General features: G+C 39.6%; 1 protein-coding gene across 2 annotated transcripts; it reads right to left on the reverse strand.

The window, feature by feature from the left end:
• Nucleotides 1-4,134: 4,134 nt before the first annotated feature.
• On the reverse strand, nucleotides 4,135-91,357 carry GALNT2 (polypeptide N-acetylgalactosaminyltransferase 2). 2 transcript variants are annotated; one of them, XM_014874413.2, is made up of 16 exons: nucleotides 91,164-91,357; nucleotides 44,359-44,449; nucleotides 42,376-42,529; nucleotides 37,394-37,492; nucleotides 36,743-36,810; nucleotides 35,801-35,866; nucleotides 32,658-32,779; nucleotides 25,985-26,072; nucleotides 22,170-22,257; nucleotides 21,569-21,672; nucleotides 17,612-17,738; nucleotides 14,077-14,169; nucleotides 13,775-13,858; nucleotides 11,876-12,002; nucleotides 8,224-8,343; nucleotides 4,135-7,011 (listed from the first exon to the last, which is right to left on the reverse strand). In XM_014874413.2, exons 1-16 carry the CDS (start codon nucleotides 91,287-91,289, stop codon nucleotides 6,856-6,858), a joined length of 1,713 nt encoding a protein of 570 aa, XP_014729899.2. In that variant the 5' UTR covers nucleotides 91,290-91,357; the 3' UTR covers nucleotides 4,135-6,855. The 2 variants fall into 2 exon arrangements, with proteins under 2 accessions (XP_014729899.2, XP_088017621.1); XM_088161495.1 differs by lacking the exon at nucleotides 91,164-91,357 and adding an exon at nucleotides 45,408-45,464.
• Between the last annotated feature and the right edge of the window lie 52,822 nt (nucleotides 91,358-144,179).

Raw genomic sequence — 144,179 nt, forward strand, 5'->3', positions numbered from 1 at the left:
AGCCAAGGAAGATGTAGCACCCCTCAGGATCATTCAGAGCACTGCCTGGCTGTCTTTCTTAGAAAGCCCCAAGAACAAAGTGAGTGAGAAGCATCAGTGGGAATCTTACACAAGTAACAACCATAGGGGTCCCATCCTATTTTTCAGGAGTTGAGTGGACTTTCATCCCTCATTATCCCTCTGTCTGCCATGACGACAGCTCAGGGAAGAGCTGTAGCAATGTGTGACCTGAAAAACCTGCTTTTCACCTAGTTTAAGGGCTCAGTCTGTAAAGGCAAAAGTAAAGAAATGACAGAATCATATTCCAGAAGCTCTGATTCTATGAAAAAGTATTTTAAGGAGTTAAACATAATCAGCAGAGAAATGGCTGGCAGTTGCAGCTAGACGTTAAGCCTGGAAGCAATTATTCATTAAAACAAACTTTTATTGGAAGAGCTGACAAAAGGAGAATTAGAATTTGAGAATTAGGAAATCTTCAGCTGATCATCTGTTTCTCAAGATGTTTAAACTTCCTGAATTTTATTTTTCAAAACTAATCATCCTAAAAACTTCTGAAAATGTAGGCAGTCTTTTATGTCTGAGCTCTTGTCAGAGGTCGCACCCAAATAGAAGCTGAGCACTTGGCACAGATATCACTGCTGAAGATGCTACAGCTGATGCTGTAGAGCACAGGATAGCCTGGTCTCATTTTTCCTTGAACTATGAATTTCTGACTTTGAAATACATTCTAAGCTGCAGCTCTGCATCTCCTCCACACCCTCTCACTTTGCATCTCTTTTTGCTTCACTTTTTTAGTATTTTCTACTGAGACACCAAGAAGAGAGTGTGTGTGTCATTTTCTTTTAAAGCTCCTCCCATGAGTGAAGCCCTGATCCTCACCAATAATCCAAAGATGCCCCCCCTCTCTCAAATACCTTGTTCACCAGGAAAAGTAAGAGCAACGTCTTCATACAATTCCAAAACCAGCCGGCAGAAGGCTTAACACCAGTGTGGTGTGCTCCATGCCACACAAAACACAAACTGCATGCAGGGTGGGGCATTTTCTTTCTCCAGACTGCCTAGGCCAAAGTGCTATATCCCCTTCTAGTACAAGACTCCCTGTCAAACATTGGCTTGATGCTGAAACCAAGACCTTGATGCAAAACTTAAAATCTTTTTGTCTCTCTCACCCCTGTTTGTCCTCTATTGATACTAAAGGTGCTTCTGGCTTTAGATACAGCAATAAGGCTGTTTTGGCATAAGTAGTTATTATTATTATAATAAGCATCTCAACTGGAAGGCAAACCACAGCATCCCTCACCTCAGTCTCTCTTATAAAAACGTAAGACTTGATTTTATGGTCTAGTTAAGCCAAGCTCAAAGGGCTTTCGGCTATCAAAAGTGACAACACTTTCTATGTTTGAGTTGTTGGTTCTTTTCTTTGTTTGTTTTTGCCAGCCTTCCCTATGCTGTCTTATATAATGGGCAGAAACACTATCCCAAGGGAGGAGAGGCAGGATTAGCATTCCTTTCCCTGTCAGCAGCAACAAATAGGCTGGCTCAGCTGAGCAAGTGGAGATACCACCAGGAATCCACTCCTGTTCACTTCAAAACCAACCTGCTGGAGAGGGAGAGACGTGGCACAGAAGTTGATAAAACTATTCTACAGAAGTGGTGCTGATCACACTACCAGAGCACAACAGACCCTCGGTAGTAATTTTCAAACCTTGTTTTTACCAGACTACCAAAGGTGACCTTTAATTAATACAGGTTTGATAGAAAGCTATTTGCTACTTCCAGATCCTTTTTAATTAAAAAACACCTCGAAAAATCCTTGGATTAAAAACATCTGCTGGGTAGAAATAGAAACTTGAAATCAAACAGATCCCTATTTCTGCATACAGAGCAGCAACTGGCTGCTGTGCTGCAAGAAATCAAGTCAAATCAAAAGGGTATTTTGCACCCATTCAGACCTCTTGAAGGGCTGTAGAGAGAACATCTGTGGACTGACTTTATTCCCCCTTTTTAAGTTTGATTACTAGCAGATCTTAAAATAGCTACTGGATGCTAAGCTGTAAATAAAATGTGCAGACTAACAAAAGCTACAACCCTGACATTTGTGCTCATTCTGTAATCATGGCTTATTATCCCAGAGTTTTTTCAGTGGCTTCATTCACTTGAAATGATTCTGTAGAGGAACAAGCCTCACACTAGAGCATTCTGTAAGAAGCTATTGATATGAAATTATTCACTGTGTTTCAGGCTTGAAGGAGGACACAGGTGATGAGTGTGTGCCACTCGTGGCCATGTAAATTCATACATCATCTACATTTAAAACAAACCTAAGGCAAAATAAATGTTGGCATTTGTGTACAAAAATTAAACATTTTAAAACAACTAAGGCTGTGGCAGCAACACCCCAGAGTGGAACTGGGCAATGCTCTATAGGATCCACTTCAAACAAGACAGCAGTTCTTACCTCAAGCAGGCTGCAACCTTTTTATCTCTCCCAAAGTTCAGCTTTCTTTCCAAATACAGACAGGCATCTTTTTGAAAATTTAGGATTTTAAATGCTTTTGTTAATTCACAAATAATTCCCTTATAAAAGCAGTATAAAGACATCTGCTTTTATGCACAGCGACAAGCCAGCAGAGTAAAACCCATGCATAAAAAGCTGCATGACTTGAATTGCCAGAAAATGAATGGGAAACTTTTTTTCAGATCGATGTACTCAGGTAACATGGCAACAAGGGAGTTCTGGTCAGTTGCAATTCAAAATTTGCTGGACGGTTCATTCAGTCCTGCTTCTTACACTAAGAAGTGAACTGAGAACAGTACACACAGGAACCATGGAAGACTCTAGGCAGAGACAACAGACTCCTACATTTAACACTGGATTAGATTAAAAGCTTCTATTGCCAGAAGCCTGTTGTAATTACCTTTAGGTATCACCTGCCAGCTCCCACGTGTTAAAGGGCATTTAAGATGGAGAATCCACATTTGAATTCTCAAATATAACCCACAGCTGGAAAACTGTACCTTTTGTTTACTGCACCTTAACAAGGCCTTTTCATTTTTGCCAGCCATTAATATTAAAGACCTATTTCCTTGATTTAATTTAGATTTTGAAAGTCACTACTGAGAAAGTTTGTACCCATGACTCCTCCTTTCCCACAGGCTGCTAGGCAAAACCCTTCCTGTCAGTACAATTAAGAGTGGGAATGGTTTCATTCTTTCCTATAGATGTTTCTGCAGGTTCTGCTGGCTGGTCCTGCCCTTGGGGCTGACTGCAAAGCTGAGCTTCTTAGAGCAGGAGCAAAGAACCTAGCCCTGTATGCCATGGAGTAGAAAAGAATGATGTGCCCCAAAAGCTGCCCTGAGGCGACACAGAAGGTGGCAGATGAGATCTTTGGAGCTCTGTCCCATCTCCAGCCCCATTAGCTTGCAGCACAGCTCTGCCAAGGGAATGCCAGGCCCTGTTGGCATCCCCAGTTCCTCTTATGGCAGCAGGAGAATTCTCCTTTGACACCTCCTGAGTGGAATTTGCTCCCTCCCCAAGCTGTCCTGGTGCAGGTTCATTTGCAAACTCCCTAAAGTAGAACTCCTAAAGTAGACTAGTGCAGTGTTTGCCCCCTAAAAAACCTTTATTAAAAAAATTTAAAAGTATTTTTTGGTTTAAATATTTGCAATGGATCATCTTGTGCAGCACAGGCACCTGAATGCCCACCCTGCAAAAGAGAGCAGGGAGACCATAGGAATCCCTAAGCACAATGAGCACAGGCATCCCAAAGGGCTGAGAGCTGCAGCTGCACCAGTCCCTGGCAGGAGGATTGCTGGAGCAAAAAGAGGCACAGCATGAATCTCCAGCAGCTCAGGCCTGGAGGGGGAGTGCCTTGACAATAAATTATACAGTCAGCATTAGCCCTCTCCTCAGTGTAACACAGCTTCTAAAATAAGACAATTTCCTCAAAATTATAGTATTGAACAGAAACAATCTCTTTTCATAAATACAAATATACGCCCATATACACATGCTTATAGAACAGGAACTTTATGAAGCAACCAAGTGAAATGAAGTGTTTGAAAATGACTTCAATCTACAACCTCCAGGCAGACTTTTACTGGCTTCACTCAGTTCTATTAACCAGCACACACTTATCTATAAAGCATTCTTCTTTATTTAAGTTAAACAAATTTTCAAGGATGGTTTCCATCTATAAAATGAACAAGTACAAGCTCTGTACAGCAGACTTTTCAAACCAACTGAAAAAAACAGTTTCCAAACTATGTTTTGAAAATCTGCAAAATAAACAGTATTACCATTCTTGTTCTGAAGACGGTAAGAAAAGTTCTCAGGAGACTCCATCACAATTTGCTTCAAGGGCTCTTAATTTAGCTTTCAAATGGGTGAATTTCTTCAGCATTAAAAACCCCTAAAATCACAGTAAGTAACTTTGGCACACTGTCATGTAAACATAACAAAAGGATACCACTTCTTGTCTGTTCTCCCTAAGCATACGGCTCCTCTACTGAAACCCCTACATACAACATCCATGGGCAATTACTGAAAAAAATATTCCTACTTTATGAATGTTGTAGTCGTTAAAGACTTAAGCAATGGAATATGGATTTTTAAAAATTTCTTTTTACTAGCAATTCTGATTCAGAGTTAAGAGGCAAGTCAATATTCAGAGTCACAGCTGCTAATTTCAGTTAGTACCACCCTCAATCAGATCAAAGCTGTGAATGGAAATACCACCATGGTTGAAGCTGAGTGGTTGCGTTTTTTTAACTTCCTTTTAAATTCTGTTTTTCAAAGCCCCAAACAACTGGTTTGCTGCTGAGCTCGTATTTCAGCATTTGTTTTCCAAAACACAAAGGCATCTATTGCTATGTTTATGAAACACGTTCTTCAAGTTCTCATCTAGGTTAAGAGGCTACAGGGAGAGACTAAAAGCTGAAAATAGTTTATCCACTGTCTGGCCTTTAAAACAGGCAAGTTTTGGAGAAAGTGGATTGTGGATAAGCAGAGAAAAAGTATTAATTATTCATTAAAAAGTCAGATGATGATGGATGGGTAAACTGGATTTAAGGGCCCCATCCAAAAGGTAAGCAGGTACCTGCAGGTCATAACTTCAGACAACAAGGTATCTATGGGCACACTAACAGTGAAGCCACCTTGCCCATGAGTACCATCTCTATACCTGGTGCATAGGTACAGCCAAGGGAAAACGAAAAATCAGGAACTACTCTACTTCCAGGACAACGAAAGAGGGGGACTGTACCAGCACACTACAGTACAGCAGACGTTTTTCCTCTCCTTATGATCAACCATTATATTCTTCCGAGATCCATCTTTCCAAAACCGTTTCCTGGCACTCCATGTCTGCACTAATTTTTGTCCATGCTGTCTCACTAATACTTATTTGCTTTCCTTCTCATTTTAAAAGCTCATTGAAGCATTTGCTTTTAATAAAAAAGTATATAGTCTATGCAAACATTAGACAGGACAGGTCAAAGTTGGAGTTACCTTTGACAGTATTGTTTTATAAAAATGACATCAGCTGGACTGAAGCTGTAGAATGCAGAAGTTCTATGGTTAAAAACACATAGGCTATGCAGGTATCCAGGCTGATTCCCAGAGTCAAGCCTGAATGCATTCAAAAGCTACATTTAAAGAAACAAAATGGAAGAAATTTCCCCAGTAGTAGGTCTATAAATTAAGCAAGTGCAATTCAGAGATATTACATAGCTGCTCATCCTTGCAAATTAAAATTCAGATCTTGTGCTGTTGTCAGTGGTGTTACAATTCTAACTTATTTCTCCAACTCAAAAGGGGAGTTTGAGACAATTTTTTCCTCATTAGGGCCCAGAATAAAACTCTGCTGAACCAACATGGCTGCACGAAAGCTTCGTGCAGTTTATATAATTTTGTAACAAAGGAAGAAATATTTTAAAGACAGAATACTACAGAAATGATCAACACAAATATCAAGTACAGCTTTAACGTTATCCAGAGCACAGGTGATGAATTCCCAAGCTGGAATAAACAATCCAAGCAATCATCTGGGCAGATGCATTGACTTCCTCTGCTCTTTTCTTTCTCCTCCTGAGTTTCATGATCTCCAGAGAGGATGAAGTGTTAAGAAGTAGATCCAGTTTGCAAAGCAAAAGCATCCAGTGTTAGCACGGACATCATACCCAGCAGCACAAAATCCGCACCCTCAGAGTTTCTCTCTCCCAGCACTCCAATCCAATTTCTGATTATACATGTGTCAATCACTTTGTAGATAATTATAGGATGATGAAAATTGATACAAATCATTGGGAGCTGACAATATATATACTTTCATATATTTATATTTAGAGTCCATCATAGAAAAGTTCATATTCAAATTACCAAGTACACACAGGAGAGGAAAAAAAACAACTTCAAAATGACACTTCTGGTTCTGGAAATGACAAACCATGACTTCTATTTCAATGGAGTTTTCAAATTACCTTCTCCTAGTAATTTTTCCCACCCTCCCTCCCACACTGTTCCCCACAGATGTTTCTTCAGATCCTTTTGTTTACAATATGTCAGTTGTTCCTAGAGTTAGTTATCTGCTGTGCAAGTAGTAGCTGAAGACAGAAAGGAACAGTTGAAGTCTGCAGCACAATTCCTTCTTCCTGTGAAGTAATGCTCAGTGACATCTTTGCAGTGCTCTGAGTCCCCTGGATCCCTGGTGTCTGCTTCAGCACTCTACTTTCAGATAAAGGTGGAATACTGAGGTATATAAGTTCCATGGAAAGTTTTAAGAAATACATCAGTAATTCAATCAAAACTTTGCCCAATGTTTTTCAGTTGAAACAGCATTTTGCTTCTAAGTCCTTCTACTGCTGCAGATTAAGTGTGAATTTCCACTGCTGTGACAAAGAAGGATTGCAGATCTCAACGGTGAGACCACCATTTTTGGCATTTCGGCTGTCTAGACAGAGGTTGCTGCCAACGTGCCTCAGTTTAGAATTGCTTTCAATTTGTTCCCATTTCTGGAAGAGAAAATACAGTTATTGACCCGGAAAAGCAGGAAAAGGAAGAGTTCTATATCCTGTCCTTCAAGGTCTTCATAAGTTTCCCTGGCTTGCACCTGGAAAGCTGTACAAACTGCAATAATAGGAACAGTTTAGATGATTCTTGAGTACAAGAAGGTAAGTTCTGGCAAGCTTTGTCAAAACAGCTATTCTTTCTGTTAACACTCTGCAAGACACAGAACCCACCAACACATTTCCCTCTGGTTCAGGACTTCTCACATACACTGTCCAACTCTATTACCTGTGTGATACCTTTGGTCTGAAGAAAAAAAAATCAGAATCAAAATCCATCCACATACCACTACAATACTGAGTGTAGAGAAGCACGAAGCACATTCACCATAGACAACAGAAATCCAGAAATTTGTCAGACACCTTTCAATTCTACAGAAGACAAGCAACCTGTGCTATCAAAAGTTCTTTGTCCAAGATGATGCCAAGGACAGATTAAATCCCAAACACAGGATTAAAGAAAAGGGGGGGGGGGGGGGGAAGTTTCTCTTGTATGTCTACCATCTGGTGCCTGTAAACCTTATCAAGAAAATCTTGCTTCCTTAGTTTCCTTCTCTGAAGAGTAGCAAGAATATTCCTTCCTTCATCAATAAACAGTTTTTCAGTTACCTGCCTGCAAAAACAGAGATATAGAAGCAAGGAAGCTGGCAGATGATCAGAATTGATGACTGAGCAGAAAGAGATGAGTTGTGTTATGACTAGATCAAAAAGATGGTGTGACTCTGCAAATGTGATTTTCCTCAGGCATGGGAAATAGATGAAGTTGCAGCACTGCATTGATAAAAATGAATTTAAGGAGATTAGTGCTGCTATAAACAGGCCACAGCTGAAAAGAAGGAAAGCCAAACCACATTCTTCTGAGACCAGAATACATAATAGTCAAACTTCACTGAGTGAGACCTTTGAAAAAAGACATTGTGGAATATATAAACTCTTTCAGAAGACACACATGGCATTAAAACACAGTGGGTGAAACCTTTACATAAGGCCCCTGTTGGGATAAAGCTTATTATGCCTTTAAGACCTCATGAATCCTAGCTTCACATACACAAACAACAGTAGAAGTAGAGCCTATAGAAGATGTGATCACCAGTGCATTGTTTATTCACCACCCTTGTTTTCCCCACTGTTTGCAGAGTGCAATCACGACATACTAACCTGTCTGCTGTCATTTTCCCTACAGCCCTGAAGTTTTATTAGTGAACCAGGAGCTCTGTCCACAACAGTAAGGCACAAATCCATGTGTTTCACTGACTTGTCCTTTGTTAAGGCCCATTCCTACAAAAAGGAAGAAACACAAAATGTACAAAATTGTTTATGTTAGCACATGCTACCTCTGCATATACAGCACAGTTTAAAATCCTGCAAATAGCTATGAACGAGCATTAGGACAGCTCATTGCTTCCCACAGGGCAAGACATGAGAAAAAGTCCTTTTCAAGCACAGTAATTCCAACTGCTTCAGTGTCCCCACATCAGCTCAGGGCTGAGCTTGCTGTTTGCTCCCTCTGCTGGCTTTACACAGCTGCTGCGGGCAGCCAACAGGGCCTCGTGGAAATGCTTATTTAGTTAGAAATTTATTTTTATGTGTGTGTATTACACCTTTCCCCTGTTTTCTATGTGGAAGGGTTTCTACATTTGTAAATATACATATTCAAAATTATATACATAAAAACCCTAAAAGCTTGGTCTGCAGCACCAGCGGCCACCCTGCCCACACACTGAACAAAGCACATGGACACAGTGAGGAAACAGCAAGTCTTAATACAGTAAAGACCACCAGATAGCAATACACAAAAGGGGTAGAGAGAATGTTCCCTCCCATCTCAAGGCGTGATGTACAACAGAATCTTTATTACATGTATTCAAATATATGCAACTCTTAAATAGAAAGCAAAGAAAAGCTGTTCTGTGTGTATGCTGCCCAGCTTGTTAGACCTCAGCATCTTTTCATACAGAGCCTGATATTGCACTGATGTTCAGACTCTCTCCATATGCCTCTCTCCTTTCAAGTTTGGTCCCCGGGGTCCACACTGGTCTCCATTTGTCTAACTATCCTTTGAGGAAAGACGCCACTTGACTAAAGCCAGGCTAATGTTCCAAATCATGCTTATAAACTACTTAAATGGTATGATTAGCTTCTCTCGAGCAACTAAATAGGATTTAGAGTTGTATAATACAAAACCTTAGACATACAGAGCCAAGCCTGTATGTTAAATAACATTTAAATGTTATTTTGCACATTATCAATGTTTCAGAAATAAAACAAATGTGTAATTACTTTAAAACTCAGCAGATTTAACAATTATTAAATCTCTTTGGGAAGAGATGCTCATAACACTGTCAGAACTTGCAATTCAAGAGATTACAAGTAATCACAATCATACAGGTCCCAAGCCACTGGATTGATACTGTATTCTGCAAGTACCAGAATGATGACAACTATGGAAAACAAAGCAAACACAGATTTGTCCTGGCTATCTCTTTATTTGTTTTCCAAACTCTTAAGCTGATAATTTCTCTTTTTACTCTCAGTATGTTAAACTCAGATGACAGTGAAATTACTTGTCTTCTCAGTTCTGTCCAGTCTATAAGATGTCAACAAGAACCATTAATATATAATAAAATATTAATAGCCACGTTTTTAGCCACAACTAAAGGAATTTAACAAGTTATTTTTAGAGCTTACCAGGAATTACAAATGGCCCTGAACTCTTCCCTGGTAAGATCTACAGTGAAAAATGACAGTTGAAAATACTACCCAGGATGTAGTAAAACTTGTGTCTGAGAACCCTGCAGTCAGAGTTAGAGCCTTGAAATGATTGCCTTTATACATCTTCAGCCTTCCATAAAAAGGCTGTACAAGCCCCAACCACAACAGAAATTATGCAAGAACACATTTAAAAGTCAAAGTACAGCTGCTTCATAAAAGCTCCAAGCTTTGTTGCTGGAAAAGTCTACATGATGGCCCTTCATGTTATGAGACACAGTGTATAGATACTTTCCTCCACCAATCAGTGACTACGACTGTAATGGAGATAAGATGGAACAAGTTCCACTACAGAAGAAAAATTGCAAGCAGTCTATATGCTCAGGGCACAGGCTGGAAATTGGATAGCTTTATGCAAAAGTTGGAATATCTGAGAAAATCTGTGTCAAATCAGAAAGTTAGTAGATACAACTAACCTGAAACCTTCCCCTTGAACCTAAGTGCATTTGGTTTTACCTTTAGCTCCTTATCACAATCCTGCATATTTGCACATTGTCAGGCACACCTCAAGCTATTTAGCTGCTGGAGGTACACAATTATCACTGAGTTTTACCAACCTGGGGGAGGGGAGAGCAGGCGAAAAGGGGGGGCAGAAATCCCATTTTTACTTAGGTTTTGCATATAAGTTGTGTTGAACACAAGACAGAGAACACTGCAGGATTGTAGTTTGTTCCCTATCCCTCTCCTCCCATGCTGTTATTTCTTTTCAACCCAATACGAGTTCTGCTTGGACATAAAACCTGGTTTTGACCCATTCTGCCTCTTAACCTGTCTGAATGTTCTCACAAAGGTATTTGTTCAGAGCAAGTGCATAGCGGTTTGTCAAGGTTAGTGCCACAGGAAAAAAGCAACATAGAAAGAAGAGAGTCAGATTCAGGGGAGGGGGAGTTTAGAAGAGGAAGATAAGTTTGCATATGTACAAAGAATACACAACATCAGGAGAAAACTAAGATTTCTGCTCCAAGGCATTTGTGACACATCTACCCTTTCTCCCAAAAAACCCACTGTGGTTTCTGAAAAGATGAGGGTACTTTCAAAAGGTAATTGAAAAAGCCCCCACAGATAAATTCTCCTTAATGACAGGGAAAGGAGGCATTTCCCACATCTTGATTTGAATTAATTGTCATCATACATCTTCCAGGAAATTACCTCATTTTAGGCTTCATCTTATTTTAGGTTTTTCCCCTTCTAATTTAAATTAGAACAAACTTCTAACACTCGTTCAAGAGTAGTCTTTAATTGGCCAGCCTTCTATTTTAACAGCTGTACTTGACACATTAATATTACATTTGATTTAAAGTCAGGTTTAATCTGACAAGGATTTAGTGACAAAGAAGCACACAAAGCAGTGAGAACCTCTGTGTGGATTTCATGAATGATAACTAAGTCACAACTGCATAAATAGATTCTTTGAAATAATTAACACTCTCATTTACAGATGTGACACATTTGCAGTTAGTTTAGGAGTAGGATTAGAAAGGATTTGTTAAAACACTCTCCTTACTGTGAGTGAACATTCAGGCACCTCTGTTTTCTACAAGAGCCAAATAGGGATTTATGACAGATTTTTTTTTTATACTCCACTATTGCAAACTGTAAATGTAAGTAGTGTGGCACAGCAAAACACTCTTTTCTTTTACTGACCTTGGGCCATGTGCTTAATGCAAGCCAAATATTTTCTTAAGTAAAAATTGCCCCCAAAAAAATCAAACATACCATTCAATTGAAAAAAAGCTTTCTATGCAAGTGCAAAACCACTGAGAAGGAAGCTATGGCCTCTAGTGCAAAAGCAAATATTAATAGTGACAAAAGAAGAGGATAATGTGATGCTCATCGAATCTCTGGGCTCAAATTCTAATCCTAAATACTAATCTAAAATTGTATTTGAAGGAGAAGCGTTTTAGCCAATCTGTTACAACAATTGATATGCTGGTTTGGATTCATCTTTCTCACCAGTACACAAAAACTGCTTGAGTTAAAAAGTTTAGCTTCACTTTCTTTTAAGACTTACTGTAGTAAACAAAATTAATGGCATACAGACCTGGTTTCCCCCGGCATTATGACATTCATAAACTCCAACAACACCATCTGCAAAATGGCCCAAAGTGTCAAGGCAATTGGTACCCTGCTGCAAAGCCCCAAAGGCTATATCTTGATGATCAGGTACCCTAAAACAAAACCAGAAATATCTGCTTGATTCAGTTCGGGGTTGTTTGGGAGGTTTTTCTTAGTTTCTTTTTAAACTCCTTGTTTGTAAAAGTACTCTGAGTAATTTTAAGATGAGGGGTTAAGGATGAATGATGACTATCATGTGGAAATCTCAATCATCTCTTGAAGAGAGGCAATTATCTAATCACTAACTGATCGAACACAAGTAAGCTTGCAAGCCTACCACACCCACAGTACTGGAAGAATTAGACCAGAGGAGGAGGATGAACATATTAACATGGCACAAAAATTAAATTAAAGATGACTTATCATTTAAAGTGACTCAAAGCTTAATGTTTTCAGTTAGCTCAGCAAGTCCTTTTGTCTTTTCAGGCAACATAGCTTGCGGCAGAAATAGGACACTACATGTTTCTCAGACTGTTTTTACTGAAATGTTAAAAGGGGTTAGGAATTTGAAAAAATAAAATAAAAAAAAAAAAAAAATCAAAGTTTCCTGATATCTATTTTCTAATGGTTGCACAAAAAGTACACTCCTAGCATGGAAACATCTAGGCAATCCCTTTCAGCAAAGTACAGTTGTGGGTAGAGCCCATGAGTTCATGTTCAACAAGTAAAACTAGGGCATATCAGAGCCTTTAAAAGCTTCGGACTATAATATGTGTATAATAATTCAACCCAGCAGAAGGAGCACATGAGGGATGACAGAACAAGAGAACATTACATGTAAGCAATGCTTATGGTAGCACGTTTTCCAGGAGAGACATTTTTTTCCTCACAGATTAAACAAAAACCAAGTATCCTCTGGCATTTTTAAGAGAAAAATAAAGGAAAACTTACTTCTTCAGTATCAGCCTGGTTTATGAGACTCATTAGTATGTATGGCTCTGCACATGTTGCACTGGGGCTGCAATAGCTGGTCCTGCTTTTGCATCTCAAGCCTGTATGTCACTAGCAGTTACCTGGCACCACTGACATGAAGTGGCCCCAGGGAAAAAAAACCTCAAGTATTCTTACAAGAATATCTTACAACACTACACTACTAATATTAGGTTGACAGACCAGTCAAACTAATTAGTGGGCTCAGATATGACCAACACCGTTCTTACTCTGTTATTAAACCGAAATTTTTCTCTCCCTTCAAAAAGTATTCCTCTTTGATGACTTCTCATTAGTTAAGATGAATTCATGTTACAAAAAACTGTTAACAGTGTCATCCCTCACTTCCCCCTTGTTATCCCTTCCCAAAAGTCAGTGATTATTCTTTGATAAGAGGAGACAAGAAAGAACAGGAGACTCAGCTTCTCAGAATCTTAAGCACCTACCCTTGCTTGCCAAACACACCAGGCCCTCCTGTCTGCTGACTGTCATCATTTGTACTGCCATGAGATTCAGTCTCCTCACTTAACTAGGCATGTGCTTAGGCATGGCAAAAGTTTTAAAGGGATGACAAGAGGATACAGAATATGTGCTTTTGAGCAAGTGGCTTGTGTAGGAGACTAACTTCAGGCTCAGGTAAGTTCAGTCTATTAGACACTGTTCCCTAAAATACTGCAGCAGTAGCTGCTGTAAGTAGAAAAAGCAGCTAACCAGGGAAAAATTATTTTTTAGGAACAGAACTAATAAAAAAAGCAAATAAACCCGCATGAGGCATTGCATTCACAGATAAAGTAAAAGACATCCTTTACATCCAAGGATGGAGAAAGAAACCAATGATTTCTGGTGAGGGTGAAAAAGTAAACTCCATATGAACTCTGTTTCACCCAAAACTCACCGTAACTCAGGATAAACATTTTCAAGATACCACTTAAAGGGTTTGCAGCTAAGTCTCTTTCTGAGCTCCATTCGGCTTTGAATACTAGAGGAGGAAAAAAAAAAAAAAAAAAAAAAAGGAGTTTTTGAAGTCAGGCTGCTGTTGTCTTCATATATTTTATAGAATACACAGAAAACTCAAGAACAGTAGAACTACAGAAATAAATCTTAAAGAGACAACATCAGATTTAGCACTGCTTTCACCTCAGAAGGTGCTATGTCATGAAGAATAGACAAATAGGCAAAGAAGCACTTGTGACTTACTTGCCATAAGGTACATTCCTGGCTGAAGGCACTGCTGCGTAATAGAAATTTTTATACTCATCCATCCAGACTTCTGCTGCCCTGCGTGTATTTCTAGGGACAAGCATATGAAACACATGGGTTATATTTTCTCTAGGTGCAATTAAACCGTGCAATTTTTCCTCAGGTTGATTTTAACCCTTCCCAGTACTACACAGTCAGTTGCCTTAAGTCAGGCAGAAGACACACAAAAAAGACCCAAGTAAGAGAAAACCATTAGAGTAACATAACTGAAATCAATGCATTTATAATGAAATTTATGTCTTTTCCACACTCATCACTGCTTCAGGTTTTCATCCAGAATTTAACAAACATCTTTCAGTTCTTTCTGCAAACTTAATGGAATTTATTAGGTTGATGTTTGGTTGATCGTTTTTAGAAGAGTAACTTGACAGAAGACAAGTTCAGTGAGTGCTCACCTGGATAAAGCAAGCTAATTGGGAACACAAAAATCTCAACAACTGGCGATATTTAAAAATGTCTTTCACATTTTTGAAAACAAATATGCTAACACATGCAAGATATTTTCACTCTTCAGCCTATTCCTACCAGTAGAGTATTTAAAGAGCATTCCAAAAAGACACAAGCTGTTACAATACTTAAGGCTATGAAACAAAGAAAGTCTTCTGTAGCTGAGGTGAGAGGAAGTGTTTTAAAATTTGAAAGAGATTGATTATTGTAATAAATGTAAAAAAACCCTAATCCAAATGTTTTACTTCTAATCAAACACATCTCTAACTAAAACTCCTGTATTTATGTAACTGGCATCTTTAAATTTCCTTTTGGATTGCAACAGGGTCCAATGGCTTTTTCCCTCCCCTGGCTTCCATGTAAAACTCATTTACTTCTATTGTTCATAATTTTATGCTTTGAAAAGTAAGTCTTACTTCACTTGCAACTGCTATGCTCTGAAGCTTATTTTACATTTGGCAGAAAGTTCATCTAAAGCAACTGGAGTGAACTCAGCCAGTAACTTATTTAATATAAAATTCTCCAATTCAAAAGACAAAACATAGGATTAAGTGAGGAGGCTTGCAGGTTGCTGAGCAAAAAGGATGTAGGGAATAAAAATTTCATAAAACAGACCTGAATTAATTTTTTTGTTTAAGGACTGATTTTTTTCTTGTAAAGTTCTCCTTAATTTTTTTGTAAGCAAAATCCTACTAGATTCAGATAAAAACCTGTGTGAGTCTATCTTCACCTGCAGTCTCCCAGGCCTGTGTGTGTCACCCATTCAGCCCCTCCTGTCCACTTAGCAACACAGCTTGGCTGCCCACAGGCCAAACTGATTTTGGTGGAGAGAGAGGAACTACCTGGTTTGCCAGGGTTTAGTGATTCCAAAGGCACTTTCAAGGCCAGAATGCCTGTATCCCACTGCCTCATATGCAGGGATGAAGAACAGCTCAAGCTTCACGTGACAAATATGGACACTGTGTCGATGCTGAGAACTGCCTGAACTAGCAAGGTCCCAAATAACTCAGGGTGCTGAGGAACACAGCATGGGGTGCACTTAATGTTGAGCCAGTTAATGAAAGAGCACTGAGATCAGAGGCAGCTTTGCTTGGAGCAGACTGGAGCCAGCAAGGCTCACTGGCTCATCTGTGGTGTTAAGGCAGTCACACAAATCCTGCTGGACACAAACTATCCCTGCCCACATCACACAGTCAGGACATGGTGATGTGGTCTCCCTTCTCACAAAAAAGGACTCCCAGCCTCATCCAAAATTACCAACCTGTTTGGGCTGCCAAAAGGCAGTGCATACTGACTAGCCAGCTAAAAGTAGAGGAGTCCAGAACAAGCTGCCTACAGCCAAGAGATAGATGATGGCACAAGCCAACATGCCCCAGCTGCACCACCAGCACAGATTCCATGCACCAAGTTTCTTGGAACCATGGTCCCACACACATCTATATTATAACACCTGTATTACAAGGACATCTTACTACCTAAGGCTTCTCATTCTCCCATTAGTAAAATTGATTTGAAGGCATCCCATTATATTGGTTTGACATCCAAGAAAGCACAAGAAAAGCAGTATCTTGGCAACACCCCAAAGATGGAAAAGCTGCTGGAGTGGGAAGATTGCACAGTATATTCATACATTTATTCACTTTTACTAACTATGTTCCTTGTTATGACACTGTCATTTCAAAACCTCATTAAACTAAACCAGTTGCATCCTAAGCTTACATAATGCAGTTTAAAAGGCAAAGCTTTCTACCCTCCTGATGCACACTATAAATGTTGGAAGAGAGATGTGATGTACTGAGGACATTTCATTGCTAGCTTTTGTTTTCACATAAGTACTATTATTCATTTTTCACTGCAGCATAAAATATACATCTCAAAGAATGGGGGGAAAAAAGAAAAATACTACAGTGCCTACTATAATTACTGAAAGAAACAGGACAGTGACTTTATTTTAGTAGATATTAAATTCATTAAAGTCACCTTGGTGGCATAACCAGCATGGAAGGGAAAAACTACACCCTAAGGAGATTCCTCAGTCTAAAGTGAATCATGAGTCCAAGAATATCAGCAGCTTAGAACATTCTTATGAATTAAGTACATCTGAGCTGTGTTGCTTCATGTTAAACAGAGTTTGGGTTCCACATCCCTTCAAGGGTAAATAAAAAATTTTATTTGCAGCTCTTAGCCCAGTGAACTTTTAGCTGAGACTTGCACTACTTCAGCCCCCTGAGCATCAAGTTTTAGTCTCTAAATCAAAATCTACAGTGATTCTTCAGCTACAACTGATACAGCCTTGATGAAAATGCCCTCAGTACATTCATGCAATATTTTCATCCATATAAAGTCAAAACCACTATGAACATGAATCAGCACTGCTGTTCTCACTTTATAGAAGAGAAACTGACAAGACAGCTCAGTATTTCAGCTACTGCTATGCATGGGTGTCAACAGCAAAATTAATAGGCATATTAATCTAAGCCTTTAAAATTGCAATTTCTTAGGTCTATAAGAAAATGCAATTTTAAACACAGCACAGGAAAGGCAAATATAGAGAACCATATTGCCAGTGGACTGGCACAAATACCGAAATCCATCTCTGAAAATTTGCATCTCACACGCTGATCATGTATTAATGAAAAGCAAGCAAAGCATATTTACAACTTAGTGTATTCTGGCTCTTAGTTAACAATGAAACTGTTTCTACAAAACGAAGTTTTATGAGGGTTTTGAAAATAAAGCCTTCTTTAAAGTCAAATAAACACAATATTGATGAAATGCCAAGCTGAGCATTTCCTTATTTTCCAGATTCTCAGTCTGTGTCCAACCAGAAGTTTCCCTCTTTCAGTTCTCAGGTTCTTCCCTCAACCTACATAGATGACTCAAAAGTCATTAATTTCTTTTAAATTAATATTTTACCACGATAGATAATATTGCAAATATTTCTAGAGACAAGATCCCTGAAATGAAATTACTGCCACCTGCTGATCATCTGAGGAAATCCAAACCATTGCTGTTTAGCATTTACCTTGCAAACACAGTACCACTACCACCGGGAAATGTGTAAGGATGCTGTTTGCGGAATACATGACCCACTCTGCTGCAAGGGATGATCTCTAGGCTCCCACCACATTGCCAAACTCTGAATGAGATCTCTGAAATAAAAACAGAAATGAAAGATCAACATCATAAAATACTGGGTTTTTGTACTATATTTACAGAGAAGGCTTTTAGTGATTGTTTCTAAGAAGATCAAGCAAGACAGTTTTTCTAATTCAAGGATAAACAAAGGCACGCATCTAAGCATTTATGATTCTGCAAGCTCAGCAGAAATAAATATACTATCTTGCAAGCAAAATGTGAATCTTCTCTTATCTGAAGTCACCAGCATTGCCCAAATCCATAAACCCTGCTGCAATTTGCCACTGAGTTATGCTTTATCTGAAGGGTAAACAATAGTAGGTACGTTTAACAAATAAATTAATTATCTAGTTTATAACAAAAATTTTCAGCTGAAAATGGAATAACTGAAGATAAGTGAAATCAAGGCAAACTAAAATAACCAATAGATTTGAGCTGGTAACTTATTACAGCAGATAAATAAACACTCCCAAACAGTGGAAGGAGTTATATCAAGCTACTGTTGACTTGAGGATAGACCAAATAAAAGCATAACTTTTGCAAATTGAAGGTTATGGACAGTACACTTCTAGCCAAACTAATAATCTGAGCCAACTGGTGATGACAAGAAGGTCTAGAAATATTTAGACCCCTTTCTCAACCTTGATCTCTGATAGCAGAAGTCACCTAATGCTGAGAGAGAACTTTTCCACATTAATTCCAAGTCAGTGCAGTAAGAAGGGTGCTTCCAGCAGCACTGTTTCAGTTTTGATGATTCCCCCTTTAGTCCAACAGCTGCCACCAGACAGCCTTAGTTTCAAGCCTCTTCATAACCACTGAGTGTCCTTCCATAGGTTAAAAAAAAATGCAACTCTAAAAGTCAGTCTCTCTTTTATGACAAACTAAGTGACATGCCTTCTTTTTCAGAATCCCTCCTCCACATACACAGCAGTAATAATAGCAGAATTACTTCAGAATCAAAATTTGAAAAAAACAGAACAAACATAAACCCTCCCACAACCAAAAATTAGAGACCATGTCGTGTTGACTGAATGTTCAGGGAAAATTTTAAAAACTTTAAAAGTAAATAAAAAGACATATTTGTTAACTGTTGGCAGTGCAAATTAAGTTACTTTCTTCTTGATGGCCATATTCATGAATCCTAGAGAGTCAACATAGTTCAAGCTATAGATAGACCATACTCCTAAAACATGAATGACAACATTGTCTTTGACAGTAACTTATCCAGTTGAATTCACATGGGACAACAGGAAAAACTATTTTTTAAATTTTTATACACCTTCCAGCGCTTTAGATTGTGAAGAATATCGAAAAAGTGAACATTACATAAAATAGCTCAGAGGGAAAGAGCAAAGGACTAGAATATAGGGAGAAGTAAACTAACTCTTATTTGCACCAACATGGCTTCTAAAGCCTGCAATGGAAAAGAAAAAAGAACATACAGCAACTAAAACTCAAAACAACCCCACAAACTTAAGACTCTGTTTTGTCATATTCAAACAGTAGGAAATATTACTACCAGAGCAAGTTCAATGGACATAGTTTTTAAATGAAAAGGTATGAGCAGCATGTCAAAAATTCTTTATGAGATCAAGTTACATCTCTGTAACAGATTTGTTCTTTTTATTAGAGTGTGTCACCAATATAGAAGACAAGGAATGGCTTACTCATTCCTTGATTTTTAGGAAAACTAGTAAGAAAAGCCTAGGTTCTCAAATTAGACCCAAACCTTCTCATGGTCCACCCAGTTCTCTGGTGTACTGCAATTCTCCTAAGCTTATCAGAAAGCATTATAAACATACTGAGAATGGGAGTTTCTGAGTTGGAAAAGAGATGGAACTAACCTTGATGGACTTTTTGTGCAGCATGCATGCATTACCAGTTACATTTAGCAACAGTCTGAGAATGTACCTATCTTCATGATAATTTGGGCAATTTAGAGAAAATATTGTAGGCTCATCTTAGGATTTATCAAATTGATACTGACATGCGAACAAAACCTCACGTAACAGCTGTTCTGCACATGCTTGAAGGAAAAATGCTAGCTTTTATAAATGAATATGATATGCAGAATTATTTTGCTAGTCCATTTAGCAGGTTATTTGCATGTAACACCAAGCCCCTGAGTAGAGTCATGCTTGAGAGTAAAGAGGCCTGACAAGTGTGCACACTGAATTTTAAATTGCACATCACAGATTTCCAGTTATCTGGTGCACGTGTCATTTATTGCCAATTAAATCATATGCCATGTGATTTTTACTCATTTTCAATTAGTCTGACAGTTAGGAAGAAACCATTAGCTGCCTTCTGCTTGCTTTTCAGGCACCCCTAAATCTTCATCATCATCTTTCCAGAGGGAGGAACTGAATGCAGCAGGAGCAACATAAACATCTCTTGGCATCCATGAAAGAGGAGCTGTTGCTTGTGCTCTTTCCTGCTATCAAGGCCTCAATTATCAAAGCATAAAAGTAGTTGCTAAGTGTTCAGAAAAAGCTCAGTTGCTTAAGAACGTGCTTGTAACTAATCAAATATTTAAGTGCTCGAGTGGCAAAAGTGGTTTTCAGAGTGAATAAAAATATTGCTGCATTAAATTGATCCAATGATTTTCCAGGACATTTAAAAATGAAAATTATTATGTTTACATTAATACAGTTTAGCAATATACAGCCAAAATAGCGAAACAACAGAAACATGGAATGTAATTGCTCAAAATACCCATAGGGTTTCTTTGAATACTGCATATGATGGTCAGAGACAGGACTGTAGGGACACCACTTCCAACTTTTCAGCGTGTTACAGCAGCACCAAACATTTGGTTACCATGTCTCCATACAGCAGACATTTCCTTGTAGGCCAAGCATGCACTTAATGCATATGCAGATTTTGGTAACTCAAAATACTCGTGGGTTTTTACAAGTTCAAGGTATTTCAGGATTTTGCAGCTAGCATGCACAGTAGAAAAGCTTCTATCCTTAGAAGCATTCCTAAAACACACTACTTGCAATGTCTGAGATGCATCTCTACCCCCAAAAACTAAACTAATGACAAACTGGAATTCTTGAGGAGCTGTAGAATTCTGCTCCTTTCAAATCATTGCTGGTTTAAACACAAGTATACTTGTCTTAACTGGAGAAAACCTTTGTACAACACTGTAACACAAACAGCCAAAAAAACCTACTAATGTCAGATTTAACCAGCAGGTCAAAGGAGAATGGCTAAAGCAAAAGTCCTATCAGCCTCTCCTCCCTCTTGCCTAAATCTCACTCACTTCAACGTCTGAAAATAAGTACTTAGAGAAAAAATACCTTCTCAACCATCACTCTCATAGGGCTAAGGAAGGGGTATAAAACTACAAAATTCACTAAGTTTAGATGCCAGGCAGCATACTACTGGCAAAGTTCAGAAACAAATAATTCTTCAGTCAGTTAAGTTAATTGATTTATTAAGGTATATGTATTAACATTAAATTAATTCTCCTGTATTCTACTTTTCATGATTAAATTAAGCAACATCTTTAGAAGTATGCCTTCAACTGTCAGCATTTAAACATTATTATATTTAATTGCTTCCCTACAGCCTGAAATTTTCTTACCAGCCAACTTCCATTACAAAAAATGTCACTGCTCAGTGAGCTAATACTTTTATTCCCTTATATTTAACATATAATTTTTTCTTTGTTATAATTTTTTCATTGAAATAAATGTTTTGGATTTCGCCAATAATGTGCATGAAATTTAAATGCTGGTTTTAACTCTTTGAACAAAATCAGGAAAATCATGACTCCTTGACAGTAAAGGAAATTATGAAACCCGCTTTCTGATCAGAGGGTAAATAATACACATACCTAGGTTTTCTCCACCCCAAACATCCATCATCATGTCATACTTCCCTAGTTCTTCAAAATAGGATTTGTCCATCACAAATAATCCACCAGCTATCATGGGTGTCCTAAACAAACAAGAAAAATTAAATCAATTACTTACAGAACCATGAACATGGAGGTAACTATTACTTGCACATCAAGATTAATACCTCCATGAAAAAATGTGGCAATGTTTTTGAATGCAAATTATTTTGCATCTATCACTTCAAATGTTGTTTCCACACATTTCTATGTCACATTTCTATGGCCATGACCACCTTCTGAGGCAGCTTCTAAATCTCCATTTGGCTCACAAGTTGCTCATTTAAAGGGTGGCAATTTTTGCCAGCAATAAAACGTTAAAACTGATGCTGCATTTTTAGTCCTCAAAACACACCAACTTTAAACAGAGTGACATCTACTCTTATTTCTGAGAGTCTCATCATGCTCCATATACAGGAAGGAAATTTCAATATTGGTGTAAGATATAGTAAAGATATTCTTTCAGACTCAGAGAAGATGATTTCTAACTTTGCTTAGTTGCAAATTAGAATCCGTTTGAGAAGTGGTGGTACAGACATACTTTATGGGAGCAACTGGATTTCCTTGTCGTGCTCTTCTTTGCTCTGGTGTCATGTAATCCCACTTGAATACAAGGTTCCAGTCGAAGCCTTAAAAAAGAAAAGTAAGATATTAAAATAACTGTGGTCATCATTCAGCTTGTAGTAATATAATGTTCATTAAAAACATCAGGAACTGTAACTAAAATGAAAAATTTAAACTTGTGCAAAATTCCAGGTAGAAAACAAATAAGGAGTCCAGATCAAAGAAAAAAAGAGTAAAACTCAACCATGGAATAAGTTCCCATCTTTTGTCTTCATCTATTTCACAAAGTAGGAAACCCAAGTGGTGTCCTTACATCAAATAGAAAACATCATATGATGATCTTCCAGCCATTACAAATGCTCTCAACAATCTTTATTGAATAACTGCATTTCCATGCTTTAGCAGTGATCTCACATTTACACAGGCTTAATGCAGTACTCTTCGAGGTACTCTAACAGCAAGAGCCCTCAATCATGAAGGTGACAACATGTAAGTTCCACTTATCTTCTCAACATTCATTTAACTTCGTACTTCCCCATTGTATTTTTAAGTGCATCATTGTTTAAACTTGAGGCAAGTGCTAGAGTACCAAAATCTTACTTTCCTTATGCATATACATGCAAGCGTGAACACACAGTAACAACTGGTCTGGGCCTGTTGTGAGTTAAGCACAGAAGCACAAAGATCACTAGAACAGACTAGATCAATAGGTCATCTATAGCAGCTTTCTACATTAGAAACATTAAATTTATCTCTTTTAGGCAATGCTACAGAGCTGGTATAGGACAAACTTCCTATAGGAAACACTTTCATAACAGTTTTTATGCTGGGTTATGCTCATAATCATGAGCATCTATTAAAAAACTGCACAAGACTCATAGCCCTCTCCTAGTACACCTAGCAAAACAGCCTTGTACACTCTGCCTGCTGCCAAACACATTTAGATCCTATGAAGTCATGTAATGAATGATTTCCAGATTTCTGGTGCACAGATGTCAATAGTTTTCATTCTCCAGTATAAAGATAAAGCAATTATTTTGTGGGGAAGTGGGGGGGAAAAAAGCTAGTGTAAACAGAAAACAATTACAGCCCTATAAACTGCCTGTCTGCATCCGTAAAGGTGCATAGCAATGACTGATGTAGGAAGTTAAAACCTCCACAGTTTTCATTTTAACTCACGAGATACTTATCACACACAATACAGAAATTACCCTGAACAGTCTTTGCAGCATGCATGGCAGCTCTTTCTCTCCATGTTTGAGTATTTCATGAGGCATTGCACTGTAAAAATGAAAGACACTCACACTACTCCGAAACTCCAAGTAGCAAAACTGAAAAATGGCTACAACCCACAGCACTGCAAAGCCTCCAGCCTGAAGAGTAAAATGAGTTCCAATATTTCCACGCAGTTAAAAAGCCGCATTTCATCCCACATAGCCAGCAAAATGACTTGCATCTGGGAGAAGCTGAAAAACCCACTGTTCCCCAGCAGCAGTGAGACAGTTACTGTGTACTCCAGTGAACACAAGGGGTCTCTTTTGGAACACAACACTCCCACAAACTGAACAAGTGTAAAAGTCTCTACCCATTCAAAACTGGTTCTCCGTCTCCATTTTCACAGACTCTGGGAAAAATCTGCACTCAATGAGATAGTATCAGTAACTCTGTAAAAGGAGTATATTTTAAACACAGTGCATATCCAGTATAAAACTCTATCCAGTGTAAACTGTATCACAGGCATACTCTAAATTATTAGATCTCAGTTAACTACAGTTTGTTCCAGTAATTATAGTGTTTCTCAGGGTGGCATAAACACTTTTGGAAACCACCCTCAAAAAAACCCAAACAAAAACCAAAAGCAAACCCAAACAAAAAAACTCACAAAAAGCCTGTAACATGAAGTGCATGGATTTCGTTTTGACCATGACTTGGGAATTACTTCAGACATGTCCACTTAGGGAAAAAGCGTGTACCATTTGCTAGGTTGCCTGTCTTGGGTGATTAAATCCTTTCAAGAGAGACCAGGCACAAATGCTGTCCCATCTGTTTCAACTCTCCATGCTTCAGCCACACAGGCACTGTATCTAAGGTTGAAAGCATAGTTCCATTTCCCAGTGAAAGTGTCCTGTGGTGCCAGATGCTGTAGTGCCTCTAACATGGCAATCCATCTTTTGGGAACTGACAAGAAAGATATTATTCATATTTCAACTGACCCTCAAATAACTTGGCACACTACTATGTGCAAAATTTCTATTAACCTTAAAAAAATAATTTCTCACTCCTCAATCAGAAGCACGTAGGCTTTGTGCACCTTAAAAAATGAAAAACCTAATCTCTGATTGTGTACAAAGGGAAAACGTGAACACTAAAAAGTAATAGATAAATGAATGAATTGGGAAATGTAGATTCAAAGATAAAGCATGAAGGGCAGTAGCAAGTGAAACAATTTCTCAATCCTCTCCCACTTAACTAAGAAAAATTTCGCATGAACCCAGCAGCAACCAATCTAAGGTTTCAAAGAAAGAATTCCTCCTCCTCCTGCAGACAACAATAAAAGCCACATAATGGTATAGGGATTTATGTAGTTAATATTTAATGAATAGATTGGGTAAAAGCCTTAAGGTTTAATAATGCTGGCATACACAATAGCACAGAACTACACATTAGCACACTGTGAATATATGCACCATAGGTGTCATTTCAAAACATTAATTAAAAGGATATAGAAACTCTCACCTCCAGATCACTGGTGAACTTGTGACATTCTATTTGCATAATATGCAACATTATGGGAATACTGCTTTTATTTTAGTTCACTGCAACAACCTAGGTGACCACTTAGAGACTAGAACCTAAAATAATAGATTGGAAACTGTTCTTTCCTTCCTAACTCAAAGTCCACTCATAAAAGATGGGACATCATGAGAACAGCACTTCAATTTTTATATCGTGGCTCACCTTACACTTTTTATGCAGACAGTTGAGTTTCCAGGGTTGTAGGAAAATAATTGTTTAAAAAAGGGGGGTAAGTGGGTAGAGAACCACTATTTTAAATATTAGATTCTTGTTAGCACTGGAAGAAGTTTTAAAAGTATGTAATAAGTAAGGAGTTTAGTTGCCCTCTCCTTCTTTGAGAAAGAAGCTGAGAAGAATTTTTTAAATTTATGCTTATTTAGGGCTTCAAAAGTATTTTTGCTCTTTACTGTCAATACGTTACATTACCTACACATATTGAAATTGTAGTACTTCTCAATTTAACAGAGGATTTTCTCAATGGCAAAGATAGAAACACTACAAATTTTCATGGTGGTATATGAGCGTTTTCACAATTACAGATCATGGCTAATAAACATTTTCTTTATTCAGAAGAGTTTAATTTTTTTAAGCAAACCAGCATCTTGAAAAAAACCTCATAGACACTGCATTGTTGATGGGCTTCTAAACTAGTGAGCAATTAAAGCCTGCATTATCTAAAAAGAGAACCATAAGCTCTGGCTATTAGCTTTTTCTGACACATTTACACAACCCTACAAACCTTGGAGCAAGTGTTGCATATTGGTAAAAGGCAGCATAAACTTAAAAGAATTAGTATAATAAAGATGAACTTTTAAAGCAGAGAATAACAAGGCCAATTAAAATCCAAGCCAAGAAGCAAGTAACCTACAGAACTTGAAACTAGATCTATGAAAGGGAAGAACAGTATGTTAATTGCCCATTCCACAACTGCAGTGATTATGAGCTTTAATTCTTGATGGGTTTTTCTAAAGTCTGTATTCCAGTACAGGTACATACCGCCTTTTAAATCAGCTGACGCCCCCACGTACTGGAAGTTGTCCATATTAATTACATCAATAATAGGAGACACAACTCTGGTCTTGTCCTAAAATAAATGTTAGAAAGTAATATTGAAATAATGAAATCAATATATAAAGATTCAGGCAGGATGTGATGTTGAACAGTTCAGCAGGATTTCATTAGCATGTCTCCCCAGCTCTCCCCCTACTTCCACTTACAGCGCTGAAGAGCCCATGCTGTGAATAGCACTGCTCAGCACTGCTTCAGAGAGCAGAAACCATAGGATATGACTGGAAATCCTCTTTCTATTCTAGGCTACTTTTATTCGGTAATCCCCCTCTTCTGACTTGCTCTTGAAGAGGGCAACAAACTTATGGTTCTAAAGGCAGTCAAGCAAACAGCCCTTCCATTCTTACTTTTAAACGCAAAGCAAAGAAAAGCATCCAGGCAATTCATATTTTCCACAGCAAGTCTCCAGTCATGCAGTGAACTACAGTCTCATTATTTCCACCTTTAAGGGACACTTAGGCCTCTCTGCAATCAGAAAAGTCTTAGGTTACTGCCAACCCATTCTACACTAGAAGAATCACACTTCAATAACAGATAATCAGATAGGAAAGTGAACCTAAAAAGCACCTCAAATTCATGAATGCCATTAATCTCCAGCAGCCAAGATTCCAGTGGTACAGATAACTACAGTCTTCTGTCCATCCATGGCCTCGTATTCTATTCTGAGCAATGTTAATTATTTTAGCTGATGTTTTTGCCAAAATAGTTTAAGAACAAAAATCCACATGCATCATCCAGTAGTATCACAAGACCTCAGTGTTCTAAAATAAGACTAATCTAATGTTAGAAATGCAGCATCATGGTTAAACCAGTTTGTCTCCATTCTTTGCTTGAATTCAGAACAAAAGTTTTGAGCTGCACAATTTAACATCATTCTGAGAACAGAACTTCAGAACAGCGTATCATCAAATCTGTGAAAATAAATGTTTCAAACAAACAGGAGATACTTTGGTTAACTCCTGTTATAGAGAAACTGTTCTCATGGTTAAAAAAAAATGCAACCTAAACACCTCCATTTTAGGAATTTACTTTATGTCTTGAAACAACAACACATATTCTAAACAGTGGTTCAAGCAATGTATCTGCCTTGCTAATCAGTATTATACAGAATAGACTGGAACCAAATTAGTATGAGAATAGCTTGAGCTCATAAGAAGAGACTTAAAAGCAGCTTAGACAAATGCTTTGTTTGGTCCAATAAGAACTTTTAACACCCATTTTCTTTTCTTGTACCTCAACTATTCATTCTCTGCTGATTTTTAATAAGCCCTAATTACTTAAATGGCATTTACTAGGTCATGTGCCTGGGTGAGCAAAAGGTCATTAAATTCTGTATCATCCAAAAGAAGAATTCAAGCAAACCCAAGAGAATTCAAGCTGAAGACTAAGCAAAAAGCTGAAGACACATTGCTTTTTACATTCCCTTTACTATCACTGCAACTATGCCACCCATCTCAAAACCTGCTTTTATGACAAATGTAATAGAACATCTAATCTGGTCTGCTACTAAGAATTAAGTCTTTTGGTCTAAAGCAAACTAGAAATTCAAACAAAAAGTCCAACCTGCCATATTCCCCCATCCATCACATCTTTAGCTCCTTTTTCTGCTAGTGGTAGCCTCAAGCCCATGTTTGCAATGGCAAGCAAGGCACAGTTTTGCTAGCTGTGTTGTAATTGCCTCCCAAGTACAATTTACTGCACCTTCACTGCAAAGTCCTCTATGTGTGTGCGTACACCTTCCTACACCACTGAAGTGCTTTACATGTACCCATGCCCTTATTTTAGGCATTCTATATATAGTGATAGAATTAGGAAACTCCCTTAAGTAAAGGCTGATGAGACGGAAGATATTGAGCCTGTCCAGTTATTCACAGTATATCTATGAGCATAAAATACAAAAATTAAAACATCCTTTTTTTCTCATTTATTCCTTAGCTAAAATGGAGACCTCTTATACATCTATGCCCCTCTCTAAAAGCATTTTTGAAGAAGATTTGGTTTTTTTCACATGGTTCTACTTGGCCAGGTTGAACCCAGTCATAAAAGCTGCCCAAGTTATCAGGTGTCACATTAGGCAGAGTTTCATTTAGGCTTCAGCTTATCTCCACTGAGCTGCATAAGCAGGTAGTATATTGTCTCTATACATCTGGAATTTCCTCAGGCTTTTACTGCTGATCTGATTATTTCTATCAATATCAGTGCAACACCACACTAATGCCACTTGCTACACCTAACATTTAAACAGCTCCCAGTTGTTCCTCTGACAGCCAAATACCCAGGCCATGTGCATTCAGTCTGATGTATAACCCCCACACTGCTGACTTGAAATTACAGGATTTGCTCAGTAGCAAAGCAGAAAAAAAGCTTTTTACATTCTTAAGGTGATGCTTTTCAGAACATTAGAAAGTTGTTAATGCAGAGACTGCTAAAAAAGAGCTTCTGGGTCTCCAAATTACAGAGTTCACTCATTTAAAAGATTAAAAAGCAGCTCTCTCTTTAATCACACCATGGATAAATAAGTACCTTGCTTTAAGACAATTTAACATAGAAAAGCTTTTGCCTTCTAATGGAAGGCACAACCGGAAAGCCATGTACTTCTTAGTGAAGATAATGAAAAGAAATAGCCTACGAACACTGCAAGTCTCTAGCATCTGAAAATTTGTAGCAAACTATTTCATCTTGACAATTTATAAGGAAGATATGAATACTCTAGAAAGTCAGACCTTATATATTGTTCTCATAAACCATGAGAAATTATCCTCGAGCTTCTGCATGCATTGCTTTCTCCTTCTAAAAGTCTCAAGTCACTTCAAAGATTAAACACCTTTTTTTCACAACACTTTTAAGAGAGGATATAAATATTTTCCTTTTAGCATTGTGTCAGTTAAAAGTTGACTCACTCAAAGTCAAAAAATCTGAGACAGACATGAAAAAGCAAACCACACCTCACTTCTTAATCTTAGTTATTTCTTCCTGTTAAGATCTTATTTGTTTAAAAATATCTTCCTAAATGTGATAGAGGATTTACTGCTATGCTATGAAAACAGATTAGTTCAGTCCTGCATCAGAATATTTCAATTTTTTTTTCATACAACTGCTGAATTCTAAGAACAGAATGTCAAAATGTTTATAAATTTGAAATGGAAAAAGCTAAGTAGATGAGTGCCCATGAAATCACTAGTAGATGTTTTCAGGACCATGTATACTTACTACTAGGCTGACATTTTCAGGGAATCAAAGGGTTAGCCTCCACTGTGTCCTCATTTAATCATATACACACCAAAAAAAAAAAAAAACTAGAGGGCATAAAAGGTAGCCTTAAGAATCAAGCAGAAAGCCACTCTCTAGGAAACAGAAAAGATATACCTGCTCCAGGTTACACCAGTGTCTGTACACATTTTGAACTCTTAAGTGGTCACCTTGTGTGTATGTTGCTTCTGCATTAAGCTTTTGCTCAAATTGCTTGATAGAAAAGTCCCTAGCAGAGTCAGACCCCCTCCAGAATGCTAAGCAAACATGAGTCCTGAAAAAAGGAAGATATTCTTACTAGGAGACCATCTTAAAGAAGAAAACTGTGGGATGGATCATGCTTCAATTCAGGAGGAAAGCCTGATAGCTCAAGTGTCAGAGGCAGAGCTTTCTAAAGTGGTTATAGCACATTAGATAGAGTACTGCAGAACTGACTTGATTCAGACTGTTTCTTGGAAGTAAATTCTTATACTGTAACATACACAAATGATCTCCCAAAATTCCAACAGGAATAAATGCCAAGTGAGCAATTCTGAAACAGAAAGGAAAAAAAGGAAGAACAAAACACACTTTCCACTAGATACATAATAGATGCAGCCGCATATCAGAAACACAGTATTAATGAACAGGAGCCCTGACCTGAAAAAAGTTACCAGTGAGGCCAGAACAGAAAGGAGTTCACGTCTATTCAGCTTCTTGTCACTGCAACTATCAAAAATGCTGCCAATTAATATCAACTAACATATGCTGTCTGCCCTGTGAGCAGAATTAATCCATTTAAAATAACAAAGAGCTGTCATACACAATATATAAACACTAACCCGGCCTTAATTATTTGAACAACCAGAAAGCTTAAAAGCTGCTTTTTTAAACTCCATACCTGTTGGCTGGGAATCTTTGTAGATGACAGTTAAATGGAATTCTATATTCATTATTTATTTAACAGTACATCAATCTTTTAAGAATAGAGAAATATATTCATACAGCTGAAAACTATTCAGTGGCACACAATTAGTGTGTACTATGGTGACAATTGGAAGGAGCAAGTTTTGAAGGATCTATAACTATGTATAAAGTAGCTGCTGCAAAAAGCAAAATATGCACCAGCTTCTCCAGCCTGATACACTCCATGCAATGCTGGATCTTCACAAAATTGCCAGCAATTTAATAAGAGGTTTTACGTTCTGTTACAAATGAAAAGGTAACACTTTTTCAAATTCCGTATCAGTTTCAGAAAAATAAATGAGTATGCCCTGCAAAAAGTCATACAGAAGAGAAACAGGAAAATGACTAAGTAACTGTCTTACCAAATGCAGGGTTTTGCTGACCAAAACTACCACTTTTCTTCTTATTTCTTGAATGAATAGATGCTTCAGTTTACACAAAAGGCCTGAAAATGTTCCCATGTCCTGGATTCTTTAGTTCTGTAGCTGCAAGCATTCTCCACTTTTAGAGATATATTTAATGCCTTCAGGTTTATTTTCCTAGTTAATAATTACAGAGAAATTCTCCCAACCCTTCTGAGGCTGCAACACTTTAGGTGGCTACAAAAATAAAAGGAAGTGCTATGGTACTCATGCTCAAGGGCTTTGTAGGCTCTAGGTACTTTAACAGTGTTCAGGTTTGAGCTGATTAGTTATTTCTACTCCAAAACAGGATTTCAACTGCTGATGTGTCTTGGGCAACTTGCAGTAATTCTCGAACACCCAGTAAATATAACAGGCTATGGCCAAATGTATGAGGTTCAATAAGACAAAGGTTCTGCACTCAGGTCACAATTTCATGTGACGGTTTGGGGATGCTGATTGACAGCAGCTGAACATGACCCAGCGTGCACCCAGGTGGCCAAGAATGTCAATGGCATCCTGGCCTGGATGGGCAACAGTGTGGCAAGCAGGACCAAGGCAGTGACCTTCCCTTTGTATTCAGCACCACTGGGGCCACACCCCAAATCCTGTGTCCTGTTCTGGGCTCCTCACTCCAAGAAAGACATGGAGGTACTGGAGTGTGTCCAGAGAAGAGTAACTAGGAGCTATGAAGGGTCTGGAACACAAGCCTTTTGAGGACGAGCTGAGGCTGTTCAGCCTGGAGAAAGTAGGCTCAGGGCAGAGCTTATGACTCTGTACAACTACCTCACAGAAGGTTGTAGGAAGGTGGGGATCAATCTCTTCTTACAAGTAACAAGCATAGGAAAGAGGAAATAGCCTCAAGCTACATCACAGAGGTTTGGATTGGGTATTAGGTAAAATTTCTTCACTGAAAGAACGGTCAAGCATTGGAACAGACTGCCCAGGGAAGTGGAAGGGTCACCATCCCTGGAGGTATTTAAGAGATGTGTGGATGTGGCACTTCAGGAACATGGTTCAATATTGGGCTTGGCAGGTGTTTGGGTAACAGTTGGACTCTGATCTTAAATGTAATTTCCAACCTATATGATTTTATGATTCTAAAAGCATCATGGAACCAAACAGAATAAAGAAAAATCAGTCATCAGTTGATAGCTTTGTCATTGACATACTGAGAATATGGGGTTTACTTCCTTTTTTCTCCCCCTTTCTGTTTTTTGGAGTATGCAAAGGAAAGCATAATGTGGATAAGTGAAGAACTGGGCATTAACCAAGCAGAGTAGCTTAGCAAAACTATTATGATCAGAAGCATTTTGGAACCAAACCTTTCCTGGAAGACTGGCTTTCCAGAAAGGGAATGCAATTAAGAAAGAATAAAAACTCTGTTGTCTTGAGTGTTTCTCAATGCTTTTATAGAATCACACTTCATTCAATTTCCACTTCAACTGAGTTCTTCCAGAGCAAGTTAACAAGTACAACCAATCCCTGGAGAAAACAGTACAGTTTCACTCTCAATCCTCTCAATTGCTTTTCCAGGACACAGACTAAGCATCATTCTCATAGATGCTGAGAGCCTCTAGTTCCTGCTAGTTTCCATGCGAATTTTGTTTCACAAGTCATCCTCTCTCCTATTATCACACTGAATCTTAATGAGGCATAAAGATTCAGGTAGACTGAATCACACCAAGATGATACTGGTACAGGAGAATCACACTTTGCTCTAAGATTTTCAGCTTACTGAGGCAGTCGCCAAAAAACCAAGGAAGCATATATTTAAATTACTTGCAAAGATAATAAAAAATATTCAGATTTTATGTTCCTGTGTTCACAGATTAAATGAACAAAAATATGTTTTAATCACAGAACACTCTAATCATCTCCATCACCTTAAATCAGCAAAAGAGCTTCCTTAGGAAAATGAATAAAAATTAATCTAGTATAAACCAGATGGCTTTAAAATTTAAAAGCTGCTTCTTCAGGAAATTACTTTATAACTCATTACTAACCTCAGCTACTCTTTCCAAAAGTGGTTCCAGCCAGTGTTCATTGCACTCACAGTGACTATCCAGGAAGGTCAACACTTTGGCTTGTGCTGCATCTGCCCCTCTGACACGGGAGCGCATCAGGCCTGAGAAGTAAAGATACAAAGTTTTAATTACATCCTGGGGAAAACAATCAACAGTAGTGAGAAACTATTGCATTCCAAGTTAGTAATTAGTTAGATTACTCAGACAGGGCAAATACACAAGCTCCATTATCAAAAGCAGATTCTAGTTAAGAATTCAGTGAAATTACTTCACACCAAACAGCCTGCAAGTACTCAACCTACTGTACTCTACAGGTTTCCTTCTGATTTAGCAGAAGCAGCAAAGTACCTTTTCAAAACAAGTGATACATGAGTACAGATGGGTCTGCATTACTGTAACTGGTATTTACACCGATAAATCTTACTTAAGATTGGCCCTGAAAACAAGATTGTCTCCTAGAGTTCTGCTATGCAACTGAGGAAAGCACCATCATTAACTTATCCTCTCCACCCCTTTTTGCCACTCCCCATCTTAGTCCTTACCAGAGTCTGTATATTCTTCTATGAACTTCAAGAAATAACCCTACTTCATTAATTCCCATCTGAGAGCCATACATCAACCCATTTGTCTTTCCTCTGTGATTACAGCAATTCTCTTGTTTTGCAGTTTGTTTGGGCTTCATCTGTTTTGAATAGGTATCTTTAGGCAGAAGCTTCTGTCAAAACCAAAGGTTCTTCTCTTCTGTGTCTCAATTACACAGATATCCTCACTGATTTACCCTGCTCCTTTCCTTCCTTCCCTTCTACTATTTGTTCACTGGATGACCTCACCATTCCTTAAAGTCCCTTGCTATATATATACACATAGCAAACTTCCTCCCATTCCTTTGCATATTTCCTACCTACTTTTAGCTAATACTATTCAAAAGTTTATGGATTTCTGTCACATGAGGCTAAAGCCAAGTCTAATTTTGTTTTTTTTCTTTTTCTTTCTTCATTGTTTCCCACTAAATCTGTCCTGGTTTGTTAGGGCATTTTCTCCCCCCAACTGAAATACTGCAAAAGAGTCGAGCCTGTTACTTACTGCACCCTTTACAAAATAAATATACAAAATATGACTATGCCAACAGAATACAAGATGCTAAAGAGGAAAAGCTTGTTTGTTCTGACCAAAATTCAATAACAGCCCCATCAAGATCCTTTTCTTATCTCTTATTTCAAGTGTGATCACAGTTCCAGATACTCACTGTGCTATAGCTCTCCAACATTTTGCATTTTATCTGTGGCACACTGACATCTAACTGTACCTCACTGACTTAGTGCTGTTGCCTTAATTTCAGCCTTTAAATGTAATCTGTTCAGTTTTTCCACATCAAACCATTCCTCAAACACTATGGCTACACCTTTTTTTTTTAACTTCTCAATTCCTTCCCTCAGAGCTTATTATGTCTAAATAACATTGTTATAGAACCTACTGTCTTACTCTAATTCTATAGAAAACTCACAATAGTGTTTCTAATTTCAGAGTTAGTGGCAAAAATGGAGGTGATGGAGGTGAGCACTTTGGTCATTGAGTCCTCCATAATCACATTCAGGTTTACTACTAATAGAGCTGAAAATGTTCCACTGAACATTTATTCTGTAGACTACCACACCCTCAAACACACTGAGCTCCCATAACAAATTCTGGTACTACAGATGAGACTAAAAGCTACTAATATTTATTTCTGAAAGAAAGGCAATTAATGTCATTCCCTCCACTGACACCATCTCTTTACTTCAACTTTTGTTTTAAAATACACTGCTGTCCCTCTATTGTTCATACTACTGAGCTATTCTTAGCATCCTAAACATAGGTTAATTTCACCAATTCCCTAAAATTTTAATTTCTATCTCACAAAGATACAAAGTAAACTAATACTCTATCTGCAAACAGTTGTTCTTTTCTGACGTAATAGATTTGTCAAATTATATTTAATTTTCAGATATACTGATGAACATTCATAATCATGTATTTGTATATGCATTGAAAATTAATATTTAAAATTACTAAAATAAACAAACATCAAAAATTTATTACTTCATTCTGTTTTTTCCCTTACTGCTATCTACATCTTCAAGTGATACACTGAAAAATAAAATTAACTTGCTCAGAACTTGGAAACCATGGCAAGTCATAAAAGACCTGCTTTCCTAATAAGCCTTTGTTCACAAGTATATTCCAAACAGAATATTTAAACACTAAGAACCCATCAGTTATTGCAATAACTTTAATTATGGGACAACACAGGTTTTGTGCATGTCATTTGCAGCTCCTGATAATCTAATGATTCCCGCTCTTCCCCAGACCAGGCCGGCAGTCTAGAAAATACAGCTTATAAAAATTAGCAAGCCCATATCTGCTAATTCAGTCAGCTATTTGAACTGTCAAATCTCAGCTATTATTTCAAACAGCTGCAGAATAACAGTTGCCTGTATCTAATACCTTAAACTCCATTGTCAGTGATCTGCTAACTGAAGGGCTCAGTGATGCAAGACCACAATTTACAAAGCAACATAGAAGAAAACACAAATATAAGACAAATTTGTTACACTGGCTTCTGCAAAATCAGCATACTTGGTCCCAGCCTTCCTGGCTGCTCAAACCCTCTTAAGTCAAAGCAAATTGTTTGTCTGACTGTCCATCAACTAAATCCATAAAATGATATCTAATAAGAGAATCAGCAAAAAAAAAAAAAAAAAGGCTATTTTTAAGTAGCACCACTTCAAACACAATACATTTTACAGTGAGACCTTGTGTACAATGGAAGCAGCTTAACTAAGGATTTGGTGTGATAAGAGAAAGGAAAGATTGAAGATTAAATGCAATTCCTGAGGGAAGCTCTCACTATAAAAGCCAACAATAGGGAATTGTGCACAGAACAATATGGAAACAACCACAATTACTGTTTTTACCTGCACAAATACTTTTTAAAATTCTTTCTACTAGAAGATTTATAAATTGAAGATCTCTCTTCCAAAAAGGAACGTAAAGCAGAATGTTCCTTTAAAAGACTCGATGAAAACTGACAGATAAGGCAGCATAGTGGACTTTGCATCTTACTTCCTTAAAATTCAGCCTACCTTCTCGGCGATCATTTCGAAGAACCCGTACTTTTTCAATTTTTCCTAAGAGAGCCCCATCATCAGCTTTAAAAAAATCAAAAAGATAAGTTTTAAAATAAAAAAAAAATAGAAAAAAAAATCAAGTTATAAGAACCAGTTTGTCATCCAACACGGTATACCAGAAGAGAGGCCATCTTCAAAGAAAAACAAAAACTTCTAGGTGAAAATGTTTGTGGTCATAATTAGTTACTCTTCTCACAAGAAATAAAGAAAAATTACCAGGGTAAGAAATTACTACTGTCATCACGTCACTTAAAGCTAGCTTAGTTTTACAGTCTTGAAATAGTTTTATTTAACTATTTTCTCTATGTTTACTTTAATGAGTTTCTACATTTCATAGAGAGAAAAAACTTTAAATAAACTGTTTTCTTTGTCTATAAGAAAGCTCACTTTGTAGCCAACATTAAGACAAACCTCAGCTAAGCTAGAATTAGTAAAAGTATTAATGCAAATATAAACATTAGCTTCTTCTAAGAAATATTACTCTGAGGTCTAGTTCAATTGTTTAAACTTCTATCATGATACCCTAGTACTTACAAGACACTGACATTTAAGATTCAGTAAGATTTTTTCTGAGAGACTGATGGAGACAGGCATTCATTTAAAACAGCACTACAAAAATATTTGTTGCAAGCACCATGGGTTTTATCTGTACTTAAAATAACATACTATGAAAAGGCTCTTTTTAAAGATACACTCTTATTATTTCCTGTTAGTTGAAGGACAAGAATATTTATAGAGACTTCACATTTCCACAATGACAGATATGGAAGAGTTAAGACCTGGTTTTGGCCGAGTGTCTGCTAATGTGTCCTATTCTCAACTGAATCACCTATCAGCATCTAGAGGAAATCCTACCAGAATAAGTATAGTAAGGTGGGACCCCATAAAAGTACTTACGATCATTACTGTAGTCATCCACCAGTATGATTTCCTTAATAAGATGTGATGGACTTTTTTTAAGGACACTGAAACAGACCAAAACAAGAAAAAAAAAAAAACATTCCAGCAGTGTTAATTTTCCATAACAATGTCATAAAAGCAGTTACTTGGTTAAGCTGCAGTAGAACCTAGCCCAGGGTGTTACTTGCAACAACAGCTGTTGGCCTGTTCTTACAGAAAGCAGGGAAAGAGGCACATGTGTAATTTTGTGTTTTCCTTCCTCCCCGACTCCCTACCTCCCCTACCCCCACTATTCCAGCCTCCAGAAATGAGTGCATCAGACAACAGCCAACATGGAACTTTTCCAGATATCTTTGAGTAAAAGATCACCTGGGAATGCATCTAGCCTTGAAACAGCCAGGCTCCAAACATCATTTGGTAATTGGTCCCATGCTTTCATGCATTTTAGTTAAGGTGAGCATCACTATTTTGTGGATTTTTAACATCACTATTTCAGGCTGTAAGAACTGAAGACCTCAATGAAATCAAGACTTATGTTTTCCTCTGCAAATAGCTCAGAAGAACATAGTGGGTTATTACTTCCCTTTCATGTCATAAGCTGACAGAAATGAATGGCCTTAAAGAAGACTTAGGCTGTCTTATGCATACCTGACAACAGTTCGAAGCAAAGCAGATCTTGCCTCGTTATGAAAGGTGATCACCACACTGGTGGCTGGCAAGTCTATCCGCCATTGTTTCCGTTGACACCTGAAAGAAATACCTTGTCATCTCAACGTCATTTTTACATCCCAGGCTTGGCAGACAGCCTTCATTGCAAAGTATTTATCTAATGAACTCATAGACATGCTGCCTAAAAAGAATTAAATAGCTTGTTTTCAAGTGAGATCATAACCAATCACTCTTGACACTTTTGGTAGCTGTTTTAGTACACAAAAGGCTAAAAAGTCATTGGTAGATATGGGCAGGTTCGGAAAAGTCAACAGACCATCATCATTGCACTATGACAAAAGTCTTTTGTGCAGCTGAGTATGAAATCTGGGCCCTTCTTTTACATTAAAAGCATTCTTTACATCTAAGAAAATAAGCATATTTTCAATGAAAATGCACAGGTTCACAGGCTACCACATGTTTCTTTTTTAGAATGGCATGTGTCCACTTCTCCCTTTATTTTTAAAGCCCCTGTAATATCCTGGCCTTGCTCATAGCTAAAAGTAGTTTTCTATTCTAATGAGAACTTGTAAGGACCATAACATTCAGAATTTGAAAAACAGAGCTGGCTCTGACAATGCTGAGCCAACTGAACACAGAACCATATCATTCCAAACCATAAAGATAATGAAATATTCCATCTATGTCAACTCATTTTCATCACCTCTAGAAACTTGAAGTTAGTATAATAAGCAAAAAGAAGCAAATCCCAAAATGCTTCCTTCAAGACAACATACAATTATGCTATTTAATCCAATAAAATAAACCTTTAAAAGAAACTATGCTCAATGTATTAGAAACTAACAGTATTGAGTTAATGCCAAAAATCATTACAATGTGATAAGTCATGATACCAATTTCCATTTGTGCAGTGACACACAGTGATGTATTTCTTCCATATCCTTTAATTAAGGGTAGAGTTTTAACAAGCCTAGTTGTCTTCAGAAGGAATAAACCCAACTAGCATACACCTGTAGTTAATTCAGCAATTGATTTCAGCACTTATTTCAGCAATTCAAATTCTGTACTCGGTGTACTATTAATCAGACCAGTTTTTAAGAGAAGTTTGCCACCCACATTTCTAAAACTAGGTCTCTGCCTGCATAAATGTCCACTCCACACCTGATTAAACATCTACAACATGCACCATAAACAATGCAACCTCCAAATTCTTGGAATCACAGAGCAAGCAGCAATGCGCTTCTTGCCCTGGCCCATCCTACAAAAACCCAAAAACCTGTGGCATTTTTGATACCACGCAACCACAGTGTCACACCCATTAGTGCCTGCATGAAACAAAACATTATTATGCTGCAGTGACCTCACTTGGCTCTGAACAAAAACAGAGTCTATGCCAAGTCTACAACTGCTGTGTCAGATTAGCAGGGCCATCTCTGGCTTTATGGTGGGAGTACAAGATGGCTTTGTCGCTAGTGCCCAGCGTGGAATGAGTAAATCTCAAATGCCTATGTGTTCCTGAAAAATAAAGAGCAGCTCCTTTAGTGTGAGCTTCTGGCAATTCATCAAGACAGCTAAAAGACATGCAATTATTATACTCCAAAGTCTGCAGTGCCAAAGAAGATATTCTTTATCCTGCTAGCTTTCAAATTACCCACAGAGGACAAAGCTACTGTGCACACAGTTATCACATGAAGCATTTGCATTAGAATAATTAAAAAGTCACATTAAACTTATATTGATCTCTTTGCAGAAGACAGCACTTGAGCCAGATCACATGTTAGGGGGAATTACTCGAGGCAATGAAGCCTCTCAATTTTAAGAAAACTCAAGAGAAGAGCACTACTGTGCATTTCTGAGGGAGAAATAAGGCTTCTAGACTTCAAAAAAACTGGAGGAATGTTTCACCAAGTATTACTGTTTTCAGCTCTTCAAAAATCCCTGCTTTAACTGACTCAGTATCAGTCTTCCACCTATTCCACTGTGTCAACAGGGCCACAGTTAAAATTCAAACCAAAGAAACAATGTCATTATTTTTGTCATGAAGATTAAACTTTGTCCCCTCAAGCTGCAGCACTTCAACTGCACATGCAGAATACGAAAATATATTTAGTTAAGATAGAACTTGAACTGAAAACTTAAATCAAGATCTTCAATGTTTAGCATAGGTCAGTAAAATCAGTTAAAACATGAAAATTACATTCTTTCCCCTAGAGATTTGGACTGGTTCATTTAATTAACAATTTTTCCCAAGACCTCTGTGATTTGTTTGAAAGCACTTTTTGACAGAAATATACATTTTAACTAGTGCAAGGATAACATTGACTTCAACTGGTATTAAAGACACAGGAAAGTTTGTTTCTTCTCTACTTAAGAATAAAATTTGAGTGTGAGGTCAGAAGCTTCTAATAGGTGCCAAATGACAAAGAAAACACAGCTTAGTGCAGCTATTGTACTGGACACTAATTCCTAAATATCATGACTTGAATTAGAAGATGTGATCAGAAATCACTAGTCCAAAGCATACATGGGGAACATTGGTCCACAACTATCCTATCAGAACTGTGACACCAACTTGTTACTTTGTGCATCTCCAAAATCTACCATGAAACGAAAGGAAACCCAGAGGCTTCTTAGAGTTGTTGAAAGTGGTAGTTGTGAGCATCAGCTACAGTGAGAATCCATGTTCCTGCTCAGAGTTCTCTCCACTTCCCTCCTTATATCTTTATATCTGCCTGTTTCTCCCTTCTTCCTTTTGCTTAAAACAAAGGCAAGCAACTAAAACGAGTGAACCAAAAGTGTCTTCTTTGAAAGAAGAAGCTTGCAAGCTTTCACAAAAGCCACGAGGAAATCTTTTGTCTTCCTGCCAGTAAAAGTTTGCATGATGTAAAAAAAGATTTAGTATAGTAATAAGAGATACAGTTACACTCGCATCTACATATCTAATGCAGAATCCTGATAAACTGCTTCTAAACAGTCTAGAGAATTTCAGCAATTAAAAAAAATTGCTATATAATTTTTTTAAGTCAAAAGCCTCTTAGACACATCAGTAAAATTAATGACAAGTTACTTAAGAAGAAACAAAGTATTTCCTCAACCAGGCTTCCTTCCTTAAAGAGGATTGCAACAGCTCTACATGAGATGTTAATCTCAACACAGTTGCCTTCAATTTTATTAGAAACTAACGTGCTTCAGGTATTCTTCTTCCTATGGCTATTGCTCTTGTTATTTCCATTGCAGTTCCCAAACAACTATTTCACACAGCTTTTTCAGCTTTTGCAGTCAAAGTTCTTCCCAAAATAGAAGGAAAATTAAATGCAACATGGCAGGGAACTCATTAGGGACAGCTTGTAAGAATGATTGCTTCAGTTTGTTTTTCTGTTTGGTCGGTTGTTTTTCTTTAAAGATGACTATTCACAGATCGATGGGCACTTAAATCTGCTCCATGGCAAAGCCTAAGTAATAATCCCAGCTCAGACATAGCTTTTCCCCAGCAACATCTCTCTCTGGGTTCTCTTCCAGTTCTGTTTAGTGGAAACACTTAAGAAAGTCACCATATAATCACAAGACTAACAGTTAAGAGAAACATGGCCATTGTAATATAATTAATCTCTGGACGTCTCTCTTATTTAAGTTATTCTCAAGGGACAGCCTTTGTCTATTAGACACATGCCTTCCCTCCTTCCCCAAGGTTATTAGGTATCTAAAATATTCTAAGTTCAGCATATCGGAATCACAGAAACATCTAAAAGTTGGTAGTTGAGTTTGATATCATGGAAAAGAATACCTGATCTAAAAAGTTAGAATACATTCCTTGTGAGGAAAAAAGTATATGCTATGAAGAGAACTCAAAAGTAATTTTCAACTCCTCAGTACAACATCACGGGCATCATGCTTTTCTTGGCAACAAGTGAAACACCAGATTCTTCCTACTTTGACATTCAATTAACAACAAATTACTTGCTTTACTCCATCCACAAATACTTTGGGTAAAGAAACCTAAACCCACGCTATTATAGAAGGGATTTCAAAGATGACTGAGCTTCTATACAAGTTTTCTTCACTAGGCCATTTCTGATTAAAGAGCTTTATGGGAGAAAAACAGGAACTTGTCTCTCTCGTCTACTGGTGGTTTTTTTTAGCTTCTTCTACTTATGAATCTGTGAATGTACATTCATACATACAGGTAACTACAGAATCAGTTAGGCAAATTAGCTACATATGGTTAGCTAACTTTATATTTCAAGAGCAGCTTGCCTAGTCGTTTAAACCAAACCTGGTTTTATGGTCCTAACAAGCAACTTTTTTTTAAGCAAGACTCATGCAAGTTATTAATTTTTTTTTTAAATGATGGTCTTGTCTAACCAGCAGTAAATAATATCTAGCCTTACTGTGAAGGGTACTGTTTCCTGAAACTGTACCTAAAGCAGCCTGAAGTATAATTCCATCCTATGTTTACCAGGGTGTGAATAAATTGATTGCTTTAGGTTTAGAGTTGACAATCACATGTAAACAGAATCACAGAGTGACTGAAATCCAAAATGGCCCTGGAGATCTCTGAGCCCAAATTCCCTCAAACCAGTGCCTGCTACAGCAGGCTCTGCATTGAGCTTTGAACATCCCTAAGCCTGGAGACTTCACACCCTCTCTGGGCAACCTGCTCCACTATTACATCATCCTCACTATGAAAGAGACTTACAAATGTAGAAACCAAGAAATAAACACCAGATAAACAGGACCAAAGAGAGACTGAAATGCAGCACCAGTTTGGATATATAATACACACTGACAGAAGTCATGGGAACAGAAAAACTTGAATAAGATTTATTGTTCTTTAATCCACTGTTGAAGGCTGGGGAGTTGACTGTTACTGTCCTTTCTAAAGCTGGAGAAGTCCTACGTCAGAAAAGCAGCTCAAAAACAATAAATATAGAAAGGCCAATATAGCTCAGTTTGGCACTTACTGATCATGCCTAGTGTCAGGAATGCTTCTGTCCATGCGCAGTTTGTCACTTTCCACCTGATTGAACTTGTTCCGTGCGTACGGATCCTGACCGGATCGCACCACGGTAGCACCAACATAGGCGTCCTGATCAAAGTCTTGCCACCGAACTTTTCCTACAATAGAGAAACAGGAAATTATCCAGTTATTACTCGTGATTTAAGGCACAAATTCAGTAATCCAAACAACTGATGAAATATTTAATTAAGTAATTAAACTTCAACAGTACTGTTAACAGTGTAACATCAAAATTCACTTTTGCATATTAAATTTGTCTAGACTATCCTGCAAATTAGTATCAAATTTTTAAAACAATGCAAAGAATCTGCAGAAATATGAATACCAAGCTTCACTGCCATAAGGATTCAGGAGTCTGCCTACATTAACTGAAAATAAAGAAAATAGTGATTTAAGGGTGTATAGCTCTGTCTGTGACATGTTTGATTCCAGACTCTGATACTACTTTGCTGTAACAATTCTCCTGTCTGTTACATCAGGCCATAAAAGACCACTAACCAACATATGAAATGAAAAAAGCCATGACCTGCTCTACTTTACACTTAATCTTACTTCTAGTTTCAACCCTTCCAGCTCCTGATATCTCTCCCTTTCAACCTGTGACACTTCCCACTCCCTTTAATACTCAAACAGGCTACTTAATGTCACTGGGAAAGTATAACGTTTGGTCCAGAATACATAAACATTCGAAAAAGGGGAAATAAGAACAGCTGGAAGGTGCAAAATCAGCTAATCAAACACCAGAAAAAATTTGTAGACAGGTCTGTTAAGCAGAACAAATACTTGAAAAGCTCTGCCAGAAACTAAGTAAAATAAGCCTGGCTCTTAAACTTTTGGGGATTTATTTCTCAATATATACACAAAGTAAAGGCTTTGCCAAACAGGTATACATAGATAACCAGTCTTATTTCCCTTCTCCAAACAGTAGCTAAGATAAGGTAGGCCAAAGGATACAGAAAAAAGGCATCAATAGCAAAGAGCTTATACTGTACCTGGAGAGCCTATGACTGGAAAAGAAAAATCATACCTCACACATTCCTGGGGATGGAAGCTCCCAGCTGCCTAAAAGAAAGCTTGCCTTGGTTAGTTCTTTCTGCAAGAACTCATAGTATTTCAAATGTTTGGCCAAGACATATTTTTAAGCAAAAAATGAGGATTAATAGGAGAAGCAAAACCTGTGATGCTATCTGATTAGTAGTTGTCCTTGTCACAGGATAAACTTTTTCAATTGTGTAAAATATTCAAATTCAATTTTCCTTTTTCTGTATGCTTTAGTATGTCAATTGCAGCAATATATGAAATCTCATTGATGTGAAACAGTTAAGCAGCAAAAGAAGTTTATGGAAGCATTCACATGAAATGAAGACTCCTTAACACTTAATTTTCCTAACTCATCCTCAAGACATGAGGATTTCACTCAAACAAAATAATCATGTTGCTCTGTTATTTTCCAGCATGTGACAAATACTGAGCAAGCATGAGAAAAAAAATCAAGTACACCCGCAGCACATTTAGGAAAATCTGCCAAATCAAAAGCTAGGAAAAAAGTATGAACCTTGGCTGAATCTTCAGTCAAAATAACAGTACCAAGGTGACTTGTCTGTTGCCTGCCAGCATCATCCACCAAGAGAAATGGACTACTTTTGTACCAGAGGCTTTTACAGCATCTCAAACCTACTGAAGGACAATACAAACATATGAGCAAAGAACCACACTCCCTATTGTTTTAAACTCAAAGGAGCAGTGAAGATTTAAGCAGGTAAGATTTAAGGATGCTGAAGCTATAAGAACAGAAAAGTACATGTTGCTAAAATAATCCTAGCACTTTCAAACTACAAAGAATTATTAGAATCAGAACAACTGCAGTGCTTTCAGTGATAAATGTTTTATGGCTATGGATCTTGCATAACAAATCTTACTGCAATACCTGGAGGTAATGTCTCCACACTTTGTGCCTTGTCCTCCCCATCACTGCCACGCACTTCTTTCCTTTTGGGGTCAATATCATTTGGGTCCTCCTGAAAAAAAGTATATAATCTTTAAAATACTCTTAATTTAGTTTTGTGTCTTCAAAGCCAACTAGGTTTTTCAAGTTTGAAACTTAAGAGTGGTCAAGAAAAACAAGGATTTTAAGAGACACAATGATTATTTTCTCCACTACTTGAAAAACAGAACAAAAATTGAGTCAGACTTTTGCAGTTAATTTATGCAAAAATTCTTCTTTGGAAAAAAAAAAAGACAATTTCTTAGGAAAGACGGAATTCTTTTTTTAATCAGTAATGTTCCAAGGCGCTACAAGGGCAAAAAGGTTAAGCAGGACCTGAAGAAAGCACTGCTCTAACAAGGAACAGCCTAAATAGAAAGTTACTTGAAAAGAGAAATCATGTTATCTAGCAACTATATCCAGAATGGCAGCCTTATTATTAGGAAAAATAGTTCCAAAATATTTTCATGTGTTAATTTCATTGGAGTTTATTCTGAGCTTCACAGTCAACTCTGCTGGATTTGTGATTGCAGAAATACTGATGATTTAGATGGGTGGAGGGGCAAATAGTTTCACCAACGCCCTCCTCCAATTTCCAGCATTTATTCTGAACCTGTAAATCTCATTTTCATTTCAACAGGGAAAGAAAAAACCCCAACCACCACTTTTGCATTCTTATTACCACAAAAATACAAAATATGAAGCTGGAATTACCCAATTATGCATTTGAAGTGGAGAAGAGGCTAACTTTAAAACAAAAAAACCTACCAACTGCATGGACTGTATGCCAATTTGCATACTACACTCAGCCAACTGATTTAAGTGCCATCAGCTTCTGTTCTTCTTGCACACTTGCTGAATGAAATTCCATTTACTTTTCTAAATCTGTGCCAGAGCCCCATCTATGAAACCATTTATACTGGCACTATCCTGCTAAAGACAAGACCTTTACTACAACATGCAAGAATATACAACATTAGGCCTATACTAACCCCTGAGTGCACTGAAGCCAAGCAGTGCAGAACAATTCTCATCTCTTAGACGAATCTGCCAGAGTCTCCAGAGCAGGCTGATAGTGAATGAAGCGCATACTGGAAAATGTCTCTGCTGTCCCAGCTCCTAAGCCACATCTGGGAATTCTTTGATGGAATAGTAAGTAGTTGGAACAGGCCAAAATTATGCTGGGGAACATTTCAACCGCAAATGATACCATTTCAGCTTGTCCCCAGGCATCTCAGAACTTTCCAATGTAAATTCAGCTTAAGTGTCTAAGTACTAAGTTGGCACTAATATTTAGAAATATGTTGAAAAAAGGCAACAGATTTCTAAAATACTGAAATTAAAAACTAAATACAGATTTTTTTTTTTCCCCCTGAGAAATACAGCTAAATCAGTTAAACATTGAGTACTACTAATGCATGCTTTTCATAGCATCACGCATCAAGGATCCCAGAAATAAGGGATTTTAACAGGTTCCTGTACTACATATCACCATGTTGGTATATGCTTTGGGCTAATGGGCCTTGTGAAGGTCAATTGATACCTCTGCTTAAAGAAAGATTTAGGACAACAACAATAAATAACAAAGAAAACCCACACCAACACAAAAACACACTCCCAAAACGACACAACACATTTCAAGAAAATGTTTATGACTCACACTGATTAGGGAAATTATATGTCACTGTGCACTGAGTCCCACCAGCACAGTGAAACAGATGCTTTCTGTATTTTGAGAAAGTTGTATTTCACTCATCATTTGGCTTTGTGCACCATTTTAAAGACACTACAGAAACACTGAAGTCCAAGTATCAGCAAAGCTGTATCAATTAGCTGCAAAATTCAACTAAGCACTTTACCATTCCAGATGATATAATGAGTCTAAAAAACCTGTAAGCTGAAAAATAAATGCAAAACATCTGCTAAACAATCAAAATAATAATGCAATGATTTCTCATATAATTAAACAAAAACTATTGAGTGCTTCCTCATTGTCGCCCTCCCTTTAAGTCTTTGGGGTAAAACTGACTTCCCATTAATCCTTCTAGCTGAGGTGCATGTGCCTTTGAGAATAATCATTTATCAAGTTTTTCCACTTTGGATTTTGTTGCTGTTGTGTTTTGTTTTTTATAAAACAAACAAACTACCAGAGGCAAAGTTAGATTCAGAAATCTTATAGTTAAATGCTATTTTAAATTCTTATAAATTTGACTCTTTCAGGAAACTACTTGGTAGAGCCTTCAGATATTTTGAGGTGAGCCAAGCTGCCAGGATGGAAGTTGCCACTGCATATTGCTTGATGTTCAGCTTGCTTCCTAGGACTCCTTATAAAATAGTATTGTGATGGGAGAATGTGGGGCATTAAGGGATATTAACCTTGAACTTTGTGCCCTAAATTAGGACTTTGCCGCTCTAAAATCAGCAACTTAGTTAAAACTGATACTCTGTTGTAAGCACTAACTTTCACCCAATCAAGGATTTGGAAGGTACCTGTGAGAAACTCCTACTTTTTAGGTGCAAACAATGTTATATCCTTTAGCAAAAACTTGAGAGCACAAAAAGAGATAAAAGCAGTTATCGAAACGATAGGCATAAACACAATCAGGTTCTTTATATCTTTGATTGCAAATTGCTTCAGCATGGTAATCTGGTGCTATATAGGAATCAGTCATATGGCTGAATGGCATTACCATATTGGCATCACCACAGACAGTTGCTTTTTCAGCTTGCCTCGAGTGAAACAAAATCCCAACTTGCAATGTGATCTTAAAAAGCCACTTGCTTTTGAGGAGTAATCTTCTTGGTAGAAGACAATAATGCTGGCACTGACAAAACTCATTCATATAGAAAGCTAAGCTTAAGGGAAGACTGAAAGCAACTTAAACTGCTTAAGAGGAGGCACAGCTCTTTAATCATGAGAACACAAGAGGGAGATTTAACGAATAGAAATTAAAAAGAAAAGGCTACTGTATTTTTCTATATTCGAATACTATCAATACTTTAAAATAATATTTTCCTGACTTTTTAAAAAAAAACCTAGCAATTTCAGGCTAAAACTTAGCATGTAAATGCACATGGACAACCATTTTGAAGTTATTGAAAAATAAAAAGGTAGTTGTCAACTAGCAGAGACATTAACCACATATTAGATGTGCACAGAACACCAGTAGACTAAAACCTTGGTAGTCATTATTCATGCAGTTATTTTCTTCGGCCCGGACACGTATCAACAAGAAAATAAGTGGACACCAGCTAAAATGCAAATGTTGCATGTCACTGCCTCCCACTAATTTCTAATTCAATACTAGAAGAAATGCAAAGAAACAAAACTACAGCCTTTCAAGTCCATTCAGTGGGAAATCTTACAGTGATATCACAGTAATATTTTAACATAACAAATAAATGTACATTAAACGTAATTTTTAAATTAATTCAATTCTCTAAATACCTTTGCTATTCCCAAAGCTCTGAAACTAAGGGAAGTACTTTTACTTAGTATTTCATTAAAACATTCCTTGTAGCAATAACCTTGCACAATTCGTTATGGTAAATTGGCTGAACTGAAGGTGGGGTGGATGTTTTTTTAGGCTGATTAATCACTGAGTAGCAGTAACTTTTTCTTTCAGGATACTCTAAGCTCTCCATGCCTCAGAAAGCCCACATATACTGACAAACATTGCTATTACAGCTCATTTTTCATGCTCAACTCACTCACTCCATTAAGACTAGCTGGAAGACTGAATTTTAGATATGTTGAAGATGCAATATCAAGCTCCACGTTTGAGAACTAGACTCAAAAAATTGTTTCAGGAAATGATAAGTTACACATTTGCAGCTGCTCTGCCACAGGGAAAGGAAATTCAAAGGTAGTTCAAATTCAAAGCAGGATTCAAACTTCTTTTGATAGTATTTCTACCCATATACAACAAGACATGATCGTATTCCATGAGAAATTTAAGAGCACTCCATTTGAGTTTAGAAAGCTGTAATTATACACAGATGTACATGAGTGGATAATTTCATTACCATTATTTAAATCTTTCAGGCCATTTCCCTTTAGTTTTGGTATATTTGTATGCATTGAATATTATATTCCTTATAAGCATTGCAAAGAATTTTTCATCAATTATGATTTCATTTGGCATCAAAACCATTTTTAAACGTTCTAAGTCCCTAGGTATTGTTTCCATATTAAAAAAAACACACTTAAAACTACTACTACTGTTTTTCTTATTTTTGTCTCATAATACTTTCTTTTTCCCTTTTAATTATAATTTCAAGTATCACGGATTTGACATTTAACTGCTATGAACTAGATCTCATTATAGCAGAGATTTCAACCCCACAGTGGCTTCCTATCAAGAGAACAACAACATGAAACATCCGTAGATACATTAAGACATCACACAGACCTTACAAGCAGCAACTCAACACAGATCTCTGAAAAGCTCTTGAGGTTGGAAATATCTCAAGTGGGAGCTGACTGTTCTCCCAATACCAGTCATTCCTCTCACAGGCAACATGATGCTGAACAGCATGCAACATTTGGGTACAAGAGATGGCTGGGAATTATGTGCTACCTGGAAAGGGAGACACTCAGAAAATAATTGAGAAATGTATCTTTGTTGGACAAAATACATATTAAGCCTTAATATCTGTTTCAGAACTTGGTTTTATGTGAGAGCTACTGCAGACAGGTTTTCTTCTACTGGTGATTTTCTAAGAGGAAGGTGAATGCTGGCAGCACCTTCAAAGAGCATCATTTGATCCAGCTGGCCTAATACAAGGCTGTGCTGCATCCAGCAGTACAAATCAGTCAGACCAACTAATGGTTTTGGAAGGGGCACTCTCACTGCAAAACGACTCCTCTCAGGATTTTATACAGCTCTGTTCTGACCATATACTTGGGACCAGACACACAAAATCACTTCCATGTTGTGTGGAGCAGCACTTGGCATTACAACAGTGTAATGCCTGCTGAAGTTTACATCCCTAAACTAAGCATAAAAGCTCCTCCTAAGAAAAGAACTCAAAGCCAAGGAGAATCAGACTGCTAAGACACTGACAAAGCCAAAGCTCGAGCTTCTTTGCTACTGCTTGGTATCTCCCTCTGTGTTCAATACGTGCCCCTTCCCCCCAGCCAAATTCAGTTGACAATCTTTTAATTACCCATCACATTAGCTAAGCAAGCTCTGAAGCACCAGTTGCTTCCAACATCAGGACCTTGAGCAGAGTTCAGTGTCCAGCTCAGCTTGCTTTCTGACCCTGCACTCACTCATTGCCTCTCAAGGAGTCTCCAGAAACACAACTCCAGTCTCTGTTGCTGCAGTAAGTAAATGAATCCAGATTTCCTGCGTGCCAGGCAAGCACTCTAGCAATTTAATGTAATTACATTGTGGGGCACCCACTTCTTCCCTTCTTAGCAAAAGGGTTTTACATAAAACAGAGATAAAGTATCCTCTGAAAATGCCTGGAATGCTGCTTCTTACGGAAAAGACAAGCATAAAATATCCCATAAACAAATGCTAACTTCCTCTGACTGCTAACTTGCTTGGCATACAAAAGCAGACATTTCCAAGCACACCAAGAAGTGAAGCATAAATGAATAGAAAAAATACTGAAACTATGTATTGGCAATATTTGATTATCACTGTTAGTGTCCAAAATTATTACAGCAAAGATGATTTAATTTTCATTCTTACTGCTTTACTCAGTGTAAATAAATTGCTGTCAAAAGCACATTCCTTTCATATATTTGAGTACTCAGAACAAAAATAGAAGCTTCCAGCAGGAGAAACACACAGCCCTCACAAGAGGACAACTTTATGTTCTCAAAAAAAAAAAAAAAAAAAAAAACAGACCAGGGAAAAGCTTCAAGATTATACCTTGATGGCTCCTTATATAGGAAATGCGTTTAGATGTACTCTCAGTGCATACAGTCAAAGCATTTTGAAAATGGCAATTGCTATATGCTGTACTCTCTAGACAAAATTAAATGCCTTAGTGTCCTACCATCTCTGCAAATGTTACCCTTACTTAGTGCACGTATTTTGTAGCTTACAGGCACTGCCTAAAGTACTAAAACAACTATAAAACATGACATTTTCTAAACCTAGAATGGATTAAACAAAAATAATGCTTTACCTGAAGTTTCTGGAAAACAAGTACACATATTCTCTGAGGAAGGTCTGATCCAACTTTGTAGTTAAAGACTTATTTGTACAGCAATTGGGAGCAACTGGAAGTTCTGGTTCAACTTAAGTTCTGGGCACAACAGACCTACTCAACTGACAAAAGGCAAGGAGCAACAGAAAACCCCAGGTAGGGCAGGTCAGGCTATTCAAGAAATACGTATAGATAAGCTATTAAATACGAAGATTTGCACACAAGTATATTTCAGATTATCTTCAAATTTTCATTAGTTCCCTAAAAATAATAGCATGACTTTTCTCCCAGATACCCACATTGGTATAACATACACTGGATCAACTGATTAACCCATAGATGCTATACACTTTCACTGTATTTCAGCATTTTACAAAAAAAATAATTTTTTCTTTAGGTACCTGTCAATAAATTTAAATAAAAAACCAAACTTATCTGCACTACCTGTCGCAAATTATGAAAATAAAACATCACAAAACATTTGCAGTGATTATTTAAATTAAGGATAACATCAAAGGGTATTATCACCCAATTTTAATTTCCAAAAGGAAAGATTGGTGACGAAAGACATTTCTTTGAAAAGTTAATTCATGGGCTTTTTTAAAATCATGTTGAAAACAGCCTTCTATTCCAAAAGTATTTGTCAGTGTAGATACAGTTACATGATTTACACACCAAGTGCACTCTCAGCAACAATAGCATTTAAGTTGCTCTTTTAGTTGTGCTAGATTGGGGAAAAAAATCCAAGAATATATTAATCATAAATCATCATCAATTAAAAGGAGTTAATTGATCTGATCTCTTAGGGATATGCAAGCAAAAAAAAAAAAAAGCCCCAAAACTTCAACAGAAAAAAATAAGGGTTTAGAACCAAAATTTTACTATTGGCAACTTGTTAAAAATATCTTACTGGTATATTCACCTCCAAGGAATATTTTGTCATCATGTCTGATGTGAGTTCAAAAGTGTTTTGAAGTACCTACTTAAGGCAGCAGCAATAATTTTAGCATTCCTATCCCCTATAAATTCTAATTTGTGCAAGTAATATTTCTCTTTTTTGTTTGGTTTTGTTGTTGCTGTTTTTGGGGGGTTTGGGGGTTTTTGTTTTAATTGATCAGTTTCTGGAATGGGAAAAGGAAGAAAGTGGCAACAGCTTCCAAACAGGACATGCTTGATACACAAACAGTATCTGCCCACTGTGTTTCTTTCAAAGTCCATAGCTCTTGTTTGAGAATTACTGGGCACATTCATTTTCTCACTCGAGAACTTTCCAAGATATGAAACCTGAACATTCAAGTAGCTTAATACAAGTACACAGGCCCCAATTCAGATCCAAGGGATACAGAAGCCATGTCATTCAAAATATTAATGAGATTAGAGTAAACTCCTATTTAACAATCCCAGCTGAATCTACTTAGTGCAGAGGAGAGATCCCATGGAACAATTAGTCCAGCAAGGGGAAGAAAGCAGAAGGACATCATCCAAAACTGCTGCAGTGCTGTGCAAAGGGAATGTGGAGCTGGTGCTGCTTACACTGACAAGGCAGCTGCTGCTGACAGGGGCTGTTCACACCTCACCACATCTCCATCCCAAACTGCTGGACTGTCCCCACTGCTCCCCTACAGACACCGGTGTGGCACATCAGGTGATCCAACTCATTTGGCTGACTTGACAGTGATCTGGGAAGCGGTATGGATGTATCATTTCACTGGGGGGGATTTTTTAAACCACAAGACCAACTCCTAAATTATCCGAGGTACTGGATGCAAGGGAAGCATTGCCAGCTAGGGTAGCAGGGAAAAAAGTGCTGAAAGGGGTGTTCCCATTATAAGTAAAGGATTACAAGTTTAGTTACAACATTAAATAACCCATCACTCAAAACCACTAAAAATTTTCCTTCTTGAAAGAAGGCAATTACTCAGCAAATGCTCAGGCATGATTTAATGCCACCTCTTGTTAATTCTACAATATCAGAAGTGTCTGATGAATTAGTCTGTATTTCAAAGTCCTACCCCTAATCCTCTTAGAATTCAAACTCATCACTACTTGCTCTTAGCTCTCTAAAGAATGACTCTCTAAAGAAAAAAGGAAAAGAAAAGGAAAAAAAGCTTTTGCCCAAGAACAAAGGAAAAAGCACAGAATGCAAAATTTTGTTTAAATATTTACTTATATGAGAAAGTGTCATATTTTCTGGAAGTCCAGGGAACTGAAGTTAACTAATTGAAGTAAAAGTGAAGTACTGAATAAATAAGCAGAACTCAACATCAATACATCCAAAAACTTAAGTATACTAAAGTATTCCAATAACACAGGCATTTGCAAGTCTCCACCTACATATATCTGAATGAAACTATAAGAAAATCACTCACTAGCAATACAAGAACCAGATGCAGCAGAAATGAAGAATGGAAGAAAAAAAATCCCCATAAATTTTACATGCATCTTGAAGCACAGAGAGAAGAAACAGAAAGCAGTTGGAACTAAACCCTTTTTGCTTAATTTAATTTTACAAATATTTAAACCTGCAAAAGTAAATGAGAGCAAAAGGATATCAGAAATGCAACTATATCTAAAACCAAAACTGCTGTGGCAGTCATATCTGCAGTTTGTTAGCAAAGGGGAAAGGTGACTATTATACCAAAACAACATAGAAATTGTTAAACCAAGAAAACTATATCACATTAAGGAAAAGAAAAAAACCAAGATGCAGATAACAAGTTGAATGTTTTGCTGGATGAGATCTGTAGGGCTACAATGCAATAAAGCAACACAACATCACACCACATTTTCTCAGCTGTAATGGAAGGTTACCACAGACATAAGGAAAGTAAACTGAGACAAAAGAATTTAAGTCACTGTGTATTGGAACTTTTCTGTAGAATGCAAGAGCATTGTGTTGGTCTCTAAGAAAACAATAGGGGAAAAAGCAAGAATGATTTAAAAATCTTGACTTTTTTTAATGGAAAAAGGTTAATTTTCAGATTCAGAAATCAAGGCAGTGAAAAACAAGGAAACCATTTCCTTATGCCTCTTTCAAGGAGGTCATCTTTGAACACAAAGAGATGGAATAAATCCCAGGAGTCTGAAAAATTACTTTGTAACTCCTCTAATTAAATAACCTTCAGAGAAAGCTTGTGCTTGACAGATGACTTCTGCCTTCAATAACTCTCTGCATATTTTCCCTCTATCCCAACACTAGGATTTATGATCAGATCTCTGCAGCTCTGGGCACATGACACAGTATACATAGTATCGCTTTTCAGAATCTGTGTTTAACCAGCAGACTTTTACTGAAAAAAAAAATATTGTCCACAGCGAGTGTAAAGTTGTAATCCAGTTTAAAAATTCTAACCGAAAATTATATCTATTAATGCATTAAACATTAAAGTCTCCATACTACAAAACTCACACAGATGATTGCCAATAACATCTTTGATTTTTGCCAGACCCAAAGAGCATCATTCATCTGCAATAGTCTGGACTACTAAATCAAAACTCTATCCCGTAATGAAACAAACATCTATCACAAACAAGACGTGTGAAAGGCAGACCCCTACATTAGAAGGAAGAAATACTAATCACTACTGAGATAACAGACATCTATACTTCAATTTTTTTCTGCCAGATTTTAGTACTAAGATTTCTACCTGAAGCATGCAATGCAGATCTTCGTATCTTTGCTCAACACAGAACCAAACTGTATAATAATATTCCTTTGAAAGACACCATTCTGCAATAAGGCACCAACTGGAAAAGAAAAAGATTGGAGGGTTTTTTGTCTACTGATGTTAACACTCAAACTGATGCTATTACAGGAAGTTAATGTTAGAGCACTCTATTAGCAAAATTTTGACCACACACAGACCCAGAGCTTTAAGATAGGAAATCAGGCATTTTGCCTTGCTGCTCCTCAAACACAGCACTGCCTTTCCTCCAATCTGGGCTGCGTTAATTTGTCTGTACTCAGAAAAAGTAGTCCTTCAAGCTGGGATATTGTTAGTTCAGCCCTGAGCAAAGGCAGATTGTAAGGCACAGAGGGAAAGAGCAAATTTAGGTAAATTTTATACCAAGAGTATAAATTGAGCCCTTTAGATACAATTTAGGTCTTGTGTGCAAAACATTCAATATTCCTACTGTGTGTCAGATAGATATATCAGACCTGGGAGCACATAAAGTTAACAATACACAAACTTATTCATGGAAAAAACTGAGGGAAAAAAGATTTAGAAAAGATTGGGCAATTACTGAGCCACTCATGGAATTCTGCACACTTACAAGCAGCAAGGCGATTTCACACTACAAAGACACACTGGAGTTAATCTCGTTCTAAAGAGAGATGGAAAACCTCCTCCTAGATGCTGAGGCCTAACAAGAAAAGGTTGGGGGCTCAAGTCTGCTGAAGTTATGGCCTATTCATCTGCAGTTTCTCAGAGGAGAGGTCACCAACTGTGCACCCTTAGTGATGGTCTCACACAGCCTCCACAAAGAGCCCTTATCATAGAAACTGACGTAAGAGGGGGTGAGCCAGAATTAAAGCCTGATCCAAGCATGACGGCTAAGCCAAGGGCAGTGCAGAAAGCTTTTCTTCTGCTCTAAAACCTACCAAAATAAGGAAAAAACTTGACATTTAACAACTCAAAAGACTCCTAAAGGAAAAAATACTCCAACCCAGACCCTACTTTCAGGCTGCCTAACTCAAACAATTAGACACTTCTCAGTCCAAATTTAAACCATTCTGCAGAATTTTATGAGCAACCATTCTCTAGAATACCTTTGAATACATGGAATATCAACCTTAAGGTTAAAAAACGAGGTGAAAGCCATCACCTAGTTTGGAAGTCATTAATGGTATATAACAGACAAGAGCAAATGTCACTCCTATCATCTAGTGTTTTCACAATACACACTACCCTACTATTTTTAACACTGAGCTCTCACTATATATGACCATATACTGACATTTAAGTCATCCCAAAGTAGGCGAGAAAATAAAAGGATTTGAGGAAAGAGACTTTGTTCTCATGTGTATGTGTGCATATAGACATATATATGTACACACAAAAACAGACACACATGCACACAGAGAGCTAATCACAGACTTGCTTACTACTAGAAAAGTGGTGGGAGGCACAGGGTAAGAGACCAAGCACACTTTTGAAAGTACAACAAAATCCTAACAAGTAATTTAAACTTCCACTAGATTATAGAACAAAAAGAAAAATAGAATTAATTGGTCTCTGGCAAGAGTTGAAATCACAATCACAGCACAAGAGCAAATAACGAAATGAAGAGATACATTACCACAAAGAAGAAAAGACAAAAACCAAACCAAAACCTAAGGGGCAACAAGAATTCAGAAAACTTAGGAAAAACAATAGTAATAGCCATCTTGAACCCAAGCCATAGCAGAGTCTTGATTTTAGCTGATAGAATAGTCATAGGGATAGAAAAGTCCTTAAAGATAAGGGAGATCCTAAAATATTTAGAGAATAAGAAAAAAGTTGCTCATCAAACTTGGAGGAATTCAAACTACAGGAGTCAAAATGTCCTATCTTTTCAATGACTTGCTTTGAATAGTGTAAATAAACACAGTGGATAAATAAAGTGGGTACAGTCAACTGGCTTGACTTTTTAAACCAGTCACACTGTCAAAAAAAATTAGAGCCACCAGGTTTTAGAACTCCACACATTGCTCAAATGCGCCTTATACATTAAACAAAATGCCTTGTCCCTTTTTGCTTCTATTTTGGGAAAAAAGCACCAAAATATTGAGCCATCACACACAAGTTGAGCTTCACAAACTGAGCTGCAGAGAAGTAGTGTGTAGCACATTTCTCATACAAACTAATAATTCAAAAGCTATTTCTAGACTAATGAATAAATATGATCTGTCAAAATTCCTTATATTTTGACTCACATACCCAGCTTAATAGTTGAATTGCAGCCTAGATACACCTCTAACATAAATTAATATTTCAGTTAAGACTACAACAGGTAACAGAACTACACAAGCAGGAGGATTTATAAACTAAGGCCGTGAGAAATTAGGCTTTCTAATCTTAACCCACAAGGAGCTACAAATATTTAAATTCATGATACAGCCTTTCCTTCAGGGAAGTCATAATCTGATCTACCCTTATCTGCTACATTGTCTAGTTTCTTTCAAACAGCTTGTCAAAGATGACACATTGAAGTCTATTTTGAATTGAGCAACAGATTCAAAAGCAGAACGAGAAGCAGAAATAATAAGAAAGAAAAGAACAGCATAGTCCATCAAAAGAGTTGACTTGGTCAGGAAGAAGGCCTAAAAAAAAGCCTGACACACACATGTGAAACCAGAAAAAAAAACCCAAACTTCCTAGAGAAAATGAAGAAAAACTTCAGAACCCCAAGTAACAATTCCAAGTAAATCTTTTACACTTAATTCTCACTACTAGATACATATGTTTCAGATAACAGCAGCTTTAAAAGGTTTATTATAAAATATATAGATCCCTTGAAAACTCATTTATTTTTCACTTACAGGAAAGCACAGATAAAGACAGAGACATAGATTAGATCACCTTCTCTCAGTGTGTGTTATTCTGTTGATGGATATTATCCACACGTTTGAGATTAAAGCTGAAAAAAAGAAGTGCTAAAGAAAATCCTGAATGAGAAAATCCCCTAAATTTACACAAACGCATAAAGGAACATTTACAAACAATTTAAGAAGCGGGAGATACACCTTAACGTCCCCAGTCACTGAATGCTGCTTTCCAAAAAGCCAAGTGTCTGATACCTTTTTGCTAGCCCCAAGCAATATTGCTTGATGTCTCCAGCCTTCTTCCTTTCTTTCCTTTCCACTCATGCACTCACACTCCTTCCCTCTAAAAGGATTAATCAGTCCTTAAAACCAGAGTAGAATTCCTTGATACTCAAACTGATCAGGTGTCACCAAATCAAGCTGTAACACAAACAGGAGTAGGTTATAGCAATTGTTTCTGATATTGTTTTTGAAAGTGACTATTTCCTCAACTTAGCATCACAACCTGTTCCAATCCTGTTCCTTGCCCTTTCGCAAAACATTTTGAACTGCTGGCATTATAAAAGGAGTTGCTTACCTTGAGCATTAGCTGAAAAATCTATATATTATAATTCAAGGTGGTTGTATTTGGTTCTAAAACACTATTAAACACTGTTTGCCTATTTTCTGCTATTGCTTCAGAGCCACACACAGAAATTACCAATTTTACAACCTCTCATACTTGTGACCCCTTTACCATTAGCACTGAGGGCAAAACACTCAAAACCCCATTATCAGCTATATAACCAGTGCTAATTTGTTGCAATGGGACATATTCATAAATAATGCTGAGATTATATAGAGGCAGCATCTAAGCTTTCTTACACATAGGAAAATGCTCCTGATTAAAGTCAATGGCCAAGAGCTTCCCCTCACAGGCAAACAAATATAATAAATTGGTTTGGAAGACTTGTAGTACAAAATTATTGTGTTTATTTTTGTATCACCTGCTCTCTTCTGGTTGAGTTAGTAAAAACAACTGGCCCATTGCTAAAGATGAAAGAGGTGAATTGTCAGTCATAAGCAGGAACTTATCATTTTAGAATCATATTTAAGTGAGTGAAAAACAATAATAAACAGAATATTTGTTAAAATACACAACCTAAAATGAGAGCCATAGGTTTTCTTTTAAGGAAAACCATTTTAATTAAATTGTTTGTTAATCAGGCTATTGGTTTAAATTCTCTTCAGATACAGTAATATGAACATCTCATTAAATGCAGAGCTACAAACAACAACTAGGAGAATAATCTTGGTTCAATCCTTGGTTAAAGTAAGCCTGAAGCAGTGCACACAGACAGGTTTATTGATTATTTCTTGACACAGGAAGATCTTGCATTTATGAAATCAACCTGCTTGAGGCAAAGAAACTTATAGAGAAACTCATACACTGAAGTTTACACTACACTTGAATGGAAGATATTGACTCTGTCTTAGCCATCAGTTCATTCCACTGACTACAAACCACTGCTGTAGAGAAATAACACAATTCAAGTTTTAGATTTTCAAATATTATTCCACATTGCTTTGCAGAAGTATTTTAACTAATAAGAAAAGTGGATTTATGGAATAATGAGATACCCTTGATACCACTGTAGGTAAGAAGCAGAGTAGACTCTTTTTAAGTCTAGGATACAAAGTTTTATCAACTATTATTCAAGATTTATCTATTGAATATACTATTTGGAAACAGTACATTGGTAACCACACTTTCAGCTTTGTAAATTGCAAGCAGCATCTTTTATTTCTTAGTGTCCCTTTATACAGGGATGAACCTATGCCTGCATCTTCTCACTTTCAACTTGAAAATGTTTAAGTAGTACATTTTTCCTATCCTGTTTAATTTATATTTCTTTGCCCAGTTTTCCTACACATTAATAGATTTTTTTGCTATCATGTTGCATTCCACGGAGTGTCTGGATTGAAATGGTTTATTGATTTTTTTTTTTAAATCCACTTCTCTATACAGAATGATTTAAGGTAAAAGAGAAAGACTGTCCCCACAGTAGTTCTTATTTCACTAGATATGCTGCTTCTTCCTTGTCCACCTTCCCAACAAAAAAAATACACATTATTTCTCAAGCAGTTTACATATTTGATTGCAATTCTTAGGAATAATTTTGTGGAGCACCTACCTTCACACCAATAGGATCTCAACCATATCAAGAAGGGGGGATTTATGGAGCAAAGGGATCAATACAAAAGGTCATCTGGAAACCATAAGTTATCAGTCCTCAGGTGTCATACTAAAAGGACTCTTTTCTGAACAAAATATAATGCTTCTCCTTTTTAATCAATAAATTACAGGAAACTTTGTAGTGAGGACAAAGATAAAGGATTTGAGAAAAAATATGCAGGACATGGACAGCTAACAAAAGCATAGTAAAGAGACTTTTCAGAAGAAAGGGGCTCATCTGGAACTCTCAAGGGATGGGGAGAGGAGAATATAATATACTGTTTACTCACAACACCCAACACATATGATCTAAGGAGAAAAAAAAACAAAAAAAAGGCTGTGTACCCAGGTTTAAGAATGGAAAAGAAAAGTATCTTGGGATTACTTCTACCATAACTTCCTGGAAGGCAGCAGAGATCATAAAGAATGGTTGTCCAAATGAAAAGAAACAGAGCTTTGCACCAGCAGGATCAAGAAAAAATAAATCTGCCCTGAAGTCCAAAATGAATATGAATCCTGAGTATCTACAAGCTATATAACAGTATGAATAATACATAGTCCAGATGAGAGAAAGTAAATATTAGTTCTCTTAAAATCATTCCTTTGGAGATGAAATAAAAGATTGGTTATTTTTACTTGGCTTAGTTCTCACATTTTTGTCCCCTTAAAAGTGGAACTGCATCCCTGATGACAAGGCATTTTCTTAGAGAAGTTCAGCATGACCTTAAGACCTCCCAGCTTTTTAAAAACTGTACTGTACTTGTACCCTTTTGACAAGAAGGTGGCTTTATTGCCAGTTAAACACTAACATTAATTTCTGTAGCTAGGGTAAAAAAGTACAGCGTATGAAGCAGGAAATGAAATACAGTGTACATAGCATGGTTCAGGGAACACAAATGAGAGATCTGGAAGAAAAATACCATCTTGCTTCTCCATGCTGTTGATAAACTAGACATGTCTGCTCTTCAATAAAGGACTAGATTAAAATTAGTTTTCTGTGCTCTCATACCAGACTTTCTGCAGTTTGCATTCTTAATCCGCTTTCTACACCGGTTGAGCACACAGAAGGATATTCTTACACATGCACATTGACAATATGTTTAGTTACAGCTGAAGAACTGTTCCAAAAATCCTAAAGCTTATTTCTAATGAGTTCTGTATATCTAATTCTGAATGCACAGAAAAATAAACCCAGTTTTGTCACATGGACGATGCCACCAAAGGGGGAAGAAAAAAAAAAAAAAAAAAAAATCAGCCTTTTCCAATAGTAATGAACTCAGCCAGCAAGAACTACAGAGACACAGGAAAAAGGCTAAGGAGCAGAGCTGGTGGACACAGATCATGTCTGTCCAGATGCTTTTCATCAAGAATCTACAGAACAGAGAATAAAGGAGAGCTCTGCTTTGACAGAGCTCATCTCTTCTAGTAGTGACTCAAAACAATTAGAGAATACTTTGAATATAAGCTTCTCATCCTTCCATCAAGATATTTATTAATCTCTGAGTGCCAACAGAGCACCACTTTTCAGCTCTTTGTTTCAGTTTCCACTGAAGACACTTTTAAGGATTTCCAAGCAACCACTACATTACAGTTTGGAATCCAAGGCATGCAGCTATGCAAGCTATGACCCAGGCAAAAATTGTGAAGCTCAAGAGCAGGCAAGCACTGACATGTGAACCCAGATGTTCAACAAAAGGTTTTCTGCTAGACCAATTACACTAATCCTCTTCATGTGGCAGAGCTAGCAAAGCTGAGGACACACCACTGCAAAAATAACTGGATAACGTACTGGGAGGGCATAGTCCAGCCAAGGCAGCAAGCAGGATTGAGCCACCAAAAGGAGAATCTGGTCATGAGAGCAGCCACCTTGACTGCTCAGACCTTAGAACTAAAGGATTTTGTGCCCTGAAAGCTTTTGCTCTTTTTCTTTACAGATGGTGGAAGATCTACTAAATCTGATCTACCAGGCTGACCTGAAAACAATGTGCAAGACATTTTTAAAAGTATATAAGTAAACTCAATTTTCTAGTAGTAAATTCACTTGCAATTTTGTGATCTCTTCTGACCCCTAAGAAAGGATGTATTTTCTCGACAATGTAAACTTCTACAACAAAATTGCTCTGAATAGAATTGATATAATTTAACAAAATAAAAAAAACTTCAAAACAAAAAGGAAAAAAACCCACACCTTCCTTGAAACTTTTCACACGCACAAGAAAAAGGGAAACTGAAGGGATGAGCAAACACAAACCACAATATGTATTTAATACTTACAAAAGGTACAAAACTTTGAAACATGCCATTTTTTCTATTCATTTTCCAGGTGCCTAATGCTCAAGGGCGTGTAGCGATATGGAAGGGGAACGGTTTTAAACTGGAAAGCGTAGGTTTAGATGCAATACTAAGAAGACATTTTTTCCTGAGGGAGAAGAGGCACTGGCTCAGCTTGCTCAGAAAAGACAAGAATCTGTTAGCAACAAACTAGATTTCCATCATATGATCTCTGTGTAAAAGTAAAAACAGATTTCACCTCAGAAGCCTACCTTTCCAGAAGCTAACACAGACTATAAGAAATCATTCTTAATTGTTGTACAGCACCTTACAGAGCAACATGGACCAATATGACGAAAAAGGTATTTCTTCTTGTCCACTGGTCTCTCATGGTACTTTGATACAACCAAATACCATAGGAGAAGCATAAAAATGTCCCCAGTCAACAAAAAATGTTTGGATTAATACATTTTTTATTGCACAACCAGCAAACTATACAGAAACATATTCCTTTCATAGGGAGGAGAGCTACAAGGAAGACTACAGAAAAAAATAGCTGTTCTGGCGTCAAATCCCTTATCCTAGAAAAACATACTGCATATCATCCATCTTGGAAAAGGTATTAATAAAGAAATTAAATTCTTGAATCCTCAGGCTGCCAAATTTCATTGCAGTGCAAGAAAACTAAGTCTAGCTTTCTCTTCCTCCTACTCATGATCCTATCAAGTTCTTGGATTAGTCTTGCAATGACTCACATACAAGCAAACAAATTTTCATCTTTTAAATAGTTTTTAATGAAATTACCAGTGATAAGATTTATATAGAAGTAAACAAGAAGAAAAAGGGCTTTATCAAAAGACCATGCTAACCTGAAAGTTTCTGTGTGAATGCTTATCTGTGGGTTGATAGCAGCCTGTTCTGTGTAATACTTAAGTATTAAGAATAATATTAAAGATTTATTAAGAGTACACTAGGTAAGTGTCTTGGTCTACCAATTAAGGTATTGTTTGCTAAGAACTCTATTCTTCAGTCATTTGAAAGCAATCTGGCAAATCTGTCAGAATTCTACAATTTAATACATTAAAATATTACCTAGTAACATTCCTTTCCTATCTTGAGAATGTGACTTTCAACTTCTGTTTTTAAACCCTTGGGGGAAACATATACTGTAGACATTACTCCAACTATCTAAAAGATAAATTAATAGAACATTACAGAACAGTCAAATATTCAACAGCAGCTACAGCTAGCTTTTCCATGCAGTTATATTCTGGCCCATTCACTTTCTCACTTAAATCAAGAATTTAAGCTTTTCTTTATGAAATGTTTCCAACATTGAAGTCTACACACACACACACTTCAGTATTATATTCAGAGTTTTCCTTGATTATTTTTTAAATGAAGAACAGCTATACCTAACGTAATTTGTTTGTAAGGGAATTTTAAGCCTTCAGAATGAAGGCACAAAGCCATGTGCTGCAACATGATTCATACCTTTCTTAAGCATTAACTGAAGAAAGAGAGCTGAATTAAATTGTTCGGCCAATCTGCCAGCACAAATTATAGAGCTTGAGTAAATGGAAGCGTTCCTCTTAATTCAAAAGGCTGTGTTAAGGGCAGAATTCACTTCAGTGCCTCGACAGTGACCTGTAAAAGAACTATACCCAGAGTTCATGGCTCACTGCTTGGCCCTGGGCCATTCCCTGCACCATGCAGAAGTTGGCACCACTTGCCTGCTCAGTGCTGCCAGCTGAGCCGTGCACTCTGCCAGAAAGCCATTATTCCACAGATTCAGAAAAGTCTGGGGGAAAGAGCAACTGATAATCAATTATTCCTTAAAAACAGCTTTAAAAGCAGCAAGCACACTAGACTTCATCACTCTTCTCCAGACATATCTTCCACCATTAATTTACTGCGGTCACAAAGAGCATTGGGTTTTGCTTCACTGCTACACTTAGCAGGCTCAAATCAATTATGTGCACTTTTGATGACATTTAACTGTTAAAAAACCTAAGTGCCTGGACATGCTTGCCCCACTGGTGCTTGCTGTGCATCGAGTCCCCTTGTTATGAGGCCATTCATGGCAAATACAGCTTGAGCCTCATTTCTGATCAGCCCATCAGCCACATCAGTAATAGATGATTTGTTATAAAATACACTTCCTTACTCCAATAAATACAACTGACAAATATTCCTGGAAACCAGGCAACCCTTCACTTCCCTGATGATGGCTTACACTGCATCACATGGCCTGTGGAATGCCCCACTTTCTGGCACACAAGTGAGGATCTAACTAAATGGCATAAAAAGCAGAAGAGACTAACAGTCAGTTTTGCCATCTATCTCACACTGTACAGCATGGGTTCTTAATTCAAAGAAAACATGTCACAGCAAAAGAAGAAATATTCAATATCTCTTAATTTGTATGACTTGAGTCTAAGACACCTAAGGACATAATTAGGCCCTATCTCCTTCAAATACTTAAATACAAAGCTACCTCGTTAATCTTCTGGTTAGATTCAGACAGCCTTATTTTCATTTTAAATGGAGAAACTATCCCAAAATGAGTGTGTGATAACAAAGGCAAGCCCATTTGTCAAACATCCAAAATTATTATTTTGGAAACAAATAGACATGTGTGATTTAATTTGATTTCACTTAGCAAGTGCTAAAAGCCAAGCAATGTGATATAATTAGTGCATGCTGACAACAAAAGAATTTCCCAGTTACACTAAGGACAGCTTTTTGGAAGCCAACCCTTATTAGACCACAAGTTCACTGAATTAAGATTCTGAAAATGTAGAGAAAGGTACTGGAAAGGTAAAATTTGCATTACAATAATTCATTTACTACTTTAATAGCTGTACAGTACTTTTAGAAAACAAAAGTCACTGTTTCACATGATTATTAGTTCTCAGCAATAACTAATGATTTAAGGACAGATGGAAAGGGTTAGCCTCATTTTTAGTTAACTTGATTCAAAGCCATAGCATTTCTTGTAAAGGCAGTGATTTCAAGAACAGAGAGAACTCAGATACAGTCATGATAGTAGGCAGGTCCCCAGATAAGAGAAAGAAAAAATATTCAAGTCAGTTAAGAATCTCTTCAATATTACACAAGGGAAGACAAAAAAGTTAACCAGAAGTCAACTGAGACATTTCCATCTTATCTTACAAAATCAATCCTCCCCAAACCTCTACCTTCCTTCCACCCCCACCAACAGTTTATCTGTACAAAACTGAGCCTTAAACTTTTTTCACTGAGATTCAGTGAAGAAGTTTCACTGAAGCCTGAAACAGTTAACTATCTGGCTTACTTCACCATAGAAAAAGAACATATTAAGGTAGAGGAATTTTATAAAAATAAGAAATAAAGCTTAAGAAATGTCCTAGTCAGGCTCTTGGGGAAGAGAAGTCATTCAGAAAGGAAGCATCCATAGAGGTAGAGCTATAACAATTCTTCCATTTTAAAACAATAAGATGATACTGATAATAATCGGAAGGGGGGGAGAATCAAACCAACTTTGGTTTATCATTTCACAAACACACATTAAAAAAAAATTTAAAAATCAGTGCATTTTCTTCATCAATATCAAAAAAGATACCTTGACAGTTAGAAGGAAGAAAAAAAAAGAAAAAGCACTCAAGTACACCATATATTAGGCCTATTTGGTATAAGTTTTGTCTTAAAACTTTCACATAAAGGCATTTCAAATCCTACTCTGCAAGCAGATTGGATTTACATTTATCATGTAAAAGCAGATCTCTCACATAAAACTCGTTTCAGAGATGCATGTAGTTAAAAGTCTGTCATCATTAATTGGTAAAGGGATTTTGAGCACTTAAGAACCACCTAATTGCTAAAGCAATACAGGAGATTAACACTATTTCTAATAACTTTCACTTCTGCAGAGATGCTTTGGGGAAAATTTCTCTGTGGTGCCTTCAGGGTAATTCAAAATCCTCATGACTACGAGGAACAGAAGAAAAAAAAATTCAGGCAATACCATAGATTCTTGGAAGGCTCAGTCTCAGTAAAAATACTGTGCAAATGAACCATGAATACTTATAAGCATGCATATTGAATTGACACAGATCTCCAGCCCAGAAATGCTGAGCAGTTTCATACACTGTCTTAACTCCAGGAAGACATTTAAAGCATCCAGCATCTAAAAAGGTACAAAATACCTTAAATGTATCATTACCATACTTCTACAAAGAAACTCTCAAGAACCACTGGAGTATTACAATCCCTGCCATAAGTTTCAGTTCAGATCAAAAATAAGCTCATGAAATACAACTTTTTTTCTCTTGCAGGCACAAGTGAAGAAAGTTGCAAGTGAAAGGCAATTTCCTCTCTACCTGCATTTCAGGAAGCATCTTTGCAAGAAGCTAACTAGAATTCCCAGAGAAACATTCTATACTCATCCCCCTGAGTCTTCAAAAGCAACCGTGTTCCTTTCCTGTTTCAACTCAGGAAGGAAGCCTTGTCTTAATTGATCAGTCATACTCTGAACAAATGTTTTCATAAACACAAATCCAAACCACTACAGACTTCACAGCTTCGGAAGATACAAACTCCAAAAGAGCCGTAAAAGAGACCCTTATAATGTCATCCTAATAACTTGCAACAACTCGAAGAACACAAGAAATGAGATACAACGCTTTTTCCAAGTGAAATTTTGCTTGACTGAAAGTCTTAAAAAGTCAAACCCCTCCCCAAAAAAGGGCTAGTTAAGAGATTGCTCTGCACCCTCAAAGCTTTTCCTAAATTTTGTTTTTAAATAAGAGAACAAAAAGGTACAACACCAAATTCTTATAGTCTCAGATTTATCAAAGGACATCAACTATTAATTGCCACACTTTAGTAGAAGGCATAGGTGAAGTAAAGAAAAAAAACTATTAAAAAAGAGCACCTTCACATTAAGGAACAGGAAACATTTTTCTTCACTCAACTGTAAAGGAAGACATAATTTCTCTCCTCACTGAACTGATAGCCTGTGTGCACCTTTTTCTCTGATAACCTGAACTGTCAAGCTCTGTGTTAAATATCCAGGCTCTGCTTAGCCTGGAACACTACTTACACAGTAGGAATACACTCAAGTTTCTCACATATTCAATTTCCAAAAGGCTTTTTTCCATCCAGATAATTTGATGTTCAGTAGAAGTCACATCTTCAATTATTCAGCCTGTCCAAATCCACTTTCAAAACCATAATTTTGCAGCTAGCAACCTTAAAAAGGCCCCTAACTTCTTCAGAGCATCATCTAACTAGCATCCATGCTGGTTCAAAAAAAGTATGTTTACACCAAGCTGTGATCACAAAGTCCTTCATATAATTTGTAGGAAATGAAGTATGAAGGGGTAACAACACAGGGAACTAACATGAGGAAGACTAAGTACTACGCAAATTCACATTTTGATATTTAATCTTCTTTGACATATGATTTGAGTCAATTTTCAAGTACTCAGACAAACTAAGAACACACAAAAGAGGACACAAAAACTTGAATTTTAGCCAAAGCAATGATTACACAAAGAAAAAAACCTCAATTTCTGCTGATTTTTCGTATTAATTTGCACTGTTGACCATTTTTCTCCCCTATTATTGTTATCAAATAAATTCAAATGACTCTAGAAATTTATTTCCTACAGACCTTATTCTTCAAAGAAATTTAGAAGGTACAGAACAAGCCTTTAGCAATATGCATTTAAACAGGTAAGTAGATCTCTATTTTAGAGCAATTTTCAGTTAGGGATATTGTCCAGATCAGATGGCATCTCCTCTCAACTTCTTTCTAAAATAGCAGCAAACCACTAGTAACAGGAATATCACATCAAATGACAGCAGAGTTAAGATGTCTTTCAACTTCCTTCGTGACTGGCCTACATTACATTAATTCTCCCTTAAAGACAGTTTTTCAGGAGTTAATTGAAAGCAAATTTATAGTTAAATATTCCTGTTGCAGTTCCAATATTCTTGGTCAAAACTTTCCCAAACAGTACAGAAATAGGAACTTAATTATTTGAAGGATGTCATTATTACTGATCTGAAATTAAAATCTGGCCATAAAAACAAGTGACAGTTTCAGATTAGTGACCTTTTTGCAGCACCCCTGAAGAAAACATGTACTTCCCCTGTTCAGATGGAGCTGAACTGCCTGGGAATCCTTTTGTAGCCCCAAAAGGTAACAATAAAACCCATTTCTTCTGACCACAGTCCAGGATCAGAACCACTAAACCTTTGTTTAGTACTGTGATTACTAAGAGATTTTTCAAAAACATTAAGAACTGTGAAAGACTCACTGGAGTTGGGAAGGGAGCGATCAGGAAACTGACTGAACACACATGCCTGTACAATTAGTGTGCTATGCAACACAACCTACGAATCTAGGGAAGAGTGCTCTACATCTATTTACCAGACTTTTTGCCTGCAGTAAAAGAACAGAGGTGAATGGATAAAGTGGCTAAGGGACATAAATTATAGAAGACGTGAAAGTTGAACAGAAATGGTTGAAATAATAATGTAAAGAAATTGCAATACACTGCACCAACAGTAACCTTCCAGTCAGAAATCACAAAGTTCAGAGGTTCCATCCAAAATACCTCAGCTACATGTTCCACCCAGACTATCAGGCTCCAAGACTTGCTTTAATTGACAGTCAAGTTGCAAAACTCATCATTCAAGGGAGACTAGTGTGGAAGGGAAAACACACATTTAACTTCACTGACAAATCACATTTTAATCATCAAAACCATTCTGAGAAAGTGGCAGATCTGTACATGACTGGCTCTACTGATTGTTCACTGATGACAAAGAAGTGCAGTTCTGAAACTGCAGAAACAAGATACAACCTCTCATGCAAAACCAACTTGCCTAGTACATTTGACCAAAAAAAAAATGTTATTGATATGATTTCAAAAGAAAGCCATTAAGGAACATTAGACATATTCATCCTTCCAGGAAGATGCTTTCCACGTCTAACACGGGGCCATTAAAAGTTGCACAGGGGTGTGGGGGTTGTAGCAAAGCTTCGAGGGCACACTGGCAGTGCCTGTTTCTTGGGCAGCATACACAGCAGTGACAATTGCACAGTCAAGAGACTCTTTATAATGAAACACTAAAAAAAAAAAACCCCACATTTAGAAAAGGCACACAGATTTTATATAGTCATCACAGAAGCACACAGCAAGCTGCATCTCTAAATCAATTTCAAGAACAATCAATACTTCTCTAACACACCAAGCAGGTTAGATAACTAAAGTTTTTTGGTTTTTTCACAATTGCCTGTGAGTGTGCTTTATAGCAAAACCAAACAGTCAGAACTAAGGTCTGCTTCAGTACTAAGAATAATTTTTCTGTGGTCACTCTGCCATGAAATCACTCTAATCTCTCCATTTCCTGAGTCAACTAAAGAAATATTATCACAAGAAGTGCCAAGAATATTTTGCCTTATCTAAAATTATAACCCTATATATTCACAGTAAGTAAAGAAGTATTTTAAGTCTGCAAGGCTATACGTGACACTTTTTAAAAAGTTGTTACAGAAATGCTATGGGATATTGAGTTTGTACTTCTTATGAAAAAGATTCTAGTATGGTAACTCACTGTACTGCACATAAAATACTGACAATTGAATCTCTATAAAACCTTCTTGGAATTTAGGAGAACTGGAGGTGCATCTTCAATTTATATCTTAATTCTTGAAAATCCATGACAAGTTGACAAATAGAACATCACAGAAGTGTACTGACAAGAGTGGTATCCATTTTTACCCTCTACACCTCTAGGAACTCACTTCAGATATAGAACCAGTTATGCCAGCTGGCACACCAAAAAGCAAGTCTTACACTCGAAAATGCTGAGGAACATCACCAGAATTTCATCCTCTTCTAGATTCATGGTTAGTGTTTCAGGACATCTTACAGTTTCCTGCAATTTCCATAGATAGTTGCTTTCTACAAGGAATGACAATGTTATAATTTTGCTCACTCACAACTAGAGATCTCATTTACAGACAGTCCACATTTGAGCTTTGTGAAATGTAACTGAACTTTCTATTACCTGAATTCAGTTAGTAAAGATCCAGCAGAAAACACAACTTTTTACCATCCTGGACTTCAGCAAAAGAAGTGTAGACGTGGCTGGCAGGTATAAAAACCACTTACACGGGAAGATGTGCCCAGTAAGTACCACCGTTCCAAGTCAGCTAATTCCACAGCTCCTGAAGTTCAAGGAGGCCAATCACACTGTGATTCAGATTCTTTTCACTTTTGCTTAGACAGCCTCCAAGTGATATCTTCGTGTCTTAAAAATAGGCTGAAAGAAGACAACTATAACTAGAACAGGAATTTGCACTTTCTAAAGCAGGTTTTTGTCAGCAAAAATCTAAAGCACTACAATTAGTCAACATTTAATTATCCCTGGCACGCAAGAAATGAAGATGCAATCAAGAATGATTAGAAAAATTGCAACTTCAAGTTGTGCAGGCTAATACTAGCACTACCTCAGAGAAATCTCAGGGTTGTAATTTCATACAATTTAGCACTACAATTTAGTGCTAGGACTTTCTGAAGACACAAACAAACATGAAATAAAGCAGGCCATGCTTGTTTCTCCATGTAAATTTGTTAGGGTTATACTCCTGTATACCCTGATGGCTGATGAAAAAACATCACAGGCAACACACAAGGGCTACACTGAGGGAATTTTTTAGTCATTGAGGTATTTTAAAGATATGGAGTTGTAGTACCCAGGGCATGGTTTAGTGGCAGACTTGGCAGGGGTGTTAAGGGTTCAACTTGATGATATTGAAGTCTTTTCCAGCCTAAATAATACTGTGATTCTATGAAATCAAGCACTCAGTAAGCAGATTACAGCTCATTGAAAACATGAACAATGAGGCAAGAGATGTGACTCACACCAGTTGCATTTACAATAGTAATTCGGCATGCCAAAGGGAACAAACACACCAGCAAATATTTTAGAAGTAAACTGAGGTGAAGTTTTAGAAGTGAATTAACATTTCGGCTTATTTACATTTCCTAAAAGGTGATGATAAAGAACAGGTGCTTGGTCTACCCACTGTCACTTTAAAGGCACAAGATCAAAAATAACATGCTTAAATTCAGTCTATGATCTACCTCTTTTTGCTAAGACCCATCTGCTCCTACAGCTCTACAGTGCCCACTCCCTCTGCTCTGCCAACTCTTTTCTCCTAAAGCAGAGCAACTATTCCTACTGTGCTGTGCTGGTGGACTTTGGTATATATCCTTACATATTTTCTTCTGCCCTTCTTTAATCCTTACTGTTTTGTTTTGGGATTTTTTTTAGCTTCTTTCCTGCTCCCTTTCCCAATTCTGCTTTCCTACCTCTTTGCTGCAGAACAGCTGAGTCTAGAGCAAACTCTCTAGCAAAGTACCCAGCAGTACTGCCCAGTAAATTATCTGGTGCTAAGTATTGATACACAGTAATTGAGATCACATAAACCAATTAATGTTAATAAAACACTTAAGAGAGGGCTCCTGCAAAAGCCCAGACTCACACCTGAGCTAGACTGCTATAAGTTAGACTGACATTCACAAGGTATAGAAAAAATTGTTTCCCTATTACTACTGCTTTGCTTCCAGATGATGCACAGTCTTACCAGATTTTATGGACCAAAATAAGGGGCATTGGCTCAAAACTCTTAGAAAACCGCCTAAGGCTTAGTGACACATATTGAAAGGCAACCAAACTTCAACAGTGAGTCAGAGAAGACATGGCCACTTCTCTAGCATACTGTCTAATAACCCAGATATTACATGAAAGGCCTCACACACACATTTATTGAACCTCTACCAAGACTAGTCATTGTTTTATATTAGTGGTACTACACTGTGCACTTCTACTTCCTCAAAATGTGAGGGTGAACACATCTGTTTAGATTTTACAAACACACACTGCTTCAATTGCTGAAACTGCAGTGATAACCTACAGTTTTTAACACATTTGCTCATACATTTTTACTATAGGTAGTATCAAGTCGTTAGAGGTCCTGGTCATGCTATTAATGATACAGAAGCCCCTTCTCCCAATCAAAGTTCCTGTGTTTAAGAGAAGCTGGTGCATTTTACTACAACGTAAAACTGTGCACTGGATTTGTTGACTACTCTCTTGTTTTACTATCTTTCCACAGTTTTAAGCAATGTCATTAGTTTCTACTCACTTAAAGAGCTGCACAAGCAGTTTTACAGTACTGTTACATGATACAAGGGAGAAGGAAGAAGAGTCAAGAGCAAGTTGAGCCTGAAAAGAAGGGAGGGGTGAGGACAGGCGGTTTTAGTTTTTGTTCTCAATTCTCACTATCCTAATCTGTTATCAGGCAATAAATCAATTCCCCAAGTTGAGTTTTGTCACTCTTAGCAATTATTCAGTGATCTTCCTGTCCTTATCTTAACCCACAAACTTTACATTCTGTTTTCTCACATCCTGATGAAGATGGGGAGTGAAAGAGCAGCTTGGTAGGCACCTTGTGGCCAGTTAAGTTAACCCACCACACTGAGCACAGCTCAGTGAAGTGCTGTAGTCATACACTTGACTTGAAAATGAATAGCCATCCAGCATTCTTGGTGCTTCCAGAATCTCCTTTCTAACCTGTGGTGTAAAGTATTTTTTATACAATACTGTTGTACAAATGCAGTCTTATCATGGCTAGAGAGTAAAATCTTCCTGACAGTGTAAGACACATGCAAAAAACCATGCTGTAATCCACCATAATGTGGTGGAGAATAGCACAGCATATCCTACTCACTTCACAGAGCCAAGGCTGACAATACACGGTCATTCATAAGCAGGAAGAGCAAGTCTAATCTCCACTGCAACACAGACACACTGCTGTGTTTTCAAGGTGCTAGCTATTTCTGCTGCAGCAATTCCATGGGCTTGCACTCTACTGCAGTTGTGAATTCACCCTACAGTCCTTTAGACCAAAAAAACCTCACAGACAGCACAGCCCAACATGCAAACAGCAATTATTTTGACTTACTTCCATCTACAGCAGCCTTTTTCAATGGCACTCACTAGGATGTTTGTAGCTATGAGTTCACAGCTTTTCTTGTAATGTGACAATTCTTGATTCTTGTATGTATACTGGAATATTGATAAAGTATCTTCACAAAGAGTAAGCGTTAAGAAAATTACTGAATTATTTTTATAGGCTACAATTATTACTATAGAATACAACAAAGAAGAAAGGGTATTTACATACCTGGCTGTGAGGTTTTCTTCATTACTTGCCTTTTAGATGCAAAGCAAAGGAGCTTCCAAAATAACACAGAATCAAAGTTTACCAAGTTGTCCACAGGCTTATTCTTTGGAGTCTGACTAGTCAGATTAACTATTGAGAAGCTACCTATCACACTGTCTACCTCAAAAGCAGGGAGGACACAGAAGCCTAGATTGCCTAGCAAGGAAGTCATTGTACTTTTAGAAGTACCAAAACACCATCACTATTAGTTGATAGATTCAGCCTTTCAATTCTAAAATTTACTACTTGGATTTTAAAAAGACCTTTAAATACTATTGTGCTAGTAAGGGCATATACAATCATGCAGCCTCTCTCACCCCTTAGAGAGATTTTTGTAGCTTCTTGTATAAACACACATTGTCATGCATAGCTGTCAGAGCAAGACACACTAGGAAAATTAATACCTAAGAGTCCAACACCAGACTTCCTATTTAACTCAGTAACACCCCTCTTCAGACTCTTATCCTTATGTTCTCTCTTCTCCACAAGAAAGACCAAAAAGATTTATAGCTAAAAAATCTGTTAAAAATAAATCAATTCAATCAAAACAGCTCTTCTAAGCACATTCCTAAAAAAATAAGAATACCTAAAACTATCAAAACCATTCATTTATTAGACATAAAAACACCAGTGCTCAACACAGGAATTCCATTCCTCTCAACACATGTTCTTCCTGAGAAACTAAATTCTGAAATAGGAAAAGGAAAATCTGCTTTTTCTCCTTTATAAACAACTTCCATTAAAGTTAGTGCAGAATTAGAAAGCTTTGGATCTTGAAACAAGTCTTAGGAAGACTGCTTTTGGAGTTGGTGCCAGATTGACAATTCAGTATTCCATTTCTGAAAACTTCAAGGGAAGGACCATTCCACCATTCTGAAGCTACCAGATGCACAATATACAGAAGTAGCCAATTACTGAAATAGCCAATCATCAATTACAGTGAATCAAGCATAATTGAAATGCCTCTTAACAAAATAATTATGCCAGTTTTCTTGCTTTCTGCAAAATTTGAGACCAGTTATTGACCCATTCAACAGGTAAGTGTCCATGCAGTACTTCGTAAGACTTGCTTTCTGATCAGAAAATAAGCTACTCAAGAGTATGGCAATGGGAAAGAAAGACTGCATGAAAAATTTAACCTTCCCACTGGAAAGCCACACTAAATCGACAAAAAAAACCCCTCTTACAGGCAGTCACATGGTTAAAGTAACAAAAACCCTTAAGGGCAGTCATGTGGTCAAAGGGAGCAATGGCAGGCAAGAATTCCTGTGCGTTGCTGATAAAAAACAGAAAAGCCACTGAACGGATTGCTTTGTTCCTATATCAGAAAAATACTTACATTGGCTTTGCCAAAATATAATAATGTATACCTTACAATCAAAAACGATAAAATCGGATTCTAAATGCCAGAAAACACTCTGAACTACTTATAACAGGGTTTCAACTTCCAAATTTAGCTGTCGATATGCAGCTTCAACAGCTACATTTGAGGGAGTTTCTGTATTGTTGTAATTTCCACCCATACATACATGTTGATCATCTGCAGCAATAAAGCCTATTTCCCTGCAGCTCATATACTGTATCCTTATCATCAATATGGGCAAATCTCAGATGTGAAAAGCAGAAATGTTAATTTTTATATCCCTCTCAGTAAATACAAATTCATGGGTTTGAAAGTCAGTCCTTCAGGCCAAGCAACTGACACTAAGGAAAGTGCCACTAAGGAAAGAAAATTTTCAAATAAAAATATTGAGGATTATATCTATTTCACGGAACAAATGTCTTCGAATGCACAGAACAAAGATGGTTGATTTTGAATGCAACTAAAATAAAGAAATAGCTACATCACCATTCTTCAAAAACAAATCCCCAAGCCTTTGGAGATATGCCATGCCACACAAACACACAGACTCCAAGATTGCTACTGCAGCAGATTTCTTTGGAAAAAGAAAACTCACAATGAAAACAGATCCAGATCTGGCAGAAACTCTCTCTCAAAATGTCCCTGTGAAGCCATCTTCAAGTTAACCTTCATTCAAAATCTTTCAAAAAAAATCCATACCCAAGATCAGTCCGAAACATCAAATTGCCTAATGCAACAAACTGAAGTGCTGTCATCCATCCTTCTACCACCAACACACACTCACACAGAATAATTGGAGGCGAGAGTTTTAAGACCATTCTGTTCCTTGGGTTCTGGTTACCATCAGCATAGCTTGTGTCACACCTTCTCACCAGAAGGAAAATAATCATGTTATTTTCTTGTTTCTGAACTTCCCCCTCACTGACTTGAGGATTCACTTGAAACAAGAGGGGGTCAAAATTATTCTTTTTTTATTACAGTTTTTATTACTCCTTCCTCAGAGGGTACTAGTCTGCACTAGGGGCCAATACATCAAGAGGCAAGAAAGGGAACTACAACAGGAATTACACAGGTACTTAGTTGCCACAGTCTAATATCAGGAGGACAGGAGAAAACAAGTCACAGGAACCACACAGTTACCTGATGCAAAGAAAGCCAATCAGCACAGGAAGAAAACCTACTCTGCAATCTTTATAAACCTAATCAAAGCTCCCTTCCTGGAACAGAGCCGATGATGCAGCTTGGTATAGGAACAAACTAATCACCTGAACACAAAACTGTTTTTCAGTATCATGTTGAAAATAAATATTAATTTTAAGTTTGGTAGCCTTTGTACAACTTCTGTATAATGATTCAAAGAAAGCCTACTAAACCCTACTTGAATTTCAAGCATTTGGCTACACACCAAAATTCGTTGATAGTGACAGCTGTATATGGAAGATGCTGCTCAGGCTTTGCAGAAGAAAGACTTTGTTATACAGAACAGCATGCTCCATCAAGAGCTACCAGGAGCTACTTGATCTCCCAAAGGTTATCACTTTCTTTAACTGTCAAGGAAAATTATTGTGTATATTAAGATCTCATTCCTCTTAGTTAGCACTGCACACTGAGGAGAGCAAAAAGGGGGAACAAAAAAGGAAGGACTGTCACATTTTTAATTAAGTCCATTTATGCATTAATCATGACCATATGGTCATGGTATTATGCCACAAGATAGTTCAACAACAGTGCATTTCCTCCAACAGACAAAAATAAAACACAAATGACCTGTACACATGGATTTTACTCTACTTCCTCAGTCCTTTACAGAGGAAATTATTACAAAGTCTTATCCCTGTGACATTTCAGGTCAACATTTCTCTGGTTTGAAACACATGTTCAACTACAACTGCTCAATAATCTGAGATGAAGAAAACAAGGTGTTAGTTCGAAGCCTTATGTAGAGAATTGAAGGCTCCAACAGCACTTTTGCTTCAAACTGTAGTCCAAAGTAAATGGTGATTTTAAAAAAGCAATGAGATATTTTGCTATTCCCAGAAAGAAACAAGCTCCAGCATATCTAGGAAGTCTTAAATTGTAAACAGTACAATGGCAAAAATATCACAAGCAGATTAAATTAGTCTTTATTTATAATACTTTCCACTTTCACTCAAGCAGACAGTTTATAAAGTAAAATAGCATGCTTACATCAAATGGTAAAAATATTTTGGAAAAATGGGGCCTGTTATTTCTTGTTGCAATAGCAGAAATCGCCATTCCAATTTCTCTTACAGTAATGGGACAAGACAGGTTTTGATTTAGGAAACAAAGGTGGACAGAGAAGGATGCTGAACATGCAACACATTCAGAATCAGTGCATCTTTAAAAAGGCAGCTGCAAAATAGAGCCTTGGCAGATGAACATTGTTGTGAAATAAACAGCTTCTCTCAATGAACAGTCCAAGTATACCACTGAAGTAGAGTTTGAAAAACCACACTGCAAAAATAGAAAACAAGTTAAAATCTGTAGGTACCAAACATCAGCAAAAAACTATATTGTTAATTTAACTTCCTTTTCATAATTGCAGATCATCCCTCAAAGCACCTTCTGATCTCTTCGGAAATTAGCTGAAGTGCAACATTAAGATAGGCATTGACAGTCGTAGAGCCAGTGCCTATTACCAGCAGGGGTGATGGCCCAAGCAGAAAGGAAGACTGAAAAACAAGGCCAGTGCCAGCTGGTTTATACCACACAGAGGCACTGAATGCAGTGGAAGCCACAGGCAATCCTTGCTCCACAATCTGATGCACTGCCAGCCAAAAGTTACTGTGAGTTCTCCAAGAGCCATCAGTGCCAAAAAGGGACACATACTCTACCTTTAAAGATAACCTAAGCCTAGTATTTCAATAGCTGGAGCTACAGTGATGGTGACAGAGTAAATTGATCCTTCTCTTAAGAGATTTTCAATACATCTTAAACTGGCAAAACTAAGGTAACTTCACTTGTGAGTTCTCCCATCCAGATGAATATTTCCAGCAGTCTCTGTAACATGATTTGTGGCTACACAAACCCCAGATTTTTACAGATTACTGTGATTTGAAAGGTTTTTTTTGAAAGGTGTCCATCAAAAGTGAGTACAATCAAAATGACCTGGTGTCCTAGGATCATACACCATGATATGGTATCTTTACTTAGATTTGAACACCCATACCCAACATATTTAATTTCTCTCTATACATGCCATACTTCAGATCTGACAAAAAAGACACCATAGTACCATGAGAGACGTGGTTTCCATTTCTAGAAGCCTCCTTCTCTGCTAATGCAAATCTGAAGGCAGCTGACAGTCTGAGAAAATCCAATTGTCATCATTAAAATCCAAACGTGACTGAAAGAGAGATAAATCAGTCATGTTGTCAAGAAGTGACCAAATGGTCAAGTAGAGGGATACAAGAGCCCAAACAACCAAACAAATGTGAAGAGAACAGCTTTCCACTCATGTTTGGTCTGAATAGAAAATAATTGCTTTTGTCTGCAAGCAAACTTGGTAAATAGGTATGCTGAACAGCTCAGTCTGAAACTGCTTTGCTATTCTTAGCACAGAGACTATTTATGATTTTGTAAAACTCAAAGCTAAGAGAATTTAATAGAATAATTAAATATATATATTGCTGCCATTAGTAGAAATGAACATCAACCAAGGGAAAAAAATCTCTGCAGTGTGGTACTCTCCCCAGATTTTCTTCAGTTCAATAGCATTCGACTTTCATGCAGAGTGCAGATAATACAGGCATGGTTTTATACTAACAGTGAGATTAGTGAAAACAAATTTGTTCTCTTAGGGCTTGCGATGATTTTCTGAGATAGACAAAATCTAACTAAAAAGCTACACATCTTTAAAATACCTTTCTCCTTTTTTGTGACCTGCAGCTTATCTTCAACACATTTCTACCTTCTCTTATACAGGATGCATTGTTAGCAACTGATGAAAATTATGTACAACAGCTACTAAGCCTTTAAAACAAAGTAGCAGCCTGTATAATTATCTCTCCCTTTTCTGTTGCAGAACACAAGTAAAATGTCAGTGTGTGCCAGATACTATTAAAATTACTAGAATCCTGTGACCCTTCTTTCTTCACAGAAATACTGGGTTTGGGTATCAAAAATAGAAGCTCCTAGTTTAAGTCACTCACTGAAATACTGAGATTTTTTTTCACATTCTATCAGTATGCAATCATTTAATTCTTCAATCTAAGATCATAAGAGTTCCAGTTAGTGGAAAATAACCAAGGGTCCATCTAACTTTTTAAGCTTTTGGTTAGATGGTAGATTTCCCAAGAATATTTCTTACACGATATTCTTTACTGCATGGCAGGAATATGCCATGTCAGTATCAGTAGCTTTCCACACTTGAATGGAAAAAGAACAAGTAACTTATTTGCACAGTACTTAATTTTCAACTGTGATATGAAAAGCAAAGCTACTAGACATTCAAATACAAACCCAGGAGCACAGCACAGCAACCAGGCAAATAGAGCCTATACATATTCAGTCCTCAAGGGAGTAGGAGGGCAGGGTATGTTAAAGTCACCTCTCTTATTTGAGTGGGCATAAGAGGTAGAACTGCACTTCCAGAAAAACTGGCGGAATTAAGTTAACAGTTGAAAAACTACATAGCATGTAAGATAGGCTATACTAGTGTAAAGCATTGAGGGGATTAATCTTCAGGTTAACACGGACAAATGAAGATCATGCACTTATGCATGCTGGCACTCAAAGAAACGGGAGGAATGTAGCTCATACCATGCTTTGCTTCTATTCAACGAGTACAATTAGAACAAGTCCCATCTCACCAGTAGTTCTAGCCATTCTAATATCATTGCAGTAACTGAAAAGTACCACTGTTCACTGGCAGACCTGAGAAAGTTTTGTTTTCTCCCCTCCAACTCAGGATATTCTGTGATTCTGTGGAAGAGAAGTCAAGTGCTTGATCATTGTACTGGGGCAAATCATAGCATTCAGGCATGCAGCAACAACTCTGACTTCCAAAACCAGAAGGGAAGCCAGTACTAGCACTTCCTATCATTCCATTGCCATTTTCTTCACTGTTTGTATAATGGCAAAAAGCCATTCAAATACGGGGTGGGGGGGGAATACTACACAATTATTGCCTTAAACTGACAAGCCTGAAAAAGAAGCCTAAACCATGTCACAAGAAAGCAAACATGCTGCCAGCCCAGCTGCTACAGCCTACTGCCAGTAAGAGCATGAGAACAGTCTAAATGAAAACATCGTGCAGTTGCCAGAACAGCAACTGACATACTTCCAAAAAAACTCCCATTGGAAACTCTTCTTCCTCCAGCTGACAAAAGAATTCTGTGCTAGAAGGTTGATATCCACAAGCCCTAGCTGATCACAAAAAGCTTTTTAATTATTCTGACAAAATGCTTATGTGAAATCAGGTTTTCCAGACTCATCATTTAATGTTCCTCCTTATCACCTTCCTCCAGGACAGAGAGGCATTACTTTAGCCTACAGAACACAAATGCAGACAAATATCTACAACTCACTTGAAACTGCAGATATCAAGCTGTGTTACTGCAAAGTTCATACATCCAAGCAAGAATACTGTATGAGAAATATGCTTAGTAGTGTATGAGAAACAATAGCAAACAAATTATCAGTATCAACAAGAAGGTCACTGTCTTTAGTTTTAAACAAAAAAACCAAAACACTGAGAACAAAAGTTACACACATTTTGCCAAAGTTCTACATCTACCTTCATTTGTACAATAAAATAGAATCTCTACCGAAAAACATATCTTTACTAATTATGCTTAAAAAAAATACACACCGTGTGCCATGAGGTTCTGACAACGCATTATGACACTACAAGAGGAACGTGAGACAGTCATACAGCTAAGGGGATAAACTATATATATATATATATACATATAGCTAGCAATAAACTCAAAGTAAGATGGTATATAAGACTTAGACAAAAATATTAATAATCAAAGCCAACTACAGACATTTGTTTTGGATACATAAACAAGTGCTGAGAGTCTTAAATTCAGATAATGTCAGTGTTTCTGGGGAATATTTTACAAGAAATTGTCATCTTAAGTACAGTGGGGCTCTCTTTAAGCTCTACTAGTCACATCTTTTTTAAAATAAGATAATATCTTAGAAAACTAACAAGTACCTACATCCACCAGCACCCAACACCTTGCTTATTCAACATTAAAAACTGCCTTTCATCACAAACTGGATGTACTAAAACCAACGCTTCTTAACATAGTTTTAAAAATCTCTACAAGATTTTACAAAATCATTCAAGTAAAAGTTTCCTTAAAAAACATAAAAAACTTCAAAGCACAATTGAGAAAGCAGTTTTTACATTCATTTTCTTCCATACTTCCACACTGGAAACTTATCTCAGAAATTGGGGTAATAACATCATGAGATGACAGCCACTATTACAATTAATTTGAACAAATACCATGACATTTCCAAACTGTTGGAAACTGCCTCTGAGCTGCAAGATGTTCTTGGAAATAAACATTACAATATCACAATTCTAAACCAAACTGAACACATGTGAACTGAGGGTTTTAGAAGAGGTCAGCACCAACCACACTAACATTAGACACTAGATGTGGTTCCCTACATAGCCTGAGATAGAATATTTAGTGATTGCACGCTGATTTTAAGAACTTGATTTTCTCACTATTGTTTCCAGGATGCAAGAGGCATTAGTTATCTCAGTAGGTAACTGAAATGGATTTTTAAGCAAGTAGCTTTTGCTTTGTATAAAGACATATTTTAGGTCTAGGCTAACGTGAACATAAAAATCAATCTCTTGCTTATTTTTACTAGAGAATATTCAGAAAGTATTGGGAATAATAGAGAAATTGTACCTTAACAAGAAATACTGCATTCTTATCAAGCCTTTCACCTACCAAACCTGATAGTCCAGACTGCAGAGTAGTCTTTCAAATTTTTTTTTTAATTCTCTGATCAGTGTACACTTTGCCTTAACATATTTCTAAGTCTTGTGGTAACTCAAGGGTGGTATCAACAACCTCACTCAGTTCAATTTTTCCTCTAAGAATCTACCAGGCTAAACAGCACTTGCACTTACATCTCTCCAGAGAAGAAAAGTTTCCTCAAAAAAAGTGCCTTCAGACACTTCTTGCTGTACAAATAAGTCAAGTCTCTCCACCACTTTTTGAACATTAAGCATGAAAACTAAGAATATAATGAAGCACTGATGTTTGCTAGCCCACTGCCCGCTACTTTTCACTTAAATTAAAAGGCATTTGGAGTCTGAAAGAAGTATTTAACTGCCAAGACCTGTGAATTCTTAAGATGTACTTCTTAACAGAAAGCACATTGCTTAGCATATGTGGTCGGGACATCTATCCGTTTAAGAGGTTTTAAGAATGACTCTCTGCTCTTTTAGGAACCAAAGTCCAACTTTCTTACCAGGTCCTTTCAGCACTTGCTACAATTACTGTTCACCCACAGCACTTTCAGAGTACACTAAAAGAAAGGTACACACTGTGTGAGTGAGACAAAAAGAGAACATTTCCTCAATTAAAACTCGAAAAAGTAGTCACTAACATAGTGTATATGCGTTGTAACTATTCCACACGGTGGAACAGTCAGTTTGATGTTTGTTGAGGCTAAATGACACAGAACATCGTCATTTCAGTGGCTGCTGGCAAAGCAACACATTGTGTTTTGAGAGCACAAGTCAGAGGACTAAAGACCAGCCCCTATTTGCTCCACCCACATAATGCCAAGGCTGTAATTGATGGATAGTCTGCCACAGTAACCAGAAGGACTTTGGCATTCCACTGTAGCAAGAGCCACACCATAACAAGAACTTATTACACTGTCTGGACAACATCTGCAGACCTAATGTGGTGACACGCTTACACAATCCAGCAGAGAGATACTGCAATTCCAGCACCCCCACACTCTTGGTAGGCACACCTATCATAGCAGGGGTTTTGCCATAGGGATGTTTCCCAATATTGGAACAAGGTAACCTCTAAGTATCTAAGCTGGTCCACTGTTAGTCGGGAGCAGTTTGCTAGTAAATAAAGCACTTCATGAGGAGAAAATGTCCCAAGAGAGTCCAAGTGAACTTGAGTGAACAGACTTTTCTATTTCACATAAGAGAAGCTAGAAAAGAAAAACCAAGCAACTTAAATACCTTCACCTCACCGAAGCATATATCCATTATATACACACACTTGTGTATTTATTGACCATCTGCAAACCAACAGGCCAGATAGAAAAAAAAAAAAAAAATCTATTTTAGTAACAAGTTTCAGCTGTGCTTATATCTCCAGGGTGGCTAAACACTTGGAACTTACTACAAGGAGAAAACATTTTCTGCTCATCAAGTCATAGCTCTTTGAGAATTCATACACAATAGCATTAGCTGGGTGCCAATTCTTTGCATAGTCTTTCCTTGGCCAAAGTTTTTTTGTTTGAGCAGATCTGTTACTCAGTACAGGCGGTCCATTGCACTTTGATAACGCTTGAACTCAGCAGAATCTCTAGTTATTCTCTGCTTCCCTTAATAAAGCACCAAGGTTTTATGACAATTTTACAACTTCAGAAAAGTTATTAACAACTGAACTTGCAACCTTTTCAGTAGGCTCTTTTTTCCATACAAGACCACAGTTACAAAGAAGAGAAATCCAAATTATTGCCTTTGATGTGCACTACATAGCAATTTCAGAGATATATGGAATGCTCTAAAATTCAAACTTGCTGTTCTTTTACTATCCTGTTCTTTTCCCATTTGAATTTCATAAGCAAAGCTCAAAATCCACATCTGTCTGTACAGTCCCCTTACACAAACGTGCTCCTGTCAGTTGAACTAGCATATTTTAAATTGTTTAAACGACAATACAGGTACCCTGAACAATTAACAAAACCAGTGTATATAAAAGGGACAGCTGGAAAAACAAAACAGTTTAGACATACGATAAGTGAACTCGAAAAAAAAAAAAAGTCTTGATAGTAATTTTAGCAGGCTACACTGGCAGCCAGTCATATTAACAAGTTACCTTGACTTTGCAGAAGAAAAACAGCTTTTAATATTCAAGGTGACAGATCCAAGAAAAACACTCAAACAAACAAAGAAATCCTCTCTATAAGCCAAATATAAGCTTAAAATGTGCTACATTCCAACAGGGGATTCAGTTTATAAAAAAGAAAACAGATGCCAGTTTTTTTCCATTTCTTGATCATTATTGACTTCATGTGACACAAACAGTGCAGGCCTGCTTAATTCATTGTAAGAATACACGGCAAATGAACACGTAGGAGGACGACAGGTAAACATGAGTTTACCTGAGCTCCAAGTATGTCGGTAAGATACAGGTTTCCCAAAAAAAAAAAAAAATAAAATAAAAAAAATTTAAAAAAAAAAAAAAAAATCATTCTCCAAGTAATGGAGGAAAAGGAAAAACATCAGACATTATCTCCACTTCTCCACTTCCACCTATCAGGAAAGGCCCACCATACAAAGGTTCCCATGAAAGAACTTTACAGACTTAGAGGGAACATGAAATGGTTCAATTTCTAGTGTTAGCTAGATTCTCTTATATCGTATCTTCAAAATCCTAAACACACAAACCAAATATTTTGATGTGGACACTAACTTTTTTCCCCATCTTCCCTCCTCAATCTATCCCTTATTCCTTTGAAAACTTAAATGAAAGGGAAAAGCAGAAAAGAAAAGAGGGCACCTAACTTATTCCAAAACAAACAGCATGAAAGACTGCACCCAGGTTTTAAAATTTATATAGCTTAAGATACCACCACTTTGCATTACACGATGGCAATATGTAATTTTAACAACCTTCCTAGCGTTTTCTTCTGTAACACCCACACTGATATTCCATTTCCACAATATACTGATATATTCGGGCAATGACATTCAGCCCCATATTCCTGAAAAAATTGCAAATGCCTCACTGCTTCCTGCACGCTCATTTTTAGAATTCAAATGATTTGCCAACACATGGCATTGCCAACATATTAGCAATACACATCTTCTAAGTTCTAATAAAAATAACATTTAGTAACGATTTTACTGTTGGGCAGGGAGTTAAAAACTGTTTGTACACCACCTGGCTATATATTGCTTTGGACCACTATAGCTTAACTACTGTCAAGAGTAGGCTATTTAAGAAAAGTAGAACAAATCAACTTAAAACAAATCATTTGCATTGACTTAATTTGGGCAGTTTACATTTATCACTTGAGGATGATCACAGGATCATCTGTATTCGAAAGTTTTAAAACTGATTTAACTTAACCAAAAGTACTGTATATTAAATTATTTTTAAATTATATGTAGCTGCCAAAGGCCAAGCAAACCCATTTTTTAGGCTGCTTGGTGGAATTATTTTTAAATAACCTCTAGGTGCAACAAGGGTCACTCTGCTGGGACACTCAGCACCATTACAAAGGTGTCTCTTCTATTCTCTAGTAGAGTATCATTGCAAGCAGCTTTCTAGCAAGCAATACTACTTCTCTCATCTGATATATCATCATTTTAACCAAACAGTATCAGTTATACACAAGCACTTAGATAACACATCACATGGAAAAACTGGAAAGGACAGGCAAAAAAAAAAAGAGGAAAAAATAATAGGATTTCCAAGGAAAAAATGTCGAATGCTCATGTAATTTTGAAGGCTATGAATTAAGTTTGCTAAGATTTATTTACGGGGTTTATATTTTTTATACTCGGTTGGTCTACAGAACAAGTGAGGCAGCATCATTGAGATGAATCTTGTAATTTTTTTTTCCACTTCATATTGTGCCTTATCTAAATTTTTAAGAAGTGCTATTATATCACTTTTTATGTTGTATTTTTGGAAATGTCTAGAACACATGGAAAAAATGACTGGCATTTTTTTGCAATATACCTCAAATCACAAGACTAATGGGACAAAAACAGGTAAGGCACGTGCACAATTAGTTAGTAGACTACCTAATTTTTAAACTGTATCTGTCAAAGGACATCACTGCAACTTACAACCTTGGTACACAGAGATCCCAGAAAGCAGCAAACCACAGCAGCAATGGAATAACACAGAAACACAGAAAATTACTACAATACCCACATGAAAGGGAAAAATAATAGGGAAAGGTGGTTGACTACCCCATTTGATATTAAACAACCAAAGAAGTCACTCCTGTTTCTCCAACCCCTTCTATCTACGGCCCTGCTCTACTTCTGCATTTATGAAACAAGCAGCAAACAGTAATCCAAGAGCCATAGCATTTGTATCAGTCATCAATTTCTAGCCTAGCAGATTGCAGGGGACAACACAAGTCTTCGAGCAAAGAACTAATTTCTCACTGTTAAAAAGCAAAAAAACTCCCTCACTGAGGCATTTAAAAAAGGAGAGGAAAAGATAATAGCCCAATACAGCTACAGACCTAAAGAGACTGCACAGAATTTGCAATGGACCATCATTTCATTGCAACCAAAGTTAAGTTTTATGAAGTTATCCATAAAAATAAGTGCCTGAATTGCCAAGACAGTAATTTTGTCAATTGACATATGTTAGATTAAGAAAATATACATGTATGACATTTACGTTCTAGTGAGAGGACAGATTTATTTTTGAAGTGCCTGGCCATCTAATCTCTTTCCCATTTATTACAGAATCATATAAAAGAAAGATCTATTAGCAGAAACTGTTACTTGTTATAGAAAGGAACATTATTTTCTATCTCCTTGGATCTTCTAGGAAGTGAATGATACAGAAAAGGACATATGACAATTCGACTTTTTTAACCTCTGGTATCTTCACTTGTCCAAGATCAAGGTATCAGAAATCACATTCAGTGTCACAACACGTAAGAGACTAAAGTTACATTAAAAAGTATGCAGCAAAGTAAACAGTATTTAGAAATTAAAGTAGGCAATGCCTTCCTGCGATGAAGGAAACCAACAGAGTTGAAGTGGCTACTTTTAATCCCCTTGTTTCACATACCTCAAGAGAAACATTCAAGCTGCACATAAACAGATTAATGAAGTTAACACACATTTCCTTTCCTCCTCAATTAAACCATCAAAAAAAACCCCTACACTTAGGAACACTAAATCAGTAGTTTATGCAGAAAGAGAGGAAGAGTGCTATGTGTGTCATTATGTACAATGTCAACAAAAGCTTCCTTTAACAGTAAGTGAAATAGTAGAGGGGTTTGAAAAAAAAAAAATCAGGAAAAGAAAGCTTTGTGTATGCTGAAAAGACTAATTTTAAAGTTTTAGACATGCAGAACAAGAACTTAGAAGGCTTTCTTCTTTGTCCCCTGCCTTACCCAGTGATTCAGACATTTTTAATCAGTCACATACACTATATGAAGCATCACCTTTTACCTTTATTTGATCTCAGCTAGCTCCAGTACAGTCGCCTATCTAAAGTTTGCTCCAAATTAAAGAAAAAAAGCAAAACAAACAAAAGGGAAGGGAAAACTAGTACTACATACAGAATAACCAGTTCTACAGGAAAAGCCTGCCTCCTTGTGGCCCAACTAGCCCTAAATTAGATTTCTCCAGTTCATTCCATTACACTCAGTAAATCTGGTGAGCCAAGAGTGTAACAGCCTTCTAGTTCAAGGCAGTTTGGGGTTTCGGTTTTCAGGGGGTGGAGTTGATGAAAAAGAAAAATGTTTCTGAATTTACGAACTACCTGGGAAAGTGATCCATCACTCCTTGCTGAAATACTGCTTTTAGCCTTCTCTTCTAGATAGGGTGGAAGATGACAGAGGTTCCACTTAAAAAGCAACTGAGATTCTTTACATGGCAACAAATGCAAAAGCTTGTCAGTACTCTGGCACCTAAATCCAGAAGGCTATAAACCTTGGTTCAGCTGTGCTTTAACCCTGCAGGCCTCTCTGGATGCCTTAGTTTTCATCAGTAAATCCATTCTGCCCACAGATCTTCTGGGGATGCCCCTGAGGGTTTCACTCTTGGCAGCAGCAAAGCATTTGGCACTTTCAACAAGATGCAGACCACCTTCTGTCCAGCCTGAAGGGCTCAGTTACATGAGGCTACTTTCTTAATGTCTAGAAGAGCAAGCTCTTTAGAAATCAGCTGGAGTTTTTGGCTGGTTTTGTTGCATTGGGTTTTTTAATTTCTTTTTGATTTCAATCCAGTCCCTCTATTGTCTAAGAGCTTAGTGGCCCGAGAACTTAAAATCTGTGTGACAAATATACAAATTCACACCAGTCTTAGGAGGGAATCACATAAGGATTACTTTGGCTTTCAAACCATCTTGCAGAAGCTGCTCCATTTTTATGCAAGTCTGAGACAGAGAACATGAACTGCTTTTGCTCTGGCTTAGGAAATTTATCCATGAAAATAAGGGAACTTCCAGTCTCCACTCCAAAGGCTTTCTAATATAAAACACATTTAGTGAACATAAAAGTAGACTGCATTTTTTTTTTTCAGTCTCACAATTGTTAGGCTTACAACTTGCTCTCTTCTCTGTCACAGCATCTGTGTGGGAACTATTTCCCTAACCTTTAGGCATGTGAAACAGACTCACTCTTTCCAATCTACAACTCCATGATCCAGCTGGAAAAGGAGTCAACTGAACATGGCTCTCTCATGTTCACAAAAAATCTGACTGGAGATTCACTGGAGGGAAGAAGGGGGAGGAAACCTGAAACACTTCTGTTCCCTTCAAGCACATCTTGAATGAAAGGCTTTGATTCTACCCTTTTCTTCTTTTCATGTAGATATAAAAAAAAAAGTTGTCACACACTAGATTCCAGATGTGGAATACATCACTTCTTTCTACTACAGTTTTTAGGTCCAGTATGAAAAGCATTGCACACTTTTTTTTTTTCATTATTATTTACACATTTACCAGTGAGACATCTTGTGCTTTGTGTGCTTTAGACTTTTTCACTGCTTAGACCCTACCAGGCCAATATACTGCACACAGAGCTGTGGATTGCACCACTGTTGAGAGGGGCCAAAAACTTTATCAAGGCTGTACCATACACTGCAATATCCAAACAGCTACACAGGTCTTATTAGAAAGGTTGTAAATGAAGAACCAAGATAAGCATGAACTTAGATTAACTCTGACACTACTCTAATAGAAAAAGCAAATTAGAAAAAAAAAAAAAAATCACTCTTTTCTCTTACTCAGGTGCAATCCTGGCAGAGGGCAAACACCTTCAATTCTACTGAAGAAAAAGAGAATTGGTGCTGTTCAACACATCACAGGACTGGATGCCATATCAAACAAGTCCAGTATGTCTGAATAACACATTAGGTCTGTGTATGGGGAAAAAAAAAGAAAAAGATAATCCTTATAGAAAAACACATTCTGTTTATACAACCAGATCTGTAATTAACATGCAAATTACTTACACAAATGAAGAACTATTCCCTCTCGGTTTTTGTAATTTTATAGACTGAAAACAGCAGAGACTGCAATTTATTAGAAGCTGTGCTCTCCTATAAGCAACTCTGCTTCCATTACATTGAAATACTGGGCAAGTAACAAGGACGATATGAAGTCATACACATCAAGAAATTTACTACGTCAGGGTTTCTGCTCATAAGTTTAGACAGTTTGTGTTCTTTTGCTTTACACCAGTGTCTGACACTAAGTTAATAAGCCTTTTATTGAGATTCAAAAGCTATTACACTACACACATCTTCCTCTACTTACATTTGCTAACCTACACTGAAGCCCGGGATTAAATTTTATGCTTCACTGACAGAAAATAGAATCCTAAATCACCAATCCACATATAATAGTTAATTTCCCCACTTGTTTCTTGTGGTCATAGTACCTACTTTCTTTCACACCATGGCCTTACTTTAAACTATTGTATTTTTAAACACAGCACTAGGTTTCAGCTCAGGTCTATGAAATGTCTTATTTTCTTTAACTTATCCTTACTAAACTTTCCCAATTACTCAGACTAGTAAGGTTTACTAAATTTTGTGCAGAATTATACCAAATTATGCTACCAAAGCAAGTAACGGGTTCATTGATCCCTTAAAACCATAATAAAAACCACTACCAATATAAAAAATAAACAGCAACAGGTTCTAGCATACCAGACTCTGGCCCAGAAATACCGGTTGCTTTCCTATTTTATTCCCACCAAGTCTTCTAGGTGACCTTGGGCAAATCACTACCCCCACACTGCAGTTTTCCCAACAGCAAAAATTAATTGAACAGAATTGCAAATCTGTCTGGAAGCTCCAAATGTAACACACCGTAAGAGTTAAAAATATATTTCCCTATCTGCTGATACATTTTCCTTGATAGCTTTTCTTTATCCCATTATACAGCAGCAGTGTAAGATTGCTACTACTTTCTAAATACACTCTGGTGGTTCTTCAAGAAAGGCTTTAGGCTACTGCCTTACTTTCTATCACATACTTGATCTATTTCTGCTACTGTATCTACTTTGAAGGACCAGGAGCTTGTACGTGGCAATACTTACTTACACTCACTTTAATATATTACATCAAAAGTTGCTGTTGAACACATTCCTAAGTAGAGAGAGGATAAAAAACAGGACAGAGAGAGGCAACTATCAGCAAGCAGTGACTCATTCTCTAGACCCTTGCTCACATAAGTAGCCATCCAAGTACTTGCTTCCACAACCTGACACAGGAACTAGTCATCAGCATTTTTTTACAGGGAATACATACATTGATGAACCAAAGTGCATCAAAGAAACAAAAAAATATTCCTCTTTTTATATATCAGCTAGACCTACAAAACACTGCTTTGCATTTAACAGGAGGCAGCAATTTATTAGCAAACAACACTGTTCAAGTGTAGTGCACTTCATTCAATTGCCCTCCTGCCCTATTCTGGGGTTTTTTTGTAAAAAAGATATGCAATTATGAGATGCTTTACACCTTCCATATTTCAAAATAAAAGGCTTAAACAACAGTCTCTAAAAGTCTTGATTTTGCTAATCTTTATTGTGGGGGAAACACCACAAAAGAAAAAGCACTTAATTTTTCTAAGCAGATATAGTGGGCAAAGTTGCCACTTCCCACATCATGCAACAAAAACCCGTTCTGATTGACACAAACGTGAACTGTGACGTGCTTAACTTCCAACTGTGCTCCTGATCGATGAATTAACTATAAGACCTTGAAAAACCTATTTAATAACTTGATGGCCAGAATACTGAAAAATTACTCATGTATTGTCCGCAGGGAACTTCTCGAACATTAGTAACACTTGTAACATGAGCTATTATAAGAAGGAAGAGACAGACCTTCCACGCCACAGACAAAAAAACATGACAAATCCGACAATTTCCTGGAATATTGCAAAACCGGTCGGAAAACGGTATCCTTCAGGCACAGCGCTAAGGAGAAAGGAAAGTGCTGTGCATCCAAAGGGAAAATGCAATAGCACCTCGGATCCTCGCGTGTTCCCCAGGTGGGAACACGAGCCCGAAGGACTCCGGTGCCGGCGGGGAAGGCAGGAAGGGGCAGACAGCCGCTCTGTGCCGGGAGCGGAGCCAGGCGGGGCCCCCCCGCCCCGGAGCGCAGCCCTGGCCCTCCCCACCCTCGCTTCCCACACCAGCTTCCCCCGGCCCGGGACGTGGCCGCAGTTGGATAAGGAGCGACGCGACGGGGCTGAAATCGGTCTGAAGTCCACAAAGAAGCCATCTGCCTCCGGGAAGCGGGCTGGAGAAGGGCGGACGGGAAGGGGGAAGGAGCAGCCCGGGGCAGTTTCACGCCGCCTGAAAGCGAGCGGCGGTGAAGAGACCCCCCCCCCCGCCCGCCCGCCGCCCCTGCTCCAAGCCGGAGGGCCGCGCAGCGCTGCCCCCAGCCCGGCCGCGCCGCCCCGCCGCCCGGGCAGGGAGCGGGAGCACCTTCCCCGGGCTGGGCTCTCACCTTCCTCCTGCCGCCTCCGCCGCCGCCGCCGGCCAGCGCGGCGCTGCCGCCCGAGTACATGTAGTAGGCGATGCCCAGCACCCAGAGGAAGGCGAAGCAGAGCAGCAGCCGAGACCTGCGCCGCATCCTCCCTCCCGCGCCGCCGCCAGGCCACCAGGAAACGGCCGCCAGCAGCAGCAGCCACCGCCTCCACTCCTGCTCCTGCTGCTGCCGCCGCCGCGCAGGGTCAGGGGGCAGAGGGCGAGCGCCCGCCCCCCGACCAATCCCGCGCCGCCCGGCCCCGCGGGGGGCGGGCCGGCTCCGCCGCCGTCGCCATGGTTGCAGCACGCCGGGCCGCCGCCTCCGCCGCGCCCGCGGGCCGGGGGCTGCGTGCCCCCCGCAGGGCGGGCACCGGCAGCGCCCGGACCGGCAGCGCCCGGACCCGCACCGCCCGCCCCTCCCGCCGCCGGGCACCCCGGGGACCCCCCCCGCCGGCCGCGGGTCTCCGCGGGCGCTGCCGGAGCCGGCCCGAGGGGCAGGAGCCGCGCCTCGCGGGCAGCGGGCGGGCGGCGGCGGAGAGGCCGCTCCCCGCCCTGAGGCGGCGGGGCACCGCGGGACTGCGCGGCTGAGATTCTCAGTACCACAAAAACTCCAGACTGGCCCCGGTCCTCGCCCCGCGCTCCCCGCCTGCCGTATCCCGAAGTGTCCGTGCCCGCGCTCCTGCAGCCCGCGGGGTCCCTGCGCAGCGGGGCCGCTGGCACTGCCGCAGCGGCACCTCGGACATGAGGGGTGCTCCGGGCTCGCAGCGTTTGGTAGTGGCTGCGCCCTCGTTCAGTGCATCTTCCGAGAACCGAGCGCTAGTGTGTGGGTCTCACCTCTTTGGAGCTGTCGTGCTCTTCCACTCATGTTGGATGATCATATGGAGGTTCCTAGGCCCCCATAAATTCCAGACTGACCACAACACAAGTTATGCCTCTGACTCATTTCAGAACGGAAAATGTGCATTATGAAGGGTTGTTCCCTGAAGTCACTTGAGGTAGGTAGTGAGGCAGGTCTTCATTATGCCTCAAAGGTCAGAAAGCTAAGTCATGTCAGGGCATGTCCACTGCCCTCTGCATGACATTATTGAAGAAATTTTGCCATGGCCCTATGGGACACATCAAGGACTTAACAGCCTGCCATCCCACTGAGGTCACATACCTGCTCTGCTTGCACTTCTGAAGTCACCACTACAGCAGTCTGAAAGCATGGACACCACTAATGCAGGCCTAAAGGGACCTCAGGGATTCTGCCTTAGAGGCTGGTCTGTTGGTATGGAGTCATTTCCTGGTCAAATTATCTTTCTTTCTACTTAGTTCCACCCCTGAACACCCCAGGACAGACACTACAGTTCCGTTAGTTCACTGACTCGCATGTGCACAGCTCATGCTGCTGTTATTCCATGCCGATGAGTTTCCTGTTGTTCAGCATTTGCTGCTATCTCATCCCACTGTGAGACATCAAGAAATGAGAACACAAAACTAGCAAGAGACACATTCTCTAACAATTAAAGAGCACATCTATTTCAGAGGCATAATATCCATTCAAAGGAGAACATTCCTGGTTTTGAAATGTTTTTTGTTTGTTTTTTCTCTGTCATCTCACTGTGTTTTATCAATAGATGCTTTACTCCCACGCCTTCTGACAGTACCCCACATTTCTCCTTGTATCCATACCAATGTCAGGCCTCCACCAGTCCAGCCACACAGAGCTCTGTGGCTACAGAGCCTCTGTAGCAGACTGCTCACCAGGCTGGGCCAGGAGGTAGCCAGGGGGTCTGGAATAAATTCTGTTTCATAAGTAGGAAAAGATCCGGCAGCTAGAAGAAATGGCATCAAAAACTCACCTGCTCACCTGCACAGTCACTCCACTGACAGTCTTTTCAAGGAAGGTGAATTGTGTCAGTGTAGGCACTGCCTGGGCAGAAGTTGTCTGGCATGAAGAGATTTCAGGGAATAACTGCATACTTTTCCACCTGCCAGAGAGCTGCTGGAGAGATAGTATGGGTAAAAAGACAAAGGAAGGGATCCCAAATAAGTATCTATTCAGGGAGTGTAAAACAAAGAGATAGATTTCTTCAGAGCAAATGAATCTTTCAATAAACCGAACATTATGAATTTAGTTTTGGAGGGAGTTGGAGACAGACACCCCAGTTTGGGCAAAGTAAAAGTTTTGGAATCAAATAGCTAGCATTTATTTGAAGCAACGTACACTGGAGAGTATGGGCTGCCAGGAGACACACAGATGTTCTAGATGAGAGTTTTTGATTTATCCAGAATGTGTTTGATGCAAGTGAGAGCAGTTCCTGCAAAATCACAGACTGTGCCTGCATCTAAAAAGACACATGCACATACACACATATACACATACACACACTTCACTCCAAGGCTAAATTTCCATTGGGAAGGTTCTCTATATAAATCATAGCACTCAGCCACCCAAACTTGGGTACATTCTAATAAACTGCTGCCTATTGAGCTCTACAATGAGAGGAGAAGCAGCTTCCATGCTGCTGGGGGATTCCTTCACTGGGCAGATCTGCTGAGGGAAAGGGTGCTTTGCACGACATATGTCTCCACAGAAAACATCATACACTTTTGTGTACTAAGTGAAGCCATAATCCCATTTAACTTTACAAAATCTGCAGACCACTAAGTCTTTAAACATCTCGCAAAGCCTACAGGAACTTTTCTTGCCCTTTTCATCGTCTTAAATATCTTGGGATGGTCTTCAAAGGTCTCCCTGCAGCTGCAGGTATTTTCACTGATTTTAGCATGTACTTAGATAGATTTTTCCCTTTCCAGCAAAATTAGCCAGCCATGCATGTATAGAAAATTCTTCCATAGCTGCACACCTCAAAAGCTTATCCAAATAATCCAGTGCACATGCTCAATCACAGTTCTCAAAGGTTTATAACTCAGTCAAATCAAAACTAACTTCTTCTCAAACAAGAAAATACATGCCTACTTCAAGGAAGGCTACTTCCATGTCAGAGTTCATTTTTCAGCCTTCGGCTGATAAAGTTACAGAAATGCTAAAAAAAGGTTGTAAGAGTCTATTTAGATCAAGATTTTTAATTTTTTTTTTCCACTCTACTGATATTCTGAACTGGCTGAACCAGTTTTGTTCAAGTCTTTCCAAATTATTCACATTTGGACAAAGTCCCAATCCGGCAGATTTCATCCTGAATCATTTATATTTCAGAGACCACAGAAAACACAGAGGTTTAGAATGGAAAATGTTACGTTGATTTAACTCTAGGAAAAGCTGCCTGTTCTATTACAACGCATTTGCATACAGATATCTCTTTACCTCAAAAGTCCTAACATGTTTAGTCAGCAAAGAAAAACTGAAAAATAAATGCACTTCAATTAAAGGAAGGAATTCAAGAAAAATGTAAGATATTTTTAAATTATTTTCCCAGTGCATTTCAAAAGATAATATTAGCATATTTTAAAAGCAGCATTTCTAGAATGATTCACAGAATATAAATGCTTCTGTATCAAGCACAGCCCTTTAAACAAAAGAGAGATCAAGCATGTGAGAGTACAAATAGGAGTGAAAATTGCAGAAGGAATCATCAAAACTTTGCCTTTGATCTGCAATGCAGACACCTCGATATGAGGGACAAAATTCTGATCTAGTTAGCTGGGATGTAAACCAGAGGGAACATCACCGAACTCATAAGAGAGAGAGTATAAAACCAGCCACAACCATGACCAGACTCGTTTAGACAACACAAAAGTTGCTCATCCTTTTCTGGAGCTATATGATCTAGTCAAAGGTGAACAAATCCTTCTGAAGTATGAATGGAAAGCAGTCCTCACCTTCAGGAATAAATGAGTCAGTCTGTTACTCACGGTAGCAATCTTGCCCTTGCAAAAACAGGAAGGGGGATTTTCAGACCAGGTCTAAAACACAGAAAATAGCTTTAAAAGACTTTAAAAAGCAAAAATATAACCGAATATGATGTCACAACCTCTTTGATACATGGAAGCTAAAACGTAGGGGATCCAGTTCATATAACATTCTTTCAAACCTATGCAGTTATGTCACAAAGTAAATAATTTTTCCTCTCTCGTAAGAAAGGTTACTTATTAGCCTAAAGTAAGGTGTTTTATAACATAGAAATCACACATTAACATGAAATTTAAAATACATCTGTAGAGGATATAGGTGTACCAATGTCTTGAAAGCTTAACTCAGCCCAAGCCCAGTATGTGTTTGTGGTGCTAGAATTCTGTTTGTACTGAAAGATCCTGATCCTGAAAACATTTATGCAAATATTTAACTTCATTCAGCGTGTATTCCCATTGGAGTCAGTCGGACTACTCAGACATTTAAAATTATATGCTTATGGCTGAGTACTTGCAGGATTAAAGGTTAAGTGCAGCTAGCAGGTCTGAAAATCTATGTGGGTGTTTTGCAATTCCTCACTGCACAGTGGTAACAATGAGAAACAGACTACCTCCTCAGCTAAAGACTTGGGAGTCAACATGTCCTTTCCCATATGTTTAGATGCCAAGAACTATGTTTGTTTAATTTTTCAGCAGAGTTTCTGATGCTACCCAGAGTAGGCAGACGTGCTGGCAATAGCATTCAAAAGTGGCTCGCTTCCAGAAAATCTTGTTACCCTCCAAGAATGTTTTTTGAACTGTTAAAACCCCAAGCAGCAATATTGTACATGCACATTTTACCTTGAAAACAGCGTGTCACTGTGCCTGACCACAGGGTTTGTCAGGCAAGGTCCAAATACATTCGGGCATTGCAGAACTAAAGCTCTTTCATCCTAGACTCTGAATTTAAGAAGGTAGTATCCTCTCTTCTAAAGCCTAAAATAATGGCTGCTTCCTCTAATAGCACTGCTTTTATACTGTTTCCACATTAGAGATTGATCAACACATTACATCATGCAATGCAGATATTGTAAACACTGCACTTTCTCACATGAGTTTGAAGTATCAGCTTAAGCCCTTATGCTTCCAAGGCAAATTATCCATATCTGGAAGCCTTTCCTTTCTATTAAATAAAGTTTAAGGTTCAACATTCCTTGGAGTCATTCAGTTCTACAAAAAGAGGAAACAGATTCTTTTCCTATGGGTGGTGAAGACAAAGAAAGAACAACTCAGCCTTTGCTTGGCCTCCTGCTGAAGATGGCAGAAGCCAGTACAAACTGCAGTCCTACTGCCAGCTATTCTCCCTAAGTCACTTTGCACGTTGGACTGAACTTCAGCAGAACAAAACAAACCTCTTGCAGCATTCTGTAGGCTGCCGATTGGATATAAAAATGTGATATGGCTCAGAAGTCTCTCTCATAAGAGAGTGATGGTATAGATGAAAGAGAGAAACAGTGGAGAGAGACTTGCTGAAACAACAACCTCACCTTCGATTGAAGTAATTTGACACTCTTTCATTGCAATTACCCGAATTCCGAAGGTCATAGCTGCCAGAAGTGGTAAAGACTGATGATCTACAGTCTGAGATGATGCAGGAAATTCCATCCTTTTCTCTCGAGCAACACTACGTAGCAGTAGAATGCAGTTGTAATACTGTAAGTCATTTGAAGCTAGGGGTAAACACTATTTGCTAATGCATAATACGAAAGTCTATTTTTGGGCAAAAAAAGGCAAATATGAACCCATCAGACAATGGTCCTGTAATCTCAACTGGTACTTTGTCCATTCAAACTTATAATCCAGAGAAGTAAGGCTACAGCCAAGAAATTTGAGACTATCTATGATACAAGTTTGCTACAGCAAAGCATAGTTTTCCTACAATCAGATTTGTGGAGATTAAGAAAAATATATTCCTGAGTCAGTGTTCTACCAGGAGCAGGTTTTGCTCATCTTTACATAAAGATTTTCTTAGCTAGTTGCACCATCATCAGCTCACCACAGGGAATGTCATAGAAAAAGGGAAAAAGAAAGAAAAACACATAAGGAAGACTGAAAGAGGCATGGTAAGAGGGGAGATGAGAATACCAGGAAGCAACATAGGCTTTTGTCTTCCAAAGCTGCTGCACCATCCGCAGTGTCTGAATTAAAAAGATTGATAAGTGGTACAGATCACCAGCTACCCAGGATATCAGACCCAGATGGCAGGGAGGACCTGATGCTTAGTGAGTGCTCAGTCTAGGTATTGTAAAGGTTTCTCTTCAGTGATTGTGTATCATTCAGAAGGGCAGAGGAGAAAACTTTTCCTTGCTACACAATATTTTAGTTTCAGCTGGGTAGTGGAAAGCATCTTCTTACTTCTTCCCCACTTCCCTCATAGCAGGAGTTAAAGAATGTGCTTTCAGTCTGAGACACGGCAAGCAGGTCTGCAGTTCTCTGGAGAAACACTCTAATCACTGACAGTGGCAAGTCACATCAGAAATGCCATCGTGAACAGGCTGGATACAGCTCAGACGTCTTTGATTAATTTTTTTTTATATAATTTTCCGTCTTCATACTTTTGCCTCCCACTCAGGTGCACGTAGTGGAGCTCATGCCTCAAAAGTGCTGTGCTGCCCATAGCAACCTATTCCCACTGGACACAGTGCAATGTGACAGCAGTGCTGTGCATCCCCAAGGACTCCTCTGCAGTGGTGAAGGACACCACTCCCCCCCATCTGCCTTAGCACCACATCCGCTTTTTGCATTACAACAGTGGCTAAACAAATAAACCCCAGTGATGTATTTTTATCAATGCTATGTATTGTACTCCTGGATATTGCTCAAGAATGTTTTTCACTATGCAATTAAGAGCAGTATTTTCACACAGCATGTATCATCAATAAATACATTTGTTTGTCATGTTTCTTTTGCGTATTTGCCAATTTGCAAAATTTTGTGTTTGGATCCCACAGTCATTATAACAAATTACACAAGTCTCTATGACACTCAAGAGCATATTTCATATAAGAAGGGAAAGAGACGTTTCTTTCAGTTCACATACTCTCTAGAAGTCATATATTGATTTCTCCCAAGTTTAATCTTTCAGTACTTTGGAACAGACAGTAAATAGGCTCACTTACCACAAGAGATGGAAATTGACCCCATTTGTAACCTTCACGACCAGTTTGGCTTTAAACCTTAATCATCATCTCTTAAAATCATGAAAGACACTGTTTCTGAAAACAGGACAGAAAGCAACAAACCTGGAGAAATTAGTTTTACACTCTTCCTCTTCCAACAGAAGTAGCCAGATCCACCCCCTCTGTAATACAACTGAACCACAATGACCTTGCCCCAGTATCTATCACACAAAATAATATGAAAGAGAAACTGGGATTTCCCTGCAGAGTCCATGTATTTTCCATCCCCTTTGATCTTTCAAGAGTTTCAGGTAGAGGAGCAACTGTTTTCTTCCAAGGAGTAAAACATCAAATAAAAGAACTTTCTGTCCTTATCCTGTGAGCTGAAGGTCTGTGACTTTGTCAGCTGAGGTTAATATCCGTTTTCTTTTCACATTCTACCAGGATATTGCTCACTGTTTTCTCTAGCTTTCAAAACTATATCTGAACCTGCACCTTGGGGAGACGAGGTCAAATAATGATTTTACTTTTACTTGTAAATTAGATTTTTCCAGCACATAAGGGTGTAAATGAGGCTTTCCCTATGGAAATAATATTTTTTTTGCCTCAGGAATTAATCATAAGTTCAAGACAGCAATACTTTGTTCAGTTGCAATCTCACACACATTGGTGTAAATTGGGAGTGACTCTGTAGAAGGCCAAGTCATTACAAGAGGTTAAATTGATGTAAGTTGAAAAAAAGAATCAGGTTCCCCATACAGCTCTTTCTCTTACCAAAAAATGGTAATATACAGTGGAGTAAAGAAAAGCAATTACAGAGTACTGCACTTCAGCATATATGTCTCACCAAATACTCCTATAAAGTATCACCACTGGAAACACAGTGCATGAAAATGCTCATGGGGCCACTGTTCGAAAGGCTTGTGTGCAGGGATGGAGGAATGGCAGGGGTGACAAGGGTAAAGAAGGCATAGAAAGGAGAAGAGGGAGAGGGAAAGAAAGAGGGAGAGGGAGAAAGAAAGGGAGAGGGAAAGGGAGTGGGAGAGGGAGACAAAGTGGGAAAAGAGGCGAGAATTGAATAAGAGAAGACATTCCCTCTGCTCGGTGATGTATGGGGACATACTGCTTAAGTCAGGTAGCCCAGTAATAGGGACCTAAAGCCTTTGCACTGTAGCCTCTCATACATCACTTGTTAAGAAGAGAAACCTCACACATTTCGGGAAATGCTTCCCACTGTGATTCTGGGAATAGAAAACTCTGAGATGCTGAACAATAAAGCACTGTTTCTGGTATCATATCTTTGCAAGCAGCACTTCTGTACATTTTTTTTTTGGTACTGAGTCATCCCATCTAGACGGATGTCCCAGGACACTCTTACAGGAACAAATATCCTTAAGTGTACTGCCCCATATAAAACACTTACCAGCTATTCTCTGTGTGTCCTTGTTACAGAGGAGCTCACTAAATACTTGCCTAGGGACGCAGATGTACCTGCAGAGGTACAGTGTGACAGTGGCGAGACAAATGTGCATACACTGTACTGACCTTGGCAGAAATCCTAGCAGTCCACCAGCAGGATCCTGTCTTTAACCAGTACAGCCCCTGCAAAGCCTGGCAGTGCCTCACCTAAACCATTATTTGTCAGAGCCATCTGCCCTTTCAGGATCCTGCATGTTACATGTGATGGAGCAGCTGAGGTGTGGCGTTTTTGCTCAGGAGAGGGCAAGGAGGATGGTGACTCTATGCTACGGGCACCAGCACACCTGAAGGCAAGGATCCCATCAGGAAAAGGGTCATGGCACTACACTTTAGCCAGGCACACACCTACACACTGCAGAGAAATACAATATTTAAGAAATATCTCCCTGTGCTCCCACACTTCCCCAGGACTCTCAGACACTGCACAGAATTTCAGCCAGAACAAAAGCAGTATCCTCAGTGCTTGAGTGCCATAGTTTTCCCTGCTTTCTGATGGGACCCTACTAGAGGCTGAATGCAATGGGAAGCCTCAGCTGCTGCAGGACCACTGTTAGATTGTGTCTATCTCTTTCCTGCTCCTACTTCAGTTTTTCAGTTTCACAGATTTTATCTTTCTTCCTGGCAGACAGACTTCTTTTAAATTCAATAAAGGGCAGTGCATTTTCTTGCTTTAATTAATCACATATTTTCTGCCAATAATAGTTAGCCTGGCAGCTGGAGGTACCTTGAGTTGGATCATGGTGCTCTGTGTTGGCTTTCCACAATGTTTCTGTCAATGCTGCTTTCTTGGCTAGGTTATCTCCAGGCATACCATGTGCTTGAGTAACAATAACAAACAGGAAAAATGAAGCAGTTCATAAGATTATTATTTTAGTTAGATTTTCTGTTCTAAAAGCCAAAAAACTCAGCAGGTCCAATAGACTCAGGAAAGCTGCTTTGTTGTTGGGTTTTTTTTCCCCCTAGTCACAAAAACATTGAGTTGTTATACAGTTATATCAAAGAATTTTATAGGACACCAAACAAGTTCAGAATCCCACTGGTGCTTCAACAGCTCCATTTGATCAGCCATGATCTCATGTCATCGCTCATGGAGAGAGAGAGGGAGAGGAAAGATGGGAGCTTTGTGTTTGAAGGACCTGAACAGATTTGGATCTCAAGTGCTTGTCAGGGTCCCTCTGCATATGTCATTCTATTAGTTCTCGAAAAATTGCACTGTGTCATTGCACAGGAAAAAATACTTGAAAGAAAAGGCCTCCAACAGCCTGGAGAACACTGAAAGGGTTCCCATACCCCACCTCCACAGAGAAGGAAGCAGGGTCATGATGGAAACTTGAGGCAGTAGCTAATACATGCTGAGAGGAGTTAGTGTGCTTCTGACATTCTAAGGAATGCAGAACCAAAGGGCATGTACCTGCAAATATGGGAGAAGTCTGAATTTACCAGGTGGAAAGGTTTCACTTTGCAAGAATAATAAAGTCTTTAGAAAGGAACTTCTCCAGTGTAGGAAACCCTGCTAGAGCTGTGCTTTTATCCTGCCTGCCCCATGGCGAGTAACATTATCTAGAGCTGAGAAAAGTTTGAATAAATAAATCAGCTGAGCCAAGGAGACTTTTCAGTGTGTAATCAGTTACTCCCTTCCCATGTAAGTCTCTGCCAAGATTTTTCTCTGCTTCCTTGAGAAAAGCCCAGAAGCATTCAGACTGGTCTTGCCACAAGCAGGGTCTTGATGTATCTCCTGGGAGAGCTGGCAGCCCCAGGCACATGGGAATAGGTCACACAGAGCTCCCAGGCTCCACCAGAGAGAACTGGCTGTTCAGTCCCTCCCTGTGCTGTTCAATAGCTGTCTGTGAAATGGTCTGGTCTCAGCCCACTCAGAGTGGGTCAGCACAGCTTAGGATCAACATTTGCACTCGTAACAGGCACCTGTGTGGTGGGACCACAACTGAGTGCCCACACTGTTCTTAGCCCTACTTGGCCGAGATACAAACCATTAAGGGAGTCTCAGTAAAGCCAGAACTGATCCTGTTCCTGCTCTATGAAGAAGAAAGGCGACATTGGAACAGAGGCTGTTGGCCCAACACCATTCAGAACCATGAAATTTGCTAGAACCAACCAAAAAAGCAAACAGATACAACTGGAATTTACTGTACTTTCTGATCTGTTCATTGTTCCATTTAGATCTCCAGGAATGAAAACAACTCTACAGAGAAAAAAAAAAAAAAAAAAAGACCAAAACCCTTCAAGTGAAGGCAGGATGAATACCTTCTGGAAGCAAAAAGATGTATTTTGTCAATTGATTACACAGATGGGAAAATCATACAAGCAGTGGCAAGGTTGACAGCAATTTGGGAGAACTGGCAGCATCCCAAAGGCTAAGGAAAGTATCCTCTTCATCCAACGCTTCTTGACATTTTCTCAGAGACCAAGTCCACAAACTGTGCATTCCTGAGTTGAGACAAAACCTTCCAAGCTTGTCAAGAGTATAGATGCTGCAATTGCCAACCCAGAGGTCTAAGACTTCTGTAGGTGCTGCCATTTCTTTTCTTTCTTTTTTTTCTTTTCCTAGAGATGGCTCTTGTAACATCTTGACTCCTGAGCAAGATGAATTCTGTCACTGTGCCAAGTCTTAGCACTAGGCAATGGAGGGCAAAGATAAGGCTTCAGTCATGTCCCGCTTATATGTCAAAATATTGCAACATTGACAAGTACTTTAGTGCCCTACATTCCCTGAATACTAAACTTCTTCCTAGTACTATCTCGTACTGTACAATATGGCTCTTTTTATACTTTAGTTTACCAGCATCTTTTCTCATTTGCAGTTAGGCTGGTAGAGGAAAAAAGCTCCTCACAAAAATTAGGATTGCATTTTTCCAGTCTTTACTGAAGTGTGTAGTACATGCAAAGTAATCACACAAACCGGGATTAGAAATCCTAGAGCTAAGATATATTCCCACCTTTTTCATCCTAAAGTGTTCTTTATCAGAGTTTAGCTGACTATTTATCTTTGCAAGGTTTAAAAATACTGTTTTATTACCTAGCTCAGTATCTTCTTGCTGTCCTCAGAGATGATGGAGTGGAGAGAGCATTTATAAAATTTGCTGATGACACCAAGGTGGGAGTGGATGGAAGTAATTCAGAAGATGGGATCAGAATACAAAATTATCTCAATATGTTGGAGAAATAGTCTAAAACTATCAAGACAGAATTTAGTAACAATGCATATGAAGCATTGCATGGAGAAATGAAAGATCGAATGCACAAATACAAAACGAAAAATCATAAAAGAGTTGGAAGTGCTAGGGGAAAAAAGGGATGTGAGAACTAGAATATGACTCAATACAAATACTAGCAAAGCAGTTAAATCTCCTGAAAGACAAATCTCATATGAGATGCATTATTACAAGAGTGTCAAATGCAACAGGGAATTATTCTTCAATACTCTGGTGATCCAGCTCTGGGTACCTCTTTTTAAAAAAGCAATAAAAACATAAGACATTTAGAGAACATGGCCTATCAGAAACATCTCGTATAATTAGGTTGGCCACTCTAGAAGCTTTCCAGGGAGATTTGATTGTGGTTTTCCAGTGTATGAAAGACTGTCCAAGAAAGGACAACAATAACTTACTTCCTTTGCTCAGTTTTCAGGGAAGAGTCCAGTGGATCTGGCAGAAAGGCAGTTAGGTGATGAAGGAAAATCAAGAGCTGGCTAATAATTCTTAGAAACATTTGAGACTCTGCTCATAGAAAAGTTTAGGAAGTGATCTGACGGTGCTACCAGTATATTTTATCCCACTCGAAGCAGAGAAATTTACTCAGTGGTTTCATACAGCTTGTCAACATCCTCAAACCTATTTTATCAAAAGATCCATCCAGTTCCTTTTTGTTGGCAGCAGCACAGAGTTGAAGCTGAGCTCCAGGTACTTTTCAGACACTTCAACACTGGCAGTTACAAATTCAGGATCAGTCACCTTTCCTTTCTCATGCTTTTCTTGGACAAGCAGGGATCATTGCCATCATCCAACTCTGCTCCTGCTTTCACATGTGGGTTTTCCAGTAGTGGGAGTCCTGTGGAATTTCCATTCCCTTTTCTCTCCCTGGTGAACTGTATATGTTCACAGCTACATGGCATGATAAACTCCAGTGGTCACACATACTCCCTTTCCAGTTACTCCTGGATCTTGTTCTGATATTGGAGTCTAGCCATAATATTTTCTAGGTCCTGAATCTTTATCCTCTCTGTAGTTGACGGCAGAAAAGATTTATTCAGGCTTCAGCTGTTTGTGAAGACCCTTAGAATTCAATCTCTATCCCAGGATCAACCCTGCTAAAGGCAAAGCTTGAGTTGTGGGATGCTGGAAATCCTCCAACCTGAATCATGGGCTGCTGTGCAGGTGCTGTGTGAACTGCTCCAAGTTCCCTGCCCACCAGGGCCCCGAAAATGAGGAATCCACAGCACTGCTCCAGTTTACTCCCTGCAGGTTAAAGTCCAGGGAGTGCCTGTGCTGCAAGAAGATGAAGGTACCACCACCACCTCACCTGCTCCTATCTTGGTGCTAAGGAGCAGTGTGGGCAATGTTTGCCTTGGCCTCTGCTCCCTTGCATGCTGCTGACAGTGGTGTGGTATCAACAAGTGTGAGACAACCTCAAATTACAGGATGCAGTTTATCTGCAGGAGGATGGAGCACCACACAAGCTGATTTGCCTTGTTTCACTGTGGCTCTTACTTGTTCACAGCCCAAACCCCCCCACAATGCAATCAACTGAATGGCAGCCTCAGGCAATTGCACCTTTTTACACTTTCCAAGAAGAGAATTACTTGCATAAAAGCTTCTACATTTTGCTTTACTACCTCTCCACACAGATTTGGTTGTCAGTTGAAGCAGGGGGAGAATATTTTCCAACCATAATGAAAACACTGCGTGGTGATGCAAGGAAGATCTCCAGTCTGATGACGTGCCTCTATTTTCAGAATACAATTTTTTTCAAAAAAGATCTTAAGTCAGAATAAAGGAGGGCTCCTGGTGGAGCTCTAACTTGGTCTTGTTTGGCTTCTGATACATCACCATACACCAAAAAAGGTCACTGCATGGATGCATTTAAGTGACTCCTAAGAAAATCTCAAGAAAACTTCTGATCAGGTAGATTCACACTTGCATCCAAATGCAGCGGCTTGTGTGCACACAATTCAGGCAACACCAAACCTACCCAGTGCTCCTGCCTCTCAGCAGTCATGCTCTGCAGAAACTGAAAATTTATATTTGTTGCCATAATGTTCTGGCATGAGCCTTTCCACAGTAACATTGATTTTTCTTTTTTTCTCTTGCACATTCTCAGCCATCCAATTCTCCATCTACCTCACCATCTTGCCAGATTCTTATCCCTTCCCTCTCACAGACAGGCCCTTTGCTCTGCAGAGCAACCCTCTGATTTCACAGGTTTAATCACACTGAGCAGCAGATGTTGTGTGTAAGGACAGTAATGCCTGGTTCTGCTTGCTTTTTTACTTCCTTTCACAGCCTGTGTTTTCCTATCACTAACTTAAACATGTTATTTTTAACATTTTTTACATGTTTCATCATCTTCCCTTCTCTCCTTACTTTCACAGATCTTAATGTTTCTATTTCCTTTCTTCCTGTTCCACAATTCCCTCTTCCAGCTTCCCCTAAGAAAAATGAACACATGGTAAAATACTCTGTTTTTCTCATTGTCTTCCCTTTCCTTCTCTTCCAGTCCTTTCTCTGATTCTATCCCATCTTCCACTTACTTTCCTTATGACACCCGAGGACATGTTTCCTCAATTATTTATGGATTTATTTACTCACATATTTATTGCTTTTGGCTATTGTCCTTACAGAAGCCTCACATTTTTCACATTTCCCATCAGCTCCCAGTTTTGACTCATGTTCCCTGGAGATGGGGTAAGTTTCTGTTCTCTCTCCCTCCAGCTATGAGTACACTACAAGCCAGAAAGAAACACCTAGTTTTACAATAGCTCAGTAGGACTATAGCTATCCAGAGTTTAGTATGGACTGCAAAGTCTGTCCAGGATCTTTATAAATACGTGGAGTCTCAGCTGTGGCTCTGCTCATTGCTGTGACAAAAATACAAGGCCCAAGAGAGGTGTAAGCCCATTCTTGCATAGCAAAGTGGCTGTAAGAGGTGCAGCAGGGAGCTCACAACCTCCATGAGCATTAGCCACCTGTACATTACCCTAGCCTGTGCTGCTGAATGCTCTGAAAAATGCAGAAACGTTACTGGGCTTCAAAGGGGAATGTTCCCAGGGCTTTTCCAGGAAACATAGTCCAGTCTAGAAATGGCAGTGGAGAGAGCTCTGCCCCCTTTCCTTATGCACCTTTCCTCACAACTCATGATACCTCAGCACATCTCTGCCCAGATTTTGCCAAATGCCCAGGACTACAGCCTTTCAGCTGCTCTCTGCAGAGCTCACAAGGAAATTTCCCCTCCCAGACCAGTGGGACTTTTTGTAGCCCCTTGGTGAGCAGCATTTAGGAGCTCAAGCTGGGAGGAAGGTAATGGAGGTTAACTTTTTGGCTGTGCAGCACCTCACATCACTAGGTGCCCTGACTGTGTGCTATTCATGCCCAAGAGAATTTTGCTTTTGTGTTCAAAGGAATAAGAGAACCTTGTGGTGTTTGCTTCCAGTAAGATAGAGTAAGATACGTTTTCTGCATGCAAGAAGTGGTATAAAAGTAAAAAGAGAAGCACAATAAAAGGGAAAGCAGACTGGTGTGGTTTAGGAATGAGGTACTGGAATTCCCACTGCAGCTGATTTAAGTCCCAGTTTCTCAGCAAGGCTGGTTCCCCAACATACAGTTAGCAAATGAAATTATGTTGGTACCTAATGCACCAGTGAAAGCCTTTGATGGTAAGCCCCAAGGATAAGGGAGTGAGAGCCAGACTCTCCATAGCACACAACACGCCAGTTTAACTTGGCTGGGAGTCAGGCTCTGCGTGCTTTTCTTACACAGTGTACAAAACCCAGCTTGTTGGCAATGCTCGATAAATAAATAGAGATAACAAAATCTGCAACAGAACCAGAAGGATACCCGGAAAGTACTTGTGCATGGAACTCCCTTGGACATGGCACGTTGCCTTCAGCACAGGGAAATATACTTCCACTGCAAGCTCAGAGTACAGTAATTATTACTTTTCACCAGTTATTCCAGGGTGATAAAAACAATAATCTGTGGGTGTGGTAGGTCAAATAGTATATAAATTACCAGTCAAACTATGTTTAGGCCCATAAACTAAAAGGATGGTATTCTGGGAACAATGACTGAAGTGTTAACCATATCTGATTTTTTCTTAATGTACAGTCCAACCTTTGCATCTTGATGACCTGCCAGACTTGTCTGTGGTATGTGATTTTTTTTTGTGAGAGAGGTCTGAAGGAAATAAAAATCCTGGATGAGTGCAGAAGGCATGAAAGTGTGTGTTGATGGAACAATATCTATCTCGGAAATTGTCCTTCATCTTATGCTCAAAAGTGAACAATTGCAGTGAAAAAAGGGGTTTTTAGTTGCATACTGACTTGCGAAGTTTTTCTTTGGGTCTGTACCATTCTTTCAAGAGTGCGTGCAGGGTACAAAAGAGTAAACTGCAGCAATAAAATGCTGTGCAATGGCCAACAGGTAAATAATTCAGCACTATGGACAAGCAGATGAACACCAGCTGTTTCAAGCTGGCATTTAATGCATCTCAGATTGCAATTCAGTGTTTTGGATTGCAAGCTACTTGTTGTAAATTGGCATCTCAGCTATTCCCACCCTGGGACTTTGGGCAAACATTCAAGAGCCACTGCCTGGCTTAGTGCTACCAGAAACATTGGTGATTGGGGCTTACCATCCCTCCAGATCAGCTTTGGATCCCCAGCTGTGACCAGAGCAGCACCAATCACAAGACATGCCCACAAATCCACCCAGGCAGATGAGCTCCAGCAGGGCCTCTGAGCCCCTGGTATGCACCTTGAAGGGTGATACTGATGACTTGCAATTGTAATGGACTCAAGTTTGCCCCTGTCATAGATAAGGAATTGTCTGAATTCCCACAGAATTCAGTTGGAAGCAAGATGAAACCATAGGATCATGTTGTCCCTGCTGTGATGATAAGAAAATATTGTGTGATTGTTATTAATACTATAGCTGGACGAGAATCATACAGTCATATAAGCACCAAGGGGAAAAAAGTCTCTGAATCAAATACATTTAAATCATATTTAAGGCATATCACCAAGTGCAAGAAGAAAACCTATAAGGAAGAAATTGAGAAATGAAGAGAAAGATTAGAAATTAAAAGATGCTTGTGTTCTGGGCACAAGTAGCACAGTTATGTTCTTTAGAAGATACAATTAGGAAATACTGAAACCATGTGATTAGCATCTAATAAACATTTACTCAAAACAGTTAAACAGTACTTCACAAACATGAGATTTGCAAAAGATGAAATGGTATTTTTACAAAGGAGTTACTGAAGTTTATTCTGAGTATAGCAGAGAGCAAGAAGAAAGCACAAAAGCCATCTGCTGAGATGGAAAATCATTCACTATCCAGTCTTGTTTTCCATCACTACATGCAGAGAAATACTTATCCCCTGTTGATCTTCTTCAGGTGATTTCTCACCTGTTCATCCTGCTCACATAAAAGCCCCAGCCTACAATATATTGATAGGTCTGGACCACATGACGTGTGTCTCAGAAACTGAGCTTCCACATCAGCAGTTTAAAAAAACCTCTCAACCAACATCTGGCAGAGGGAACAAACCTGGGATCTTCTGTATGAATTTTTTTTTCTTTCCAAAAACCCAGGCACCAGCAGAATGGGTGTCTCATATTACCTACTCCTCAGTGGTGAGTCCTTCTATTTTTGGGGTTTTCCACGACTGGAAAACAGAGCATACCTGATGTGTGCCATGGACACATCCTTCCAGTCCGGGAGGACTGTGTGGGTGAAACATAGTGCTGAAAGAAAGTTGGATCTAGAGTTTGAGATACTTGGATTTTTAGTGTGGTGTGCATTTTGAGAAGGAAGAAAATGAAAAACAGCTCCAGGTTTAGATAAAATGTCCTGGAAAAAAAATAGAGATTTTGTGAAATGAATAACAGCCTATCCACAATTAATTTCCATGGAATATTTTGTTTCATTTGAAGTAGTTTGTTTCCTTCTCAAATGATGTTGCATAACTAGTAATAATAATAATAATAATAATAATAATAATAATAATAATAATAATAATATTCCCAGGATTTTCCTAAACAAGACAAAATCATGACTATTGGTCCTCAAAGAGCTGCACCTCTTCATACATGCATCTACTCTTACCCTCTCTGCATCACATAGAGGCTGATAACACATTCTTACTGGGGGCTGCAGAGATGGCTGCCAAATACTTCCCTGTTCTGTCCTGTATGAGCAGCTACTGACTTTTCAGGGGGTGGCATTCAAATAGGTCTCTCAAACAAACATTTAATTCAAAAGTACTTAAAATATGACTCAGGTCCCCTGCTGTGATGTTCTAGATGTAGTTTCCAACAGCAAAACTGTCATTGTTCTCACCAGCCTTCTAACAGTCTGCAGTGAAGATTCTTCCGTCTGAATTGGCTGGGTTTGAACCCCATTATTTGCAGCACAGCAGTAACAAACACTGTATTTTCAGTGTCATCCTATGGTAAGAAAAAAATACAAGATTCTCAGCTCCGCAGTAGTACCGATATACATCTACATTTTAGGCAAATTTGCACAGTACTTTCAGAACTGAATTTCAGGTCTTGGTATGCTTCCAGATCACTGTGTCTCTTCTGGCATTCATCAAAGTACTGCACTGTACTGACAGTATGCCATGTCATAGTGGTAAAATACTCTAATACAGAGGTTTAAGAACTATTCACAAAATGAAACCTGCAAGAAGAAGGAAAATAAAAAGTAAACTTTCCTTATTAAACAAGTTCTGATTTTGTTTAAAATTTACTGCAGCTGGAGACAATGTGGGCAGAAGAATGTGGGTTTGTTCATGGTGCTGCCTTCAGCTGCAGGAATGTGCTCTGGGCGTGTGAAGTGATGGAGTTGAGCATGAGCCAACACCAGCACCCGCAGGCTTCTGGCTCTCACTCCCCTACTGAAGCCACCAAATGCTTCTGCTGACATGGACACAGAGGTTTTCGCAGGAAAATCTTCATGGGATTTCAGAGAAGTAGGTTACTGCCTCATGTCTGCCTCCAGTCAACATTTGCTCCAGATGTCCTTAAACGTGGTTATCTCTCCAGCCACCTTAGGCATTGAAGATAGTCATGTTCTGGGCTTGTTGATACGGGGACATCCAGAAGAATTAAATTGATTTATCTTTGGAAGGGGATTAGGTGATGACACTTAATCAGCAGTGAATTAAACACTCTCATTCAGAAATAGAGAGCCCCTAATTCAGTTTATCTTAATTCACTCTGTAAGGGAGCTACGGCTGTGACTGAAGCATAGGAAAGGCAGGCTTGGGCACAGCTGCTGCTGTGCTCCCACAGCTCTCCCTCAGCCATTTGGCAGGGGCTGCCAGCCCACCCAAAGTGTTGGGAAAGGGAGGGTGGGCTAAAGAGAGCCTCCACTCCTTCTTCACCCCCACATAGCTCACAACCCATGTCTCAGGGCACTGGGTCCTGAGTAGCATGATTTGAGGTCTCAGCAGTTCCCACACCACTGCATACTGGCCTGGCTGATGAGTTCCCAGACCCCTCTTTGGAAATCCCCCTTTCTCCATCCTCCTGAGGTATTTCAAGAACTGAGGTTCTGGCAGGGTCACATTAGAGCCCAGCTGACTGATCAATCTGATGCTGCGAATGAAATACAAAGATTTGGATTTTGAAAGTTTGCCAGCAAAAAAATTGGACCAAAACAGGGCAACAAGCCCTGCAACCTGTTTAGGTGCTAGCTAACACTGCTGCACAGTGGACTCCTGCTCATATTTAATTGTAGGCATTTCCCAGATGATGAACATTTGTTATTAAAACTCAGGCTGTTGTGTGTTATTTACTTCATACTACGTACAGAAAAAGAAGACAAGTGTGAAGGAGTCAGTCTTCTTTATCAGGTCCTGTTGTAGCACACACATGGCTTTCTCCCCAGTGGAGGCAGCCAATTATGCAGGAAGGGAAGAGGCCTCTTGGGACCTAGCCTGGTAGCCATAAGAGCATGCCCTACATGAGCATGCATCAACACCCTTTGCTAAAGCAGTTTCTCTTTCCCACTTGAAATCCCATCATCTACCATAAGTAACCTCTTTAGCCTAGCTGATGCTGATGAAGTGTCATGCAGAAGGTGGCTTGCAGTCCAGTACATGCTCTCTCATGAACTGCAGTTTGCTTTCATTGAAGGTCACAATTTGGGCTTGCTTTATCCCAACCAAAAATCAGCTGTTTCACTTTCAGACACCTGCTCAAGCTCCCAGCATAAGAGCAGGTCCCTCCCTTGACTTGCCTTTTCCAAATGCTCATAGTGATGCATTACACTGAATAATGGCAACTTTAAAAGAAATTGGAATCTCTTCAGACTTCAATTGACCTTAAGTATAGGTTCTGTTTCTAAAATCCCTTCCTCAGCAAAAGTGGATGTCTGGGAGAATGGGTAATGGAATATGGAGCACTGCTGCCTCACCCTGTGCTTGGCAATTACCAGAAATTGTTGCTATTTGACAGCAACTTCTGTGTGATCGTACACCTCTAGCAGTAATAGTCTTGAGTCCATAATTCCTGCTAGCATGCCATTAGTTAACTCTCTGTCATGGCAGCTCACCCAAACAAATCAGCAATTGAGCATAGATCATTGTAAGCTTTTACAGTCTGGGAACTCATCGTTTGTTACTAGGAAAGTTTTTATTCATACAGATCCCAGTTAGACTCACACAGGGAAATACAACCCCTAACCATTTGCAATTATTCCTGTGACATGAATTCTCACATCTGCTAGCAGTAAAATTCCTCTCAGAAAGATTGGGCATGAACAGGTGATCAGAGACAATCTGATAACATTGTTTGGGGTGGCCTTACTGTTTTTGTGATACGTAGCTGTCTCTCATCTAAGTGAATGCAACCTTTATGTAGCTGTACATCAACTACTGCACACAGACACTCGCATAAACTAGCCCCCCCACATACACACACACCCCTACACTCTTCTGTGTTTGAATTCAAGAGCCCAAATATGCAACCTGTTTGTTTGATTTGTAAATCTGAAAAGAATAAGTACATGACAAAAGTGCAGTAAGACAAATAATCATATATCAGCCTATCCAACAATGCTGTACACTCTTTCTAAGTATATATAGAATCCTTAGACAGAAAAATACACTCGTGTATGTGTAGAGACAGACAGGAAGATATCATTTTTGCCCATGTGTATATACACATATTTATACATATATAGAATATTTCAAAGCTAGAAAGGAGATTTAGTCACACAGCTCCTTGATGCTAACTCATACTGTATGTCTATCTGCATACACACATGTGCACGCTCTGCTGGGACTGTAAAAGCCATCTGTGCTTGCACTGCATAGCAGTTTTAGTCACATTTCCCAAGGATAAAAGATTATTTAAGAATCCATTCTCCTTCCACCTGCTCGCTCTCCTTGCAATCCCAAACCTTTCTGGCAGCTCCAAGCTTACCTGGAAATGGCTAGTTTCTTACAGAATTGACAAAAATATGCATCGAGACACAGGAGAAAGCCTCAATCTGTATTGTGACTGAGGCAAAGGATGTGGTATGAACTTACCCTCACTTTAGCCCAGAGAATCTGCAAGAGACAGCAAATTTGAAAGTCTAGAAATCGGAGAAAAATTAATTGGGAACTTTCATTCAAGAACCAGACCCAAAACAATGGGAAATCTGATTTCCTTGGTTCCAGTGCTCACGGCACTCCTTTGTTTCTGTTGATCTAAAGGAGGGTGTTCCTCTATCCATTTCTATGTTGGATCTTTGGCAAACACACTCATTCTGTACAATTCTGCTTTGACCTCTGTTTGTTAAGGTGCTGAATGACTCATTTGCAGATAAATTGTTTCAGATTTTGAGTGAGTGATTTATACTTCTGACAGAAGGAATTAGACCAGGACTTAACTGATGGGGGGGTGGGGTGGGAAAAGGTCCAAGTACCAGCAGTTGGAGAGAACTTAAACATTACAAAAATTTTCAATCTCTGGTTTTCATGTTCTAGATCCTCAACTTTACTCCCTTTCCAAAAACATAGAGCAGCATGAAAATTATGCACAACTTAGCAAAATTTGCCCACCAAGAATGGAAAAGGAGGTTTACAGCCCACACAAATTAGTGGGAGAGCTCAGCTGAATCAGAGATTTGTGTGTCCTGGAGGTTGTTCCAGGCAATGATGGGGAGAAGGAGGTTTCATGTTTCCCAAACCTTCTCAGACCTGGGACCAAAACCCAGGCCAAGCTGGGGCAGTATGAATTGGCTCCTGCACATCACTTTTTATATCCCATACTCCTGGAGACACAGGGACAGGAGCTCAAGGACTTCAATATAGCCAGAGGCTCTATTTGTGGATCTCTAAATTTGCTTAGACTTAGACACCTGGACCTCCAAAGACCACTCCTGGTGAAGGAAATCATGCACTTCCACTGCATAAACACACCCATACCAAGGGTTTTGCACGTGATGGCAAGATAGAGCTCATTGGGATTCAAGTCATTTCATTCCCATTAATCATGTTAATAATTGAAAACATATGTTCAGCTTGAAAGCACAGCAAGAGAGGCAACCCTGCATGGAAGTGCATTGTTATCCAATTCTAATGATACTCATTAACATACCTTTGCCAACGTCAAAGAGAAAATCCTCCCACCAAAATCAAGTACAGTATTTGCTGTCAACTTCGTGTGTTCCAACCAGATAAAACCCTTCCACAGCCACTTGTTTCACCTTAGCTTTTTCAGTTAAGTCTGTCCCTTCTCCCAGAGCGTAAACAGTACTGGTGCCAAGCTCTTCTAAACTGTTTGTGAACTACTTGCACAGAAAAGCATTCAGGCAAGACTACCAGCTGCAGGGCTGGCTTGGCCATGGTCTGTGCCTCCCTCTCCAGCAGCTCTGTCACAGGGACAGGTGCTACCCACAGCTTTGCCACCACACTTCAGCCTGATGTTGGGCTGGGGCCCCTCAGGAAGACCTTCAGATTTCCAATACCAAAAATAGCCCAAACAAGCTTAAATATTCACAGCCATTGATATTGCCCTCTCATTGCTCCCATTAAAGTGAAGACAATGTTCCCATTATAAACTTGCTTTGGCAGAGCTTGCATGATGGAATCATTAAAATTAATTCCAGGTGAAAATCTGCAACGCAAATTCTAACCAGAGCAGTGAATTTCAGAGGAAACCTCACTGCCTGTAGGCAGACAATATTCTTAACTCAACATCTCAGCCTTTCCCAGCTCCTGAAACTAAACGGGGAGCTTTTGCTTTCAACAAGGCAAAAGCTGGGCTCTTCTTGGGCCTGGACACACTATCAAGTTACCATTGCAGCTCCAGAAACCACACTAAGTTCATTGTGTGTTTGAGCCCTGAGGGAAGGATGAAGAAAAGAGAGTAAGTTTGGATACAGGTGGAAGAAAGGATGAATGTTTTTTCTTTTTCAGATGCACTTATTCTCCCAATGTGCATATAAATCACTTCTGCTGCTATTAGTAACAGCAAAAAAATAAGCCTCTTTCAAAATGAGTTTTGCAATCCTGTAACAGGAAAGCAGGAGAGAGGGAAAAAAAAAAAAGAAAAAAAATTTTAACAGCGAGCCTTGTTTAAATATTAATAATATGGTTTACACAGACTTCAAAATCCTGACAAACACTCTGGTTTAGATTGCACACTTAGTTCTCATCATCCCTTTTCTCCTCCTACACCCTTTCTCCACTGATCCATAAACTCAGCACAAGTAAATTCCTCCTACCTGGATAGAAATGCTCAGATGCTACTTACATTTGTGCTATTACTTACTCAAAGGAACACAGTGCCTTGCAGGCAAGACACTGGATAAGGAAACAGAGGGTAATGAGGGTCACAAATGTGACAGCCAAATAGTGCCACTGCTGGAAACAGGAACCAGTGCAAGCTGGATCCCATGGCTGACGTGCTAGGGCTGTTCATATGCAAAGGTGGGTCAGCAGAGCAGAGAGGATCTCCTGACCTCTTTTTCCTGCCAAATGACTCCCTCCAGCAGGTACTGGCAAAAGCAGTGCCTATTTCTGAGCTGCACAGCAGCAGGAATGTGGAGAATAAATCTGGATCCTATCCGACTGTTATTTTATCTGACTTGGGGAATGGGATCTTGCAGGCCCTACTGCACTGTCATCTCATTTTTGCCACTCCCAGAGCTGAATTAAGCCAGTGGGAGAAGGATATTTCTTTGGGCCTGAAGGAGTTAATCAGTGTTGAGACTTTTAAATTCTATGCCTTCCAAAGGGTGCCCCACAGTTTTTGAAAGTGGGATCTGAGTGCATTACAGACAGTCTTCCATAGGGTGTGAGAGCCAGCAGATAAACTCCAGGAGTGCGAGTGCTTACAGACCTCACCCTGCCCCTCTCAGCAGGCTGGAAGAGATTTCACCCAGGGCTTCCCTGGAGGAGAATGGCGAGAGGGGCTCCTGCATTCCCCAGCCCGCTCACTGAGGTAACCTAACCCTGCACTGATCCGACCACTCTGGTATTTTTCATTAGAAAATTTTGGAAAATTCTTTGGAAAATAGAGGCCAAGGCCTCAAGCAGTGTAAATCAGTGTAAACCCCCCCGAAATGTATCACCAGGGATCTATCACATGAAGTGCTTGGGATTACTATTATATAAACAAAGTGTAAAGCTTTGAGTCAAGCCCAAGAAGCTGGAATCCCAGACAACTCCATCATCCTTTCCCCAGCATTCCTACATCCCAGTATGCTCAGATCTTTCTGTGTGTGCTTTGCTCAAGCTGCCTGGGCTGCTCAGCTCCCAGCAGAGCTTTAGTGGCATGCCTGGCACAGAGGCTTTGCTCGGCTTTGAAAATAGCAGGGAGGCTGTGCATTGACAGTGAGACAAGAGACATTCCAGCTCAAAATGAATTGACAAAACATGCCCTGTGTATGTATCCACCTCACCCCCTTACTGCAATAATATTTGTTTGCCAGCAGCTACTGCTTGCAATGGGTCTCCCTCCCCACAGTGCACACACTAGCTGGATTTTAGAGGGCATGGGGTGGGAAGGGACCATCTTGGGACTGCTGAGCCCAGACTCCAGCATTGGAGGCAATGTGGGCTGAGACGTGGGGCAGAGGAATGGTCTACTCCACCCTACAATACTTCTCAGGGTCTCATTATAAGTTCAAGTCTTGTAGTAAATTGTAGGCTATTCCCACAGAAAGCTATTGCCACAGAAGGCCCTGGGAGGAGGCCTGGCACACCACCCCAAGTGGTCTGGGGGAGCAAACTGTGCCTCTCTCTGCAGAGCAAGGGGAAACTTAGTCACTGCAGCTGACCTGGGACAGAAATGCCTTTTAGCCCCAAAACTGGCAAGAGATTTATCTGAGCATGTGAGCACGGCGTACGAGCCAGGCACTTCTGCTATCAGCTTGGAGAAAAGCCACACTAATGATCTCATGCAGAGGGCTGAGGGGTGGTATTTTGCCAGAAGGAGCAGAATTAGACCCAAATTGTTGTTTCCTCTCTGCTTTCCAAAACTCCTCTCCCTGATTAAAACCAAACTTATAGTATCCTCTTCTTCCACACTCTAAAATGTTGGCTACGTCTTTTCTTTTCCATGTCTGGCAAAGGACAGAACTGCAAAGGCCAAAATGTTGAGTAAAAGTTTGGGTTTTTTTCCTGAGAAACTCTCTCACTACTATGGTTTATCCCAAAGCTACAAACAGTTGAACAGAGTAAAACAGTTGAGAGAGAGGTGATGACTGGGACAGAGACACCAATCTGCGACATTTTTTTCTCTAACCCTGGCTGTGCTGCAATGCTGGCCACGTCCTGAAAACCCTCCCTCAGCCCTGAACCAGCCAAGCATGTGGGTTTCCTCATGAAAGTCACAGGACTACACATGCCAAAAGCAAAGCATGCGTGTAGCTGCATTGCTGAGGCACAAGCCAGAGACTCCCTTCAGCAGAATTCTTGAGTGTAAATCAATGGAGCAACTCACATACTTAAAATAAAGGTATATGTTAAAACACCTTGCTGGATCAAGGACTTAGCCTCTCTTTTTCACAGCAGAGCAAGTTTTGAAAAGACTTTGAATATGTTTATCTTTTTTTTTCCTGGCATTATTTGGAGCATCAAGACTAACTTAAATCAGCGTGTATAAAGGACAACTCTAATGGGAATGCCACAAGCCTAAGGGGATAAGGGGAATGAATGGCTAATAATTGCATTTACTAACCCTATGGCTTTCTCCATTCTTTTTCTCTTGACAGGAGGAGCTTAAAATCTTTTTTAATCTAATTTCTCCAACATCCTTGCAGTGATAACACAGGAAAACTAACAAGATTCAAATCATGGCAATCTTACACAATCACATGTATGAGAATTTGCCCCAGTTTTGATCTTCTCTTCTCAAAAGTGAGCCTGATCCTGTTTCCTGTGAAGATCGTAGTAAGCGCCCCCATTGACCTCAGTGGAAGCAGGAAGATTAGTACATATTAATTCAATTATTCAGCCCTCAGGATCCTTTGCTGCCTAGCTGGCTTTCTCCATGCATACTCTTGCAATCCTGTCCAGACTGTCTGCTCCTAGACCTGAAGCTGGTGGCACTTCACAGATTACAGAAAGAAGCTGCTTCCAGGTGACCACTGACAGAGATGAAGAGAAACTACAGGCTACAATGCCACAAAACTCTCTCTTTGGATTCCTTCCAGTTAAAGGCATTTTCAAGGAATTCCATATTAATGTGATATCAGGTTGGTGTGTGTATCACTGTGAGGCAACCTGCATGTTCAGAGGAGTGAAGGGTTTTTGCACAGGCTACAGATCTCAGGGACCTGAATTCACTACCACCACCCCCAGCAGATCCCATCCCACTTTACTCTCTTGGTCTCACAGCTCTTCCATGGCTGCTACAGTATTTCACAGGGATCAGGGTAGGGCCACCAGGCTCAGTCAGTGACAGCTCTTTGTGTCAGCAAACCACAGTCAGGTGGGAGTCTGACATGGGGTGGAGAAAGCCTCGACAGAGCCAAGCCTGGCTACTCACTACAGTTCTACTTGTGAAAGTAAAGGTGGTAGATAAAATTGTTTCCTAGTGTCTTTCTGTATCTCTGTTTTATTCCACCCAGTAAGTCACTCTACAGCACATCTCGAGGTAAGACCTAACACAGGGTGACACACATGGCACTAGTCAGATGTCCTGTATGAGAGCTGAGAAGCCTTTTTGGATTAAATTATTTCTCTTTGCAGATACCCTCGGGGTTTGCTGCATTTCCTTTTGTCCCTTTTTCATTTGCTTGATTTCTTTTCTTTATGCTGCATCTGACATTTTGTTCAGGGTTCTAGTGAGGAGCAACAATTTAGGATGATGAATTATGGATTAAAAGAAAGGCTGGACTATTTTGGAATCACATTTCAGTGCCTTCTGCAGGGACAGAGGAATTCCAGAATGAGTTTTTCAATTATCTGTGTTGGAGAAGAGGGAGAAAAAAGAGAAGGAAGAAAAAGCAAGCCAGGGAGGATATGAAGGCAGAAGGAAGGAAATGGAGGAATGACAGACAAAATAAATACAACTTCTTCTGTTTGGAGCACTGAGAAACCACTCCACTCTCTGATGAATTTTCTCTACCATGCTTTTCAGGGTAAATTCTGAAACCCATGAGCAATTTTAGTTGTACTTGCAAAAGTAGTCCCTTGAATTTTTTGAGAACTACATAAACCCCCAGCAGTGGGGAGGATTGAAGAAGGCTGTCCTTCACTACTCTAGCTGAGTTCCCTAAGCACAGAACTATGAAATAACACATGAGGGGCTCTGCTGGAAATTTACTTAAAGCCACAAACAAATATTTTCTCAAGTACTCTGAGCAATATCTGTATAAATGCTCCCTCCCTTGGCTGGAAGATCGGGGGAAGAACAATTGCAGTTTTGCTTACTTAACTTTAACTTTTAAAAACAATTAATAACAATGCATGAGGGAGCTTCTGTCATGGACTAGAAATAGCCATCTCTTTACACTGAAATTTATTGAGCTCAGACAAAGACATCCTTCAAGGTCTTGGAGGGATGAAAGTGCTTTATAGGAATACGAGGGTGACATTGCAACAGCTGGGTTTTGAAGCAAAATCTTATTCTCCCTGTTAGATAGCTTAATATCAATTTGGTTTGTTAATAAACCCTCAGCAATGTACTCATTTCATGCTCCACTCCCCTCATTTCTGTGACCCTGGCAGTACAAGTGTCAGGAAGACACAGTTGTGACCAGCCAACTCCCCACTGCCTGCCCCTACAGCTTTCCTCTAATCTCAGCTGAATGGTTTCATTACATGACGTGTTAGTGCACCAAAAGACCTGGAAAGGCTGAGTGCTTCTCTAGGTGTACACAATGTAAAATCATTAGGCTGCTTAAAAAGCTTCCCAAAAGCTTTCTGTCAGCAGTTAGATGGCAATTACAGAATTAACTGGAACAGGCCAGGTCTCCTCCTTGCTGACCCAAAGCCTGCCAACAAGGGGATACCATTTCAATGGAAAAAAGGTATCACCTGTCAGAAGAATATGAACATGGACAGCACATGGGAACCATTTAACAGCTATCACAGCACTCACCAAACACCGTGCAAGTTTGCTTGGACCAAGCTGAGGTGAACAGACCTGCGGCTGACACTTGTGTTGCCCTTTCTCTGCAAACCACGTGGCTGAATAAAACTGTGAGGGGACCAAGACTTCAGTCTCTTGTGCTGATGGGGCAAGGGCATCAATGACTGAGGCAGGTGAGATGCCAAGGAGTAGTGTGGGGCACCCCACCTGCCTGCCCTCCCCACTGCCAGGGACTATGTTGCTGGAGGCAGGAGGTGAGTCTCCCTAGCCTGCCCCTGTGGTCCATGCAGGGCAGAGAGGTCCTCCAAAGAGCTGTTTGGAGGTTTTCAGGGAGGACTCTGCTTCAAGTTACTCATTTCAGTCTCTATCCCTGAATGTCCCTGCATTCCAGCCACTGCCAGCCCACTGTCTCACCCACCCTGATGGCACAACTAATGGAGCTGCTCTGGTCATGAGCATACTAATCCTAGCCAGATGTGTCTCAGTGATTAAAAGCCAGACACAGCTTGTGATTTCATACTCGACCACACACTTGTGGTCTACTGCTGTCATTTCACCCTCATTTTACAGAGTAACCATAATCTTTCCCTGAACCGAAACATACATAAACCAGTTTAATGGATAACCTCCTTTCCCATCCTTTCGATCTTTCCTTGTCCTCTCTAGGCCTGGTCCTTGTGTACCACCTTTCTTTCTCTCCTGTATCACATCCTAAAGCTCCTTGTGGCTCCCATTGGCTCTGCCTTTCCCTGTACCTCTGCCCCATTCCTCCTCAATGCTTTCCCTTGCTGCTTTTCCAGAAGTAGTCTGGGATGCTGCTTCCCACTCCAGTTTGGTGCCATCTGTCTAGTCTCCTCCAGCCTCTCGAGCAGCTTTCTCACTACCTCTTCTCCCTAAGGGTAACAGCATGAAAATCTCAAGGTCCACCAGCTGATCTTCCTCCAAATGCCTCGCTGTTGTGAGTCTTTTCTGCTCATATTTTTCTGCATTGCTTTTACTTGCACCTTAGTGTGTCACCTGGACAGGTCCTGAGGCATCCACATCTGGAATACCAAACTCAGCTCACATATAGAGCAAATGCAGACCACCAGGACTATTTACCTGGTCCACAGCCTGCCCCTGGTACCTTTCCTCTTGGGAATGACCAAGCTGGAGTTGTCCCAGCAGCCGTCAGGGCAGCTACAGCAGACGGTGCATTTCTGTCTGCCTGCTCTGAAGGCATTTCTCAGAAAAAGGGTGGTGGAGATCAGGCAGCACTATTGCCCTGCTGATGGCCTCCTCCTCCAGGAATGACAGGAACGTCATGGGCAGCATCCACAGCCATATGGTTGGAGGGACCCTGTGAGCCATCAAGCCTCATCATCTGCTAAACCTGCAGCCCTCCTGACAGATGTTTGTATAATCTGCTCTTACAGATTGCCAGGGCTGGGGACTGCTCATGTCCCCAAGCAGCAGCCGACGACCTGTGCTGTCCAATGCAGCGACCAGGGGCTGGGATTTACAGTGCTAGACTGTGTGGTGCATGGGCAGGAAATCCAGTCAGATACAAGAGAAATGGGTCTGGCATCCAGCCCACCCTGACACCAGAATGACATCATGACCCACCAAGCTGGAAAGTTTGGGCTCCCTGCTCTCTATTTTTCTAGGCAAGAGCTTGTTAAGTGTTTTTACACTCTTTGCTGATGCAAAGAGCCATGTGAGTTAGGGAAATTGGTTAAAAATATCCAGCTCTGGTTTGTTCCATGAGGGAAAAATCCATCATTTTACATTTTTACATCTTTCCTTTCACACTTACTCCCTCTGAAGGGAGAATGAAAAAGAATGAAAATAAATAAATAAAAAGACTAGCAGTGGAGGAGCATTCAAATAAATCATAAATAATTTTTTTAAAAATCAAAACCCAAAATTAAAAAAATAAAAACCAATGAAACAAAAAATACGAAAATCTCTTTTTGTTTTCTTTTTTCTGTTTTGTTTTGGTTTTTGGGTTTTTTTTGCCAAAGTACACTATTTGCATTATTTGTCTCTGTGTGAGATTCACAATAACTACATATATTTGTTTGTGCTGGTAACAGACTCACTCAGCAGGCAGCTCAACTGGGCAGACACACCAAGCCTCCCAAGAGGCACCTTTTCAGCAGGTGAAAGACATGACAGTGCAGAGACCATGAGGGTCTAGAAAGAAGGGTAGAAAGTCCACAAGGAAGACTGGATAATGTGTGTAGCTACTCCTTCTGCCAGCATGCATCTGTCTTGTAAATATGGAAATGAACTCTTCTACACTCCAATTTTTATCCTCACATACAGTAAAAAGTAAAGGAAAATCAATTGGCAATCCATAGAGCTGCTAAAAGGGCAGCTGTGAAGGAGGACAGGGTTTGAGCAACTCAGCACCTAAAATAATGAGCATCTTAGAAAAATATAACCAGCAAGAATGCAGACAGAACAGCTGCCCAGGCTGCAGCTGAGTCTTGTCTGAGGGAAAACAATGAATGTTAAGTTCACTTTTCAGTCCTCTCCGTCACTGTTCTGGGTGTTAACAAAGTGTCATGGAAGGGAAAGCAGTGCCAGGGAATATTCTGACCCTATTGTGCAGCTCAGTATCTGCTGGCTGTCACCTGGCCCAGGCACCTCAAACACCTGGGCATCTCAAACCTCTGAGCTCATCAGGAGCTCAATGCCACCCAGAGAGACTCCCAAGGCCACCTGGAGTCCAGGTTTTCTCTGGTGCTGCCAGGGGGTCCTCCAGCTCCTGAAACGTGGGAAGGTGGAGCAGTGCCTGGAGACCCTGGATTACTCCAGGTCACCAGCTGCAGCTGTGGCACATTATCCAAGGGCACCTCAACTGTCTCCAAGCATCCACATGGGGCTAACTGGATCAAGACCAGTGGTTTCCAAGTCCTCTGAAGCAGCATGGGCAGGTTAATTTGGGTGCCTATGTAAATCAATGCAGAGCTGGAGACTGAGATGTTTACTTTTCACTGTGATTTAGATTTTCTAAATTTACATGTAAAGTACCCTACACACTTTAGCTGATACACAGACAATCATTTTAAAGCCAATTAATCTCCTCATCCCACATCAGGTACCACCTTCTAGTCACCACACGAAATTTCATACTCTGTGTATAAAAAATGTATGGCAACAGACTTGCCTGCCACATGCCTGCAGAGATAATTAAATGTTGATGCCAGAAAATATGAAGCTGGAGGTTGGCAAAATTTCTCTATGCCTTTTCATCCCTGGCTTTTGAGTTCAGGCAAAAAAGGAAAATGGGAGTTTGGCAATGACAACTGATTTAAGAGAGTCTGTGAGAACTGTTTTTTCTGTTAGCAGAAAGGGAAGATTTCATTAATCTTTTTATCTGCCAAGGCACTGCACTAACTTATGCATAGCCATGAATTTTTCTCAGTATGTGATATTATACTACACGATTGCTGGTGGGTTTTTTGTAAAATATGTTTTAGCTTATTGAGTTACTGTACCAAATAATTCACTTCTCTGTTTTCTCCCTCCTTTTTTTTAATAAACATCACCTGCCATATATTATGTAAAGGCTCTCCCCATCTCGCACACCACAAAGCAGAGGTGTAAATCCAAACATGAAGAAACAGAGAAACGAACCAAGGTGAATATAAACATAAACGGGATTGTGTCACAAGCCATGAATAGAAAATGTAGGAAGAGTTTCTAAAAGTCTGATGGTTAGAAAACAGTTTGTTTCAGGTGTGCACTTTGGGGCAGAGGTGGGTGATGTGCAGAGGAAGAAGATCACAGCAGAACCAATCCTTTTGCTGGACACCAGCCCCGTGGTTTCTGGCCAACATCTTTGTTCACCACCTGCTCTGCCCAGCCTCTCTGGAGAAGACAGTGAAGCAGTATTGTTGGACACAGCACAGGAACCAGGGGCTGCTGTCTACACACACACAGGGATGTGTTGGCATGATCTTGATATTTATTTGTTTTCCTCTCCCTCCTTGTCCTGAAGTTCTTGATCTCTTGATGTATTTCATCAGCCTCTCTTGCCAATTGTATTATTGGCATTTCAATTGTTTTCCTTATGTTTCCCCTTCCGTGTGCTTTTGGCAACCTCAGCATCATTCCTGCACTTCCCATTCTTCCTTTTTCAATTGCTGCCACTGCTCGTGGTTTCTACAAGACCTCCCTGCAGCTCTCTTCCTCCTGCATTGGGCAGCTGAGAAGGTGTGAGCAGCTTCAATCCTTTCTTTTCCTCTTTCCTGAACAGTCACAGTTCTCAGTCAGGGATGCTGCTTTCTCTGCTCATCTGCTTATTTTACCTGCCTATGAATAGCCTTTTCTCTTTACACATAGGAATTGAGGACATGGAAATGATATAATTTTTCTGTTCAGATATCATTAGGGACACGATTTGGCAAGGGATTTACAAGCAAGACTTAATGACTGTTCTAAATCAGACTGCAAATTCCACCTTCCTCCTTATCCTTTTTCTTGGCTGTTCCATCACTCTCAGTGCAGGCAACTGCTGTATTTCTTTCCTATGCCTTCAGCTGGGAAGTCTTCTCTGTCCTTCCTTCATGTTTTGGGGCTCCAAGGCTCTCCACTCAGTTCCGCAGCCTTTGCTTTCTGAATCACGTACTTTACATGATATGATGCAATTTCCCAGGGAGGATCTTACCCCGTTCCTCACCATCCTGCATCTCTGTTGGTGTAACATCCATTTCCCTGGCTAAAGCAATCATTATCCTTTTGTAGGGATAATGCTGCAGAGACCCACATCCCTTCCCTATAATCCTGGTGCGTCACTATTGCTGTGATGACTATTGTTCCTTTATCTCACTCTGCTGTCTGGGTGGGTTTTTATCTTGAAAAAGTAAATCATCCAGGGCAAGGACTTCCTTTTTGTTTTGTCCTTGCACAGCATGTAGCACAGTGGGGCTTCAGTCCACACGGTGAGTCTCAAAGCACTATTGCTAACCGAAGTGATAAAAAGATAAATAAACCAAAAGTGGCAGTAAGTGCAGGCAGCCTGGTTTAGTTTGCCTCTTCTGCTTTCACACAGGTGGTCAAAACTGAATGATAGGGCTGTTGCCAATGAGAAGATTTACAAGCCATAGTAACTGGCAGCAGGGACACCAAAATACTGGATACTGCTGCACACCACCACCAGGTGTGGAGCCTCTACACTTGCCTACACAATAAATTCACACAGATTAAAAAGCCCACCAGGTACCTCTTTGATTATTATATTCAACAGGCTGCAGACAGCTGGGTTCATATCATCTCAAATGTCTTTCTAAGGTTGTAGTCAGTGAGAAAGGATACCCTTTCTTTGGCCACAGACTATAATTTGCCATGCTAGATCTCTTCTCCTGTCAGCACCTTTCCTGTGTATTTGCCAGAAATGATGAAAAAACAGAAATAGTGTTTTACAGAACAGAGCAAGGTCATGTTCATTTGACCGAGTTTGAAGTGGAGCTCTTCTCCTTTTTCCTCAAATACCTTTCATTTTCCTGGATTTTACCTCAACCACTTTTTTTCCCCCTTAAATTATACATTTTTAATATTTTGATTGAGATACTAGATTATCCAAGAAAAAGATTGCTCTGTGCTCAGTCCACTCTCTTTTTCCTGCTCCAGTCCAGTGGCTCAGGGGGAAGAGAGCAGTCCTTGCTCATCCAGCAGCCTTCAACATGAGTGCCAGAGTTTTAGGAGCTAGAGAGTGACTGGAATCAGATGCCAGGAGATGCTGCCCCATGAAACTGTCCAGGATGCAGCATAGGGTGACATATGGTAGAAAAAAATGTAGGGGGAAAAGGAGGGGGGAAAGGCAGGAGGAAGAGGAAAGGTGTCTTTTGACGTCAGCAAATATTTGAAGTAAATATAAGATTGATTTTGCAATCTATCTACATATAATCCATTGCCGGATGTGGCTTGTTTGGTTTTCATCTGCCAAATCCAACAAGTGCTATCAGGGTGGAATTCAACCATACTTCCAGAATTCCAGTAAAGAAACGATGGTCTAACTGTGGTTACCAAAAAAAAAAAAAAAAGACCACAGCAATCTTCAGCGTTTATAGGAAGAAACATGAGTAACATTAGAACAAGATGAGAAAAAGAGGGGAAAATGCAACCAAGAAGAAAGTGTATAAATATTTATAGAAAGGAAATGTCATCATTAAGGAAAGGAAATGTCATCAGCATAGTGGGGAAATGAAAACTGCAGAAAAATAATGGGTCAATAAATAGAGCTCTTGGGGAAAAAAAAAAAAGAAAAAGCCAACTGAATGTTTTCTTAGTCTCTGAATTAGTTAACAACAAACCTGTGGAGGGCACGTGTGAATACTGAGTCCAAAGCAGAGAGTACTGAGATTAACGAAAGACTGCAAGAGAGCTTCTCATATAGGATACAGACACAAAGTACCAGGCAATTATGAGTTAATCCACAGATCTCCAATTGGAGATTGGGGATTAAACAGTTGGGCCATAAACTGTACATTCTGAGAGAATTATTTCCTAATCGTGAGTCAGGAGAGTTTTTTGAAAGGCAAATCATGTCAGACAGATGTGGGTTTTCTCCACAAAGTTCCTTTCTTTTAGAAAAATTAGGTAAAAAGTTGAAGCATATTTTCAGTAAACTTCAGGTCACATGGATGTGAAAGCCAGGGGTGACCTTGGAAAGCCTGACCTGAAGGAGACCTCTGGCTCATGCAGAGGTCAGAGTTCAATGCTATCAGTCCTGATTTTCTCATGGATAATGAAGAACGAATAAGGAAGCACCAAAAGTTTCAGATGGGTGAATTAAAAAGCAAAAATGTGATAAAAATTTTGGTGGGCTACAAAATTAAATTTCAGAGCAAGTTCCAGATCATTTCCAAGAAAAGAGATATTCGTAAGCAAGTGGATGCTGGGGTGAAACACATTTTTTTTGCAAGAATTGATAAATTGAAATCCTCTCTCTGTCAAAAAACAGCTACTTTTGGAACGATGGTATTACTGATTTTGACATAAGAATAATGTGCAAAAAATATTTGGAACTGATACTAAAACAGAGTTGTTAAGAGACATTCAATACTGTATGTCTTAATTAGTATAGTAACATGAGCAACAATAAAAGGCTCTGAGTTACGAATTAACAGCCATCACACCAGTCTTGCTTTTGCTGCCACAAATTGGAAGCGTTTCTAATGAAATAATAAAAAACCCCCTGCTGATATAAAACATACACATATGTGTGTATGGCGCTTGGGTTTGTATGATTATATAATTAGGGAACATAGTATCCCCTCAAGGATATAAAAAGGAAAACTGTAACCTTAATTACGGCGTTTTTTAATTCCTTTTTGCAAACTGAATAATTATCTTCCAGCTAGTTTTATTTCAAGGGAAAGTAATGACAGGAGCTAATGACTTGCAGACAAGCAAACACATGCAGAATGGGCCTTTAAGAAGAGCAAGAAGGGACAAGACAAACTGCAACCCTCTCAGTGATGTTGTATGCTTTAGCAAGAATTTCTAATTGAGGTCATTTCACTCACTAGAATTAGAACAGCAGCCAAGGGGAAGGCAGAATATGTATCTAAATAATTTAAGGAGGATTATTTTACAGAGAGAGCAGTCAGGAGGTGACACAGATACGCAGCAGAAATGGAGAGGTCAGACAATGCCGATGTGAGCGAAATCCTGCCATCCACATAGACTTTAACTGATGTATGTTTGAGGTTAGCCAAGAACCCAGAGTACTGTGGGGAGCAAAGAATTTGTCAGCCATCACATTTTTCTTGCAGGCTGGCTGTGCAGGGCTGTTCATATTATATTGATCTCTGGGAATGCTTTTGCCCTTTGGCACACATCTACATTTACAGGCCATAAAAACCAGATAGTCATAAGCCATGTAAATGTTCCTGTATAAATGGTATTGTTTATAAAAGAGGAAAAGATAATTCAAATTCACACTTTCCAACCAGTTTCGTGATTGAGAAATGCCTTCTCTGTCATCAAGCTCCCCACATCAGAAAGACAATATGACAGAAGCATTTTAAATGGCAGAAAAGTGTAGTTAAGGAGATTTCACCTTCCTCACCGAGTACACTCTGCCTAGAAGGTCTGGTAAAGTTATATTTCTCCTTACCTGTGTGAAGTCACTGTCAAACAATCATTGTGAATCTTGCAAGACTTACCCGAAAAAATAAAAACCATATTAATTTGCATTCAATCATCTCATGGCTGGTGAAAGAAGGTTTGTGGTTTACACAGTCATGAAACGATATAAGAAGCTAATACCCATCAAAACTCAGAAAAAGGATTTGTGAAATTTCATAAAGAAACTTTGTATGTGTTTGTTTTTGGCTTTCATTTAGACCCCTCCAACCACCCTCAACATGTTGTGCATCATGTTATCCCCATTTCAGAGCACTTAAATGTAGGCTAGGAAAGAGTTTGCATGGACTGCCTGCCAACCCAACAGGAGAGTTTGGAACCATGAACTAGTGGGGAGTACCCTTCCCTTGGTTTCCCTGCTGTGGTGTCTGGACAATGCTGCCTCCTGTTAGCTCCTTATGCACACACACACACACACACACACACACACACAACACACACAGGTGCAAACACTGAAAAGAAGGGCTCCCTCTCTCAAAGAATGGCTCATTGAGCCCAAACAGCTTCGCATTTAGACTTCAGCCTTCTTGGCTTCCACCCAGTGCCTGCTTCCAAAGAGCTGGGAGCCCAAATCAATATTGTCTATAACTTCTCAGCTTGGCAATTGCACACACAACAAACAGGCACTTTGTGTGCTTCTGCAGAGAGAAACAATCCTGCACCACTGAAGAACATTTCTTCTGCCTTTCATTCTTTGACTCAATTGAATCCTGGCTTTGTCCCTTATTGCTGCTATAGAAATAGCTGAGACAGAAGTGCTGTCTAGCAGTCCAAGCAGGAAAAACAAGCTAAGTACAAAATTACCATCTTAATCCTAACATAACTTGCTTGGTCAAATCTGAATCCATCCCCCTTCAAATTCAAAGAGTCTTTGTAGATGGTGAGGAATTAGGTTGGGCAATAAAGATCTCTGTTTACCATCAGTTTGCAAGCTAGCTGAATTTAATACTGTTATCTGAAATAAATTATTAAAATCACCGACGATAATGTTCTGGCTGAGCCTAAAAAGAAGGGAGTATGAAGTAGTGAAGGAGGCAACTCATTTATACATAGCAATCCAGAGAGCTCATAATGTAGGAGCCAGATCATGTCAGTAGGAAGAAAGATACACATAAAAGCTGGACAGCAGGACACTGAGAAGGATGAGAATGATCAGCCTGAGCACAGAGCTTAATATCCTATGCAACACTACGGTTATGCAGGTGACAGGAGAAAATATCAAAGAGGTGGAGGAATCCTTTGTATAAATCCAGTTAAACTCTCAGAGAAATACTGTGCCTGTTTCAGAGACTCATGGAAATGTGATTGTATGCAGAAGGGTTTGATGGGTCACTTTGGTCTCCTGAGGTGTCCACGGTCTAATTCTGGAAGGTCTGTAAAAGAGCACAAAAAGAGAAGGCATATGGAAATTTTTAGAAGTCCATTTACTGAATTAAGTGGAAATTTCTTTTCTGGAATGACCTCCTGTATAAAAGAGCTTTATATGCTTCTATGGCAACAAAGAGTCTGCAAGAAATCTTAGGAAGCAGTTAGATGGCTAGGAACTCCTGGTGTTAAAAAGAGTGGATCTTAGCTCAAAATGAAGCTTTGTAGCTGCAGCCCAAACTGTTGGATCTTGTAGGATAAGGAGCCCTCCAGGATCAGATTTCTGGTTTTAGTGTAGCCATTTAAGCTGTGGTCAAGTCTCTTCTGGGGTTGCTGTTACTCAAAGCAACATCCCCCTTTCTGGAAGTGCAGCCTATTCATGTTCTCCCTACAAGAACCACTTCATTTTTACCAGTACCAAAGCACACAGTATTTGCAGATTCCCACTGTAAGAAGTAATTTGGCTCAATGGTCTGTCTTCATTATCCTCTGTCCCCAGCCTTCAGTAATATTTACAGATTTGCTTTTAAGAATTCATACAGCCAAGGGTTAGACAGCTGAGGTCAAGAAAGCCAAGAGTTCCCTACTGAATATAGCCCTATACTCAACAGCAGGTTGTAGACCTAGTACGTTGCCATATTTTTAATATGACTTGTTATTTGGAATAATTGTCAATTAAAAAACATATTACAATATCAAATACCTTAGACAAATATGAATAAATTATTCCCAACAACTCTGCCACCAAACAAATAGATGTGGTACCATGATGGTATTGAACAATTTGTTTCCCTTAAGCCTAAACTGGTTACTGTTAAGTGTAGCTCTTTTTTTTTTTTCTTTTCCTTGTTAACAAGATTGCACTATTTGCTCCAGCTCACTGTCTATGTCAGGCTGACATGTCTATAATTACCAATATCTGAATCTTCTTTTTCTCCAGGCAAGCCTTTCTAGCATTCCCATGATTTACCAAGTTTAATAGCCCACACATCTCCTCATCCAGCTCTTTAAAGTTCTTGCTGCATCCAGACCTACTGGTTAAAAACAGCCGGCTTATTAGCTCTGCATAATGCCAAGTTACTGTTGGAAGGGAACAGATTTCATCTTCACCCTCTGTGAATTCTTCTCGCAGACTTTTCAAAAAACTGCTTGGAACAACAAGATATATTGAAACTATTTGACATTTCTACATTAAAAACATGTTTTTATAGACTAGAATCATTGTTAGGATTTTTTTGTGTTACCAGGCATACTCAAACCTTTCTTTTATTGCCAATAGCCCTCTTTCCTTAGGTTTTTTCTTGGTGTCCTGCCACTTCATTAAGACTTTTTCTGGTTTTCCATCCTTCTAATTTATATTCTTTACTATCTCCTTGTCTGCTGTGTGTGTGTGCATTTGTATTCAGATACATTTCCCTATTTCAAGCCAGTCTGGTTCTTCTTACCGATGCAACATTTTTTCTCTTGGGCACCTTTGTGGCTTTGGGGCATGCAGTAAGCAACTGTAAAAAATTCCCAATTACACTTCCATTTTAAGGCCATGAGAACAGCTGGAAAAAGTGCAGCCAAAGGCCCTCCAAAATGACCCTCCAGCAGTGGCCAGCTTGCCTGGAGTGCAAACAACCAAGCAGCACAAACACAGGTAGCACCTTCCTGTACCCCCCTACCTGCCCTCCAGCCCCTCCGGGCCCTACATGTCCTCCCAAGATGGCATTGGAGGCCTTTACTGGATCTTTACTTTTCCTGGTTGATTGTGAAATATTTATAGACTTTTAGCAGCCACACAGGTTGCATGACAGGGAACATCCAAGTGTGTGAGAGGACAGATAAAGAAGCTCCTCTTTTTGTTCCCTCTGTCTTTCCATTCGATGCCTCTCTCATTATTGCACTCAGTCATTGCCATTCACCTTTTGTGCCTCATTTTCGGTTGCATTCTGCCACCTTCCCTCCTCAATCAACTCTTTTCCAAGCTGACAAGTCTAGTCTATTTAATCACTCTGTGAATGAAAGTATTTTCACTATATCTGTGATCATTCTTCTTGTCCTTCTCTGAACTTTTCTACTTCTTTTCTGAACTTTTCTACCTCTTCTTTACTCATTTTGAGCTGCAGGGAAACAAAGCTACTGTGATGTCTTGCATTTCAAGTTCTTTCTATAGGATTACTTGGCTTTTAAATCTTTTTGACATCAGGAAAGTGGGTTTTTAAAATACTAAGTTTTCTATGTTACTGACTTGGATTTTAGCTTCTGTGAATATAATAGGGACACTCAAGCCACCAGTTCTGCACTCCAGAACAAAGCAAGCTTCAGCTCTGTGCCCAATGCACCCTTCTTTCTGAGTTAATGACTGACTCAGAGCTATATGAGGCTGGATGCAATCCTTAGACAGGGAATTGCCAGCTATGGGTTTTGGCAATTCTAAGGAAATTTTGTTCCTACCTAATAAAAACTAAAACCAGAAAAGGTTAATGTGGAAGCTGGAAGAATAATCCAAGATGGGATAACCAGGCTTTATAGCAAAAGGCAAACAAAGCTTAGTGCTTTTAGTTTATTCAAGAGAAGACAAAGGGTGACTTGATCCTGACTTACAAACCATTATGAAAGGGATTTCTGGTGGCAGATGGATCTGTAATCTGGTGATGTAAAGGCATAATAAGATTCCATGGCTGAAAGCTAAAAGACTAGAAACAAGAAAAAAATGTTAGCAACCAGGGTAATTATCCAAACAGCTTAAAGGGATGTACTGGATTCTCTAACACATGATGTTTTCAAACCATAATTAGCTGTCTTTTTAAAAGATGTGCTGTTGCTCAAGCAAAAACTACAGTCTCCATGCAGAAATAATCAGAACAGAATTTTTTTGCCTGCATTAAGCTACAGGTCAACCTAGATGGTCTTAATTACCCCCTTGGCCTTATGATCTATTAATCTAGAAAACTGGAGATAATGGCATGTGTTTAACTATCCTGTGTTTTGAATGATAAAAACTGGGAGAATCGTCCACAGTAAATAATTGATTCTACACATTTAGGCCAATTTTTTGCTCATAACACCTGGGGACAGATCATTAACTCTCAAATGTATTTCTCAAATGTGATAGACAGCTATCTTACCCAACATTTGACTTAGAGCTTGTAAGCTGTGCTGCCTAATTGGTTAGCTAACAGAAAATGGGCCAGTTCACCTCTGTGATTGATTAGCATGAAGGCAAAGCAGACATGCATATTTAAACATTTCAAATTCAGTTTGGGTGCCCATGTATAGGAACAAGATTTTGAAATCCTTTCCTTTTAATCAATCTCCACCATGTCTTCTCATGGTGACTGAGAAATAGGCAGAAAAAAACATCTAAGCATCACTTAAAGCAGATTCAATTATTTTAAATGTTAAGGTCTAATCAAGCCACAGTCACAATACTGTGTTGCTCATCAGTCATACAGGTCTAGGCCTAAAGATGAATTTTGTTTTGAAAATTAACAAAGTTCCTAGCCCCTTGCTTATACAGAAGGTAGACAGTGAGATAGGGGCTAATGTAATCAAAACAGCAAACACTGAAAATATCAGGTATTTAAAAAAAGACTGTAATAAGTTAATGCAGGGAATTCAAGGGGGGAAATATAGCATACAGGGAGAGAAAACAGGAGCAGGGAAACTCACTTGGGTTTCAGTTGAATACTACAAAAACCAAGGCGGGAGTGTTAAAGTAGGATTACCCCAAAGAGAAACATCCTTTAAAGAAAAACATCTCTTTCAAAGCAGATCCTCTTTTGCTAATGAAACCCATTTAAATTATTTTAGGACTGTGGAAGGATGTCCCTTGTGGTGTTGAGGTGCATCTGAGAGTGGTCCAATGTAGGAAGAAGAGTGCTTCTCCAGGACTCCAGGAAGAGTGGTTCTCCAGGGAACCATCAAGTCATGCCTGTGATGCTGGACCTCAAAGAGAAGGTGCAGCAAAAGCAAAGAAGTAGCTGCTCTTTTAGGAACATATAACAAACAATGCAGCTATGGAACGAGGTTTTTACTACCAACCTTTGGCAACCTGTGCTCGTTGCCCATCTGCCTCCCCATCCAGCATACACCTTGTCCGTCTCCACCCTGCCCACACCTGTCTGCAGGGCTCATCCTGCAGCCAGGACCCTGCTGCATCAGCTCCCAGGCAGCGAAGCCAGGCTGTGGCAGTGGGGGGATGCTCCATCCTCACCAAATTCTAGCAACCTGGACCATCAAAATGAGAATCAAAATCCTGGTCCCCATCCAGGTGCCAAGCGCTTGCTGTCTCAGGCATGTGCTGCCAGGAGGTGCCAAAGTGGTCGTGGCCATGAAAGCACAGGGGGTACCCAGGCTGCCAGCAAGCTTGGACAGCCCACAGTGAAGTCTGTGATTCTGCAACATCATATTTTGCAGCCCACCCTGGACTACCAGCAATCTGGGTAGTACAACACGTTCTTCAGCAGCAGTGTGGAGATATTCCTCACAGGAGCCGAATGCCTGCAGATGATTACAGCAGCGCAGTCAAGGGCGATTAACAGCTGTTTAGCCTGCAGTGAGCTTGTGAAATGAGCACAGTTTATATTACACAGAGACTTCAGGGAGCAGTGGGGAAAGCTGTGACAGGCAGGAGGGAGTAACTGCCCGTGTCAGGGGCCATTTCATTTTTCACCTGTTAGATGGCTTTCCTATTACATCTCCAGCCTGATGTGGAAATTACGCTTGTTCTATGCCTCCGGTTCAATGCCAAATTGGAGGAAATATATGGCTGCCCTAATTCCATGCACTTTCTGATGGGAGAGGTAACATCAGTTACCAAACCACTCGCTTCTGCCAGCTCCTGCGGGGAGTGGTACCCCCTGATGCTTGGTGAAAGTGTGATCGTTTGGACCAGACTAATCTCTGCTCTGTTGGTATCAAGAGCTGTAAGAGCATCTGTGCTCGCTGTGGTACACAAACAAGAAATAATGCAATAATTTCCCTTTTTGCGACCCATGAAAACAAACTTCTGAGTCATAAAACCTTTGAGATAAGCGAGAAATACACATGCAGGGCAATGTTCAGCCAGCTGAGCACACCTCCTGCTGTCCTGCCTTGCAGTCAGGCAGGCTGCCTTCTCGTCTCTCCAGTCACCGTGGCACACAGGCCACGTATCTCAGCTACTTCCTGGTGTTTGGAACATACAACATCCAGGTGTCTGACCCGTCGCTGTGGGAGCCTGGGTCTGCCCTTGCAAGAGGAGGCTGCTTTTACACCTGCTGAAAGCCACTGATGCCAGCAAAATCCTTCCTGCTGTCTGCAGTGACAGCATGAGGGCAGACACAGACCCTGACTAAAGGTCTGGTCGTCCTTCCCCAGCAAGAAGAGCACATACTGGCATTTTTATAGCCCATGCAATCTTGCAGCATTGGCAGTAAATGCACGGGCTGTCAGGTCATAATTTAACTTATTGTGGTCTGAGCAGCCAGGAGAGAAACAACTGCCTCCACAGCATGCTCCCAGGGGGCAAAGCTGCTCTTCTACTTCCTTCTGGGTTTGGTGTTTGAGTTAAGTGGCAGCTGGGTTGGCCCCAGCACTGGATGATGAGCCACAAAGAAATAATTTCTTTGACAAAAATAATGTCCAGGGCTTATTCTGCCTTCACCAGTGGTGGAACAGTGCTAAATTTCTCAAAATTGGTTCAGTCCAAGACATAACCTGGCCAAATATATGTAATGCTGCCTCTAAGGAAACATTCTCATTATTTCCCATTTATGATCCAACCCCACAGCAGGCTGCGGATGTCAAAGGATTTTAGTGATGGGGAAAGGGGACTGGGTGCCTTCATCCAAAGAATTGGACAGGGGTGGCCATGGCAGGCAGAAATTTAGATCCAGGTCCTCTGCAGCAAGTCTTTCTTTCCAGTTCTCTGTTCACATTCCTGAAGGTAACACAGATGGTCTAACAGGCCAGAAATGGGCCCTGGAAAAAGTCACCTCTCCCTCTCTTGCTTTCCCTCCCTTCCTCCTTCCTTTCCTTCCCTGGTGCTGACACAGACCTTCAAAGCCAGCCTTGAGCCCTTTCAATAATACAAGGTGAGGGAGAGCTGGCAGTGAGAAAATTCATGAAAGTTCATGGCTTCATTTTAGGGATTTTGAAGGGTTGTTGCACATCAGTGGGCTGACAGAGATGCTCAGGTATAGCTCACTTGGGATCTGTTTATCTACAAAAACAAGCACACTATTCCCACCAGCTGCTGTGTGAAGGCCAAGGAAATGGGAGATACGAATGCAATACCTGTTCTTTGATTACTGTGGTTTGTACATCAAGGTTTTATTAGCTTTTACTGCCCTTCTGACTGCTGCCTGCAACTGCCTCACACTTACTTCCTCTCTAACAGCCCCTCTGCTCACTCTGCTTTCATTCCTGTTGTCATTGTGTGAACCTCTTTATTGCCAGCTCCAGTGAGATGATAAAATTTGGCATCTGTTGCTGGAAATTTCAGGTTTATTAGATCCGTTAAAAATAGTCTTTAATTCCGTAATGTGCACAGGGCTGGGTAACGATGGGGAAGCAGAAGGGGCAGCCCCAGGGTCCCTGTGCATGCACTGGGTCAGTACTGGGGGGCAGTTACCATGGGGTGAGCAGAAGGAGGGGATGGGAGGTGATTCACAGGCTGGCTGGCTGCACACATCTCCCCACCTACCTGTCCATAGCTACTTGCCATGTCTACAGATACATGTTCCAGATATGTATATTCACCTCAGAGACTTTTATGCCTTACTCAATGCCCATACTTTTTTTTAAGTGCTATTATTCCATGTATTACTCTTATCTTGGTCATTGTCCCAAAGCCTTTGAAGGCCAAGGTCAGAACTAGGTCATCTCTGTGATATTTTTTTCCCACTTCTTCTAACCCCAAGCAGCTGTTTGTGAGCTCTGGTTACCCATGAGGTTTCATGCCTTCTCCTGCTAGTCTTACACTGAGCTTTTTTTCCTGTGTGCCTGTGTTTAGACTTCTGCCTTCTACTGAGCTGTGGAGAGTTCTTGGCTCTCCACCACAGGGGTCTGCTTCACCTCAGTGGGGGTACAGGACTTCACCTCCAAAATTAGTTGAATGCTCAAATAAATACCTCAGCTTCAGCCTATTGGAGATCTTGGTTCTTTCCTTCCATAGGCCCGTACAAAAAGGTGTGCATAGAGCAGGTCTCTAATGTGGGAAATAAACATTTTTTTCTTCTTCCGTTCCCCTGCAGCAATTAAAAACTGGAAGAGCTGGGATGTTTCTCTCCAGTGTGCCCAGATGTGTGCTACTGAAGTGAAAAGCTTCATAAAACTTTTCATACCGGGAAAAACATGTGTTCTAAAATGTCCTGAGAATGTGGAAATGAGAGATAATCAAGGAAAGTGCTTTAAACCTTACACAGAGTGGTCAATGTTGGCAATTTGCATAATAACCCTGGGAAATAAGCTATTATGCTTCATGACAGCAGCAATAATTACAAGCTAGAGCTGGTCATTACGAGAGTTAACCACTGATTAATTAGTCTGTTTACATTAAAAAACAAGGTTGGCTTCAGTAACTAATAAATTGCCTGTGTACATCTGTTACCAAAAAGATCTCTTGTTAGAAAATTGATTAGGTAGTTTTTAAATTGTTTTAATTAAATTTCAGTAATTAGACTCCCCCAACTTGTTTCCCTCTTTTTATGGAATGGGGAAGAAATAAACAGGCACTGAGTATGTCAAGGTGATACGAGGCAACAAAAGTATGATTGGAAATCTATAGGAAAACAAATATCTATTGCAATACTTTTGTCCTCCTACAGGCTTGTAGAGAAAATTAGATTTTCATTTTATTTACTTTGCCTCGTGGAGACTTGGTGCCTACTTCACTCCACATGATGAATTTGTAATAGGGACAGAAATGTTCAAATCAGTAAATCTTTCTGTGCTCACTTCACTTATTATGCAAGATACTAGCCAGCCAAGCGATGCTATGGGGGTTAGTTTACAACTTAATCCTAAAGTCTCACAGCTTCATAGTGCCAGGTCCTCTCTGAAAAGTTGTTGTTTGTCTTTTTCTGCCTGTCCCCTAAAGGAGCCTTACCCTGTACCCACCCTGTGTTAGCAGGAGGCAGGGGCAGGGGACAACAGTGCCACAAAAGGGGACCAGCGCCCACGGTGACAGCAACAGGGCTACCTTCCCTGAACCAGGCTCTTAGCATTGCCAGTGTGACTGATCCAACAAAGCTCAGGCAGGAAAGAGAGAGAAAAGTTCTTTTGTTCCTGGAAATTCAGTTATAGGGGGTTTGCTGTAAAGAGCCTCCTTAATATGTTGCTGCTCTCTGCATTACCAGTCATTACTGTACAGCTGCTCTTAAAGAGGGCTCTTGAGCTTCCATTGCCATTGCACAGGGCTTCTGCATTGTCTCCCCTACCCATAAGGTCACTTTGCTAATGACTTCATTGATCCATACCTTTGTGTGGTTCGATATGCTATTTTCTGCCATGCTATTTCAATGGTGTGGAGCTTAGCTTCGGGACAGAGCCATCCAGGCATGACACTAAGTTTTGCTGAAATACAGTTGTTTGACAGCTTCCTGGCTAAGATTCAGCCTCTAATGTATTTGCAGGCTTCAGGTCCAGAAAGGCAGTAAAGTAATAACAACAGAAAATCAGAAAAGCAGGAATAATCACATTCTGTTATTGTCCAAAGCATTGACTATACCTAAAATACAGACATATATATATATATATATATATATATATATATAATATATGCATATACACATACATCCCTTGCCCAGTATGGGAACAAAACCACCTAATCCATAAATTCACATCAAAAATTTCCTCCCTTACAAAACATTCAATTACATTCAATTTATATCCATAATCCACCTGTGCTAATAATACTTCTTAGAGCCATTTTTCCTTCCTCTTAAGAAAATGCGATTGCTTTTTAATTGAGAAACAGTCTCATTGGGGAATGGCAAGCCCAGAGTTACATCCCCTAGAGATTTCAAAGCATGCAAAACAATCACGAGCAGTATGAACAGTGTAAGTGTGGATCTACTTAATCCCTGTTAATCCCTGGGTTTTTGAGCACATTGGTGTAACAGCACTTGCACCTCCCAGCTGAGGCGCCCTTGAGTAGACAGCTATGAATACATCAGAGAAAAAGTATGGATGGGTTCAGAGGGAGAAGGGATGGACACTCCAGAACAAGAGATGAAGGATGCCTGTGAACAGGTGTTTGCTCTCCTGCAAGGGGAAAGTCTCCACTCATCCTTTTCAACCATTCGTGGGGAATCACTGGAGAGTGACTCCTGATCTTTATTTTCCCCCCAGTGATTACTCCTGGTGAGAAACCCCTCATTTTTGTGATCCCATGTCTAAGAAGACAACATTTCTTTCTGTTGGACACAGACCTTGCCTCCTGGCTTGGACTGCTGGTGGGCTGGAGCATGATGGACTGGTGATGAATTTGGTGCAATGTCCCACCAGTAACCTTGCTGTGGCTGTTTTCAGGTCATGTTAGTTGGCACCTACCTCTGGGGCTTTCAGCATAACTTCCTCATTGTGTCCAGCACATCCTCCCCTCCCACGGCAGCAGTCTGACTGCCAAGCCCCTGACTTGAAGGAAGAACATTCACTGGAAGTGTTCCCTTCCAGCAGAAGAGAAGAGGTAGGGAAGGTGGGAAGAGGGCTGCCTGGTGCCACTGAGATCTGTGACAGCATCCACAGACTCACAGAGCTGCTGCCATGAGGGGCCAGCAAAGACCCTCACAGGACAGCTCTGCTTCCCCACAGACACTTTTGCCCTCCCTCAGGCTCCTAGTTGTCCTTCTGGACACAGCACCACGGCTAAGTGTCTCTCTTTTCTTTCATTATTAGGCTGCCTTGCAAATGCTTGTTCTTATCGATCCCATTTTCCAGATCTTTTTCTGACACCTCTGCCTCCAGGCAGCCCACTAGACCTCACACAGAAGCTGTCTAGACAAATTCAGAAAAACTTGGAAAGCACTTGGATGGTACCACAAGAGGTTAGGCAGGAAAGTTAATGAGGAAATTGCTGTCCATTTCCTCCACAGCACAGTTTGAATTGCGGATTGTAAATAAGGCATAAGATGCACTCTGAATAATGAAGAGAAATTATGAAAAGTATGAAATGGCTGATCATGAGATCACAATTTATTTTGGATAGTGAATGTAGGAGAGGTTCCCAGGCAAAAATTAGCATGCAAGTATGTAGGTACAAGATGAAAGATGGTATCATAATACACATGAAAATGGGAATCAAATGAATATTGCCCAGACAATCCTATGTCTAACCATTCTTATATTCCAAGAGCTTAATTTTGCTGTTTGAAAATCCTCTTACATTCAGAGGATCAAGGTTTTATTTTGTTAATCTCTTGTATGGAAATGCTCCCAATGTGGAAAAGAAATTCAGTGACCAATAAAATAGATAAAATAGCATTCCATGTTTTTGTCATTTCATTGATGTTTGACTTGTCTGTATATTGAAGTGTGGGGTTTCAGCTATTTCTTTACTTAAGAGCTTTGCTGAGCAAGGAAAGAAATCCCAGGAAAAGCCTAGTCACTTAAAAAAATGTTCTTTACTTCTGGTATATTCAGCACTTTTCCTGAGTAAAGTTCACTGAACACTCACATGAAGAAAGTAATTTTTTTGTTTAATTGGATTGAGCTTGGAGAGAGAGGAAACCAAATAAATCTTTAAGTGGGGGCAGGGAAGGATGAGGAAAATTCTTCAAGGTAAAATGAGAAATGGTAACACACTCATAGAAATTTTCTATGGCAGAGTATTATTTTTGATCCTGGCTTATTGTTCCAGACTCACAGACTTAAAGGCAGAAGGTTGCCTACCTCATTTTATAACACAGGTCATAGGTTTTCATCCAGGTGGTCCTGCTTAGGACCGTATCTGAAAGTGCTGAAATTATCAGAGACAGACTCTGCTCCAGCTGAGTGGTGGGATGAGGAGGATGCTGGGGTAGGCTACAAGATTTCAGTACTATCCCACCAGCTTGGATACATTCTGCGCCATCACGAGAGATTGTTTTACTTGATTTTGTTCACCAGCAGTGAATTTGGCACAGCCAGAATCCTTTTTGGGTTTGGAGGCTCTGGGAGCTAACTGGAGACTTAGTGCCCCATTTTGGAGTGAAGCCCCCTGGGATAAAGCTGGACAAACTTCAATCCCTTGCTGCTGCCTAAGAATTAGGGACCCCATCCCAGCTGAAGGCAACCTAACTACCAGTGTCTTTAGATAGGATAGGATAGGATAGGTTTGACAGGGCTGGCTCAGATATATGAAACAGCAGTGGTTCAGGCTGCCATAAGCACTACAGAGCTCCAGGCACAATTTTACATGGCCTCCTGTGCTTTGAGCTGCCATGATTTTATTGCCAGTGGTTTACAAATTAGCTGCATAAAGACTAGATCCATTCTGCTTGTGATGGCTGCAATTGCAGCCCAGTAGCTTGAGAAGCTTGATCCCTTTTGTTCTCTTAGGTCAGCAATGGCAAGGATAAATTATTTGCTCTGAGCAGTCTTTCTCCTGATGTCCCACAGCTCAACCTCATCCAGGCACACGAAGGATGGTTGGAGAATGGCAGCCTAGTGTCTGGATGGTAAGCACATCAACACTCACATATTTTTGTGTGCCAGTTCATTTCAGGGCTATTGACTTCTGCAGGGATTTAACTTCAGAGTCAACATGAGAGTTAGATGAAAGAGACATTCACTTTGGTGAGCTCCTTGGTAGGGCTGGGAAAGGAGACAAGACTCTTCAAAGACAGCAATTATCCTGAGGTGTTGGCAAACCCTGTCAGTCAGCAGGCAGCTTTTGGCTAAAGACAAAGCAGGGGAGTGAGTGTGATGGTGATACTTGAGTGCTCCGCACCTTTTAGTTACTACCTGTGAACGAGCTTAGGTAGGTATTGCAGACTGGTGTCATTACAAGACGGGAAACTGCCAGTGTGCATGTCATGCTGGTAATCCTGAGGGAGAAATCAGAGACTCAGCTGGAATGAAAACCGCTCACCTTCGCAAGGATGCATCCACCAGAGCAGGATGGAAACACATCAACAACATGCTGTGATTTGACACAGCAAGCACAGCTACTGCCCAATCTGTGGTTGGAGAGGGAGTCAGGATGCAGACTTGTTAATCCAGCACATCTCAAAAGCACTACAAAAAAAAGGAGATATCTTATTTACAAATGAGATCTTATTTTTAGCACTGGGGAGAGAGGAAGTGCAGAAGGCTGCGACACTGTTGTTCACACTTGTTCATTTACCCAGGCTTCCCCCGGAGAGACCAGCAGCTAGCACAGGCTAGTAGAGGAGGCTTGCATTAGGAGAGCCAGTTTACACAATTTGCTTAGGAAAGAAGACCTTTTGTAGCAGTCAGAGCAGCACAAAACATGTTGTTCTCCACTACGGGATGAGCTATCTCAGGCAAATGCTACCTATTGAACGAGGAGATGAAGAGGACCAGATGGAAAGACGAATTTCCTTTTCTAGGATCCAAGAGAGTGGGCTGATGCTGTTGCAAGCGGAGATGAAGGCTGAGTTGGAGAGTGAGGATCTGGCTGCAGATCTAAAATTTGTTGGGCGGAGGGGGAGAGATGTGCTGGCCCAAATGTTCACAGAGAAACTGTAGGATGAAGAAAGCTAAAGGTACTTTTAAATGTAGTTCTGACCTTCAACACAGTAACACCTGCCTTCCATCTGTGTCCTTAAGTCAAGATGTTCGTGCCTTAAAAAAAACACAGATGAGAACACCCCACCCTACATTACAATGAGAGGGTGGTATTCACTCATTGATCATGGCAGTCCAGCTGTTACAACATCTCTCTGGCAGCACTCAGGCCCATCCTCCCTCACTGGGTCCATCCTTGAGGTGAGGGCTGTCACATCTTACAGCTATACCAGCCTTCTCTTTGCCTGTAATGCTACATTCCCCTCTGCCTCTGTCTCCTCCTGCACTCCAGATCTTCCAGCTTTGTCCAAAACCCTGGACCCTCCCCAACACTGACTGCTCCTTGCCTCTGCACCTTCCAGGCATGGCTGCGCCCTAGAGATCTTTCCTTGACAACTCCTGTGTCCCCACAAGGTCATTCCAATCACTCCTCTGTGGCTGGGAAGCTTTTCACTCCCCGCTCCCAACGATTGGCAGCGCGTCCGTGCTGCCCATTGTCCAACACCGACACAGGCTGGAGTGCTCCCTCCCCCTCTCCCGAGATAGCCACACTTCAGAGGCAGCTGCAGGGCTTTTTATAGATGGGACTTAATGCCACTTGACGGACCACAGCGCTATTTTTGTGCCAAGTTAGCACAGCCTTAGTATTCTGCGCGTGCGAGCGCTTCACCCAAGACTAGTTGCTGAAATATAAATACCACTCAACCAAAGTTATTTAGAACTTCGGTTGGATCGACCTGATCTGAGCCAATTATTTTCCCCGACAGAATTAATTAGACTGCATATAAAGTGAGTGAGATGTGAAAGACAGGTCTGCAGAATTACTTATTCCATTAACAGTTGGTTTGGAAAAAAAGAGGCTCTGTCCTTGACTTGGCTGTGCCATGGCCTCATCAAGAAGAAGGAAATCAGGGTTTTCACATGGGAAGCTGCTCTGCTGGCAAACACAGTTCACTTGGTGTTAGTTTGCATCAACAAGCTCCCTGCTCTCTTATATTTATGAAGATAAGAGCTGGCTGTGTAAGTGCAGTTGCAGGATCCAAACTCCCTCCTTGCTCAAAACAACTGTTGCTCAGACCTCCGTGGAACTAATTTATTGCCAAAGAGAGTGAAATGTAAATAGTTGCAGCAGGTAAGCGAGCAGGCGTTTCTTCACTGAGTATTACTTGGAGAAGAGCCAATTGGTGCCTGTACACAGAGCTGGAGGGAAAAGCTTTTCAAGCACGAGAGAAAAGTAGGACTGGCTTCAAAAGCAATGATTATTTTATGGGATTACTCCAGCAAGGTGGGGAGGGACCGAGAAACTCATTTTTTCAAGATCGAAAAACACACTCAAGTTTCCTTGGGACTCATTTCTCCTACAAAGCTCAAAAAACAATAAGAGCAGCTCTGCAGCTCCAGTTCTATGTGAATACTGGGTTTTGGGGAGACAAACATCCCAATAACTCAGCACAGACAAAGTCTGTTTTTCTTTTAAACACAGACTGTGAGGAAAAAGATGCAACTGAGGCATAGGGCTGGAGCCAGTTTCCCGTCCTCTGCACGGGGAGAGGTGTTCACACCATCCCCCTGAGCCTACCTCTGCCCATGTCACGGCTGCTCCAGTAACAGATGTCTGGGTGCACCTGGGCCTGTAGGGATTGGGGAACCATCCCCAGCCCCAAGAACCAACATTTTACATCTCACATCCAGTGATCTCTGGCCCTCTGCATTCAATGCACCAGGGCTTTTCCCATGCAAATCACCGTCCCTGGTGTAACAATCAGACAGAGTGATTATCTCTTGGGGCAGATGAGTCACATGCATCCTCTTCTTTTCCAAGACCAGCTTCTTTTCAAACCTCAGAGCCTAGGTATCCAAACTTATGGGGAGGGAGGCTGGGACACTGGGGAAGACACCACTTTGTCTCTGCAAACAGCTTCCCCTCAGAAGTAGTTTCATCCCATTGTGACTCTTCCTCCACCAGCTCTTTGAGTCTAACTCCTCAAGGGTGGGTTAATATGGAAAAAAGGATGACCTACAGAACACCTAATAGGTAAAAAACATATTGTACATAAACTGCAACACCATCTCCCAGACTGCAGGGCAGACCCCTCCACAGTACAGGACTGCCACTGCCACCTCTGCCAGGTCAGACAGAGCTTGGGACTCTGCTGTGATACAGCAGAAATTAAAGGTATTAGTTCCTATTTTGTGGGGTCATTTTAAAGCACCATTATCCTGTTTCCTGAAACACATTAATGCTTTGCAGTTAACTGTGCTTTGGGGAGGAGTAGTCGACTATATAGTCTCCCAAAATCTCTCCCCAGTTCCATAGCCTGGCTTGAGAAGGAGATCAGAACAATCTTGAGAAGTGTTTGATTCCATTCCATACAGCCTCTTACCTGCTCTGGAAGGCTTTCAGTGAAGGCAATTCTGCAATATCCTTCTTCTCCCCACGCTCAGGGTTTACAGCCCTCCTACAGGCTGTAGGATATTACAGGAGATTACACCTAATCTTAGGGTATGTTTCTATATATTACACCAATTA

The sequence above is a fragment of the Sturnus vulgaris genome, chromosome 3, assembly GCF_052056855.1.
Source record: "Sturnus vulgaris isolate bStuVul1 chromosome 3, bStuVul1.hap1, whole genome shotgun sequence".
NCBI classification, from domain to species: domain Eukaryota; kingdom Metazoa; phylum Chordata; class Aves; order Passeriformes; family Sturnidae; genus Sturnus; species Sturnus vulgaris.

Excerpts from the sequence above, each read along its gene's own strand:
- GALNT2 (XM_014874413.2), bottom strand. The coding sequence starts at position 91,289 with ATGCGGCGCAGGTCTCGGCTGCTGCTCTGCTTCGCCTTCCTCTGGGTG. Across the intron at positions 22,258-25,984 it reads GTCAGCTGATTTAAAAGGCG|GCTTCGACTGGAACCTTGTA; the intron begins GTATGTACCTGT and ends TTCTTTTTTAAG. Across the intron at positions 13,859-14,076 it reads AGGAATGTACCTTATGGCAA|TATTCAAAGCCGAATGGAGC; the intron begins GTAAGTCACAAG and ends TTCCTCCTCTAG.